Source organism: Acipenser ruthenus, chromosome 8 (genome assembly GCF_902713425.1).
Source record: "Acipenser ruthenus chromosome 8, fAciRut3.2 maternal haplotype, whole genome shotgun sequence".
NCBI classification, from domain to species: domain Eukaryota; kingdom Metazoa; phylum Chordata; class Actinopteri; order Acipenseriformes; family Acipenseridae; genus Acipenser; species Acipenser ruthenus.
Window position 1 is genome coordinate 41,481,356 of NC_081196.1, and position 144,179 is coordinate 41,625,534.

Below are 144,179 nucleotides of genomic sequence, written 5' to 3' on the forward strand. Positions count from 1 at the left end.
GCAACATAAATGACAGGACAGGTCTGGTGTGTGATGGCCTTCAATAAATTTATATTTTTCTGATGCTGCAATTCCCACAAGTGGATATGCTCACAACAGACCCTTTGGATTTATAGCTTTGTATCTGTATTGCTTTTGTCTGTGCCCAGCTTTCATTTGCTGGGGTTGCCTGGAAACCAAAGCTGGACTCACCTTACTCCCTAACAACATTTTTTTTTTTTTTTTTAGGCCTGGAAAAAGTAGCAATCAAAAGAGAATATAAATAAACTTTTATATATTCATTACCCTTAAAACACTGGAACAATGAAGCCATTTTAAAATTATATTGTACAATAATGATGGGTCATTAAAATATAAAATATTTAGTATGAGGTTTAACTTTTAGAGTATATATGTATATATGAATTATTCTGATAAGCTACAGTATATTCCTTGATTTGTTTCACTGTAGTCTACGGTATCAGGACCATGTTATATAATTGATGCCATTAGGGTGTAAAGTATTTTTTTTTTTATTAAGCTGAGAAAGACATCATAATTGAGGTTCATTACAGACTGTGATGAAGAAGGTTATTGCTATAATACAAGGCTGTCCATCTGATCAGGCTTCAGACACATATGCTTCATTGAGTTAATTGGCCCTTTTGATTTAGATGTGTGTTACTTTTCAGGCTGTTTTATACATTCAAACAAATCACACAGACGGTGTGATTTGGCGGTCTTTGATGGAACCAAATTGGCTTCATGTACACAGAAATCCTGAAGCCGTACCTGTGCTTAGTCAGATAAAACTTGTTTATTTATTTATTTATTTATTTATTGCTATTTAGACAGATGTTTTTATTTTAGAAACTAAACCTATTTCACGTTGCAGTCTTATTTAGAAAAATGTTTACATGTTTGTTCAACTTTAACGTTCATGCGTTTGTGATTTTCTGGCTTAAGAGAGCACTGGACATCATTCTAGTTATTTTAGTGAAAGTCATAATAAAGAAAACAATATACAGAATATAGCTGCAAGCAGCAATGTAGGGGGCCAAGTATGGATATGGCATATGACTATGGATATGGCTGTATGGATATGGTATATGGCTGTGTAAATATGACATATGGCTGTATGGCAGCAACATACAAATCTGGAAACATGGTTTGGCAGCCATATTGAAATATTGCCTTAAATATCATCTTAATTCATTCATAGACTTTATTTCTCACAGTCTTCTACTATTCTGTCAAGTTTCATCAGTCTGCTATATTCTACCATAAGATTATACTGAAATATATGGATATAGACCATAGCTGATATTTGATTGGCTTGTGGCGGCCATGTTTTTTAATGTAGCAACTTGCCTTGAACAAATCTTAAACAGGACCCAGCCCTGAGTATGTGTGCCGATTGGCCTAGTGGTTTCGGAGAAGATCTTTGAATATTTTTGGCCAATCCAATATGGCTGCCAAACCAGTTGACCAATTGACCTCTCCTGAACAAATCTTATTGTAGGGCATAAGGGCACTCAGTACAGCAAGTTTCAGATCTCTACCTTTAGCTGTTTTTGACAAGAAGACTCTTGAAAAATGTCCACATTTAGCATATTACCACACAATCAACCTGCATGTTCAGAAGGGGCATTAGTGCATGCTTGCTGTGAAACAAACTGTCACTTGCATCACCAACCTACAAGTTTATAAAATGAAAATAAAATGTTTTTTTTTCCTGGTCATGGGGTCGAAAAGAGCCTGGTTGCCATGGTGTTACAAATGTGTTGTTTTTCTGACTAAAGGTAACCATCAGTCATTGCAGATCAGATTCCCTTGTACATACAAATAGGATTCAAACCTATCTGTACAGCTGCAAAGGATGTATACTTGACATAGTAGTCTTACAAGTTTTTACCCTACTTAGTCATTCAGTGTTTGAAGTTCTGGATAAAGTAGGAAAAGAAAACACAGCGAACCATTCTTTTCTGACTATGCTAGTCCTATATTAAACATGTCTAACACAGTTGAAGCTTCACTCAGTGAATTAATCTCCCTTCTCCTCGTCATTTATGATACAACAATGGATATGTTTACTCTAACTGAAAAACCTCATTTTGAAAAGTGACCCCGACAGCCCAAGACCCTTTCACAGTAATTTTTTCTATGCACTGCTCTGGTATAATTAACATTTTAAAATCTGGTGTTTACTTTAATAGACATGAAGCCATGGACATTTTTGGAAGTGCAAAGGCATAAACCAATGTTGATTTGCACCATGTGTGGCACTACAGTAAGAGTGCAATGTGTAGTTTTCAGAACTACTAATTTGCTGCTGCTGGTGTCTTTTCATGTCATATTTAATTATGTAGACAGTCGTACAGACAGTGTTTTATATTTTATACTAAACACAGTATCCATGGATCATGCCTATTTAATCCACATTTAACTTTGGCCAGTAGATAATGAACATGCTGTGGTGATAAAACCCTAAGACACAATGAATGTTTTGGAACAGTCGTTCTAATTATTACAGGTTTTTATGGTATTTTTGCTTTTTGGATTCAGGCATATCACCAGTACTGGATTTATTATTCTAAAATGATTTCCATTACACGAGAGTAGATGTTAAAACTTCATGCTGATTTGAACTCGGCTCTCGCCAAGATAAGCACCAACTAAGACGTAGCTTTACAGTAAACTAATGTGATCCATATGCGTCTCCATCCATTTACGTTTCCTTCCATATGATGATGTAGATATCCTTCTGTCTGGTGTTAATGGCTGAAGTGTAATGCTGGCTCCAGGGATCAGCTTATTTTGCCTCCCTGGCGCATCAGCACACACAACGGCTGCGATGCTGGCTCCGGGGATCAACCAAAGTGCGGCCTCCCCAGCGCATCAGCATGACAACCGTCTGGATTGAGCTAAGTAGGGTACATCTCTGGGGTTTTCAAGTGGGCACCTTCCATCCTCAGTGTTTCGTCGACTAGCCCACGACACCTCAAGAGGGCTCGACGGTGATTCTGGCGTCCCAGCATCACCCCCCTCCGTCCCCCACTCAACTCAGCCCAGCATACTTACCTGTCCCCAGCCAGAATCTTTCCGTCTCAACCACAGCCAGTTGCTGCTCCTCTCTGCTGCTTCAGATAAGTTCTTCACTGTGCAACGCAACTCTTGGCCACTGAATCCGACGTCTCTGAGAAACCGGGTTGTAGAATGTGCCACAAATCCTCGACAACCCACTTCCACTGGGTAAACCCGAACTCTCCATCCTCGCTGTTCCGCTTCAGTGGCTAGTTGAGCATACCGCAGTTTCTTCCTCTCATATGCCTCATCTACAGCGTCCTCCCATGGCACTGTTAACTCTACCAGGTGAACAAGGCGTGCTGATCCAGACCACAAAACAATATCTGGTCGAAGGTTAGTGGTGGCAATCTCAGGTGGAAAAATAAGCCGTTGACCAACATCTGCCAGCATATTCCAGTCTCTAGCAGCTTCCAGTTGTCCTGGGCGAGGATTGGTTTTAACACCTTTTCTTGGTGGTTGCTCTCCTGGGCGGAGGAATGTTGTCTTTTGTGTGTAATGTTTTGATGGAACAGGTGGCAACTTATTGGTCATGTTACGCTTGTCTTCCAATGCTAAGGCCAAACATCGCAGCACCTGGTCATGGCGCCAAGTAAACCGCCCTTGGCTAAGAGCCACCTTACATCCTGTCAAAATGTGCCTTAATGTTGCAGGTGATGAACACAAAGGACATGAGGGATCCTCTCCTACCCAGAGGTTTAGGTTCTGTGGTGATGGGAGAACATCATATGTTGACCTGATGAGGAAACTGATCCTGCTCTGTTCCATTGACCATAGGTCTTGCCAGCCAATCTTGCGTTGTTCCACACTCTCCCATCTCATCCATTCTCCCTGTTTGGCCTGGGAAATGGCCTTTATACACCTCATCCTCTCCTCCTGCTTTTGCACCATGTTGACTACCAGCTTCCTTCTTTGAGCTGGGGCCGCCTTGTGCCATGTAGGAGGAGTTGAACTGAAACCAAGACCCCCTCTTCCATGCTGAACTTGCCCCATGATATCACCAATTCGAAGGGCAGCCTTTGCATCTTCCACAGCTTTCTTTGCCGCCCACTTTCTTCCAGTTTTCAACACAGGTGCTGCCTCCCTTACGCATTTATCGCGTGACTCTACTAATGTCATTTCCAGTCTGACCTTGGCGCACTTAAACTCCTCGGTTAGAGCAGAGACTGGTAGCTGCAGTATTCCTTTACCATAAAGTCCCACTCTGCTGAGGCAGCGTGGAACTCCCAACCATTTCCTGATGTATGAACTGATTAAAGCTTCCAGCTTCTCTACTGTTGTCAAAGAAACCTCGTACACAGTCAGTGGCCACAGCAACCTCGGCAGTAGACCAAACTGAAAGCACCAGAGTTTTAGTTTACCTGGTAGAGCACAGCTGTCTATGCTCTTCAACCCTTCCACTGCTTGTTGTCTAACTTCTCCCACACGAACTGTGTCCTTTAGATCCCCGTCGTACCATCTCCCAAGACTCTTCACTGGCTTCTCAGACACTGTTGGTATTGCCTCACCATTAATGAAGAATGTTTTATCTACTACTTTGCCTTTAATTATAGAGATGCTCCTTGATTTAGTGGGCTTGAATTGCATTCGTGCCCATTCAATGTTATTGGTTAATTTGCCCAATAATCGATTAGTGCAGGCTACTGTTGTAGTCATGGTTGTCATGTCATCCATGTATGCTCGAATTGGTGGTAGTCGCATTCCAGAAGCCAAGCGCTCTCCTCCTACTACCCATTTTGATGCCCTAATGATTACTTCCATTGCCATGGTAAAAGCCAGTGGAGAAATGGTGCATCCTGCCATTATTCCAACCTCTAGGCATTGCCATGTAGTGCTGAATTCTGAAGTTGAAAAACTGAATTGCAAATCTCCAAAATAGGCTTTCACTAAATTTGTTATTGTCATCGGTACACTGAAAAAATCAAATGCTGCCCAAAGTAGTTCATGTGGCACTGAACCATATGCATTAGCCAAATCCAGGAATGTCACATGGAGCTCCTTCCTCTCCTTTTTAGCTGATTGAATTTGTTGCCAGATCACATTGATGTGTTCTAAGCAACCTGGGAAACCTGGAATGCCCGCTTTTTGTATTGAAGTGTCAATGAAGCAGTTCTTTAATAGGTAAGCTGACAATCTCTGAGCAATAATGCTGAAGAAAATCTTGCCTTCTACGTTTAATAGGGAAATGGGACGAAACTGACTGATGCTTGTAGAATCTTTTTCTTTAGGTATAAAGACTCCACCTGCTCGGCGCCATGCTCTTGGTACAACCTGTTTTTCCCATGCCACTTTCATCAATTTCCACAGAATTCGTAGAACTCCTGAAGCACTCTTGTACACTCTGTACGGAACTCCGTTAGGCCCTGGAGATGATGAAGCCCTTGCTTTTTTCACAGCTTGCTCTATTTCTTTCCACTTAGGTGCACAGTCCTCCATTTGGTATTCTGGTGGATTGATAGGTGGGATGTCTGACGGAATTGACATAGGCTCCTGCCTTTTTGAATCTGTATGTGTTTCCTCCAAATATCTCTCCAGCTCAACCTTAGATGCTTTTAGTGTGCCATTCTTCTCACTGGTGAATAACTTCTTTACAAATTTGAATGGGTCTTTATAAAAGTTAGCTCTCGCACGCTCCTTCTTTTTGTAGCGTTTCCGTAGGCGCTCAGCTCTGCGCAATGTTGCAAGCTTATCTTTTATGACCCTTTGTAAGAGATTGAGTCCCTCCTTCTGACTTTGTTCTGCTCTTCTCCATTGGTTCCTCAGCTGTCTCCTTTCTCTAACTAAGCGTTCAATCTCCTGCTGCCGTCTAGACTTTCCAGGAATAGTTTGTACTTTTTCCTTCCTTTTTTCAACTCCAAACCTCTCACTTCCATATGCGTAGATGATGTCCCCAAATTTATCCAGCTTCTTTTCAACTGTTCCACTTAATCTTTCCAATGCAACGCAGAGATCTGTGTTTACTGTGTCCCATGCAGTTTTCTCACAAGCTCTTGGCCATTTAACTCCAGGCTTGTGCCCGTTGAGGTTCTTTTCTCTCTTATGCTGGTTTGTCTGACCGGGTTCACAAGGATCATTAGGTTCATCACTAACTGTGTCCATGCAAATAAACATGATTCCAATATTTACAAAAAAGAAAGTTTGAGCTGGTTAACTAATCCAATCTTTCAGACGGTTTGCCAACTTCAATCTTTATTTAAATGTTACATTCAAAGGGCACTCGAGTTATCCACACCATCTCTCTAGCTGACTCAGTTATGCCGTTTTCTGATAGTTATAGCACAGCCAAGCCAATCTCTACAATGCATGTAAAATTCAAATCTGCGTTTACATTGTTACCGTGCCAACTAAGTGACATTACACTGTTCAAGTTATCTTGTCAGTACTGCCATCTAGTGCTCGGGCTAAGTAACAACATAAAGGTATTACAGTGTAAAAAACCCGCTGTGTCCCACAATTAATTTGGTTTTACAGTAATATACAATTCTTCCATAGTTTATCCTTTTATACATCCAATCTCATCAGAAACTAGACCATGTTGCACAGCTAGTGTTTATATTCTATATGGCTGATTTCAGGCACACAAGCTCCCAAATGGCATTTTTTATACATTGTACTTATACAGCAGCTGATATTTCCAACATTGGTGTTCAAGGTAACATCCTTTTATATATATGTAAAAAAAAAAAAAAGGAGGGGGGAGGGGGGAAAGGAAAATGCATCTTTAAGTTATTTCTCGTCTTAGGTTCTACATATTTCAGTGTATCCAGTTAATGCTCCCTCCTGCAACAATGCTAGAGCGCTGATTGAAAATAGTGGTGTATTGTAGGACAGAAAACCATGTTGCAGGAGGGAGCATGATCTGTACACACTGCGATCCTTAGAAGCCTTTTTTTTTCCTCCTTCCGAACTCTCCCGAATAAATGTTGAGAAATGTATTGCCCAGTTGATTTATGAACCATGATGTGTGATTAAAGATTTCAAGAGTCAGTAGCATGTTTAAAAATATAATGCTGTGATACGGACAACACAGGACACAACAAAGGTAACGCAATGTATTTATTGTGAGAGTTAAAGACTGTAATACTTCAATACCCTGCTTACAATAGATACGGCGGTAATCTTCGCTAATCAAGGTTCTATTACACAATTAAACAATGTTAGGTTTAATTGCCTCAATTATGTTTATGGGAAATCTGAGAGAACTACTCAATACAGTTTATGTCCCAATAGAATGGTACAGTACATCCCTGAAACACATGTTGCATAGAGGACATTGTAATTCATGTAGGCTACCAAGGCATTATTTAAATAAAAAATGCATAAAACAGACAATTGGGTCTATTCAGCGGTATAGGCTTTACAGAATGTTATCGGTATGACTGTGTTCATAATTATTCATGTAATTGTATTTAAAAAGCACAACATGCACAACTACTGGCACAGTATATCAACGCGATTTTTTATTTTTTTCCCCCTTAATCCTCATTGTCACATTAATAGTGTTAATGTTTTTTTTCCCAAGTTTATCCATCTTTAAATTAAATAAAGTCAGTCCTTTTGCTTGGTTTTAAACTAAAAACCCTGCTCTATTTGTGGAACCAGGAAGGTCCTCTTCTTCTTAAGCAATAGCACCACCTCCTGTTTGTTTATGTGAACTGGAAGTGCAAGCAGTGTTATAAGATCAGAGAAACTCAATGGCAAGGGCAGTGACTCAAGCATTAGCTCTCACAAACACCTCAGCAGGTGTGCTGATATACAGCAGTTGTCTCATTTGCCTAGGTTCTTATATAAGTAACAAACCACAACTGGGCGTGTGGTTATCCTGACTATGCCGTACCAGGTATGATGTGAAGTACAAAGCCAATTACTGTTAAGCACTCAAGCAACATAACACCTTGCAATGTGGTTTCCTAAAGGAAATAGAAGAAAAATAGTCAAACATCCCACATTCAAAAAGTGTGTATTATGCATGTTGTAAAATAGTTATGCTACAGTACTTCTTGTTCTATATAAATGGCAAAGGATTTTTGGTTTATATGGAATTTATATACATTAAAAAACAACAGTTTTTTGTTGTATTTTCTGAGTTTATTTATAGTATGAGAGGACTGCAAAAACACATATTTGGTATAAAATAAACAAGTTAAAAATACCAATAAAGCAAATACATATAATGGATCTTTTGAAATATAATACATGAAAAAGCAACAATAGGAATTGTAAAATAAAAGTACATTACGACATATAATTTGTTAGACAGACATCAAGGAGTGACCTAGAGTATTTACAAAAAACAAACAAAAAAACAAACAAACATTTTTTACTTGATATTTTAATAAAAAATATTGTAACAGACATTATAAAATACCAACGTCAGTTTTATTTCCACCCTGTGTATTGTGTAATATTGTATCGCACAGTTGTAATTTAAAAACATGGAAATCTCTTTGAAAGTGATTGCATTTGTATATATGATTGTCGTTATTCTTGTCAAATTGTAACATTCTATGCTCTTAAAAAAAAATTAAAAAATAAATAACAACTTTAATTTTTCAAAGCCTTTTACTCTAAAATGTAAATGTAGACCAGGTAAAATGTAAATGATTTAATGTAGACCAGGTACAATCTTGGCGATCATCTAAGTAGTAGACAGTTTTTTTCCACTGTATTGGTACAGATTCACCAAATCTTGTTAAATGTTTTGTGGAACTAGAATACCATTTTCAGCCACTAGCACCACTTTTGAATTATTTTTCAAAGCGAAACATTAATAGCCTACAGCTCTCCAATAACCACTTTTGTCTTCTCAGCAAATAAGATTGTACAAGAGTTTTGATTACTATAAAAAAAATACCTTCTGTAACTCTAGCGCTTTTGAACAGGCATACTGTAATAATAATAATATCACACCTCTTCCTTGTGAAGTAGCAGTTCAATTACTAATTCCTTTTTTCTAAACTTCGAGTGCATTCCTTTCAGACTCTGAAGTCATCAGAATAAACCGTCATGCACAGCCAGAACATTTGAATTCTGGTTGCTTTCCTGTACAGCAGGAGGCAAGCTACAGCTTAGAGATTGGGTTCATTTCCATTTGTCATGCAATTTGTTTTATATGCTCTAGTGGTACTTATACCTAGTCATTACATTTACAGTGCGCTAGTTCTCTCCAAACATGTTTTTTTGTTGTTGTTGTTTATTATAGAAATGGACGTTGCTGTATTTGCGCAGAAGCTGCAGATAACTTATAATTATCAAATAAACCACAAGTGCCAATCTAAACAAGAAGGTAATTATAGTTTATAAAAGATGTGCTGATGAAGTTCAGCAGTGATCAGCAAAAGCCATTATAATAATTCTGACATAAAGATTGTAATTATATTAAAATTGAAAATGTGTGAAAGGTGCATTGCAACCTAAAATTAATAAAATTAATTGTTACCTCAGAACTTGACACTGACCGCAAATTTTTTGACTCTATTGTTGTGCTTCACATATTTAAAAAAAAAAAGTTATAATATTGTATTTTTCACAGAATACAATGCAGAACGAAATGAAAACAAATCGTCACGTGATACGTTTACGATGGGGGTTAGTAAGTAACCACACAAGTTTATGCAAAACTGCAATTTTCTTTTCCATTTTTAAAGAGCAATGTGAATAATTATTGTCACAAAAGTATGACATATTTTACTAACTTAATTTAGTGTTCTGCGCCACTTCGTTTGAGTGTAGTAATTATCGAGTTTTTTTTTAGGAATGTTTTTTTTTTTTTTTTATCAGATACCTTTATAAAAAACTGCAATATTTTCCAATCTAAAAAGTAATACTATTATTAATAAAGAAACAGTCACAGAAATTAAAGTATCTTGCCTTCCAAATCTTTTTCATCTATTGGTTGGGTATTTCTGGCATAGTAGATGTGTTGAGCATGCGCAGTGTGCAAAGGTAGCAAACGAGCATGCATAGAGCATGCGCAGTTCCCGAAGGAAAAGTGGCAGAACACCAGTGCCAACCACAATTCCTTTGTCTCTCTCTTAATCACTCACACCCGTTACACCCACACTCCTAATTCTATCTCTACTATTTTGCCAGATGTAACAATACAATGAATTACTCTCTCTATGTTAACTCTACAGTCTGGTTTTTAGCTGCCTGGCAATGGGCCAGGCAGTTAAATTATGTTCTAGTTCCACAATACCTTTAAGACTTACCTCCCTTCTCACGGTATCTATCCAAGAGAAAGTTTTTTTAGCTCGGTTGGGATCTGCAGTCTGGATATTTCTTGGAATCTGCTTCACCCCAAATATTTCCTAACAGACAGACGACACAACTGCATCAAGGAGGGAGGTCCTAAAGAAAGATGCCAAAGAAGCATTTAAAGTTGTTCAATAAAATGAAAATGTGTTCCCTGTAGACAAGTAGTTGGAGATAATAATAACAGGTGAATAGATTATGTCTTTTTGTTTCTGCATATTATTATTATTATTATTATTATTATTATTATTATTATTATTATTATTACCTCATGCTGATTCGTGGGAAATTATATTAAGATTAAGATTTATATTAAAGTGTACTAGATGATACTAGAATTAACTGAATAAACTGAAAAGTATACAATATCTTACTTTAGCAGTATCATACCGTGTATACGAGATAAGTAGATAAGTATGCTCTGGACTCTTGACCGGAGGGTTGTGGGTTCAATCCCCAGTGGGGGACACTGCTGTTGTACCCTTGAGCAAGGTACTTTACCTAGATTGCTCCAATAAAAACCCAACTGTATAAATGGGTAATTGTATGTAAAAAATAATGTGATATCTGTATAATGTGAAATAATGTATAATGTGATATCTTGTAAGAATTGTAAGTCGCCCTGGATAAGGGCGTCTGCTAAGAAATAAATATTATTATTATTATGCTCATGTACATTATTTCTAATTCTTAGAATTTAATAGTACAAGCATGTATATATAAAAAATACACATATCGTACTTTTAAAAAAAAGGAGTTAACTTTGAAATGATGAAAAGGACTGTAGGCTGTCATTGTGATTTGAATGACAACAATCGGCTCAATATACCATCTCTTTGCATGTCAATTATCCTTGCTTCACTGCTTGGGCTCGCCAGATCCAGGGGTTCTTTGCCTTCAGTGTTCCTGGCTTTCACATCTGCTCCGTGGGCCAGCAGGAGTTGAACTAAGTCAGGTCTTGAGGCTCTTGCAGCTGCGTGAAGTGGAGTGTCCCCTTCAGTGTTCAGATTGGCACCTTAAGGTAAAGAATTTAAACGTCAACAGAGAGGTTATTTTGACAGAAACTGTAACTGGGTTTTACGGATTAAATTTGCTTTGCGTTTCTGTACTTGTTGAGTGTACTTTTTCATATCATTTTTACAACATACAGTAACACCTTGGAGTCTGACTGTCTGCTCAGATTAGCACAGTCGGTACATCTCCAAGGGAACTCAAATGCTGTGTGGAAGCTTGTGTTGGTGGCTCAGTAAGGCACACATTTCCTCTCTGGGCTAGACCTCAACCAAAGCTCCAGCACTGTGTTTTTTGGATGGGCCATTAAACCAAGATCTCATGGCACTCTTTCAAAGAAGAGACCATCACAGACATCCAGATAGAAAACTCTGAATTCCCTCTGAACACAACCCCCCTCCCTTTTCCTTAAGTCACCACTGTAAATGGCAATTATTTCATCATGGTTAAAGGATTTGGTTTGTCGATGTAAACTCGTATTAATGGCAATCCTGTGGAAGCTGTTTTAAATAAATATTTAGCACATTATATCATTGCCAGTCATTGACAATTTCTATAAGGTGTACTTTATGTATAAGTTAAAGATGAACTACTTGCATACTGTATAATACCATATTACCTAATTCCAGAAGTTTCTTGACAGATTCCACATTCTGTTTAGTACATGCTACATAGAGAGGTGTGCCCAAATGTCGCAAAGAGAGATCAGTGGTTTAGTAGAGAAAATAACTTTAAAAACACTTCTCCAGTTGATAGAAGTGGGCTATCTAAAAGTAGTGACAATCTTAAAAAATCCCTGTGTGTTCTGTAAGAGGTTAATGGTCTTATATAGTAGTCACTGCTTTAGAATTTGCTCTTGTAAAAGTTTATTGTGGTATATCACGGCAAAAGCACAGTGAAATAATGATAAAGCCCAGTTAAGCATTCTAAATCACAGATAAGTACTGTAAGGTAAAGCACAGAGAAAAACATGATTTGCCAAAGTGTGCTAAATAGATAGTGTTAGCATAGATGACATATAGTAAACTGGAACATAATTGTGGTCAGCTTTTAAGGGGGCTTATTTGACTTTTTACTTTAACAAATAAAACCCCCTAAAGATTAGCCTCATACCATTGCACAATTCATCATGTTGTCAATGACCTTTGACATGTGTAACCTGTCACTGTACGGTCTATGGAGCAACTAGGAAAAAAAACTAATCTAAAAACTAACCTCTGCTTGCTGCTTCATGGATAGGTGAAGATAGATGACATTCAGCTCGAGGTTTGGCTCTATGTTGTAGGAGCAGATTCACACAAGCAACATTTCCATTGACACAGGCATTGAACAGAGGGGTATTCCAGTCTGCTGTAGCTGAATTTACCTGTGCGTAAAAAAATAAAATAATGTAATTTTATATATATATATATATATATATATATATATATATATATATATACAGTATTTAAGGAGGGTGGAAATAAACATGTAAACTAAAAAGGTGTTGTCTAATATGGAAAATCACATCAACGAGTGCAATAATTATAATTATACTCATAGATCTATGAATAGTTAGCAGATAGATTTTTGGGGTGTTTTAGATGAATGGTTAATGTCAATTGTAAATTTGCCTGTTTCATTCCCCATCACATTCTCAAGTCCATTAACAAGGTGTTCAGAAGTTTAAGCCTCCTAAGCTTTCATGAAAAAACAAACATCCAAATACCCCCCCAAACAAGCAAACTTATCAAAACAGTTTGTGCACTGTGCAGGCTGCTTGTTCTCTTAATAACATAACATAACATTATATTATATTATATTATATTATATTATATTATATTATATTATATTATGGCTAGAAACATTTCCTTTTAAGTTTACCAGATGGCATAGGCTCTTACTACTATACAACCATTTTGGCGGGTCAGGCTTATATTACACATGTCTATGGCAGCTAGAACTGAAAAGCAAACCGTATTTGGATAACTGAAATAACAAACACTTGTGTTACAGATAAAAGGGTCCTACCTAACCCCACTACGAGTAGGATACAATGCAAGCGTAAGGCTGAGAAAGGGTCCTATTGCCTGCAGCACAAGTCTGTAGATATTTTTGACCTTCTGTTTAGAAATGTATGCGGTTTAAAATGTGTCTTTGAAACGGTACATAAAACAATCGAAGCTCTGTTGCCAGAGAATATAAAAGATAGTAAGTAAAAATAGTAAGTGAATGGATCACAGGTAGTTTATTTTTGGTTGCCATTTCCTGTTATTCATATGCAGTAACAAGTACTTACTTTACACAGGCAGCATTGCCACCTACACAGGCCTCACGGAGCGGTGAAACTTTGTTTAGTGTCAGAAGATTTACACTGGAACCCTGGAAGGGGGAAATGACCATCTTTATTATGCATAAAAATTGATACACAAGAATAAAACATGCATAGGGTTTACTTGTATGTATCTAAATATATGTCAATATTGACTTACAGCACACAATGCAAATAAGCAGGCACTGCTTTAATACAGAAGTTGTGTTTTATTGTTCATTATTTAGTGTTTAGTATTTGCTAGATTTAAGATACAATTGCAAATTGATGTTATTTATATCCGTTGTATTTCTTATATTGTAATTTTATATTCTTGTAAATTCAGATTATCACCTACAGGATGTGTGATCATATCATAATCGATTGGGCAAAAGACCATCATTTGGATGCAAAATTGCATTTGTTCTTTAACGTTAAGCCAACCAAACAGTGACTGTTTAAAAAGTACTAGGTTTACAGTGTTGCATTTCACATAGAATTACAAAATAAATAGAAAACAGAACATTAAAGACAAAGCAAAATACAAAATCTATCCTTTCCAAAACTATTGAATATATTTAACAATATTTTACTTTAAAAATAAATAAAATTAATTCCAGTTTTATGAACATTGCAGCAATATCATTGATAAACATAAAGCAGATACATGTGTTGCAAAGTAAAGACATTGAAGCATTAAAGACCATGAAGAACACTAGGGAATGATACGCTGCATGGTACCCGGGGTGTGATCTAAGAACATTCTCACTAAACTTTGTTAATAAATCACAGACTTTGGGGTAAAATGTCCATACACACACTTCAACATGAAAAAATGTGTGTATGCACACTAGATAAATATGGAGCCTGGATTGGCTGAAACTGACCATATTCGGTTCGGTGTTCATTTCTAGTCAATTACAGTAAACGTGAACAAACTAAAAGAAAAGAAAAACTTCCTTTGCAAAATGCTGGTTAATGCTTAATAATGTAACTGGTGCTACCTGGTCAATAAGTGTTTTTAGTGCAAGCAGGCGTCCATGAAGGGCTGCATCATGAACAGGAGACCAAACTGATGCAAAATCTTAAAATATAAAACAAAAAGTGGAAAGATGGTTTATAGCCCCAAATAGATACAGTATCTGCACATATGATTATTATAATTAACATACAGTATAATTTTTCCAATACTTTTACTGAGACAGATCTTTTCAGGTTGACTACCACATCTTGTAATATTTAGTAATATTAATATTTTTTTCATTTTTTACTGGGTCAGTAATTAATGACCAACTTGGTATGGCTATGAAATATTAGATTTAGATTTTAGATTTAGATTTTTATTAGATTTGGCCTTGTGCTTGGGATCATTGTCCTGCTGAAAGGTAAATTTCCTCCCAAGCTTCAGTTTTTTAGCGGACTGAAGCCGGTTCTCTTGCAGTATTTCCCTGTATTTTGCTCCATCCATTCTTCCTTCACTTTTAACAAGATGCCCAGTCCCTGCTGATGAGAAGCATCCCCACAGCACCATACTTCACTGTAGGGATGGTGTGTCTTGAGGCATGGGCAGTGTTAGGTTTGCGCCACACATAGCGCTTTGAGTTTTGGCCAAAAAGCTCTGTCTTGGTCTCATCTGACCACAAAGCCTTTTCCCACATCGCAGCTGGGTCACTCATGCTTTCTGGCAAACATGCTTTCAGATGGTACTTTTTGAGTAACAGCTTCTTTCTTGCCACCCTCCCATACAGGCCAGTGTTATGCACAGCTCTTGATATGGTTGACTGGTGCACCATTACTCCACTCCCAGCCACTGAACTCTGTAGCTCCTTCAAAGTGATTGTTGGCCTCTCTGTGACTTCTCTCACAAGTCTCCTTCTTGTTTGAGCCCTGAGTTTTGAGGGACGCCCTTTTCTTGGCAGTGCCTGGGTGGTGTGATGCAGCTTCCACTTCCTGATTATTGATCCAAATGTGCTCACTGGGATATCGAAAAACTCGGATATTATTTTGTACCCTTTCCCTAATCTATGCATTTGTATTACTTTATCTCTAACTTCTGCAGAATGCTCTTTGGTCTTCATTTTCCTTCAGCAGCAACTCTCTGCTGCCTTGCTGATGTCATTTCCTTTTCCTCAATGCACTGGAAGTTGGTTTTAACGCTCTGCCAATATCTGCGGTTTGAAAAAGATCCTGTGTAACTAGTTTTTCAAATTTGCCCTCTGGGAAAAATACAACAGCTAAAGAATAATGGATGGGTTGAGCACTGTAACAAGAGGAGCCTGCTGAGCGTTGTTGTAATGTGACACTGAACCCACTGACCTGTGCAGGCTGGGCCCAGGAAAATGGTCCACAGTGTCAAAACAAGGAGGGTACAGTATCTAGGGAAGAGAAAACTAATGAACTTACAATACCTTAGGGAGCACATTACACTACTTTTGCAAGACATAAGAGCAACTAATAAAAAAGGGCTAACTTATCCGTAGGTCCCATTAGCAGTTCATTTTACATATGCTACTGTATGACTTTTCTCATACAGTAGCTTTACAACTACTGTTGTAAAAAGCTATTTGTACATTTAAAGAGCTCTGTTTGAGGAAACAGATTAATTTTTAGATTGTAGTATATTATTATTATTATTTATTTCTTAGCAGACGCCCTTATCCAAAGTCCAGAGCCCTAACCACTACTCCACTGTGCCCTATATTGCAATTTCTTCTTCTTCTTCTTCTTAATAATAATAATAATAATAATAATAATAATAATAATAATAATAATAATAATAATAATAATAATAATAATAATAATAATACATTTCTAGTGTCATCTTAACTAGTTGCCTCCAGTTCGTACCCAGCCTCCGTCCTGCGGTATTGTAAAAGCTCTATAACCACGATTACTTGTGGTGTGCTTGGTCACCAGGTCCTGAAAGCTTAACTTCCAGAATGCCAAAAATAAAAGAAGCGTCCTTGGTATGGTAAATAAATATATCCATTAAAAAGTCAGAATACATGGTGACATTCAAGCTTTGTGAGTTGGACCCATAATTGCAACAACACTAACTTGAATTACCACTTTATGTTACTGAACTTTATGCAATTTACACTGCAATGTGTGAAAATAGAATAGGATAAGAGATCCTTTTAAAATGGTAAAAACTTTCCCTTTCAACCACAGTTCAAAACCTGTTATTAAAATACTTGCTCACTGTATATTTCTCAATATGACACGGGTCCTGCGTTTGGTTTTATACTTGCAAATATCCTACAAATATGTACAGTATTTTATATTTTTAAATATGGAAATGTTTCCATTTTGTCAATCCCATAATCTACCCACTTAGTTATTTTAAAAGTGCTCACACCCCAGATTTTGCAGTATTACTGTATCTGTAGATATACAAATTATGATGCATTTTGCCATACATGAATGTTCAGTGTATTTATTATATCAATGCTCTATTAATTACATTGTTGAAGACCAGTGTTGTAGGGTAATTTCACAGGATCATTTGCTTTGGGGGAAACCCTGAGGGGTGGGTGGGGGTTGTTGCCTTGGTTGCCCTTGTTAATCCACTGTAAAGGTAATCTTAAAGTACCTACTCACATTAATCCTGCTTCATTTGTTAGTCCATACTGGGAAGGGGTGCTGACAAATATGCATACATATTCACATACAGTTTGTTTTCCAACTTTAATTTCAGTTTTGGGAGATGATTGTTTGATTTGGGGGATTCTTATGATGTGTTTGAGGCAACCTGGCAAATCCTTGGGGGAAGTAAGGAGTACCTATACAGTACTGTGCAGTCTGTCACTCTGGGCAGCTATCCTCAATTGTATGATAAAGAAGTTCATGTAGGACACTGTTGGATAAACATGCACTTTAAGAAATGATAATATTAACTGTTTAGTTTTAGATTGAGTTTGTTTAAAGACAATTTGGGTTTAATATTAAGTGAACTAGCCAAATGGCAGAGTGGACCCTAAATTTTATGACAACTTGAAAGGTGTTTTAAGGGAAATGGCACCTCTGTCTAAACATTCTTACGACCAGTTTAAACTTGAAAGGAAATAGGCAAAAGGCTTACTCCTTCCTCTCTTTTCAGCTATAGTTTTATTGCCTTGTGAGTGAGGCCTCACGTGATCAATAATATTGGTTCATAGGAGGCTTGTAAAACTTGCATCAGTATGTAACAGAGGCAGGACTAGTTAAAATAAGGGTACAGACCTTTCTGAGAAGTGGAGCAATGAAGGCGCTGTATGAGGATAGCTGGTGGGACCTGATCTTTAGAGGGGCATGTGTCTGCTGCATTTTTGTCAACTTTATTAATTTGTTGTTATTTGAAATGTTTGCTCAAGAGCTATAGATCGGAATTGAAGCATGTGCGGTGCCAAGCACTGAATGGGTATATGCCATTGACATCCACACAGAAGGAGCAAAGGAGTAGAAGGAGAGAAATAGGGGAATTGTACATAAAGGTTTATTTTACTATTTTTGTAGCTTGAAACACAAGAGACACATAACTACCACGCATGATAAATACTTACACATATTGTAATGACCATAGCATGACAGCATGACTTGGGCGTATACAGAGTTCATACCCAGTGAAGAGGACATCGGGTGGCTGGGGGTATCTCGTGGGCGACCCCCCCATCTTTATTTCTAAAAGTGGCGTATGTTGGATAACATGGAAAGAAGTTTGAATGCAATATAAGATACATGTGTTTGCAGCTTTGTACACTCTGTTAGTTTTAAAAGGAGATTATCAGAGGAGGTATAGTAACTGGTAAATGCGAGTTTGCAAGATTTCATTTAATTGCACTGACGACGAACGTGACTGCTGGAATAAACACAATAGCACATTGCTGGAGGAACCGATGCGCTCAAGAGATAACACAAAAATCAAAGGGCCACACCAAGATAACACCATCTTAGGCAGTGTGAGGCAGAACCAGTTTTCTTTACGACATGGACATAAGACTCTCCACAGGGGGTTGCCTGGGGTGATTGAACCCACAAAGAGAAGGAAGGAGGGTGGGGCTAAGGTCAGTGGCTACTTAATCAAGGTGCGCTCAGCTCACTTCTGTCTTTCATTAAGACTAGTATTGGAGACTTGTCGATCGAGAAGTCCTGGAGGATCAAACCTACAGTATTGCATTATATTATTTTGTTCTGAACTTAAGTTCTGCTCCATGCAGTTTGCATATGAAAGTGTGATCTGTACTGTTTTGCTTTGAGCGTTCTTTTTGTTTCCAGAATTAAACCTGTATATATTGAATAAACCAAACTAATATGTGAAGAAAAGGACTGTGCATTTCTTTCATCAAGAAACAACTACTCACTACTCTTAAAAAACTACTTCAGACACCGACAAGAAGAATCACACACTGGGAAGTGTTCACAGGACATAGAACTGGCCTTCAGCGTGGCCAAGACTTTACTGCTGAGTATCTCTCAATAGTAGCACCTGCTATTACTCACCTCATAATGATTGATGCATATTCAAAAGTCAGAATCGTTGTTTTGACCATCATCACTGAAACTGACTTGCAGCAAAAGGAGTTGGATCTTTTTTATATTATAGAATAAATGTCAGGGCTGCCATGTGCATCTGCAGTGAAAGAGTTGACATGATTTAAATATCACATTGAAGATTCCATTGTGAAATGGAAAACTAGCTGGAACTAATTCAGTATGCTTATTCCATGACGAAACTGTTCTGTTCTGGAAAAAAAAGTGAGTAAAATTAAAACATAAAGCAGTGAGTAAAATTAAAACATAAGCATAACAGGGTTTAACCAAAATACAGTAATTTGCTAATGAGCATAAAAAGGAGGGATTTAAAATCCAATGCCATGTTTGAGATTCCTTTGTTAGGAGTTTCTTGTAGGCCAGTTTAACTGTGGCTGGAGGGATTAAAGAGAAGCACATGATGTCCTATCCCGTGATTAGACTGAGGACAGGAGAGATGAAATGAGTGAGTTTGCTTTCTTTCACTCTGATGCTGTGATCAGATCCAGTCCACTATGGCATCCCCAAGGCTTGAGACTTTCTGCTGTCCCAACAGAGACAAGTCAACCCAATTTGTTTTAAACTTTCAGCCACGCTTCTTCAGTGCAATCTGCATTGGCAGTGCTAGTGTGAGCCTCATATTTGCTATCCTGCAGATTTTGCCCAAAAGAAGAGGGTATAGGAGACTGGGGCAGTATCCTCTGCCGAAGCCAACATCCTCGTCTCGGATTCTTCTCATCATCAGTCTCTGTGATATCCTGGGATGCGCAGGTGAAGTACAATGTTATTGTAAGCTCAATGCAGACGGGAGAATGCATTGGGTTAATCATTAGGAAAAGCTTTTTTCAAAGCTGTATTCATGAATGCACTAACAGTTACTATCCAGCCTTAATTGTATTTTAAAATTTCTCTGACCAACTAAAGTTATAGGGTTATGTAATGTTAAATGCATTTTTTTTTGTATATATATATACAGTAACGATGACAATTAATTTTTACAGTTTTAAAACAGACCTTAAATTAATGTTGCCTGTTTATTCATAGTCAACAGCTGATTTTGTTGAGAATTGGGGGGTACTTAGGGGGGTTGCTTATCATGTGTCTAAAATTCATACATTAGACAAGAAACACATTTATCATAACATACACCAAATCATAGTTTTAAGAGAATAATATATCCTTTTTACATGAAATCGGGCCTCAAACATGTTTCATTAACGAAACAACAGTGAGTCAGAACAATTCAACAGAAAAGCAAATGCCATTTTATTATGCAACAGTTATTTCAACAATTAGTTCATTAGTATTACACATTTCAAACATTACACTTAGAACAGGGCTTGTGATTTCAATTTACATGTCATATTGTTTGCTAAAAGTAGGGGAATACAATTATACATTATCAATAATGTATAATTGAACACAGTTCTGGGTTCCTAACACATCTTTGGTGGATTAAGCACTCAACAACAAAGGATGGGTTTAAACAGGACAGACCTGTATGTTTCTTTGTTCCGCGGTGTGCGACCCTTTTCCAGTGGGAACATGGCTTCTTTTAACAAACAATACAAAACTAAAATAAATCCTAGCTCCTGTTTTGGAGCGCTAACTAAACTTAACAGCATCCCTAACTTTAGTCAGATGCTAATCCAGTTTACTGACTTATAATATATTATTCACAAATCATAGATTTAATATACATGAAACCAGTCCTTTTATACCTGCCTGGCTTGTTAAATTATGAACATGTGTATTTGTTTGACTGATTGCTTCTTGGCTAGGTATGGCATTCTCAGGAACAAAAGCAATTTGATCATCACTTTTTAAACCTCCATCAATTACACAGACTTTAGATTTAAACTTAGCTCCTGCATTTCGTTCCTGGATTTAACTACTGCTCAAACAAGCTTCCAGCCCACTGATGTACGTCTCCAAAACCGATCACTTGCAATGATATTTAGGTCTCCATCTGTTTAGGTTTGGTAAAATGATCAATAACTTTACTCTCCATTCCAAGTGTAGGGTTATTTTGTGGTACGTGTTAAAAAGTGGTATATCGTGTACTGTGGTTGCCTGGGCATGCACCAATGATTTTAGCTCAAAAAACAAGGAAACGTCCATTTGAAAGGGATACGATGTACTGAGTTTGGCCCTTAAAGTTTATTTTATTATATTTTTTTCACAATTCAGCAAACGTATGTGACTTTAACTGATGAACAACAAATTGGGTTATCTAAAATTGTAAACATATACGATTTTGCGGGTTTACTACATTTTGTCTGGTGCACTGTCACTCCATTAACAGCGTACCATTTTCTGACGTTACAGGGGTCAAGTTATTGTCACTTTCTGGCCCTACACAAGTTCACATTTTTATTTTTCTAATGACACTTTAATGTTCTACATCTAAAACGGCCTCTCTAAGTACTATCTTCACTTATAACAGACACTTACAACACTCCCACAGTGTGAGAGACAAAGGACTGAAAAACCAAATCCAATTACCAAATTAGCAATCAATTAAATCTCGTTATGGAACAAGTATCAATAAGGAAGAAATGTTTTAAGTGGCCTAAACAACTCAACGTATTGAATCTGTAAGAAAATGATCTACAGTTTTTACCAATTCAACACATAGCGTTGTTTATCCCTTATCCATGGATAAGTGAGCTGTTTCTTTTTTTTTTGTCACCTGTTCTAACAGACGTTTTTACACAGATTTTTTTTTTTTTTTTACCAAATACAACTGAATGGTTGATTGCATTCCCATAGCCCCAGCCTATCAGTCAGAGACTGACCTGCAGCACAGGAAGTAATAAGGTAGTAGAAAGCAGATGGCTACCTTTCTGAATATTATTATTATTTATTTCTTAGCAGACGCCCTTATCCAAGGCAATTTACAATTGCTACAAGATATCACATTTACATACAATTACATTATTTTTACATAATATATATATATATATATACATACATACATCTTTTATTTTCAAGACGTTTCGGGCAAAAGCCCTTCTTCTTCATGTTTTTGAATCTATGTGGCACATCCTGAAAAAAAAGCAAATTATTCAAATGTACACAAGGAAAATGGTGTCACTAATACTAAACAAAGACAAGAAAATACATTAAAGCCTTGGTTATTACTTCTTAGCTCTAATAGTTTATCAACAAAAATTGGGTATTCTTAATGATGTGTATCTGAACTGGACTTGTTATCTGTAATCTGTTGTGTCCATCTTAAATTCACATCAGATTTGCAAATGAGACAAATAACCTCCATATAACCAGAGCTTATGATACATACTGCATATCAGTTGTGATAAGAAGTTCCTTCGCAGGTTTCATGACAAACTGTTAGCTAGATAAATGCAGAACTCTGCCAGTGTAACATACTCAGGTACACCCACTGCCAATATATTCCTTGGAGGGGCTATGCTGATAACTGACTGGCTCACCTCATGTTTGTCCAGTCATTCATTCCTCCATTTGACATTACACTGAGATATTACTGTTATTTTTTTCCCCTTATCATCGATTAATTGAAACACACAGTATCTTGTGTATTTTGAGAGTTGTGTTATCTTGGGCCACTTCACACAATTATGTTTTAATTGAATTGATATTAAAGCATGAGAAGAACCCTCTTGATGGTCTGAACTTTTCTGCATTCAAGAAATATGCATCTGGTAAAGTTTTAAATATTACAATTGGTCAATTTGGTCTTATTGGACTGACTCTTTTTTGCTTGTCTACTATAATTCACTAGCCCATTGACTGAAGATAATGAAAATGCGGTGTACCTTTTTATTCAAATTCTTGTACCACAAATGTTTCTACTTGATAAACTAAAACTCACAAGGTGTCAAAGCAGGATATAGATTGCAAACTTATAGATACAGTATATTGAATGATCAGGAAATTAGATAGAATTATGATATTTGGTGTTGGTTATTTGTGTACATTTTAGAAAAAATGCTTATTCACAGAGTTGAATGATCAAATATAACAATACCATCAGCAAAAAAAACCCCTATTATTACCAATAGGGCAAATGATAGAACATAATTTAAAACCAAAACAAAGCAGGTTTATACTGTAACAGACTTTTTTTAAATATTTTATCTGGCATCTACCCAATCATCACTTTGGTATCAGGTCCATGGTATTTGATATTAAGTCAGATATTTGCAACACTCACAAATGTTGCAGTTTCTGCGATAACTGATGATTTCAAACAAAACTTGTGATTATTATTATTATTTATTTCTTAGCAGACGCCCTTATCCAGGGCGACTTACAGTCGTAAACAAAAATACATTTCAAGAATCACAGTACAAGTATTAATACAATTAAGAGCAAGATAAAATACAATGACTTCAGTTCTAACACTACTATAAACAATTGAAACCATGCATATTCCATTAGCAGTGTTGTATCAGAATTGGTTAATAAGAAAATAATACATTAATTTATACTTATATAAGGGGTTTACTGCTTCTGGCTCCCCCCTCATCCATGTTTCAGAAGTAGAAATTAATCTTATGCAGTACTTCCATGAACCTGTTTCCACAATCCATTACTGTTCCTAAGAATGGCTGTGTGTTGTTTTTTCAGGGATACTTCTCAGATCTTCTGTATGGCTTGGCTCCCCAAACTTCATTACAGAAATGTCAGTCATCAATAGCACTGAAGTATGGCCAACAGCTTTCTGTGTGGGCAGTGCGGTATGTATGTATGGCACATTTGTTTTTTTTTGTCAGTAGAATCATTTGTAATCATCAGTGCACATTTCATATTGCACTTCAGTTGTCTGTGAGACACGCTGCATGCTATATTCTGGTTGTATTTCACCAAAAAACCCTGAGGAAATGTCCAGAAAAGTATGCTTTGGTTTCTTTGTTACACAAATAACTCATAAGACAAAACTGATTGAGAGTTCAGCGGTAGTTTTTTTAGGTACAGCAAGTTTTTATTTTAGATTTTTGTAATTCTTTTTTAAAAAAAATTTTATCGGTAACAGCTTTAGTAGTTTTTATGAAATTAGCTCTAATTCATTAGATAAAAAACATAATACATTATCATCATTTAAGTTAAATGTATAAAAAAAAAAACTGGAAGCTATATTGCAAAAAGTCTGGAGAGGTCATGCTAAGAATATACAATGCTCTAGTTAGACCCCACCTAGAATACTGTGTGCCGTTTTGGTCACCTCACTACAATAATACATCATTGCACTCGAGAAGGTACAGAGATGGGCAACTAGGCAGATCCCAGGACTTGAGGACATATTAAAATAATTAAATCGCTTCAGCCTAGAAAAAAGAAGAGAAAAAGGGTTCTCAATTGAGTCTTTAAAATGATAAATGGTACAGATAAAGTTAACCCAAGACATAACTTCACATTTAGCAGAGAGAAGAACAAGAGGGCATACATGGAAACTGAGTGAAGATAGGAAGCACTTTTTACACAGAGTTATAAATGCATGGAATAGCCTGTCAGATAAAGTAATAGGATCAAAAACACTGGGAACATTTTAAAAAGACCTCTGTGCTTTTAAATTAGTCCACCCCAGAAGGGGAGAATGGTGTGCTAACACAGGACGAACCTTGATTGGCCAAATGGCCTTATCCCGTTTCCAACTTTCCTCATGTTCTTCTCTTTTCATAGATGTGGATCCAGTTATTTTACAGTGCCTCCTTCTGGTGGACGTTCTGCTATGCAGTGGATGTATACCTAGTTGTTAAAAGATCAGCTGGACAAAGGTACTAAAATCTCTGAAAAAATGACTACTGATTATGTACATAATGATGGCAATCATTTTGCTTTGATGCTGTTATCTTGGTATCCTGTGTAAAATGTAAATGATGATGTTTATTAATTGCAACATGCCGTAATCGTAAGCATAAGGTTGCAATTAGTACAATTAATACATTTTATGGTTTGGTATTGTCATTTTAATATGTAAAAACTCTTAATCAGAACACCATGTACATATATATTGTTTCTATGTCTGAGGATCAGTGGGTAGTTCTGCTGTTAGAGGGTCTATTGTTTAAATGAACATAGTGTACTGTATTTCATTCATCATACAGTGTACTTTAATGTAGCCACTATTCTCATATATACTGCACCGGATGTCATAATGTCATGCTAACTTGTGTTGCAGCACTATTGTATTGTACCACATGATAACCTGGGGCCTGGCTGTTCTATTGTGTGTGGAAGGAGTGACTATGCTCTACTACCCTTCAATTTCAAGGTATGTTCAAACCAATGAAAAGGTAAAGAGCATTAAATAGGCAAGTGTCTATTAAAAAAAGATAATTATGAAGTTGTTTTTCTTTTTGTCATGAAATGCTTTATCCTAATAAAACATGTTTAAAATAGTTCTAGATGCTCTGACCTTGACATACAGTATCTATGAATGTGTGATTTGGTAATATGTACTTTTAAAACTGAGTGCTTAGTGAAATACAATTCATAGGTTTTGGCACAAAGGTATCAAATGTGCAGTCTTGACGCTTGATGCACAATGGCTCCCTCTGGTGAGCTTGCCAGGGAGTGTAGCAGTTGTTGTTATCATTAGCTGTCAAATAGACGTTACAACAATCTGAGACTGTATTCAACCGTGCTACATGTTTCTAATCTCTTAATTGAGAACAAAAAACATACAGCAATGACAATGATTCAATTTAAAAAAAAGTCCATAATTCATCTACAATGTGTGTGTGTATGTATATATACAGTATATATATATATATATATATATATATATATATATATATATATATATATATATATATATATATATTGAAGCTGTCTTTGTGCAGTCTGGTTAAACATAGTATCCATTTTTCATGGCTTTTGCTGCCATTCAGTCAGATTTTTTTTTATTTTTTTAATAAGCTTATTTTATGTTACAGTCTATTAGTTAAACTAAGACTCACATTCAGTTACTTAGTAACTTCATGACTAGCATGTTTGTATTTAATATGTTATTCCATTTTTTCCAAGCTGTGAAAATGGACTGGAACACGCAGTGCCTCATTACATCACCACCTATGCTCCCATTCTTCTAGTTCTGATTGTTAATCCGATCCTGTTTGGCAGAACTGGAACAGCCGGTAAGCAGAACTCAAGTGGCTTCATCATAACTTCTAAGAAACTGCTGTTTTTCTAAGTGACCTTTTCCAATCCACACTAAGTGTAAACGTTCATGAATACCTTTTAATTAGAGGAGTATGTCTAAAATGGATAATTCAGTAGACTATACTGATTTTATTTGAGATCAAAGAGCTTCAAATGTAATTGTATTCATTTTCCCATACCTAGTGTGCGTTCATTCTGAGAAAGCCATGCATAAAAAACAGATCCGAAGTTGGTAATCCATACACTTAAACTTTCTGATTACAGTTACTTCACTGCTGAAGGGAAGACAAGGAATTTACACAGAAAATGAAAGACGTCTGGGAACAGAGATTAAAATCCGATTTTTCAAGATTATGATCGTTTTTCTTATTTGGTGAGATATAGGATGTATCTATTTTATGTTCAAGAGGTAAAAATTAGCTTTCATATTAATGTCAATTTCAGAGCCCCACACTAATGAACATTTTGTAAGCGTGAATACTGCTTAAAGCTAGTTAAAATAGACATTTGGTGACACTCACTTTTAATACAATTCTGTCAAGAAACGTACAAAAAATTATGACTACAACAATCTGTAGCTGATTGGACAAGTTAAATGCTGTACACTTTTCAGATTATTGATATTTTAAAGATAGACAATAATACAGTCAGAAGTTACATTTAGAACCTGTGGTGTGTTGCGTAATAAACAGTGCTGTCATTGCTTCTAAAATGATTATAAACTATTTTGTAAATTTCCTGAATCCTGATTGGCTGTTAATATTCTAATCCTGTACAGTTAAGAGAGTCCAATCAGTGGAATCTCATTTAATTCTAGACAGGAAATTCAAACCTCAATATTCATACACCAGCCATTTCCTAACGCAATAACAGGCTTGAAGGTGAATCAGTACAACCCATGTCTTTTCGCCCTTTACTTCACCCTTAACTACTGGATTAAAATGATCAAGACTGTAGAGTCATTGATTGTCCTGAATAATTACTCTATGTATATGGATCTTTAATAAGTTACCTTTTTATGGGTTTTCATTAACAAAAACGTTTAATTTTCATTTTTTTGACAGTTGGCTTCCAAATATTATCAACGAGAGCCTTTTGTTCTATCTGGAAATGCAGGACGATATCAAAGGGAGCCCCCTTAAAAATGTCAGGAACGCAATCTTGATTACATGGTTTATAATGGTAGGTGACACCAAGAACTGATTCTAATAGTTTTGTCTCTTGATTAACTTCGCCATCCCAAACCTGTCTGATTGCTTGTTTTTATAAATGATGGGAACACTGGATTAATTTGCTCGGTTTAAAAGATTTGCTCTGTAAAGTCTCCTTGAATACTGTTCTCTAAATGATAACATCTTTGTGAGCATTACGTTTTCACGAATTCCGCACTTAGCCATACCGGTAGTATATACATGACACAAAATTCCCATAATTTCTGTGCTTGTTTTATATACAGAAGAGTTTATATACACAAATACTTGTTGCAGTAAATGAGTCTATAGTGGGACATCTGCAGAACCATAAAGGAATTGCTTGAACAGTATGCAAACACAATAGACAATGAATGCATACCGACAACAGCGTAGGCTCTTGCTGAAATAGTGAGATGATTGCCGGATAGATATTTTTATGGTGATCGGAAAGCGTGGCACTAACTGGAGAGTGTTTGTGAAAGTTTCTGTTTCTTCTCTTGGCATTCCCCAGGGTATCTTCAATCCAATGCAGGGTTTCCTCAACACACTTGCTTTTCATGGCTGGACTGGATGGGATATTGATCTCAACATGAAGAGTCGGAGGGAAATACCCTGGGATTCCGGATCCACGTCAGCTGCTGCTGCAGATGTCTACAACCCCACTGTCAGCTCCTCACTTAACTACCAAGGTTTTGTCCAAGATGCTAAGAACAGCATGAATGGGAACGGCCAGCAGCACTCGGATGCCATAAGCGTCCTCTCTGAAGGTAACAGAATCAGTAATGAACATCCCAAAAGAAGCTCACCAATATATCATGGGTGGTAACTCACATTTATTAAATGCCATATAGTTATAATGTATGACAATAGATACAAGGGAATTGTCTCTTTACTATTATTGTATCTTAAAAAGCCCCCCCCCCCCATTCTTGAACAAAGAAAATATGTTCATTTTTGAGGAGATGGGCAATGTTATTTATATTGAAAATGAGAAAATATGTCACAAAATGTTATTTTATAGCCAAAGGAGATGTCTTTAAACAATTTAAAGACTGGTGTTTGGTATAATTTATTGAATACACATCAAATTATAGGGGCATTAAATAGACATTATCTAGTTACCATTAATATTTACTACATGCATGTACACAATGTTTTCATTGGGAGGATGGACCTCCATATATTTAACCATTTTCCTGATCATATCATTTTGTTGTATAACAGTGTAAATAGGGTGTAGATATTGAACCTGTATTTTGAAGTGTATCCGTTTATTGTCTAAATTCATGCTCTTGAAATAGACAGTTCTACACATACCGGTAGCGGAAATAGAGCAAGCAATTTAATAGTTTTGACATTGGTCTCATATTGGCATGATGCAGCATATACTGTTGCATATTTGGCCATATTTGTTTCTAGCTTCCCCTTTCTTTTTTCTGCTAAACGAAAAATAAATAAATAAATAAATAAATAAAACTCTATGGGGTTTAGCAATGTGTTTTAATTTATGTTTTGTCCAGTGCAAACAGGTGGGAAAAGATTTCAGTAACTTGCTATATATATTTTTTTAAATTCCTTAACACGCTCTTAAACGTGAGTTATGCATGTCCCTTGCAGTTGCTAAACACGTCCACTGTCTCAGGCTTATGTACCCATGTGGTCGGTAATGTCATCAGTTTAGTGTTGCAATATGTTAATATAAGATACTTCACTGATGCTTATTAACCTTATGTAACAACTCAGGGAAATTATTGTATTAAAACATGTGCTGTTCTTAATATCAGATTTAAAAAAAAAGCCATGTGTAAAAAATGTTTGTTATTTTTTTTAAATGCTGTGAAATGAAGCAATTTAAATAAAACAAGTCCATAAAACTTACATTGTGTACATTTCTGTGCAAACATTAACTCCTTTATGTCTGTCATTCAGATGAATCTCCTCCTTGTAATTAAAGTTATAGGATGTCCACCCATCTGTGTTATGAATAGCTTATCGCACAACAGCAAACCAAATAATGCAAGGGTCAAGGAAACTCGATGTAAAAAAAAAAAAAAAAGTATTTTTATAGAAAAAGTACAGTTCTTCTCTTATAATAATTATAGCCTTTGACATTTGAATTGTTTTGGAAATTAGAATCATATCTTTTTTCCCCAGACACATTTTGTTTTAACTTGAAGTTCCTATTACAGTGAAGCTATTGATACTGATGGTCGCATTGCTGAGGAGGGATACCCATGCAACAAAATGAATAGCAATAATTAACATTAGTAGTACGTAGTTAAAAATATTTTACTAAGGCCCTGTCCGCACTACATAACCGATCTTGAGAACTGTACTCCAAACAGTTTTAATTACAGTAATCCATCTCAAAGCTTCCACACTGAAGTACCGTTTCATGTTTAGTTGTAGAAACACTATTATAATAGTTTGGTTACAGTTCCTAGTAGCACAATGGACTGTGGGACTTAATATGACATTATCCCACCATGCACTGCATTTTGTTTACAACCCGGCAAATAGGGAGCCCGTGCACACGGAAGACATAGCGCTTCTTAGCATGAACTTTATGGCTTTGTTTCTTAAAAACACAAGGTACATTTTATCATAATGTGTGTATTTCATTTTGAACTCTGAAGTTCTCCTTGATCGATTTCATCGCTCCAGATATCAATGTGCCTTGATTTCGGCATCTGATCACGTCGCTCCACAATCCACCATTTTACAACAAGCCTCAGAAATTGTATACGGTACAGCAGTATTGGAAGTCGTTCTCAACTCCTTCAGACGCCTGTTCTGTGCAGTGTATTTGTAATGTCCATTCGCCAAAACATAGCAGAAAGCATTTTGGGATATTGGAGGATACACAAAAAATGTCGTTCGGTATTACAGCATCCACACGTCTGACAAACCTGATGCAATCTAATTTAGAACCGGACTCAAGACTACCCTCTGAGTCCGGTTCTCGAGTATGGTATTAAAAACTGTGTAGTGAAGACACTAACCATATTTAGCACCTTTAAGCCGGTTGAAAGGCAACTAATACTGTTTAAAGGCATAGTGTGGACAGGGCCTTAAATTGATTTAGTAGTAGCGGTAGCCTATTGGCATAACTTTAGCACAGCATATTAACATATCACTTTTGTGCTATGAGGGAAATACTATTGGACATATTTAACAAATAATTATATTTAACCATCCTCGGAAAAAAAATAAAGGAAGACAAGTAGAACGCCGCAGTTACATCTGCTGTAAAACCGCATAGCGTTTCTGTAATATCATTCATTACTCTGAAAACCCTTTTTAATGCAATGCACATTTAAGTCGTAGTACAGTTCGTATGATGCGTAACACCCAAACTATTAGCATAGTCCCTACTTAATCACCATAACATAGCACACACTGTCAAGGCACTGAGAAGTTTATTGTAAACCCATGTCAAAATAAAAAATGACCGGGTCAAATGTTTTTTTTTTCAGGAATAATAGTGCTACTATCAGAACGTGCTGCCTCTATTTTTGTTGTAAACAGGATATCACGATATACAGGTCACAATATGCAAGTCACAATATGATACTGTAGTATCACAATTTGTAGTTCACAATATGATACATATTGCGATATTCAGGTCACAACACGATATGTATCATGAGTTGCAGGTCATGATTACATATATATCATCATCAAGTGCAAATAATGTTTCTAGGAGTTCCAAATAACAATAATAATAATCAAGCATTTTACAAAAAGTGTTGGAAACATGAATATACAAATTTAATATAGTCCTTTCCCTTTTTGTTTTGTCTTGTTAGGTTCAGAATCTAGTACAATTGAAATCCACATTTCAAGTGAGCTGCATGACTTAGAAGGTATAGATGCTGATGGTGAATCTGTGATAAACTGAGGAACATCAGCTGGTGAGATGAACCACCCAAACCATTACAGAATCTCTGGATTTACTGGATCAAATTCAATTTGCTTATTCACGTGTGTCTACACTTCCATTATAAAAAACTCATTCCACCCTCTTGCCAAGCTGACATTAACTCAAACATATTTGTATAAAGAATGCATATTATGTTCAAACCATTGTACTAAATGCAGTTTCATCAAAAGACAGCTATATTGTGAAAGAACCAAGGATGGGTTCAATATAATAAAACTATTAAAAAGAATGTTGATATTTCCCTAATTCTATCACTGACTGACCTAGAACAAACCCCTGCATTGGCTAAATCCCTGGTAATTGGAGACAGATATGTTGTGCAACTGAATATGCTATTCAACTGAATTCAGGTGTTTGTTGTTTAAACATTTAAATTGCATACCCATTGAGGTCTACAATTGAAATGTTATTATCTACCAGATATAGCAAGGCACATACATGTTGGTTTTTGAACCTGGAGGCTGGTTTGATCCAGTGCACCAAACTGAGTCATCATGTTTTCATTTGATCTTACCTGACCAAAAAAAAACCCAAAAAAACGTGACACACGTTTGTGACGTACATTTGTGACAATATGTTTGTGACATATTTTTCTTATATATTTAAAACAATCACAGCAGTCTTCATGCCAAGACATAAAATATGGGTTTAAAAATATAATGACATTTTTGATTAACCGTTTATCCTTCCAGAACAGCTCATCTTAAAGTATGTATTGGTTTTAATAACATGTTAGGCGATAGAAAATTCAGCAGCATTGCCATCATTCTTGTGTTAATACTAATTTGTTAGATAAAGTTAAGGTTACAAATCTAGTTGTGATATTTTACTATCTTGGCAGTTCACTATAGTTTTACTTGTTCTCATGCTATGCATTACTTTGTTTAATCTTGTAGTGCCCAAGAAATTGCTGAAAAAATAGTGTATGCATCTCAAACTGTTTTGCCATGCAATGCTGGTTTCTGTGCTGAATCATGTGATTACAACATGTGTTGCCATCATTTTTTCTCCTAAAATGTAGGAATAAAAAAAGTGCTATAACCATTTTCACCAGTAGATGGCAGTGATGTGTTTAAAATCACTTTCTACTACATTTACTAATTTAAAATGGCGTGAACTTATGAAAAGGGTGCATGGCAACATGACACACAAATAAACCTACTTAATGAAATTCTGAATTTCATTAGTCAGAAACTAACGCTTGCTTGGGTTTGAAAACTCAGACTGCTCTGGACAATGGGTTAGACATGAGACCTGAAAAGCCCAGAATTAATTAATTAAAATACATCCAAAGAAATATTTAGCCAAAAGCAATTGCACAAAAAATAAGAAACACAGACACAAGTGTTTTCTAATATCAAAATAGAGCAATTTATTTGAAACACTGAATATGACTATCCATTTCTTGAAACAAATGAGCTACTCTACACAGGGTGAAGTAGAGTAAACAAGTGGTCAAAGGATCTGTTCTAAACTGGACCTGGCAACAGAGCACAGTCTGGCTGTCAGTCTGACACAGACAATAAAAAACAGCAGAAGCCAGAAAATGATCATTTCAGTGAGTGAATAAATGCATGAAAGAGTGATTGAATGTTTGAGTAATGTTTTTTTTTTAATACAAAGATGAAACACAGCAGATCCTAACAGCTGAGAAAGTGCACTTCACGTGGAACTAAAATTAGCTTAATCCAAACAATGCAGAGATTGGACAAGTGTTTAAAGATGCAGTATCCCTTTATTAAACAGAACATTGAAAGAAAAAAAAGAAAAAAACTACCCCCACCCCTTTAGAGAGGAGGAAAAAAGTAAGCAACACCACATACAAAAAAAATAAATTCTAACAAACACAAAAAAGGGAGTATTTTCATCTAGTCTGTTTTGGCATATCCAGATGTAAATATTTTTCACCACAAAAAAAAAAAAAAGTATCTTTCACCATTGGTCAACACTGTCCGATCCTGACCATATATGTTTAATAATGTGAACCAAAATAAGTAGACTAACTGTCAGTTTTCAGAATCTGCAGATTTTATTATTTTACTGTACCTCGCTTTTGAATCAGATCAATGTTTATTGCAGCTACTACTAACATGACTGGCTTTGAAAGCAGACATAAAAAATATGCAGAGTGATTTCAATTTTTTTTTTTTTTTTTTATTTTACAAACTTTACATTCAAGAAATTTACATCCAGAAAGGGAATTAGATTATTTATTATTACTATTATTATTATTATTATTTTTTAAATAATCTATTATCCCAATAAATGTAATCTAAACTTTTGATATATTTTATTTTTGTAAGCTTGCATGCTCAAATGGCCACTGGTTTGCAATGCTTGTAATAAAGCAGGTGTCTACCAAAACGAATTGTGTTTGCTAAAATGTATAATAAATGTCCTGTCATTTTTTAACATGTTTTGGACATAAACATTAACTAAACAGCACTGGCAGTTTTTCTTTGTTTAAGTGTATTAGTCATATGTTACTCTGAATTAACATTACACTAATTTAAAGTTTCAACATACCCTCCCATACATGACCTTATGTGAAATTCACATTTTAAGGTGTAAACTAACCAAATCGAAAAATGAATCTGTGCACCTTTTAAAATAACATATCTAAATCTTCATGAAGTCCAACGAAAAAACCTTAAGGCCTGCATGTATTAGGTTTACAATTGCATGTCTGTAGAAAACAGGAATTACTTTGAAACCTGTGATAGATCCATTTAAGGATACTGCAGCTTTAAAAAGATGGGATACTCAAAACGAGTTGCACCTGCAACTCATCGAAAGACAGCAATCTGTTCTTGCTTAGCCCATATAGGCCCCAAAATTCAAGTTCAATACATAAAAAAGTTATACCCCCCTCTTATATTTTCTGTATTAATATTCCTGCACGCTGGGGGCTCTTGTGCGTCAAGCACTTTAAATACAGTTCACTTAAGTGCTCTAGAGATATCAAGACTTAAAAGAAAGCACAGAGAAGCAATCTATCAAAAGTTTTACATCTTTTCAACCCCCCTCTTGGCAACTTTTTAGAACAAAAAAAAATTCTTAAAAAAAAATTATATCCATTCAAATCCAATAAGTGAAAAGCGTCTCGGGATTCTACATATTACCCCAGCTTCCATTAAAAAAAAAAAAAAAGGGAGGGTTCCGATAGCATAGATGGTCTAATTTGATACAATTCCTTTGGGAGATTGACTGTAGCCCAAATCCGAAATAAAACTGATCCTTGTATAGGTGGGAAACACTTTCTTTTTTTCTTTTGGTTTGGTTTATCAATGGTTACTTTTTGGCACAACCTTCAGTCCTCAGCACAGTCCCCAGTCCTCTCAGGTATGATCTGTATCATCCTTTGATTTCCACTCATCGAGTTTCAGGACAAGCTCAATCCAATGGCCAGGGGAGTTGCTTGGTACTTTTTAATATGATTCACAGCAATGTTTTCCCAACAGTTCTGAAGCTGTCACAATGAGACCGAGTGCTTCTTTCCACACATTCACAGACGGTCCATTATAAAACACACACTGCCACAATACTATTTTCGAAGGTCAAGAACACAGACCTAGAATTGCAGGTAAAAAAAAAAAATGTTAGCAATAATTTGCATCAGTAAAAGGTATACATAAAGTTAGAAAATGCAATTTGATTGTTCAACAAGCTGTCAAGAAGGTTTAAAATTGTAACTGGTCCCAACAGATAAGTGTAAGACAACAGCACGTAGAGTGTTCTCTAGGCCATATTTTCAAAATGTTTACTCCAGTCTTTAACTTCTATTTTTTGAGAGGTAAAGTGCTTGTTAATTACAAAAAACTAGAACTCTCAAAATTAGTTAACTTCTCAAAAAATTACTTAACTGGACCAATTAAGTGCTTATTCGAAGCTTAATTGGCCCAATTAAGTAATCTAGGGTACAGTTGGAACAAAAACCAGGAGGGACACCGGACCTCCAGGACCAGGATTGGAGACCCTGGATCGAAACAAATTGAAACCAAGTTCAAAGCCAGTTAAAGGCTGATTGAGAAACAAATATGAGAACTCAGTATTGGAGCAAAATAACCCAGAACCACGAATAATGATTGCAAACACAAAGACCAGTAAAGGGATGTCAAACATAACTCGAAACGTGAAGCTACTTACTCATGCAGGACAGACAGCCAACAAAGTTATGAAATTAAGGTCGTTTTTACACTGAAGGTCAAGCGTACTTACTGATCCATCAGACGCACTGGCTCCAACCTTGTCCCCCATGCTATTCCAACAAACTTCAAAGATTCCACCAGTCCCTCTGTAGCTATGCACTAAAGATCCACTCTAAAAAAATTTTAAAAATATATAAGAAGAAGAAGAAGAAGAAGAAGAAGAAGAAGAAGAAGAAGAAGAAGAGAAAGAAGATGAAGAAGAAGAAAGAAAGAAAGAAAGAAAGAAAGAAAGAAAGAAAGAAAGAAAAAGAAAGAAAGAAAGAAAGAAGAAAGAAAGAAGAAAGAAAGAAAGAAAGAAAAAGAAGAAGAAAGTAGAAGCTGGCAGAACTGAAATTCAATCATTTTTTCTGTTCTAAATTGCTCTTGTTTTCATTATTTATTGATGATATAAATTCAAAATTCTTACCATGGTGTTCCATATATGAACACACTTGTCGAAGGAGCCACTGGCCAGGTATTTGCCATCAGGACTAAAGGCAACACTGTATACAGGTTCTTGGTGCTTGGTTAAAGTGTGAATACAGACTCCTCTTTCTACATCCCACAGACGAACAGTGGAGTCAAAAGAGGCACTGGTGAGAGAAGACACAGATACAATCAAGAGTTTACAATTGGGCTTATTTCTAGTACATATCTAGATGCAGAATGATCAAAGGAAGTGTATCTGGAGAGCAGTGAAATACTCTGACAATGAAACACGTATTTTATCATAAGATACACAATTAGCTGAAACTTAGTTAAGCTAAACATGTGATCCTGTGCAGCCACCCTTGTCCTTATGTTTTACAGGAGTCAGGTGTATGTTTATTTTACTGTACCTGGCCAGCATGATATTGGAGTTGGGGTTGCTAGTGCCAGGGCCAGTTGGACTCCATTTAATTGTATATATCTCTTTATTGTGGGCCTGGAGGTCATGCACACAATTATCTTGTTTCATGCTCCAGACCTAGAAGAAAACAAAAACAAAAACACACACACAAAAAAAACATATTAGTATAGTTTCCAAAATTTCACAGCTTCTATAATTCCATCTCTATTAAAACAAATCACGAAGCCAAGGAGGTAAGTTTATGAAAGATGGACCATGAAATATATTGTACAAATATACAGTACTTATATTTTTAAATAATTGACTTCCACATATACATATAAATAAAATGAACCAGTGTATATTAAACATGTACATCCTGATTTTGGCTGTAAAAATCAACCTCCAAAACAAACCATTTTAAATGCTTATATCAAAACCTGCAGTAGACACACAATATAGCTGTTAAATCTCTAGAAACAGCTTTTCCAGTAGCTGCCGCTGATGCCAATTTTTTTGAACTGCAAGCTTTGTTTTCTGCTTTTCTCACAATAAGTAAAGCATTCCTGTCAATGAATAGTGATGTCAGTTAATAGTAAATGTAGCCTCCAACTTGATATCCTCACCTTCAGTGTCATGTCATCCGAGCAGGATGCTAGCAGCATACCAGATGGATCCCATTTGATTGCATTAACTTCATTCTGAAACACAAGATTGGCACAGTTCAGGATCCTGAATGACCGTGTGTACAACACATGCAAGTCCAAGATAACGCTTACATGGCAGTAAAAGGAGCCAATTTTATTCAAGAGATTTTTTAGCAATTTGTTCATATACTATTGTTTACAATCGGCATTTATTTTGCAAGCAAAAGTTCTCTATTTAGACCTTCACCCAGAAACACAGGCTTTATTTGTGCATTGCTAGACTAAACTTCTATTTGTATTTCTTTTATGAAGAGAAATGGCAGAATCTAATGAAATAAATTTAACTTCTTCCTTTCTCAATGTATGTATTATATTACCATGTAGTAATATGCACATGCTTATCAGTCATTTTGCTTCTTGCTTTGAATAATAAAAGTATTCAATGGCAATTATCACCAGTCCAATATTTTATAAGGAAATTAGTTGCTAATTCCACCTCTGCTTACTTGTCCTACTCCCGGAGGGCTCAAGGAAATAGTTATCGATATCTCTTAGCAGAACATTATAAAAACAGCCTTGGTGCTCTGAATAGAATGCACCTCCATTTGGGTATGACACAAACTGTTACACTTACTGTGTGTCCTTGAAATGTTTTGACTGGGCGGTCACAGCCCAGCCGGCACACGTGAATGCACATGTCAGTACTGCAGGAGGCGAAGGTAGTGTTGTTCTGCCAGTCCACATCTAGAGCAGGAGCTGTGAAGCACAAATGTGCATGTTGAAAATGGTGGAGCCGACAGAGTTGAAAGGTAAAGCCTTACATGCGTTTTCTCTAAATAAGAAGCACAGACAATGGACAAACGACAAGGAACCTCACAAACAAGCTTAACCTTTTGCGGTCCATTGTCGGACCTGGTCCGACATTGCAATTATTCTTATCAGGTCCATTGTCGGACCCTGTCCAACATCATTATAGAAATGCAAAAAACGGGTTTTAGTCGTTTTTTCTCCGGAAAAAGCCGAGAAAACCATTCAATGGCCAAGTGGGAATGACAGGAGCCGAGATAAGTCGAAAAGAAAAAATAAATAAATAAATAAAAGGCGTATCTCATGAATAGTCATACATGGCCCTGGTATCAGATAACGGGGCGGTCATAAGTAAACAGCACACAGAGAACACGGACATTTGCAGAGCTTTTTTGAGATGTTATAGTAATAAAATAATGACTTGGATCGCATTATTGAGGAGTTTGGTGATAAAACGAGTGATCAGGAGATGATTGATCAGTATGTACAACTATTATTATTATTATTATTATTTATTTCTTACATAGGTGAAAGCTATAGCGAACGAAAGGGTGGGGCAGGGCTGGAGATGCCTAGTGAGTGCTTTGTTGTTATGCAGGGCATTTTAAACCTGTTTGACTGTGAAAAAAAATACTTTTAAACAGCGCGTCTAAAATTAACTCCGCGTGTGAAAGTAAATTAGACCTGGCGTGCCTGACGCGCATTTAATAAATGGACCGCAAAGGGTTAAAGCCATTTAGAGACATCTGGAGAGCAGAACATTAAGGAAACATAGCACTTGTAGTTCCAGACGCTTGCAAGTGCTTTGCCTGCGAATATCCCCCACATAGGAACAGGCACCTAACATCATGCTGTAAAACTATGAACTTATATGTAATGGACACATTTGAATGATGTTCTTGTCTGTATAAATAACATTGCACAACAGAAAATGAAACAGAATCCACAAACATACAACAGTCAACACAACTATTACCAAACGGAAACAACATTGTGCATTTGTGGCATTTAATCTTTATTGATTATGTGTTTTAAATCTTAAGTCACAAATTAGACACTGTCCAGACATCAACTCTCCCTGGCAACATAAGTGTTCAAACTGGGCAGTATATGCTTAAAGATTTTCACTGTAAGGACTGATCCAATGCATCTGCCTGTAACGTTAGTACAGCTAATACCAGTAATGACTTACACAGGATGCAAATTGCTTCACTGTTTAACCTAGCCTGAAATATAGCCCTTCACCAGGCAACTGACAAAGAATATGCAGCAGTCAAAGGCTTAAGATTAAACACAGTGGGTATTCTAATAGAATCACAGATGTTGGTGTCACTGCCTTCAAAGGCCTAATTTATAACTGTTATAAAATGTCCCCTCCCAACAATCTGCTTTTAAATCGAGGCTTGACAGCACCTCCCTTTCAACAATCTAATGTTTTCCAGCTCGGACACACACCTGAGTGGAATGGAAACTGCTGCTTCGCCTCTCCAGTGTGTGCATCCCAGATGATTGTTGTCTGTAGTTATAAAAAAAAGATATAGATTGTCAACAATGATGAAGCTTTTGACAAGGTTCCATATTCTCTGCAGCATTCAATGGAAAATATTTACTTCCAGCCACTGCAAAATTGAACAAAAATACACTGCTGAATAAACTTAAAAAATGTTTTTTCCTTCAGACATTTTTAATGTGGTTTCCAAACGCATACCTTATCCACACCTGCGCTGAGAATGCAATTTCCCTTTTTGTTCCACTTTAAAGCAAAAATAGGACCTTTATGTTGCCCCAAGGTGCTTGCAAGATTACCTGTTTAAAAAAATAAAAAGATGTATTGCATTGTTTAAAGTTGACATTAAGCTTTTGTGTTCCATGTACCTGCATCTATAGCATTCTTACCGTCCTTAGTCCATATTCTTGCAAAGCCATCATATGAACCTGTCGCCAAAAGCGTTCCATCACTCTGTTGATTAGACACAATACAAAAATGTAAATCTCTCTCCAGAAAAAAAAAGAAAGTACTTGTGGAATTCAAATACTGGCACGGCCTGTATATCTCAGAAGATTAAGGGCATACTATTTCTCGACATTTTACTAATTCCACTTATTCCAAGACAAATAAAATGACATTAACGTACAGATTTAGCAAAGCAGAGATTGGGAGCACAGAATAGAAAATATCATCACTTCTTTAAAGCGGTCCAGATAATCCATTACATTTAGTAAATTCCTTAAATGTTCATTGTTGCTGTTTTGGTTTCATAGCAATGCAACATGTTGAACTGGTAATGATATACAGTATATTTGCAAAATTATCTTAGCACATCTTTAAGTGGTACAATAATGAATTCACACAATAACTGTACTCACATTCCAGTCCAAGGACGTGACATCTTTATTACTGGGGACATCCTGTCCTCCTTCTCGTATACAATGCCTCAGAACTAACTGAGTGGAGCCGCTGTTTCCATTTTCATTCAGGTTCCATATCCTTGCAGTGGAGTCACCAGATCTAAACATTTAAACAATGCACACACTTAAACAGGTACGAACAAGCACTGATGAGTTTCACACCGACACATTAAGTCACATTTGAAATGTTTAGCAATACCAAGGGGAGCGGCACACACATTTTACAACTTACATTGTATGTTTAAGTAATGAACCTGCCAAATCTTCTGACATAGTAATTTTTTAAATCTTTGTTTGTCTAAACTGCTAATATAAGTGTGGACCACCCCCTATGGGGGATGCTTGATCACCGTCAAATCTTTATTGAAAAGTAAACCAGAGTCAAACGTAAAACCACAAAGTCAGCTCTGAATCCCCACAGCCAATCCCCTGACATTAGACAATGACCCGTTAGTAACTCCGCAGTGAAAGGTAAAAGACTCACCCTGATGCCAAAAGATCACTGACTGGGTTCCAGGCACAGATAAACACTTCTGATTCATGGCCTCTGAGGACTGTAGCCTTGCTTGCTGGAATGTCCACGTCCCCATCAATCTCCATATTCTCTGAATGATTATCTGCAACAAGAAATTGAGTCATGTTGGCAAGGTTGCAGTAGTTCATTTTTTTTTTTTTTTTTTTTTTTTAAAGAAAGGGTGTCTCTCTTCTTTCGGATATATATTTTTTTCTATGCATTTTTTTTAACCTTAACCCCCTCGTCAACGGCACAAATTGAGCTTACACACAAGGCAGAATGGGTAGCAATTGTATACCACACAGAGACAAAAAAATAATTGACACAAAACATTGACCAAACACAGTTTTGAACTTCTGGAATGATTTTTAAATTAACATTTTGTCAATAAATACTTTCGATTCCGCATATTTTGTAGTAAGCGTCACTCACTTGCTATTGTATACAAAAAACACAAAATAATAATACAAGAATAAATACTTTTATTGCACAGGTAACTTGGCAAATAAACAAAAGATAAATATAAATAAAGAAACGAACAACATGAAGGTGCATTACTTGGGCTTAGTATAAAACACAGATAAAAGAAACAACATGTCTTAAAAAAGGTCCAGTCCAAAAAAATAATAATTAAAAAAATGTAATAAAATAAAACATAGCTCTCCAATCTTATCAGCGCCCCCCACCCCCTGCTCTGCCCTTAGCCGGTGTCTCCATGTCCTATCACATACAGTGATTGAAACTTGCATACAAACGTAGACACATGATTTGATGCTTTTATCATTCTGAAATAACTAAATTTGCAATTTGAATAAATAAATACAAAGATTTAATGATTTTATAAAATACACATCTTTATACCATTTCTCCTCACTCCCCACTCCTTCTCAGCAATATTGGTTTTGTCTGCCAGCACAAGCTTGTGTTGGTACTGTGTTATTGCACATATGAAAGACGTATCATTTCTGCAACCCACGGAAGGTGTAATGGGGTGCAAATACACCCCAAAAAATTACCATGTGCAGTTTGAAGAAGGATTCCTCCCATTTCCCAAGTTGGACAGGGATGTTCTTGATATAAAAATAAAAGGTAAAAAATAAAAGTTTTATCACATGTAAGGGTATCCCATGATCTTAAAAGAATCATGAGATATGTTAATTTTAAACTCACTGGGGTGCATTTGCGTGCCTTGACGCTGACAAAGGGTTAAAACACAAGTACATGAAATACCAAAAAATATATAAATATATATGTATGTATGTATGTATGTATGTATGTATGTATGTATGTATATATATATATATATATATATATATATATATATATATATATATATAAAGGGTTAAACTACTGGAACACTGGAACGTAAACTACTACCTTATCTTTAGGGAATGTAGCTTATCTCTAAACAAAGTAAGGTTCCATGAAGTCAAAGTGAGATTTCATGATGTCAAAGCGCATAAACCACCTGTACTGTGGAATTACGAAATAAATCAAAACAAACACAAAGCTTAAATCATTTTAACTGATTTGCAAATCTTACACAAGTTTTTAAACTATGCACATATTTCAAATAAAGCAGATAAAAGCAGATAGGATAAGAAACTGTGGTGTTGTTTCTATTATAAAAGCATCGTAGGACACAACAACTTTGTTCCAATTTAACCACCTGCATATCAAAACAATGTATGTTCTAACAGCATTTGATGTGGAATGGTATGCAAACATGAATTTAAGGTTATTAAAACGGTGTTGCTTTCTGGCACACTGCTTGTTACAGAAAGCATGCAGAAGACTTGATAGAAGATAAAGGTATAGTATTTAATTCCTACAATACGGATGCAAACATGTATTATGGCAACTGCTTTGTTCAGGGCAACTGTATACACAAAATAGAATGATTCTTTCAGTTTGTAAATTCAGTATAATCAAAACTCAGATCTGAAAAGCAGATGTATTAAATACCATTTACAGTGCAGTTTACAAATACAAACCACACACATTTAACTATGTGTATCAAGTAGAACTTACTTATTACATGTGCCCCATTCTCCTCTCCATTTACAGTAGCCTCCCCGTTCTTTGGTGTGTTTTGCTGGACAGCCGCTGCAGCCACTGCAGCCCGCTGCTGAGCTAACTTCTCTCGGAACACCTGCTGTCGAGTCTGTACAACATCGGGCATCACCGCGTCTATTAGAGAAAGCGATTCGATTGGCCTGCCATCGAACACTGTGCCGTCCTGGAGAGGAAAAGTTACAAAAACACGTAGATCAGTATGGCTGCCAAGGCTGCGGTTTGAAAAAGGAGCTCCCAAAAAGCATGCTGTGCTTCCTGGAAGCATGCTTTTTGTTTGGCATCTTAAGAAAGTTTGAAATGATTACATATTATTTGGTGGAAAAATGTATTTAACTAGTCATCTTTTAAAGGCACCTTGATATACAATGTGCTACAGAATAAATTGTATTGTACTTATTCCTCCATGAACCAACCATAAAAAACCATTAGGGGTTAAATCATTTTGCGGTTTAAAAACGTTTTTAAAAAAAAAATAAAACAGGATTAAATTTGATTTTGTTCTGAATTCGATTATTTTATTTACATCAAAATAAACAATTCTGATGTTGAAGTTCATGACAATTATGAATTATTTGTCTTTGTTTTTTATATTCTGTAGATCAAGGGTTTCTAAGAAAACTTGTTTTATATATATATATATATATATATCTTTCAGTTGTCAGTTTTTTTTGCCCTTCAGATTACCGATGCCTTGGATGCAAGTAACACAAGAGAGACAGCAGCTTTCCCCCTCAATTACGACCACACTCCAGTACTGTGTTTACCTCGTTGATGCTGATTTCAGCTTCCACATACTGTAAGCCTTTCTGAAGAATGGAAATAAGAGCAGCAGGTGGCACTAAAGTCCCATTGATGTTAGACTGGCTAATGTGGCTTTCAATACCAAAGGTGAACGCTGAATGGGAGAAGCCTGAAAACAAAAACAAAAAAAGATTTTCTAATGACGTTTCAAACGTAATCTCGAAGCTATTAACAACCCAACTGTAGTAGTCTGTTGCAAAATATTTTTTAGCATAACACAAACCGCATTTGGAACAAAAGTTCAATTTCCCAAGATAGATGATTCACAGGATGTAAATGTCATATTGACGCTGTAGGAAATTGCTTTTCAGAGTGACATTGTAGCGCACAGGTTTCAGGAGGTGGGATAGACAGTGTCCCGACTGTTAAAACTTCTTAATTTGATAAATGTTTATAAACCGGGTTATGAAAACAGAACAGGTACAAGTCAAAGCTTTAGCCCCTGTTTGTTTTTGAGTTTGCTGCTTTAAGTAAAGACATGCTTCAGACCAGCAGTTGGCCACTTAGAGACCATCTCATTATTTACATACTAAGATACTTCCACATGTGCAAACACCAAGCATATAACTCAAAATTCAGAGGCATCCACAGTTTCCACAAACCAACTCATACCTGAAAGGGATTCTGCAACCTATCCACCCAGAAGAGGATATCCAGTAACAAAATGCATACAAAGCATAGCTCTTCATTTTCTGATTCTTTTCATAGTTAGTTTAGAATTGGTATTAAATTTTCCCCTGCACAGAGAAGACTCCGCCACTAGTAAGCAGACTCACTAAAGGTCAGTAGTATTAACAGACAAATGTACCAAACATGCAAATTGGTGTTGACTGTGTTATTGTTTTATCTGTGATCATTTCCTCTGGTTTACTTAGATGTTGCTTGTACACAAAAAGGTATTCTGTTTAACATTTCAAATGCCAAACTGAAATGTTAAACAGTTTACAAAGAACACAAAGACAGTGCTTTTCAAGGTATGTAAGATGTAGTTGACCTTACAATACATCCCAAACAAAAAGTGAAGAAAAGTGAAATTGTAAACAAAGATTTGAAAAGATTAAATGTTAAAATAAAAAAAAAATAGTAACATTCATTCATATTAGAAAATCCAAGATGCTAACCTTAAGCAAGATGGCCAAGTCTGAAGAACTCAGCCAGGACTAATGAGCTGATGTGACCACATTGAACAAGGGGATAATTCCCTTTGTAGAACAGCCAGTGATCTACAGCATAGCCATAGTTTACAGTGGAATGTGTGATCTTAAAAGGAACTACTGGGAAAGAACAGAATAATCAAAGATATAGGAGGCTGGTTTAGGGCAGCACACACTTGAAATGATTAAGGTTGGCAGATTTTGTCAGTGCCCTCTCCATTGTAAAAAGTGTTAGCCAAAACCTGAAACGTATACCTCAACTGTCTACACCTCAAGGTAACAGATAATTAGACAAGAAGGAGCATTTTTAGTAATGAGACTAAAATGAAACAGACAGATCTGTGTTTGGTAGAAACATTATACTCTGCACACTGAACCCAATAGAGCCAATTATCTCATTAACTATTCATTTGTCAACTGTTTTTTATTAATGTATTAGTAGTAGTAGTCGTAGTAGTATGTACAACCCCAATAATAAAATGGTATGAATCCTAAAACACCACCAGAAAGAAGAAAAATCTCAAGTCAGGTCTCCATCACATCAAGCTGCTTTTGCAGAATATAACCGTTGATAAACACAAGGCAATTCAGGGAAGCAGAAGAGTGGAATTTATTTCTTTTCAGTTTGAATCATACAGTATCTGTGGATCTAAATTCAGACATACAAAATTGAAACAAAGGGCTAAGATGATCCTCGGTTAAGTCACGATAAGCTGACTGTTAAGTAAGGGCTGGATTTGTGCTCTAACTCAGTCCATGTGTCTCGGGGGGGGGGGAAGTGATCCAGGTCAAGGGAGGACACACATGGTATTAGGCGTTCTTACACAAGCTGGATGTCTGTGTGCTTTTCAGTATTCAGGATTCATAGCAGACTGATTACAAGGCATGTTTTTTTTTTTTTTTTTTTTTTTTTTTAAAGCAATCAAATCCAGTTTTGCTAGAAATCTATTATTACTTTCTACTGTCACTTGTTACTGTAATGATGAAATTGTTTTGTGGTTACCAGAAAATAAACCACAGAACCACAGCACAGGTTCACTTGACATAAGAGTTAGATAACTAGTTAGCATGTATTTATTAACTCCTTTCTAAAAAAACAAATACAAAAATCCTGCAAGCCTTGCAACTGTTTTGTTATTTTAAACAGTGATGCAAACAGCCAATGCATCAAAAAGATTAAAAAAATATATTAAAATAATAATAATAATAATAATAATAATAATAATAATAATAATAATAATAATAATAATAATAATAATAAAACGGTTAAACCAGTATATGATGAGCATAGGGCAAAAATGATCAGTGTTTCCCCAGGGATATAAAGGACTGTCCACAACAACACAACAAATCAAAGGCCATCTGTGATGGTGTATTTGTATTTTTAAAATGTATTTCATTTTCTTTAAAATCACATGTGCAGAGATCTGCTGTAATGGCACTCAGACAAACTTTTACTTAATTCAGCACAGACATAAATGTATGGCCAGCGATACCGATCAAACAATTTTATGCGTAATAGAGCTTGTTACCACAAAATAGGCACACCAGTTCAAAAGGTCAATGTCAGGGTCACCAGCACTTAGCAGGTTGTACATAACCCTGTAAATATGACCTCAACGATGGTGTCTGTGAGACATGAGACTACAACATTGTAAGGAGGCAGCTGTATTAAGTTACTGACCTGAAAGAGTACTTGTTCTTGTACAATAGCCACAGTTGAGCTTGACGAAGGAGACTCACAGAATACAGTTCTCTATGGAGTAGCATGCCAAACACCATAAAGTGTTAGGCTTTTATCAACCGGAATCCAAAAGTGAAGGGTAATGCTAGATTTTGGCCGAGAAAATTCCAAAACTGTATAGTTGGCATCTAAAATTGTTTTGGAGAAATTTGTAATGAAAGTAGCAGCAGCAACTGTCACTACATAATATAGCCTCTAAAGAATTTTATTTTATTTTATTTTATAATTAACACAATAGTCTATAATTTCCACTGCAAATTATGTATGATGATACAGGCAATTTTCCATCTATGGAAAATAAAATAAAAAATGTAGTCCCTGTGGTCCCTATGTCAAAACTGAAATGGCTACCTTCACAACAGCCATGGTCCCTACTGCAGGTGTTTTGCTGAAAGAACAAACAGCCCTAGGGACTGGTGTTCATTTGTCTAATAACATACATAAAGTAGCTGTAACTGTGGTTTTCTGTTTAGGTATTTTGCAGTTATATTTCTACATTTCCCTAAAACACTAACCCTCCCACACACTCGTTTTCCTGGGGAGTATGAATCTAAGCACCGATAACAAAAGTGAGTGAACCTTCCAGTTCTACTTGCCCAACTGCAATGTAGTCTGTAATCATTCAGAATGATATTGCACATTATAGACTAAAATAAATAAATAAATAAATAAATAAATTAATTAATTAATTAATTAATAAATTGAGTCATTTACAATGATACAGAGCAAAATCTATTATATGACAACAATACAGTAGAGCAACCACCTCTTCTGCTTTTAGTACTTCAATCAATCAAGATTTCCTACAGCTTTTTATTTCTACACTACGCTGATGTCTGGCTTGAAGTTTCCGTGCTGACCTCAGCAATTACTTACAGGACATTAACAAGGACACACGATAGTGGAACTGCATTCCTGAAACCACAGTAAAATACGCTTTTTCATAGCCTCAAGTATGCTTGGTGGTCTTTGGAGTCGTTTACATTATTTACAATCACTGGTCTGAGTCTGTCTCTTTTTCTCTTGTATATTTACGTCTGTTTGAGGAGAACAAAATAGTTTATACCTCAGTTTTTCTTTACATAGAGATTTGTTACAAAGATCATACTTGATTCTTGATAGTTTCTTTTTTATGACAATGAGGACAATTCAACATAAAATACTGCTCGTCTGTTAAATTGCTTAAAAAACACACATAGATCAAAAGTGTGTGTGTTCATTTAGATGACCAGAAACCAAGCTGATATATGAATTACAGTTTTTACTGAACACACCAAAAAGATAAAGCCTCTTTTAAAATCCTGGACATAATCATACTGTTAGCACCCACTGTGGTTAAACTGCACAGACAGCACATATGCAGTTACAAAATAGGGGGGCTGTTGTTGAGCTTTTGTACAGCCAGTCAATATGTTAACAGTGTTTAATCTTGAAAATCGTTTCTTACCAGATTCCTGGAGATATCGATATACCAAGAAGTTCACTTCGTCACTGGTTATACTCATCTTAGCCTCACCTCAAATTATGAGGTTTATAAAAAGGGTGTTCCACAATCTGTATAAACCAAAAAAAAAAAAGCTTATGAGATATATATTTTACTTTTACTTTTAATTGCATATTTTATATATCTCCATATATCTCCTAATGAATGGTCATTTTCAGCAACTTAACAGAAAGTGGAAAATAATTGCTGCAACAAAATGAGACATTAACAAATAAATAAATAAATAAATAAATAAATAAATAAATAAATAAAATCAGTAGTTTTTTTCAAGAGAAACAAAGTATCTTAAAGTTATTCCATTCTTCTTGTCAGGTGTTGAGGTATTTTTAGGTATGCACGTTGTAAGTGCTTTCTGTGCCAGGATACAGTAGGTAAGGAGTAAAATGATTTGACAGGTGTAGGACACAGGATTTAGGATTTGTATAAATCATGGCTTAAAAGCAATCAAAAGATAGTTGACTAGAAAGGTTAAACAATGTCACTGTGTTGACCTTGGCTACTATGTCTAGCATGAATAAATCAGCACACTCTTTCAAAACCATTAAGAAATACTAAAATAACGTATGAAGTTTGTTTTAGTGCTGAGTGCTTACTAGTTATGCAGAACTATTGCAGAATCGATGCAACAGAATTTTTGCATAAATTTAAAAGCACACAATGCTATATCAAAGGTTCTGCTGGTCTGAATAATTTTGTAACTTTCATTTGACTCAATCTGCTGGTGCTTTTTTTGGCAACTAAACCATTTTAGCAGCAGAAGCCGAGTGCGTAACACACCACAGTATGGTTGATCAAAGATCGGATAATTAACTCTCTACTGTACAATACTGAACGTACTGTCAACGGAAAATCCACTGGAAAATAAATGTTGACAACACATAAGGTTGAACAACATTAATTATATGATTCATGACAGACCTAGTTTTTATTCTAAAAATAACAAAACTGTTTTAAGATATTTCAAGGATTCACATTGAGGGAAATACTGCAAGGGCATCCAATTGTGTTAATTACAAAACTAGCACAAGGATAATGACTAGTAAAATGAATGTAGCTTAAGGTTAGTATAATATATTTAAGAGGGTGACTTATTTTAATATTTGCTGAACTTTGACAAAATTGTGTCGTCACTATGGGTCATAGCACAACAATATGTCTTCACAACTACAGGAAAGAAAGACCTCCTCAAAAGAAACAGTTAAAATAGTGTTGGTGGTTTAAAATAATAATAATAATAATAATAATAATAATAATAATAATAATAATAATAATAATAATAATGTTTAAGAAAATAAAAAGGCATTTTTTGTTAACCGTTAATTCTGCCGTATTAAGTGAACAAAATGATATGCAGCAGATTAAAAAATGGAAGCAACAGTTTGTAATTAAGCGATAGTGCCCATCGACGGAGGCTCTACTGCGTTGTAGTTGACCACGACTGGAGTTATGCGTCATGAGCTGAAGGCAAGGGTGCTAACGAAAGTCAAGTTCAAATACCACATGGTAAAGCTGTCCATGTCTCGGTTTGTTGTTGTTGAAAGATGCTGTCTGAGCTCTGGGTTGAGTTGACAGGCTGCGATTGGCTTGGCAGTTGTGGATACATGATTGGTTGCTTTAGTCGGTGCAAAGTATTAGTTGGCTGTTTTTTTGTGGATAATAAAATACATTTGAACTGATTGTGTCTTAGTTTAGTATTTGCTGAACTTTCAATACAGCAAGTCAAAATGAAAAAGCCAGCACTAGCACGAATTGATTTTAAGTTTGATCCACAGTTGATGTAGTGACGTTCCAGCAGCTATCTACTGTCTATTAGAAGCCTGCTAGAGCTGGAAGCTGATTGGCTAATGAACCTGAATCCTTTTCTAATTTATCAGTGAATAGAATGCTAAAAATCCAAATTTAAATGAGTCATTTACCTAAATGTTCCCTCTAACTAACAAGAGCATTCTAGAAGTAATCATATGTTATTTTGTGTAAAATGCTCATTTAGATGGTAATGCAGTAATACTGCATGGTGAATGCAGTACTTGGGTGTTCCTAGTTTATTCAGAAAGAGATCGTTGTTTTGCCCTACACAAAAACATGACAGTATGGGAAAACATAGGGGATTTCTACAGCTTGTAAACAATGTGAAGATGAAGCTTGTTAAGGTAATTTGGCCCCTGTTGTATTTAAAATATATATTCAAAATATAACAGATTGTAAAACGAAGACTTAAAAAGACATGTTAATAATGTAAAAACTGTAATACACACGACAATCGAAATACTAACCTTCAGCCCTGTTAGGAAAAGAACAACTGTAACAGTGAATATATTATTCAATATTCAGCATTCGTTTTAATTAAGCTACATGCAGCTTTAGGTTATAAAATATAAAAAATATAAAAACCCTAATGTTCTTCAGAAATTATAAATGGCTTTACTCTTTGGAACAAAAGTATCCATCATTAACAAAGCACAGATGAGTGAACATTAGATTGCATATTCTTTCAGCAATTCTATTTGAATTGTTCATTATCTAAATTACCAGACACTAAACTTACTTTTATATAGACCAACATCTGATCAATTGACAAGCCCCTGTTTCCTAAATAGTTAACAGAAATGGGAATTTTGTGAATAACAGTTTGGTGTCTTTTAGAATTGGTTATGAACATGAACTAAAATGTATAGGCCTATGTAAGAAATAACTGCCATTAATATGTTGAAAAGTTAAAACAGTGAAATGGTACATTTTGATTTACAACAGAGCAAATGGAACTTATTACAAACATCCTAGAAAACTGCTGTGCAAATATTAAGACAATAACTCAAAGTGTAATGTCTCTGTAGTATACTTAAAGGCATATTAGGGCCAAGGTTAATGGACATATTTAACATACAGGGTTTATATAAAGCCACCGGCACTTCAAAATTATGGGAACTAGACAAAACCTTACTTTATGTATCCAGGAAAACCGGCTACAACCAATCAGCATGTGGTTTCAACCCTGAAACTCGCAAATTGTCAGGTAAATATGTATGCAGTTTGTGCACAATTGTGATAGAGCTGAAAAAATCACAATGCTCAAAATATGGCATTCATCTTAGGTCACAGGTCGAAGTGAAGGGTACCGTCAGAAGTTTCCAGAGCACTGAAAAATGCAAGTTAGTATCTGAATGGTTCATGAGTAGTAGTGGCAGTGGGTTAACAAAAACACAAATTACCAGCAACGCAGCTTTCCGCGCATTACTTCGACTTTCTTATCTGACTATGTTGCACTGTTTAGTATCATTAGACTTTAAATAAAAATCCATTGTTCTGATCCAACAGAATCACTCACTACTCCAAAGACACTACAATGTGTGACTTGACTGAAAAACACCACGAAAGCCTGGCCAGCATTTATTATCCAACCCTCCCACCTCTTATATGTTTCAAGTCACCCATGAAATGAATTATGACTGCCATCATCATTATGCTGCAGGTGCATTCTGTGCCTTCCCTGGATCAGCAGATTAAAGGATTTATTCAACCACCCTATTGTAATGACAATAATACTAAGTGCCACATAGTACAGTATTACCCAGAGTCACCCAATGATGAAACATCTGCTAATTCATGCTTCCGTTCATCCTCGCCTTGCCAAACACAAAGATTGGGATTTTAGTTCTGGTCTGTTGAGAATGTCTAATAAATGGCAAAGTAATTTCTCCAGCAAATTCATCTTCACTGCATCAAATACATATTTTTCAACAGCAATTTCATCCTCGAAGCCATTTCCATTTTAGATTTTGATTCAAGACTTGTTATTAATAGTCCTGTAAAATACATTAGCTTGATGAGTAACTGTGGCAGGCAGCAATGCTGTCTCTCTTTTTACAGAATCAAAACAGAAATTTTAGATAAATTATCTCTTTAAGGATAGCTAAGCTGTAAGCGGTAAGACAGCGATACCATGAGACAGCTACGTTATTGTGTTAATATGATGAAATATGTCTGCCTCCTGAGCGAATGTCTGAGTGAGTTTCTAAAAACAAGGTGCAACCAGCCAAATAGCACACCTGAGAGCAACATCGCAGGAGACAGTACGTATTGCTGAATATGAGAACCATGGTACCGCTGAGTATCTAGAATCATGCAGCTGATTTCAAAATAAAACAAAATAAACACAGCTATAACTGTGCTGCAACAGAATTGTATATTTACTCCACAAAGGGTTTCATTGTTCTTGCAGGATACTCATTGAAATCTTCAGATAGACTGGTCTCTCTACATGACAAAACTGATGATTATGTAACAGAAAGCTGTTCTGTGTTTATTTGCGCACTTTTCTTGGCCAGGTCTTGTAAACGATTGTTAAACCTCAAGTGACTTCCATGAGCCCATTATGACAGCCAGTCAGAGGACAAAAAGAAGGGTACCATTAGATTAGAGTTTCTGCAGCTTTGAAATATGAAATCAACATCCCAGATGGTTTATGAGATATTATGCAGCAGCAAATTTACAAGAACATACGCTTCCCTCATGAGAATGCTTAAAATGATTTGGCTGTACCACTTTTTTTAAACAGAAAATCAGAGTCTACTTTTAAACCAAGCATTACTCTAGGCAAAGCAACACAGATCATGATAAATAAATGTCCTGCTATACAGTACATGCAGTGTGATTGTAATGCGATTCATGCAGGATTCCTGCATTAATACAGAATGAGCATCACGTGGACATTGAAGGAATGGTCCATGAAAGTAGCCTGAAGCTTGAGTGAAGGACGAGGTGAGATCGAGTTTCGTCGGGCAGGGGGCGCTGTGGAGCACTGCTGCTTGAACAGCACTGCACTTTACACAGTGTCACTCCAGCAATGAATTTTTTTCTCTTCCTCTTTTTTAAAATTGCATACTCGCCCATATATGTTCCAGTTCAAAGTCAATAAACTCAACCTAACTGGCTTAATATTACAGAAAGAAATGTATCTTGAAAGTTTAGCATAAACTAATAATTTTTGTTACTTTCACAGATAAAAAAGGGTTGTTCACTGATGCGTTTAAAAAATAAATAAATAAAAATAGTGAAAATATTTCACACAGAACACAACGCACCATAAACCCTTTAACCACCTATACTTGGCACAATAAAATCCCAGTTTGTCTAAATAATCATCAATGTAGTTAAAATACGCAAGCTTACAGTAATACTACAGAGGCCAATTGTATTTTGACTAACCCTACTGACATAAAAGGCTGATATTGTAGCTGCTGTTTCATAAACACATGCAAAATACCACAGCTGTAAAAAATTAACATTTTTTTTTTTACTGGTGTAATAATTTTACCTGCACCCAGTATGACAAAATTCACAGACCACTTCTTAAAAATGCATTGAAAACAATACTGTTCTGTCCTGAACCTCCTTTCATCTGGCAATGTAGATTGTGCCTATTCCCAAAATCATGCTGCTGTGGTCTGCTCTGCCCAATTTTCATTTTTATGAATTTATTCTTACAAAAAGCAAAACTTTAACCAAACTAACTTTAAAACATCTACCCAGCATGCAAATCCTGATGTATTAAATTAAATACAGATGAACCCACTTTATAGCATGGATTGCCGTGCAGGCATAATTTATTTGTGATATAAACCGGGTTTCACGTTTGCCTATGACAGTACATTGAGTATGAGAAAAAAAAGAAAGTAAACTAACAGTGAATTAAAGACACATTAATGTCACATCCCCATTGGAATGTATTATAATAACAATAGCTCTTATATTTTTGTTGTGTAGATCTCACACTTAGAATGTAAATGTTAAAGAATTTGAAATGTTTAAAACCACAACAGGTTATAAAATTAATATTAGGTTTTCGTCCGTGTTTTATTTATATTTCATGACTCATAATATGTTTCAGTTAGCTACCTCTGGTCAAGTTAACAGTGTATGTGACAGACCGGCTCACTTTGTTTGCAGGCCTGACACAGCAAGAAAGAAATAGGCTCAACTTGATTAGAGGCAGCCACTGAACACTAAAAACACACAGCATAGTACAGCGTTAACATCGTACTGTAGCCTGCTTCCTACTTATAACAGTATCTTATGGTTGAAATTGTCTGTAGTGTCCTATACAAGATTGAAATTAATTAGAAAAAAGAAACACATCCCCTACACTCACTAGAACCGTGATGGCTATATTCCCTAAATAACTAATGTAGATCTGAATATAACTAATTATATTTTTAATATATGAATATAAAGAAAGTTTATTGGTAAGGGTAGCTTAAAAATGACATCTGAAAATCCCACGTAGTCAGAGAACTCGTGCCAGTGCTGCCAGTGGTTGTAGAATAAAAAAGGAGGCGCTACAGGAATGTAAAAAAATAAATAAAATGATTAAAAGCTCCAGAGGGTTGTTTGTGTTTTCATTTCTTGTATAGTGCATTATTACGTTTCAATTCGCGTGTAAAACAACATTTTATTTAAGTTTGTAAGCTTGTACATGAGTTTGGATTTGCAGGTGGTAGTTTTGGATTTTAAAAACAACTTGTAATTTTAGCAAAATATGGCTTTTTTGCCAGTTCTTTTTGGTTTTCAACAATGGTTGTATGTATATGCAAAGTATTAATTTTTCTAAACATAGTATAACTTTAGATCAATATACATTAAAACAGACAACAACACTTAAACCCATTTTTAAAGGGTACATCATCACTACATGAAAAATAAAACTAACTATCCCACCTTGCTGTTCCGAATGTATTTGGTCATTGTATAATAATCCATATGCGTCCAAACATTGCCAATGTCCAAAATCATCAATCAGCTTCTGGAGCATCTTTTCTGAGCCAAACTTGACTTCCACGTGTACTGTCACAGGCGCATGCCCAATGAAACGGAAAGAAAAACATACCGTTCCACTGCCACAAGATGCAGAGATTTACAGGCTTAACTGGAACCACAAACGTTACTATAATAGAACCTCTTGTTGTTTAGTAAATTATGCATCATGTGCGCTTTTGTTGTGAAATATCGAAGTTGTGTCATTAACAGTTTCAATTCTAATTTTCTTGAGCAACACAGTGTGACTGTACACAGAGAACGTCCAAAATAATGCCAGACAATATTTCAACATCAGATTGTTCAGAAACTGATAGGGAGATAGAATTTGTGGCCGAATTCGACTTGCCAAACTCAGTGTGTAGATGATTGTGCAGGTGTTGTGTCAGGAAATGCAAATGAAAACCAAACACGAAGGATGAAAAAATGCAATATTTTTTTTTTTAGGTTGGATCATCCTCAAAGACCTCATTCCGAAAGGAACTACATCGTTTCCGAATCTCATTTGCTAGTTTATTTGATACGTGTCCATTCTGCAAACATTCCGAATCAGCTGGCGCTATATCTAAGACTTTGGGGACGTATATTGAAATAACACAGTGCTGCTATAATTGTGGGTAGGTCCCTTCATTAGTTGGAAATGAGAACAACTCCATCTTGGGTTTTCATTTCCCCGCAACCACTTACACAGCTTTTTTTTTTTAAATAAATAAATAAATTAATTAATTAATTATTAATTGAATGCAACATTAATCATAATAATACATCAAAATACAACATGCAAAGGCAACACGTACAATTTGAAAGATGTCTACTACACAAAAAGAAAGCAGGTACAAGTTCCTTCCTTATGGAAAATTAGACAGACCATGTTTGTCACACAGACTAGTGTGTTTCCACACGGAGGTAATGTAGCTTATACAACGCTTCATTGGGCATGCGCCGATATGTTTCAGAGCACATGTGAGGGTACGTGCGGAAGTCATGTTTTTTGGCTCAGAAGAAATGCTCGAGGATGGTGATTCTGGACATAGCAATGTGGCATTATGCAGATGTTTGGACGCATACGGATTATTATACAATGACCAAACACATTCGGAACAGCAAGGTGGAATAGTTTCTGTTTTATTTTTCATGTTGTGCTGGTGTTTTCTCCTTTAAGTTAGCTTACTTAAATAACAATCTTTTATTTGTGTCTAGTTATTTTAGACACCTTATTTATCTAGTTTGGAATCTTTCACGCGGAGGTGAGAATAAAGTAAAACACCCTTTGCCCGAAATATCTTCATAATGACAGTAAAAAGTACTGCTTTATTTTTTTTTAAAAATGCCATGCTGTAAAAGTGTTAAATTAGGCAGCCTGTTTCTTTTCCAATATGTTAGAGAAAAAAGCTCCAGGGTCCTCATAGTACATCATGTTACAATAAATTCTTTTTAAAGCAGATTTCAAATCAGAGCTACAGGATTGTGAGTACTGTCAGCCTATATCAAAGAAACTTATTCCGGGAAGCACAGCAGTCTGTGCCTGGCTTACAGAAATGAAACCAATGCTGATGTTTTAATGGGATAGCTTGTAAGTAGATTGTAATGGACAGACATGGGCTCTACATAATCACTGAAGACCAATATTTTTATAATATAATGTAGTATACTTTTTGATGAGTCAAACACCACTAATTGAAGTTGGTTTATTGAGAAAATATATCACGGTTAAAAGTCCAAACTTAGGTGACTAGTTATAATTAACCTGTACAAACAGAAAAGACCCCACAAGGAAGAAACATGGTTTTAAAACACACACGTTTAATAATTTCAAAGAAAACATTCCCTATCCACACAGGTCATTCTTTTCAGTGTCCATAAGGGGTTTCTTTGAGAAAGATTAACACAATGAAACATTTAGCATTTTGCAAACCTCGAACTGGGGGTTAACTATTTCTACTTTACAACACCAATTAACTCGATGCAGGAAGCATGGCAGCAAGCCGTTTTTCTTATGCAGCTGTAGCCTGGGCCCAAAAGCACCCCAAGCTTGGATCTGTTCTTAGCTTTCCCAGTAAAATATGGCATTTCAAAACAAAGTGAGAAGAAGAAAAAAAATTCTAGCTAAAGATTTTCAGGATTAACAAGAAGGGATAATTATATCTCACAAACTGCTAGGCCGAGACAGCCAAAACAAAATTACATTCTGAAAAACTGACACAGCTATTAGGCTCAGATATGCCTTGACATGGACTCTACCCTCCAAAAGGAATAACTGCAAACAAATGCATGCCCAGCTTGGACAGTGTTGGCATAAGGCAGTCAAGGCAAATTTCACTTTTATCCATCTGTCTGTCATACAGTTCTGATTTGTCAACCTACATAAACTGTGATGTTGCATTCTGGTACATGGCCATTAATATTCTTCCTGCCAAAGACTTCATGGAGTCCATTTGTCTGACACTGCAAGAGCATCAGACCCAAAAACATTGCTGTTTTTTATTTTACAATTTTGATAAATCACATAAAAGGAATGCAAACAATTATGACTTTACAATATTACTCTGAGGGGAATACACTAATTGTTGGGTAATGATAACTTTTAGCTAACAGCTCCATTTGGTTGATATTTTTTAAGTATGAAACACTACCAAGATTCACTGGGGTTTTTACACCATGCCTTTAAATGTATCCCATAATTGAGTTTGGTGATTTGCAATTGTAAATGGAGAGTGTCAGACAGGAAAGCTCTATTTGTTCAAGAATCAATCTTTGGGTATTTAATTATTTTGCCCTGTAGGCTTTACTAATACACATTTAATGGGGTTAGAGTAAAAATAAAGCTAAAAGTGTGTTTGGTAAAGTATTATTTTGAGGCCGACTTGACTTTGGCTTGCAGCCATAACTTTAAATAGTGTGTTCCAAGAAGATTGGTTCACTGCACAGCCTTGGAAATGTTAAGTGCTGGTTGAAGAATTTTTTTTTTAAGACTGTACGATCTGTCAATCCATTTTTGTATTTTCTTTTGTTTACATTTTTTTTTTTTTGCTTTCTATCAAACAAAAAAACTAATACACACAGATTCAAATAAATAAATAAATAAATAAATAAATAAATGAAACAGCTGCTTCACCTTTGAAACTGGCTCTGGCTCTGGAAGCAGCTCTATTTTTTTATTTTTCCATAAACTATAAAGAAAAATGTGTTCATATAACAACTAGGGGCAGCAGTGTGGAGTAGTGGTTAGGGCGCTGGACTCTTGACTGGAGGGTTGTGGGTTCAATTCCCGGTTGGGGACACTGCTGCTGTACCCTTGATCAAGGTACTTTACCTAGATTGCTCCAGTAAAAACCCAATTGTATAATTGTATGTAAAAAAATAAAATAATGTGATATCTTGTAACAACTGTAAGTCGCCCTGGATAAGGGCGTCTGCTAAGAAATAAATAATAATAATAATAATAATAATAATAATAATAATAATAATACTTTTAGATATTCACCCATCTTTAAAGAATTTGGCAAAATGCTGTACCATCTAGCAGGAATTACTGAATCAGACTCCAAAATAAATACATGATGTTCTTAGCAATATTACCACCAATGCATTTACAATATGCAGATTTGTTACTGTTATTGCACTTTATTTTGGAATGACCCCAACTTATATATATATTTATTGTTTTAACCAAGTTGTCCTCCAGTTTGAAACCAACTGACCAACTTTTCTTTAAGATACACATGTTTTCAATGCATTAAGGGACTATATATTTCATTAAATGTGTTGCATACTGTATTCTACAAAGCCATTCCACCAAAAAAGTCTAAGTGCAAAGTTAAATCAGTTAGTTTACGTTTAACTGCTGCATAATGAAAATACATATTTAGACTCCTGTTTGTATCCCTCCCATCCATTTCAGACTAACCGTATTTGCTCGAGTATAAGTTGAGAAGTTTAAACCCAAAACACAATCCTGAAGTTGGGGGGTCAACTATTACACGAGGAAACACATGAACCGATCTATAAATTTATAGTAAAAGCCTGTATTTACTGATTGCGCTGACTGGCGGCTGCATGAATGCTATGGAGGGTGGAGGGGTAGAATAATAATAATAATAATAATAATAATAATAATAATAATACCTTTTTCTATTGCGTGACCCTGCAGCATAGTGCTTCTGTGGTAAACAGCAGCACCTCCATTGTTGTGGGCCCTTGTTGCCAGAACAAATGCTTCTAATTTCTCTCAAATTAAAATGCAAACATCTCAATATTTGGCGAAAACGATTCCGTGACATTGTCTATGTATAAAAAAATGCATCCCAGGTTTGTTTACATCCAGGAACTGTCACGGGGGGCCGGGACTTTTACAGGGATTGACTTTTACTCGAGCAAATACGGTATAATGTTGCCAGAATTTTGTTTGACATCATATTTAGATTTCCCACTGATACTGTTTTTTATACAACAGGTTGTTGGCATTCTGAGTAAATGCGTACGTGTGTTAAAACAAAACATACCGCAGTATAGCAAGTCCTAGCAGGGCACAGTCAATGATGTTGTTTTAAAAGAATGATGTCTGTTGTATAATCATAACACATTTCAAATCTATCATTTTTGTATACCTAATTGATTCTCATATCAGAAATATTAAACCTAACCTATACATTTTGTTAAATATAAATGTAGAATTATTTGGTTGGATTAAATAGACATGATAATTCCATTCCTGTCAGATCAAGTTACAGTCTGTGCCCCAAAGATTTTGGACATTCTGCTACCCTGGGTACAAGCACAAAGCACAAAGAACATTTATTATGGGTTTAATTATGAGTCTAATGCTTCAGGACACACATGGCCTAGGTTCACAATTCCATTCTAGAACACATGTCAGAGTGATGTTCTTAAAATCCGTAGCCCTCTCGTTAACACAGGTTATCCCCAAGGCTCTCTGCCTTCTTTAAGTCTTTAACTGGGAGATGCTCAATGCGCACAGCGTACAACCCAGCTGGTGATGCTAAAGGACTAACAGTGTTAGTAATCATATGAATTAGATCATTAGAAGATGCTTGCAGCTTCACACCGATAGCTTAAATGTTAATTTTGCCACTATCAATTAAGAAAACAACAACAACAACAACAACATGAAATGTAAGCCTGGTGTATATCTAGTCAAAATAGGCCTATGACAGTACCAGAGAATATCCACAAGACCCTAATTTTTAAACCAGTAGTACTGATGGTTCTTATTCATAATGCTCATCAGAGTGATTTGTGATCACCCCCCCAACCCTACATACAATTTAGCAGGTCTGTTTTTATGGAGCGTTTCTTTGTTATGACTTCCTGCTGTGATTCATTTTGGATGCTATTCATCTACCGGTACTTTTTAACTGATGTATGATGATCAACTTTATCATCTTTCTAAAATATAAATTGATTTAGTAAGGCTTCAGTCACCTTTATTTTTGTTGCCTACTACTATATTATCAATATTTGAAAAATATTTGGTGTATTCAGATATAACATGACTTTATAACGTCCATCTATTAGACTGTGTTAGGCATGTACTGGAGACTCTTACCAAATATGCTGTAAAGACATTTATTTTAGAATTTTTTTTTTTTTTTTTTTTTAAACAAAATGTAATTATTCATACTAGCTGAGGTATAGACATGTTTTGGAAATTAATGCTACATTCCAGGGGAAAAAAAAAGCTTTCACTTCATTTAACCAAATAATAAATGTGTGAAATACTACAAAGCAATTATGATCTGAACTTGTGCAGAAGCCAGGCTTTCTTCAGTATTGAGACAAATGCATGAATAATCAACACAAGGTGAAAAAAACCAATTAATTTGCAAGCCTATTTACATTTTCAAATCAACCTCAAGAGCCAGATTACAGTAAGTGTTGTGTTTTTTTTCTGGCAATTGCCAAATATAAAAACAATTATTAATTTTTGGTTTATGTTTTTTTTTTTTTTTAGTACTGCTTATGATTTACAGTTACTGCTTTTGTATTTAAAATGTTCATATTTAAAAGGCATATTAAAACAACTTACCGAAATCAGAGGTTGTGGTCTTTCTTCCAGTTTCTACAAATAAAAAAAAAAATGTTTTTGTTTCAGCTTCATAGGACAATATATTAAACACGTTCTTATAATCATGTCAGTGTGGTAATATTACACATATCATGTAATGCCTTTTCTATTCATAAAACAAATAAAAACAATTGTGAATTGTATTAATTATGTTTTAATATACATAGTGTGGCAGGGCAGAAGCTGCTGGTGTAAAGTTGGGTAACTGCAAGTTTGGCAGGGATGGGGTTAAATCTATCCTTGCCAATAATCAAAGGTGTGGCCATTCCCTAATGAGGTAATTGGGTGCTAACTGGGGAATGGCCACATGTAAATAAAGGAAAGAGAAAAAAACCCTTTGTGGGAAGGAGTTTGGGGAGGGGGAGTGTTTTATATTTTTATAAACATATGCAGTCTATAATTATTTTTGTATACATATTTTATTAACATATTTTTTTTTATCACACTTCAATTTAACATTACAAATCTTTCTTCTCTTTGCTGGATTGATAGTTCATGACACAGACAGGTCCAAAACAACTTAAATATAATTAGCCAGAAGCCCTGAAGGGCTGCATATCTCAGGGGAACACCTCTTACACTAATCCATTTATCAGGCTGACAGATGACTGAATCATTTGTACCGCTGGTCCTATTCCATTAATATTTCTCCAGTCAAAATGTCAGAGCTCTCCCACTTCTCTAGTATTTAAAAGAAATTGCCAATCTAAAGGAAACCATTAATTGAACATTGCCTGGTAGGATGTTTTGTTTTGCAGCCTCTACAATACAATTCCGCCCACCTAAAGCAGTCATTTCTGTTTTTATTAGAAGCAGAGGTCAAACTCAAAAGATCTGCAGCTAGGGATGTAAATGAAATGGAAAACACAATTAGCCAGACATTAACTGGACTGTGCTAGATCAGATTAACACAACTATTTAAAAGTTTAAAATTACAAGTTGAGATCTGTCGGGAGTTTAAACTATGTTAACATCCTGTTAGCCTATTGTCGCATTTAAATAGTAAACTACTTGCTACCTGCACTGTACTAAGGTATTGCACCAAAACAAATCTTAGGTCATGTTAATCCAAGTATATGCAGTGGTTAAGTATGAATGCTTACTTATATAGTGAATTAAATAATAAAATATATATATAAGGGATTTCATTATTAAAGTTTGCTGTAGGTGGTATACTTTCCTTTCTATTGTATGATTATCCCTATAATGTTGCTTTCAGCAAAATACTGTTATTTTTAGGGTTCTAATTCAAACTGATCCTGTCTGTCCACCTATGACACTACAACAGGTATAGGTAACTTGGTAAGGTGTAGAAAAGGTCTGCAATCAATATTTGAGGTACATAGCAGTAAAATAAATTATGAAAAACACAAAGTAAATCCAGGTGTTTTCAGGAAATTGGCTGTAAGGCAATCACCTACTGCTCTTTGATAAATCACTTCCTTCATTACAGTGAAAGCATACGCCTTCTCCCAAGACATACAGCAAGACCAGACTTTGACCTGATAAAATATTACAACATACACCTGAATGCACTGTATGTTTGTTTGTTTAACAGAAACCGTTTGACAATGTGTGAATACTATAAAATACAATACATTAAATGTCACGCAAATGCACAATTCGATCTTTTGATTTGTATAATGCATATTATTAAAAGGATGGCTGTATAGCAAACATTGTGGTATGTTGTTTATGCAAGGCTGAAGTAAAATATGCTGGCGGTGTCATGGCAAATTTCTCATTTGCATAATTTACTGGTGACGTCACCATAGCTACTTGTTTATATTTGACTGAAAATCCTATTTTACTGGTAATCCGTACAAATGGAATAAAACATTCACATGTAGTTTAAAAATATGTTATATAGAACAGGAATCATGTTTTTATAATTTAAATAAAAATGCACGTTGTTTATGTATATGTAATGGATGCTGCTTACGACATATACAGTAAGCTTGCATTGCAGCAGCACCTTATTGCTGCCAATAAAGAGAACTGCAGCTGACAGGCAAAATAAAACTCTATTAGACAGTTACCGTTCCAAGCAGGTGATGGAGACGAATATAATATTAGTGGGTACACACTGTATAGGAAAGACAGGCAGGACAGAAGAGGCGGAGGGGTAGCACTATACATAAGAAATAGTCTTGAAGCCCAGGTGTTAAATCAGGACAAAGAAAACAACGCTGAATCAATATGGGTCAGAATAATGGACAAAAATTCAAAAGGGCATAATAATAGGAGCATGCTATAGACCGCCAAATTCAGACGCCGAGCAAAATAATCTGTTATACAATGACATTAGAAATGCGTGTAGAAAAGGAGAAGCCATACTAATGGGGGATTTAAACTTCCCCCGTATAAAATGGGAGAACCTGGTGGGGAGCACGATGGAATTTGTCAAGGCACCGACGAGGGGAGGCATGCCTTGATTTAGTCTTTTCAAATAACGAAGACAGAATAACTAAAACAGAGGTCAGAGAGCCATTGGCAAACTCAGACCACAACATGGTCTCATTTGAAGTGTTTTTTAAAACCCCAAAAGTAATGACTAAAGCTAAGGTTTCCAATTTTAGAAAAGCAAACTATGAAGGTATGAAACAGAGACTAACAGAAGTAGATTGGAGTAAAATAGAGAAAACTTCCACAGAAAAAGGATGGCTGTTTTTTATAAATGTAGTACTAGAGGCGCAAAACAATTACATCCCAAAAATGAGAAGCAGAAAATGAAATTAAAGCAATACTGAAAAGATAGGAGGGTGTGCAAACTTACATAAGACCAGACTGACATACCTAAACTAAAGAGAACAATAAACTGCACTTTATGCTTTCATTTCAATGAATACGAGGCACAGTCAATCAGAAATCATCAACAAACAAAATAAACAAATCTTCCCCTCCAGGAGGAATGAAAGGAGGGGGAGTGGATTGAAATCGGCCTATCGGTGACTTGCTTTGTTAACAAGCGTGCGCTAAGGAAGGAACTAACATATCATCTGATTGCCTGTGCCTTTAAAGGGTGTAGTCTAGAGGGCATCTAATTCACTCTTGTTAGGGACAGTCTGTCTAGCTGCCTGTCAAAATGACAGGCAGCTTCAGTCTCTGCCCGTCAACTAGCTTTTGAAATTGCCTCTGGACAGGTAATTACCAGGCGACGGAAACGCTGCTTATGTACCACTGGCTTACATAAAAAGGTGTAGCTTCTTCACTTTCTCCTCCTGTCACAATCAATTATTATTAACACTCGATGGAATGGAATTTGAAGAGCCAAAAAACACACACCTGGAAGTCAACACCCTGCTTATGCATATTTTACATGAATGCTGAACTCGGCCAACTGTGTTTACTGTGCACAGCCAGTATTACCTAGAGAGGAAATTCCAAGGCCAAAGACAGACCTGATACACATGCTACACATTACTAAAAATAAGGAACTTTCTTTGCAGGGTGCGTTATGTGTATTTGAGCTTTGTTTAAAATACTTGCTAAAGCTTTTCACAGATGTCTAAGAGCAGCTACCCCCAGAAAGTTGTGCATTTTGAACAGTCTTATGCACAGTGTAGACAGTTTGCATTTGAAACATGGTTAACTGGGCAGCACTGTTAATAACTGCTGAATTGCCCCAAAACTGCATCTATTTAAAAGAACAGTGATATTTAGTAGACGCCTTGGATAAAGACATATGCTAAATAAACAACAACAACAAAAATAATAATAATAATAATAATAATAATAATAATAATAATAATAATAATAATAATAATAATAATAATAATAATAATACACACAAAAACAAATATTGGTCTTCAGAAAACAATTCAGACATTTGCCAATGGCCACTGATGTCAAACAATTTATTCAATCTATGACGCAAGTTTTACATTTAACCCCTCTAAGTTTTGGTATTGCAATCCAACCAGATCAAGTATACTGTACATACCACAGTAACTTATTTCTCATTTCAACCCAGCTGTATCAATATTCTGCAACTATGGAACACAAAATGCTAAATATTGGGTACGTAACAAAACACCACTTCAAGAATTCCCTAATTCTTGCATATAGCCATTTTTTTAGTTGTTAGAATAAGCATCTATGACTATAGCTTTATTTATATGTGTGTGAATACATTTTGATAGTTTCATGTTACTTTTTCTTAATGTGCCCAACTACAATAGAACCGGTTTTCTTGATGTTTAAAGTCATAGCAAAAAATATTCTTGGGTGGGCCCGTAGGTGGGTTTGTCATAATAAAAGGATGTTTTCCTGCTACCAGATCTAATTTTGCTGCATTTCACTTTAAGAAGTGCTGTACTCATATTCAGCTCTGAAAGAGATAGCACACTTAATCACAGTGAAGCAAAGCAACTAGACCAAGAAATAAATATATTTTTCAGGGTCTCGGTGCACAAATCCACACTTCACACAGGACAACCTCCGCAGCTCAACCGAGCTTCAAAAAGACTCCATTTCCACAACCCTTCCCCTGGGAAACAAAGAACCAATGAAATGACTGTTCCTTCTGTAGCACAACCAATAGTAAGACACTGAATCGTTGACAATAGATCATTGCAGACTCAGATGCCAAGGCTAAGTCTTAGGCCGCATTCACACTGGGTCAGTTTCAAACAGACTTGGTCTGGTTCGTTTACTATGGTGTGTGAACCAGATGTTTACAATATCCTGCAAGGCATATTGAAAGATGGCAGCTATTGATGCATTGCTCCAGTTTTGAATACAGCATGTTTTAGATTCTAACATATTGCTGTGTAAGAAAGCACTGGGGAGCACTTTGCTAATTTAATTAACACATGTATTGAATGCCTACAGTAGGAGAAGAACGTAGTTTACGCAATTCTGCATGGTTGTCCTACTGTTTGCATTAAAGTAATTTAAGATATAATTATACTATCTTTGTGAGTTTGTCCAGTTCGGCTTGGATTTTGGTGTCTGACCAAATTTCTGTCAGAGCTTCAGGTTTCTCCCACTGTCCAGATTTCCACAGTAAAAAACTGTGACTTTTTTTGTTTTCTTCAATTCACTGACGCTGTAGCAACTCTGAAGCTGTTAAAATGGGACTGGGACAACAAATTAAGGCTGAAACTGTGACAATCCAAGTTGTTTTCACAGGATGTCTGGTAACCCCAATGTAGTGCCCAAAGACATTTTTAGTTTTTTGCTCTACTTGTTTCCTCAGAATATTAACTAAATTACGCGCAACATGTCCAAAATGACCGAGTCCAGCAGTTGAGGTTTAGCAAGTGAACCAAACTTGGTGGTGTGTTTGCCAGACTGAGACCACCTCTTCAGGTGGACTCGGTACGGTTAGTTTCCCAAGCGGACTTTGTTGTTCCCACTTCACACCAAACGTACCGAACCATAGCGAATGTGGACCAAACCCTCTAAAAGGACCCAGTGTGAACACAGCCTTAAAAATAAATCCCGTATTTTCAGATGGGCAATGGCATATACCACAATAACATCATATCAAGACTTGAGAAAAACAAATTTGGGAAAATTTCACACCAGCCCAGATTGTTTTTCTTCAGGCTTCACTATTCCTAAGGGATTGACAATGCATGTTTAAATGGGAAAGATGAGTTTCCTACAATTTAGCCAACTTGCTTAATAACAATGCTGTGCACTTCACAAATTAATTTTATTACAGTAGTACATATAATTTTAAAAGACATAACCTTTACATAAAAAAACAGGCATACATGCTGTTTTGAAGGCAAAGGGTGGTCACACCAAATATGGATTTGATTTAGATTTTTCTTCTGTTCACTCACTTTGCATTTAGTTAATTGATAAATATAATCTATTAACATGTCTATTTTTGAAAGCATTCTTACTTTACAGCATTTTTTCACACCTGCCTAAAACTTTTGCACAGTACTGTATATATATATATATATATATATATATATATATATATATATATATATATATATATAGAGTAGATCATGGGATATATATATATCCCATGATCCACTCTATAAATACCCAGATCTTTCTCGGTAATGACTAAAAATAAATAAATCAATAAATAAATCACATATGTTTTAAGTGCCTGATACATATTTAAATACTATATAGTACACATACATTTAGTCCCTTCATATCTGTAGACTTGTGTAACCTTTTTCAGTACTGGAAACAACAAAATAATAATAATAATAATAATAATAATAATAATAATAATAATAATAATAATAATAATAATAATAATACAGTTATGTTAAATGTGCTTCATGCTGTGGGATTCTTTGCAACATCTATTGGCCATATTCTGCTGTTGTTGTTAATCTAATGTTGTTCTTGTATTGATTCAGGGCGATGCAAGGGTTCCAATAATGGAGGTTTTATTTATTTTCTCAATCAGAACACAGCGTAGTTTACACAAAACAAAAGTATATGCATCTTACTGCTCTTTCTCTTGCTTTTCCTGTGTGTCTCGGTTTGTTCTAACTTTATTGTTCACAGGTCTCTCTATGGCAAACACAATAGTCCAAAACGAAACTTAAAAAGGTGCAGTCCTCCAAATCTGAACTGATAAATAAACGTAAATATTTCAGTCTTACACTAACATGGCATGTTGGTAATAAACATGTCAAGCAGGAGAAAACGGAAGTTTGCAAACTCTGCCAAGGAAACATTTCATTTAAAGGAGGATGACATTACTAGCACACTTAATGTGCTCCACAAATATTTTTTATTTAACCCAAAACAAAATTGGTCCACGTTTCGTAAGTGTGAGAGTAATGTTTCTCTCATACCGATTTCATTTTGTACTTTGCACCTACGCATTTTGGAGTGCGTATGATTTTTCTTAGTAAATCTAGTTAATTAGAATAAAAACAATGTTTACGGTTTTCAGTGGTACACCGCTCACAATACTTTATTTGTTTATTTATTTTTAAATAAAGGTTACTTATTTAATATTTTTGGTAAGAAACTATATCTGCGCAATAACTGTAGATAAAGCATTCCGTATTGGAAGCCACATGGTTATTATTATTAATGGATAACTAAATTTTATCACTGACATAAACCCAACAGGATGTTGTTATGTTGTTTTCTTTCCGATTTAGTTCCTGAGAAGAATAGTCGCAGCAGTTGCCGCTCGCTGTGTGTTATTGTTTTCTGTAAAACATTGATATCCTGTCAGTTAAGAAAAGGCTTAATGCAAAAGCTTGTTTTAACGTTGTATTTATAACGCCGGCCAAAGACCCGCGCTTACAACTGTACTGTCATATTTTGTACATTTTCTTTAAATTCTCAAATTAATAAATCGATACCCGGTAGTAAACGAGACTCGGGTCGGGTAATTTAAAACCCGACGGGTACCCATGCTGATCTCCAATAAATAAATAAATAAATAAATAAATAAATAAATAAATAATGTTACACACACACACACACAAAGGTGCCACTGATATCGCAATCCTATTACATTTGCAACAGTTCTAAAATGTAATGGTAATACCCTAACAAATAAAACTGTCTGCCCAGAAGAGCGATTCTGCTCACACTGGAGCATGGACACAGAGCTGGTGGGCCTCAATGTCATGCCACAACGGCTTCCTGTTTAGTTACATGTTTTGACAAGGTTGCATGGGAAAGCAGCCCAAACATCCCAGGAAAGACAAAAGGAAAGTCACACAGCATTACTTGTGGGAGGTGAGAACAAAAGATGAGCTGCACCATTGTTCTTTGACTGGAGGAGGGGCGGATTACCAAGAAATCATAGTAAACAACAGTATTTGAAAGTCATAGTTTTTACCATAGCCAACTGCATTATTAGGAATATCTATTTTGCAAAGTTAGAAGCACTTATACTAAAATGTTTGTAATACCTATCATTTAAAACAGACAGACATTCTAACTACAAAGATTGCGTTTGGGGTGCAGGAAAAAAAACTTTAACTATGTTCCGCTTGCAAACTAGATAGATCTACACTGTGCGAAACCCACTGCTCATGATCTACACTGTGCGAAACCCACTGCTCATGATCTACACTGTGCGAAACCCACTGCTCATGATCTACACTGTGCGAGACCCACTGCTCATGATCTACACTGTGCGAGACCCACTGCTCATGATCTACACTGTGCGAAACCCACTGCTCATGATCTACACTGTGCGAGACCCACTGCTCATGGTCTACACTGTGCGAGACCCACTGCTCATGATCTACACTGTGCGAGACCCACTGCTCATGATCTACACTGTGCGAGACCCACTGCTCATGATCTACACTGTGCGAAACCCACTGCTCATGATCTACACTGTGCGAGACCCACTGCTCATGATCTACACTGTGCGAGACCCACTGCTCATGATCTACACTGTGCGAGACCCACTGCTCATGGTCTACACTGTGCGAGACCCACTGCTCATGATCTACACTGTGCGAAACCCACTGCTCATGGTCTACACTGTGCGAGACCCACTGCTAATGGTCTACACTGTGCGAGACCCACTGCTCATGGTCTACACTGTGCGAGACCCACTGCTAATGGTCTACACCAGCGATGGCGAACCTATGGCACGCGTGCCCAGAGTGGCACGCAGAGTCGTATTTGTTGGCACGCCGAGTGAGCAGCTATCTGCTTTTTTTTATTTATTTTTTTTTGCACGCCCTCTGATTGGCACTTTGGAAAGCCAGTCAGTTTGATTTGCAAGGACGGCCCCGCCCCCAGTAATTAAGCAGTGCTAACTGTAGGCGTTATAATCTACACGTTCATGGTTGGCTGTTTATGCTGCTGAGCTGCTTTATTCAAGTACCCTGGGAACAAAAAGCTGATCAAAAACAGTAAGTCTGTCCCATGGAGGATCAAATGTAATTGTGGTCAGCTATGGATGTGTCAGCGGGACACGTGGGGAGGAAGGGATCGTTAGCCTGATGCTCGTAGCATTTTACTGACCGTCATCTCCTGTACTAAATGGAGAAATGGCCACAATCTTTCATACTTTACACTTGGGGTCGGGGGTCTGCGAGCCTAAAATAGGTTGAAATTACATAACCAAGCACTTTCGGCATACGTCTTTTCTAAAAAGATGTACAGCTTTTCGCACACATGTTAACGTGCAGTGCAAGGTCTGCAGGTGTCACTGGCGGCAACACGTGTATTTGTGCATTGAACTTTAAAGCAAATGTCCCACGCAGTTTTGATTGTCAAACCTTTCCCTTGTCATACATACCGGAAATATATTTCACTGTCACATACTCGTATCTCAAATTATGTATTCTTTGTTTGATGTACTGTTTTTTTTTTTTTTTTTAAATACTATCTTAATTACGGGTCATACTGTGGTATGTTACCCCTCTTCATACAGTGGGGAAAAGCAGGTTGTAAATTCTCAAAAAACAATCGTCTCAAAATAAATTATGCCTCTGATATGTAGAGTACATTTGTGCATACTCCTTTTTTTTCAAGGTAGTTTGACACCACAGAAATCTTTTTCTAATAAGTATGTCATCTGCTACTCGTCTTTTAAATATTTATTTTACAAAATGTAAAAAAAGTAGATATGTTTTATGTAGGTAAATATACAGTTGGAAAAAAATGACGGTACAGCGGTAATGGCTGCCACTGTGTGCAACTGCAAACAAAAAAACAAAACAATTATGGCCAGGTTTACTGGTGCAGCGCGCCAATTGAGCAAACGTCTTGTATTTATTGTATGATGCACTGTGATTGTTGCTTTTACTGATGTAAAAATTATAATTCTAAACTTAATACGTCATGAAATTTGATTTATGTATTTTACTGTAGTTTAGCAATATAATATTCAAATTATGTATTTATTGTATGATGCACTGTTATTCTTTTACAAGCTGTGAAGTGCTTTGAGATGATGTTCCACTATGAAAGGCGCTATATAAAATTAAGATTGATCTTACTTGAATAAGGATTAAAGAGTCATTGTCCAAAATATATAGAGGGGCATATGCAAAAGTTGATGGGTCTCTGTGAGGTGCACTATTGCTTTTTATGTCTGTAAATTTACAAAAAAATATAATATAATCTGTGAGCAAAAATGGATCTAGCGACGGAAAGAACATGCATATTCATAATTATTCATTTTTTGTCTGAATTTAATCAGTCTTGCTGCCTCACTTTGCCTCCCACTGGTCTGCAGCGAAGTAGTCTTCCACTACCTTCTACCACAGCCACGCTCCCCGTCTGCAGTGTCCAGCAAGAACAGCAGTGGGATGGGGTTGAAGAGAGAGAGAGTGTATGTTTGGTCTGGCAGTTATGATGGGGATGGGGATATGGATGGGATGGGGGGAGGGGATGTGGTGGGCAATATTAACTGTGGCCATGTTTTGTTAGGTATGGCACCCAGCAAATATCTGCAATAGTGGGATAGCTGCTGTTGTATAGAGACCTCTTCTGGGGAGATAGTAAGACAACCTGTTTCAGCGTGCTTCTATGAACCACGGGTTGAAAAAATGTCAGCGGATATTCAGCAGCAGAAGTCCCATTAGTCATAGGAATGTAAATATTATTCCTCCACACCTGCTCTCCAGACAAGAGAGGGGGAGGGGGGTTCAGGGTTTGGGGAGGTTGCGAGGGGATGAGGGCTGATGGAAGGGTTCTGTCCTAGTTCATGTAATGTTCTTGATTATTTTGTATTGTGGATTGCTGTTTTTTTGGTATGTTTGCTTAATAAAAACTTAATTACAAAAAAAGGAAAGTAAATATTGTTTTAAAAAGTTACCTTTTACACCCCTAATTAATCATTGGCACCCTTGGCACTTAGTGACGTATATTTAAAAAAAAAAATCCAACTTTGGGCACTCCAGCTAAAAAAGGTTCGCCATCCCTGGTCTACACTGTGCGAGACCCACTGCTCATGGTCTACACTGTGCGAGACCCACTGCTCATGATCGAAGCAAACTTGAAGCACAAATTACTGAGATCATTCTTTTATTTTGAAATACGGTTTGGTCAAGGTTAATTTTTTTCTTACAACAGACGTCAATTGTGTTTCATTCATGAATAAATAAATAAAGTAGTGTGTTTAAAGTTTCACGTTTTTCCACAAATAAATGTTGTACATCGTCTTCTACAAGTTACATCAATATTGGCAGGCTCATGAGTGTTCTCTTAATGTTAAAACATTATTAATAACATCCCTAATTAAAAAAAAAAAAAAAAAAAAAACACACACAGCAACAGATTATTCAAATTTGAGCACACGCAACCATTTATATTCATCCCTGCTGTAGAAGAAGGGATTTAAATGAAAAACAATGCAGTTATTGAAACAAGTTACTTCACAGCTGCGTTAGCCAACGGGAGGTAATGACATAAAGCTATGATTAAATGGAGTAGTAATAACAACAAACAAATTGTAAAGAAATCTAAAAAATAGATTTACTCGGGTTTCAAACTGTAAATTAAAATAAATAAAATATGTGTTGGTGTTTAAATACACTAGACTCTACAAACACGTGGAAAAACAGGACACTAAAAAGGGAAACAAAAGCAAGCATTCAGACTTCACATGACCGAGACCCCATTTTCTCTTGCAGAGTCATCTGCTGACAGATCTGCAAACAAGGCAAGGAAAGAGCAGCCATTTTCTCTTGAACTGTTACACTGAGCAAACTAGCTTTGAAGCACTTGATAAGCGGCTGTTCTCTTCAGTGCCTCCAGCAGTGGGGGTGGGGGGTAACCAATCAACCACAAACAGGTAGCAACCACAGCCATTTTTGTCTTTTCCTGTGTCTCTGCTACTATGACTCATAGAACAACAGATGTGGAGTGGGGGAGGAGGGGAAGCCATATTCCAGGCAACTCAATAGTCACATTACACTGTCTAGCAGATCATAATTCAATCTCTAAAATAAAACACATGTAGTATTAAATCCCTGCAATGGGACAAATATTGCATACACTTAACCAGAAAGTATTTATTTATTTATAGACTGCTCGTTGTTCTTATGAAATTTTAATGCATTGCAGTAAAGCAAGGACGCACTGATCCTTTTCGTTCACTGTGTTTAACAATCTTCAGAAATAAAGGAACAATATGAAAATAAAAAAATACATCTATTGCCACGAACAATGCAGATCTCATTCTGAGGCAACAGTAACAGGAATAACCTTTTTATTAAATCAGGATGTTCTGTTCCAACTGGCTGCTCTTTCAGTGAGGCAACAAACCAGACTACAGCCCTTCTAATTCAACCTGAAGCCATGGTCATTAACTCACCCTGTCTTTACAGTCTTTGCCGTAGCTATTGCAGTACAGCTAATAATGGGTTTAGTGATAGAGATTACATAATTACAGGACAATGCACAAAGGACTGAAAACATACAAATCAAAAGGCAGTTATAGACTTAAACATGGCAACTAGGATGAATACTTTTATGAAAATCTTTAACTCCATAACTATGTTACAAAAGAACAAATGTTTGAAAGGTTCTAAGAGACTGAAGCTTCTATGGAAACCATTTGGCGGGAACAGAAAGTTGCCTGACATCATGCATGCAAATATAGCAAGACAAAATATTTCAATTTTTGTTAAAAACTACGGAGCCCGGGAGGGAACATGAGAGAAAAAATATTTATCTTGTGTGCAAGTCTTATCTCGTAGCCACGAGATAGTAAGTCATGTACACAAGATATTACCTCGTGGCAACTGTGCAGCGATGCGACAAAGTAAATAGAACCTATACTTTTGATAAGTATCTTTCACACCACAAGCGATGCGACAGGCAATGCGAGAGAAACTCAAGAGCAACTAGGGCATTGAGCAATCAGAGAACAGCTTCAATGCACGTGGTCCAGCAGGGTGAAGCAGCATCCAGAATGACGGAGGAAACAGTATTACTTGCCGTTGAAAAAATACACAGAGCTTTATGATTATTATTATTATTATTATTATTATTATTATTTATTTCTTAGTAGACGCCCTTATCCAGGGCGACTTACAATTGTTACAAGATATCACTTTGTTTTTACATACAATTACATTATTTTTTTACACATTATTTTTACATACAATTACCCATTTATACAGTTGGGTTTTTACAGGAGCAATCTAGGTAAAGTGCCTTGCTCAAGGGTATAGCAGCAGCGTCCCCCACCTGGGATTGAACCCACGACCCTCCGGTCAAGAGTCCAAAGCGGTCATCACAATTATAAAGATATAGATTTGAAAGACAATATATGGGAGTCCATTTCGAAGTAACTGGATAAGCCTGGTCTGTGAAAATACAGACAGAGAAGACACTCATAATTTCCACATTATGTTGACAAATATGTACCAGTCTTGATCATAGTTTTGTCAATAGTAATCTGTAACAGTTGTATAGATCTGGCAGTTTTCAAACCTGTCACATCGCCTCTGTGTCGCTTCTGGTGTGTGTGGTCATGTCACTGTGAAAGTGTCTTAGACGCACGTACGAGATGTTCTCGAGGCCACGAGATAGCAAGACAAGTGCACAAGATTCTTTTTTTTTTTCTCTCATGTCCCCTCCCGAGCTCCATAAAAAAAAACAATTTATACATATATAGAGCAAGAGTGAGATTCCCAGTCAAATCTTTACCCTAACGATACTAATTATTTTGTTCTATATGAGACTGACAGTGTGGGTCTGTCCCTGGAGAATACAGAATCCCTAAGAAAAAGAATCTGATGGCTAACCTTTTCTCACTATTGTAATTACACTCCCTGATACTGGTCCTGAAACAAGGAGACCCAATTGTGCGCCTATAGTATCTCAGAGCTCTAAGGCACACGTCTCAGCTTAACTTTTTCAAGACTGCAGACCTGTACACAGGTCTAGGAAAGTTAATTGCACTCAAAGCAACAGATCAGCAAACTAATTGTGTGCACCCCCAATTCTTTTTTAGTTTAAGACACAGAAACAAATTAAATCACCATCGTTCTCTGAAGTAATAGGCCTACAGGGTTAAAAGGAGAGGAACCTGCTGTTCCTGCCTCCTCTACCATTATATAGCCACGTGGCTTCAAATGTACTTTGCCTGACCACCCCAGTTACAAGTCTGGCCACAGCAAGTTTGCTTTTTAAGATGTTTACTGTCCAAGCAATAACGTCCCTTTATAGGCCATTTAATCACTTGCCGTACAAACCATAAAAACAGAAGCCTGTAATAACCACATACTTCCCAGGTATTTGTTTGTCCTTCCAGTTCTCCCCTATAGTCTTATTTGAAATGATGTGTCAATGGTCTCTGTTTATAAAACTTTTCAACTCAGAGGTTACTTAAAGACTGTTTGTTTAATGTACACAATTAAATAGACTTGCTAAATAAACCAATAACAGCTTTAGGAAAAGTCTAGAGAGTTTTGTGAATACTAAACCAAATACCTCCTTAAATAATAACATTTAAATACACGCACGCACACACACTCACTATATCAACCAACCACACACACTCCCATAACATGAACCAACATTAAGTCAGAAGACATTTATTTTGTTGTTAAAACACTCCCTTCGCTTGACAAGCTTTCAACATTACATTCTAACTGAGCTGCTTTCACCAAAACATTTGCCAGCAACGGCCCTTAATAAAATGTCTTCAGTTATTATTGAGATCTCAACCTTTTCTGTAGAGCTCTAATTGCAGGTGTATTGTAAAGAACTGCAAGACAAGATGGTAGTTTCAATTCCCAAGTTGAAAAACATTAGAGAAACAGGCTTCATCACAATTGTGTCCTAGAAAACCATTTCTATTTCATGTAAAAATATGATCTGGCTGATTCAGAGTCTTCCACTCCTCAAATATATATTGTAGGCTTATGATAATTCCATCACAAATAGTAAATGTCAGCACTTGCAGTATTGGGAGGATCATACAGTGTAAATCACGGGCCAAGGACACATGACTATGCTACAAGAAATAACTTACGATTCAAAATCAATTCGGAACATTTTATGATGTAAATATTGTACTGTTAGAACATTTATTTATTACATCATACAATATTAATATACCACTTCTCTTATTCAAAAGCCTTCTTTTAAAATTGCAGCACCGTAGCTAAATACACTGCCAGGTTTTTATTTGTATTATTTGTATTTCAGTAAGGCTTTGCACAGCTTAAAGCAGTAACAAGTAATTTCTGGAATTTTAAAAAATCCTTGCAAAAGGATTGGATCGTAAAATTACAAGTTTCAACCTATTGACATGTTTCTAAAGAAATATAATGTATTTTTGTATATGTCCTGCCTCTGTTTGAAATGTAATTTGCTACACTTCTGACAAACTGCAAACAGTTCGTGCAACGAGTTCCAAAATGAGGTTTCTGATCTGATGTGAAACCAGGTTGAAGTGCAGGCTTTTTTTGTACTCCAAGCCACGCAAAATTGTCAGGAAACAGAATTCACTCTGCGACTAAAATAATTTCAAAACCCCATTTTAAAGTCCATATCTCACACAGAAAATTATTTTTTGGCTTTGGGGTCATACTTGGTTTACTTTCACAATGAGCAAGAAATTAAATCTCCATGATCAATTTTAGAACACTGAGAGACGTAAAACTATCAATAATTCCGGAAAATACCGACAACGCTACAAAGATGCACGAAGTTGGCGTGGCGTCACTAGGGGAACACATACCAGGAACAGCTGAGAGATATACATGGCTTCAGACTGTGAACACAATCATTACGAATTTCTCCGATGTTTTGAGTAGTCTGTATTACAAGGACAGCGGGAGTGTGGTGTGTAATGAAAGAAATTGTGGGGAGGAAGAATAAGTGGTTTGAGGCCTGTTTCTGAACTGTTTTGGACCTCCAGCAAGAGAAAATAACCACGCTGGCATGAGGAATGCGAGCGACACGCCCCCTTGTCTGCAGGTCGGCAATTCTGAATGTTGTTCTTGTATACAGTTAACCTCGGCTAGCAGTTCATTTATGGCAATAAAAAAAGTGTATTTCTATATTTGGTTTGTTTTACCATTTTTATCTTGCAAATAGTGTTTAACATTTCCCATCCACTTGAAAAAAAAAGCATTGAATATTACAGGGCCGAAATGACTTGCATGGTCACGTATAGCTCTTCAACTTCATTCATGAAATAAAACACTTTCCCCGATTTAGTAAAATTAAATAGGCCTAACCTCCCTGTGAACTGCACGTAATTATTATTATTTCTTAGCAGATGCCCTTACCTAGTAATGTGCACATGAACATTACCTTAAAGATAAAATTGAAAATCGAAAGCCTACCTAAAAATGCTGGATGAGTGGATTCATTCTTTTGATTTCAGAGTTTATTTGATAACGGTATATTGTATTATAGGCCCTAATAATTATGATAATAATAATAGTACCTGACATTTGAAAAAACAAATGCAACATTCGCAGAGAACTGATTATGCGCAGGATAGCCTAGTAGTATTGAGTACTAGTGCACAGGGTAAGAAAAATATAAATCTATGGTAATCATTTTCATCAGTCTGTATGAAGTGTCTAAGCAGCTACTTACAAATGTATTTTTGATATACGTAAACGGTACAAAATTGTTTAATTAACATTGGTTAAAAAAAAAAAAAAAGTAATGCGGTTTCTAAATGGTTCCGCTGTTGTCAGGGGAAAGTGAATCAATGGTCACTTGATGATTGTCTTCCTGAACAGCTGTCTTTGTAAAGGTCTGTGTGTGCTTGTGAACTTGTGTACCAGTGTCTTGCAAAAGAGAAAAAATAAAATTTGTACCTGCCAGAAACCAAACAGAAGCTTGTCTTCGTGTTCTGTGTTGTACAAAGTGATCATTGCATTGTGCACTGACAAACTCGTTGATTTTACTTTCAAGGAATACAGTATTTTTTTTTTCATGCACTGCATTCCCTTGTGCCTATCTGCGGTGAAATGTATTTTTGACACTGTTTAACCATCGCGAAATAGGCCTGTATGTATGATCATTTTGTTTATGCCATAGACATATGCATGCATGTTTATGGTTCGTGTTTTCCCCTAGTGACGTCACAGATCAAAACAAGATTTACGACTGTAAACTTCTTAGTTAGGAAAAGTATAAATTTTTATATAAATATATTATATATATATATATATATAACACACAGTATATATATATATATATATATATATATATATATATATATATATATATATATATATATACACACACACACACACATACATACACAGTGTAGTTTAATAAAATATAAATCAGATTGTAATGTGAAATAGGTGACATATGGACTTTAAGCAAACATGCATCCAGCACAAATTTGCACAAGTCTGCTGACTAGCCTCAAATCCCCTTGGACAAGAACACTGGAAACAGGTCAGGACCTCATACAAACAAGAGTATAAATATCTGAGAGAATAAATAATTCACTAGTTAACCTGTTAAATGTGTGCATCCATAGCTTTCTTTTATTGTGGGAAAAAAAATCTCAATTTGACAAGGAGCAAAAATTCTTTCAGTCAATAGTTCAGCAAACTCATGACAGCATGCATCAGAAGGGAAAAACACTCCAGTGGGCCAGGGATTCGACAACCCACTTAAATCATGGGGCACATTCTAGATTTATTTACAACTACCTACTTCATAACGGATGAACTGCACTATTTCTTTAATAATTTAAAACACTTACACACGGTGGTCTTTTCCAGTGATGTAAACGTGACTCTGAATCCAAGCTGGTCTATCCTGGATAAATATTTTTGAGAAATGTTTTTAAACAAAATACTGATTCAAAATGAATCCAGCTGGATACAAAGAACCCTTCGATCCAAAGGGTGCATTCTACCAGTATTGATACCACATTAAAGAGACTAGTTGGCAATAACATATTTTACTTAGCCAGTTTAGTTTTGATTTTCACTTAAGGTAATTAAAATGCAAAAAAAAAAAAAAAAACACACAACAGAGCTATTGCCTCTCTTACTCGCTGTCCATCTCTGCCTCGCTGTAATTTAAATGATGCAGTATGTTGGCAGGGTCTACAGTATTTAACGTAGAGGGGGTCAGAGCATGTTTGCAGCAGCCAAGAACTATGAATGACTCAAAATAAATGAAGATAGATATATTATACAAGTCCAGAAGCTACAGTGAGGATCCAGGTTGGAAATGACAACAGAACACCAGCAAACTTATCACCATATTAAGGAAAAATCCAGAGTTTAAAACTCTGGCAGCCTATAAATAAGAAACATAAAATCAGTTATAAAGTAGCAGTTCTAAATAGAACTAGGACTTGAGCTTTTAATGCTTAACATTTTAAATAATACAGCAGTAGTGTACCATGAAATGACTAAGCTGAACATACAGAAAAAAATTTGCTAATTCCCACTTCAAGGCAGTTGCTGCTGACATGCAGCTCCAAGGAGTGTAACGGAGCACAGCCAGCATGCTTGATGGAAGAGCATTTAGCCGACACATTCTCTCTAAGCATGCAGGCTCCTCCTCCGGCGCTAGGCCATTTCAATAAGTGTGGTGACAGGGGAAGATAAGGGTATGTGTCACTCACCTCCCTGATTTTAGCCCTGTGACATGCAATGAACCAAGAGCACACTTGGCAGGCATCAACTATTGGCAAGTCTACAAGTATACAGTCCTGCCTTCAACTGCACTGTACATGTTGTTAAGGGGCCAAATCCATGTTCTAGAAAAATACACCCCAAATAACTACTGCCTCATAAAAAGCCAGGTGGTTTTCTTTGCTTTTATTTTAGTCTAGTGTGAATGTAAATGACTATCAATGACTAATACCAAGGCTCAAAATTAACGGTGACCATGCGGCAACTGCCGTGGGTGCCCTTCTCAATTGCTGCAAAGCCCATCAAAATGTATGTCTATTCACTGTAATTATGACAGCTGTACATATACTATTAAAATTGAACAAAATGGTCTCATGGCATAGTAGTAAAAACGAATGCCTTCAGCGTAGGGAGCTACGTCCTTGCAGGCTCAAATTGAAGCTAGCCTGCTGGCGGGCCTCCCAGTTTAATTTCCTAGTCAGGGATCTCGCTGCCTCTTGGTGCACAGCTACCCCCTGGCTGCCAAGCGCTGAATTGCTGTCTGTGCGTCTCAGTGATGACAGCTCTGCTCCTCTGAACAGTGAAGCTGTTTACCAAAAAAGTATTTTCTGACCCTGTGAGCACAAGTCACCCTCATGCCAGCAAGCCAGTAGCCACACAGTTCATACAATTAAAAATGTACAGAGGCAGCTTTTGCCAAAAACACAATTTTCTGAACAAATAAATAGTTATTATTTAGTTAAACTGTTCTTTCTTTCTAATAATTAGTTTATATATGAATCCTAAGCAAAATTACACAACATCCTACACTTTGGCCTTGATTTAAGTTTTGTGGCCTTGGTGTCCACTATGAATTTACTGAACTGAATGCCATTTTGGCCTTGCCCTTTCTTTCACCAATTTAGAGCCCTGTAATACAATTGCATGGTTACCACCAAGACTGAGGTGTGAACCATATTTATTCATCATAGTTTACTTCCTTATAATAAAACAATTGTTATGACCACGTACTGAAAAAAAAACCCAACCTTTGAAAAAAGAACTGTTATAAACAACAACTTACAATTACAATAAATGACACCAAGACACAATTACAATAAGTTATACAAATAGTTCATTTTACTTGTTTGCTTATTTCATTTGCATTGTATAAAATATACATCACATATCACAGGGTCTGTGTGGTATGGCCCTTTATGTGACATTGACAAGAAGTGTTCACGAGTAGACTTCATGTTATTATCCAAATAAAACTGAACAAAAACTATTTATGATTGAGGATATGTCAATAGAAATTTCAAAACAATTGTGATTGTGTTAAAGAGATATTAGCAGGAATATGTACAACTCAGCAGGCAACAATGTGTTTTGTTGTAAGCACTACAGCCTGGTAAGTCACACTTTAAGGCTGTTGCACATGTAATCAATTTGCAGAGAAGTCCTTCACAATGTGAGAACATGTAACCTGTAACACTTACTCTGAAAAACCATGCAAAAATATATGCAGAGCATAGAGGATCTGTTTTTATCTATTTACTGTACAGTGTTGTTTCACTGAATGCACAGTATTACACAGGAAATTAACTACAGGATTGGTCATTAATGATTCAAGATTGCCTTGACTGCTTTGGACAGGTCCTCAAAATGTGTTATGTCTTGTTGTTACCAGTTGGTTTTATTGATCCATCTGCATTTTGATTCATGTATTATAGGGTTAAACTGGCACTCACAAGGAAGTCTAAATCACTGCTTAGCCTGGCTTTGTGTGATCCAACCGCTTGCTGTTTCCACATAGCTGCCCTGCACAGTAAGGGATCAATTTACCTAATGATGGCTTTTAGGTTCTCTGGAGGATACTAAATGGTAAATAATGATAGATGCTTCTCTGGCAGACACAATGCAGGTTAATAACCTCGAGCCAGGCAGTCACTCCTCCCCCAAATGGAGATAGAGGTCAATACCCTTTTCTGTTCTCAAAGCCAATCTGATGCAACACAAACCTGACCTACATTTACAGACTTAGATAGTTTTCCAAAGCACTTAGGAAGTTCACTTACTGACATCCATTTGCAATTTTATGCACCTCATTCTTCTAACATGGAAAGTGTTAAAATGGCTTTGAATACTACCATGAGGCACTGATTACACTATGTAACACAATTTTTGTTCCTGGGTAGTAAGTGTTATTTCCTAATTGCTTATGCCTCAAAAGTATAGAAAATGGCTATTATTCCCCACAAACTTTGCTTTTGTGACCAGGAGTGATATTTTGAAATTTACCCATTTCCAATGAGAAAACGGGCGAATGTGTCTTTTCGTTCACATAAAGTCAGAAAAAAACAACATATGAATCCAAATTAACATGTATTTATACTAAAGTAATACAAAAATGACTACAAAAGATTTAGAAGTGAGTAGTTTTTCGAGATTTACAATTATATTGTAAATCACTTTTACGAATCAGCCCCCAAATGTAGTCTCCCATCATGTTCTCGTTATACTGTCCTTCATTGACAGCTCATCCAGGAGCCTCAAAGCCGTGCTGCTCCATAATGGTAACAAGTACCCATCTCTTCCCCTGGCTCACTCGGTGCACCTCAAAGAGGATTACAACAGCATCAAGACCTTGCTGGACGCCTTGAAGTATGATGAGTACAGCTGGGACCCCCGGAAGGTGCTGATGCCACCACTGCACATCAAATTGGGCCTTATGAAACAATTTGTCAGAGCTCTAGATAAGGAGTCGGCAGCCTTCAAGTACCTTCAAGACTTCTTCCCTAAGCTGTCTGAGGCAAAGGTCAAAGCCGGTGTCTTCGTCAGACCACAGATAAAGACGATCCTGGAGTGCAATGAATTCCCCAAGAAGCTCACTAGTAAGGAGAAAGCGGCTTGGAACAGCTTTGTCGCAGTGGTTCGGGGCTTCCTGGGCAATCACAAGGCCGAAAACTATGTGGAGCTGGTTGAGACTCTGGTGAAGAACTACGGCACAATGGGCTGTAGGATGTCCCTCAAAGTCCATATCCTTGATGCTCATCTTGATAAATTCAAGGAGAACATGGGAGCGTACTCGGAGGAGCAAGGCGAGCGCTTCCACCAGGATATACTGGACTTTGAACGCCGCTACCAAGGACAGTATAACGAGAACATGATGGGAGACTACATTTGGGGGCTGATTCGTGAAAGTGATTTACAGTATAATCGTAAATCTCGAAAAACTACTCACTTCTAAATCTTTTGTAGTCATTTTTGTATTACTTTAGTATAAATACATGTTAATTTGGATTCATATGTTGTTTTTTTCTGACTTTATGTGAACGAAAAGACACAAATTCGCCCGTTTTCTCATTGGAAATAGGTACATTTCAAAATATCACTGTCCTGGTCACAAAAGCAAAGTTTGTGGGGAATAATAGCCATTTTCTATACTTTTGAGGCATAAGCAATTAGGAAATAGCACTTACTACCCAGGAACCAAAAAAAAAAAAAAAAATGTGTTACACGGTGTTATCCAAACTAATTAGAATAAAAATTAGAATGAACAATAATCGTTAATCACAATATTTTTTTTGCAGCAATAATTTAATCAATAAATTAGCGATAATCATAATTATCGTCCGTGACACAATGAAGCAGGAAGCGGCTCTGCATTGAGCAGTAAGCAGCACTGAACGGTCTGTGTGAGTAAAACATGATCTGTGTGAGCACTGTGTACATTGGGAAGTTAAGTACTGATTTTAAACAATATGCTTTTAACTTTACGTCATAGTTTCATTTTGATAATAATTTGTAAACTGGCGAAGCATGACTGGTTTTCTAACATAAAAACACAAATATTGTTGTTTGTAAAATAATTTAAAAAAAATGCTAGCTCATTGTAAAATTACTGTAGAAAAGTGGAACTTAACTATTAAATAATTTAACACAGGATTTTTTTTTTTTTTAAGTAAATTAAATGTAATTGCAAAAGGAAAACAACAAAAAAACACAACCATATGGCACATGTATAATATAGCCTAAACAGCTGTGTTGCTTCTTTATTTTAAACTACAGACAGTAAAGTCTGTCGTACTATACTGCAGCCTATGCACCCTATAGGCGGTTTATTTTATTACACTGTCTGCATACAAGCAACGATGTGCAAAACTCAGTATGTTCCTAATAGTAGTTTTGTTTTTTTTGTTGTTTTTTTTTTAAACCTAGTTTGATTCTCTTGAAACTGCTTCCATGTAACACTAGCAATTTTGTTTAGTTATAATAATGTTCTTGAATTACACAAATGTTTAAATAAGAATATATGGATTATGTTATACTACATAATTTATTAATCTACAAATTACAATAGGTGTATTTTCATACTCACATTTGTTCTGGGCACCCACCAGAAATTTAAAAACTCGGCGCATATACTGTCTAGTTTTTTCTTCTAAACTCAATGACTGGCGGTTGATAAATTACAAGAATTTTAAATATTTTATTTATTCGGCTGATAATCAAGATTAAATCGATTGCTGAAAATGTCATTATCGCCCAACCCTAGGTCTTGCGTAACACGGCACTACAGTACAGTTAAAAGGCATCTCGTTGTACAAGTAAAACTTAAAGAGAGGCTCAGCAGGAATACACAGATATGTGCAAAATACAATATACATACATGCCAACAGTCCCTATATGGTTGGGACAGTCCCGATTTCCTAGCAAATGTCCTGCATCCCGATGCATTGGAAGAAAGTCCCGATATTTACACATAGAAAAAAAAATCATTTATTGTGCACAGTAGTTAGTGAAAACCACACGCTGTGCTCTTCGTACGGCTGACACATCTGCTGATCACTAACTTAAGGTAAGAACGCTTCTTTATATCTATTTTTACTGTCATGATGGTCGTGTTGAGTTGGGGGGGATACGTCTATTATATGCATATGACTCCTCCCATGTGTATGATGCGTATGACCCCCCCAGGAGACAAGCGTCCCGCTGAACAGTTTCCAAATGTTGGCAAGCAATATATACCGTAAAATTGTTACAAATTGAATCCTTACAGATGCATAATACAAAAAGCCTTCAAAAAGTTTAGAAATGAATTCATTTATCTTCGTGCCTAAACAGGGGCCAAGACATACAACATTGCTTTAGATTTTGCCGAGCAACAGTAACGTGTAACCCTGTGCAAGTAATTTCAACAATGAGTTCCTCAGTTCCACCCAGCTGTAAAAATCAATGCTGAAGCACGACTGCTGAAAAGGGAAGGCCCCATTTCCTTCGTCTACGCTGGGTATAATTTCTTAGAAAGCATGTAAAGTGTACACTGCTGTGTTCTACAGCAAGGACAGAAAGTTAGCAAAGCAACAGTTAGGCCTGTATAATATGTACAGTACTTTCATTTCTCAACTATTTTTTAAACAGGCATCCAATTTAAGCACAATAAACCAAGTAAAACAAGCCTATTGTATGTACTCCAAGATATGCTTGGCAAAGACAGTATCAATGGAGCAAGATTACAATCTTAACTCCTATGAAGTTCGATCTTCAGCTATACAACATAGGGAACAATTTGCAAAGCAGAACAGAATGGCATGAAGGGAACACCACAAGTAGTTGCTCTTTCAGGCTCAGAAGACGCTTCAGAGAACTCAAGTGACCTAGAAGCCTCTTTAATGGGTTGCGGTTTTACACCTAGAATTTCTTTTGTGTGTGCACCTGTGTGTGTGTGTGTGTGTGTGTGTATAAAGAATACACTTGTGAGCACATGATGTCAAGTTAGTTGTGTTTAAAGCCCTTAGGAAGGGCTATTTTTTCACAAAAGGGCTTGCAGGTCTATACTAGTTTTGTCCTCTGGGTCTAAAATGACCCACAAAACGTAATTTAGATGACAGCTTTCAAAATATAAAAAAGAAAATATGCTTTAAAAATAATGGATTTGCCAATTACCCTTTGAAAAAACGTCCACAGAATTGATGAGAAGAAGTCATTTATACTACAGGTCAGGGTGATTCAATACAGTACTGAACAAGTTCACCGATATACTGGGTAAAATGATAATACTGTGGTACAATGATAACAACAAGGTGCTAACCATACATATTTCGCTTTCTAAATTTGAAATAGTACTGGGACAAACATCCAAACAAATATTTTTTTGCATGCATTCCAAGGCAAAAATTGAAATGATTTTATCTGTGCGAGACTTTATACATGTTGTTACGGAAGCGGGCGGCAGGATTTACTCTGCTGGAAAGGTCTAAGGAAAGGTCACGTGTGTGTGACGAATCATTACCGTTTTGCTAATTTGCATATGTTTTGCTTCATGTTTTGTATAATTTACGGACGGCATTTCTGACAGCACGCGTGAAGATGTCAGCGCCCAAAGTGAAAGGAAAGTTTGCTTCCAAATCTTTTTAAAACCTCATTATTTAGAAAAACATCCTCAATCATAAATGTACCATCAGAGGAAGTTGAAGTGATCACAACGAGTGATCATATACTGGATATGCAAATAAAATACTGGAAAAAAACACCACTACAGCAGGCAGTTCTCAGAAATCCTGCTATGATGTCAACACGACATCTGCTGCATATAAGTGTAAAAAGTGACAAAAATTGACTGAATGGGCTAACTCTGCTTCTAAAACACAGTAACTATGAGGCACACAGATATAGAGCACATTTCTGAATTTCTAAAAACTGACTTTTTGTAGAAAAACCGGTGTGCTGACTGACCCTTACTCAAAAAATCTACCTGTTAATTATTTTTAAAGCCTTTCCTTAGCCCTACCTTAAAAGAAGCATGTTATGAATTTTCTTCCTCTCTACCATTGTTAGTGGAAGTCACAATGTCTTTGCGTCCTATAAGTTTGGCTCAAGATTGCTTTGTAGCTGACATTTTGCTGGAATCATTTCCAGAAGTTCAACACACTCTCTCTTAAAATTGAAATGCTACCCTTGTTGCAGCAGTTAGTGTTACGATTCCTGAACCACAGCAAAGGTTCTGAATAATTCAACTAAGTAAGTCCATTTTAACAGGTAATCTCGTCATTCGATCTGCAATCTCAAACTGTAACTATTGTAAGAACTGAAACCAATCATTAATACTCTCATGGAAGGGGTATTTTGAAACATACAACCATGACGTTTAACATGTTACTTGCAGCCGGCTAGATCAGGGAACGTGTATGCTTTCCAACTTCTCATTTTGTTTTGTACGAAAAGTGCTTCTCTGTGCCCTTTAAGAGACCATGCTATTTGTGTTCCGCCTTATAACGAGAATACTAGTGTTAGTGTAATGGCATTATGGGGCAAATATGAGCCATGACCGTACCGCCTTATAACCTGTTCCGCAGCATAACGGGCCGCCTTATAAAGGGGGAGCAGAAGCAAACATGTAAGTGCCACAGAGATAGAGTGATGTATGGGCTGACAGAAACCCCCCATATATCCACAGAATATCATATTCTGTAAAAATGTTATTAAATTATATTAATACCATGTCTCATGACAACTAGATAAGCAATTCAAGTTATCTTGAAAAATGTGGATTGTGAAATACGTGCACACTACCACTTCCACAATATCCCTTTCACAATGAACACGTTTAGATATAAAAACAGACCACCCAATAACCTTCTGAAGGTGGATTTTAAAACTGTAAAAAATATACAACAGTGTTTTGTATTAAAAACAATGTTTCAGATTATAATTCTTGCAGGAAATGCTTCCCGCAACCACATACTGTATGAGTATGCAGCAGTGTGGAGTAGTGGTTAGGGCTCTGGACTCTTGACCGGAGGGTCGTGGGTTCAATCCCAGGTAGGGGACACTGCTGCTGTACCCTTGAGCAAGGTACTTTACCTAGATTGCTCCAGTAAAAACCCAACTGTATAAATGGGTAATTGTATGTAAAAATAATGTGATATCTTGTAACAATTGTAAGTAGCCTAGGATAAGGGCGTCTGCTAAGAAATAAATAATAATAATAATACTATAAAAACAGTTTCCTCGTTATAGCAAGCCCAGCCAAATAACAATTACGAGCTTTTTAAAAAAAACAAAGAAAAAACACAACAGCACTAGTCACCACGCTGCATGCAATTACGTCATCGATTGAATTTGGTCGAAATTATAATGGGCCATCTGCAAAGGGTTAAACATAAACTACTCCCGAGTTTAGCAAGCTTTAATACGCCATAACCAGCTGCTTTCCTTGTGACCTTAACTTGCTAATTTAAGAACTGCAGATCTTTATTCTGCAAGTCTTGCAGGAAACAGTTATTTCACAAATATGTTGTAAACAGAGTGTCAAACTAATGAGCAGCAGTGGCTTCACACAGATCAGACAATCCAATAATAGCAGACTTCATTCATCCCCTCCCCCTCTGTGTACTCGGCTCACTGCACATCCCCCACAGTCTGACATTTCAGGTAATACAAGAGCTTCAGCAGCACAGGGCACACTGAAATGAAACCAGACTAAATGTGGCAAAACTTGTCTGCCTGCTCATGTTCAAAGGTAGAAATGACAGAGACTGTACAATATAACATTTCAAGACAACTGGATTATACATTTTGGATTTGGTGTACTTTTGTCTCAATTAACTGCAATGAACACCCCGCCTTTCCCTGGGGCATTATCTTAACTACCAAAAAAAAAAAAAAAAAGACTACCTCAGAGAAAACTATGTATCACGTACCAGTAATGTGGCAATGAAGATTTTTTTTTTTTTTCTTTTCTAAGATTATTATGCTCTATACTGTACCTTCTCTTTAATTACACAATGCAGGTACTGGGACAGCATTGCTATTAAATGTTTCTTTATTTTTATCAGTTTCCCTAAAACATACAATTCCCTGTTTTGCTTTTGACTAGAATTGTGTGTGTGCAGAATGAACAATCTATGCATACAAAACAGACCAAATATATGGGTAAAATGAAGTTCAGTTTTGCCGTATGTTGTAAACACACACAAACAAAGAAGTAAAAACCTAAACGTTTTAAAATAAAAGCACTTGATTAATTTGAGGAAACAAAACATCGTAGATTACCCATGATAATGAATCTAGTACTGTATGACGTAAAACAGACCAAGACAAAAATACCGCTGATGGAGCGCGCCCGGGGCAAATATCTCAGCTGTACTGCAGGAGTCTTCCTGATCATCTCCTTATTGGAAAATTATTTCTACAAGTCCGTTCATAATGCCACAGAAAAAAAAAAATACTATTTGTAATACTGAAGTTTTAGATTCTACATGAACGATACGTTTAAAATCAAAAAATGCATCCAGCTCATGCACTTTCCTATTGTTTAACTGGTATCTCAGCCCCATTAGAGCAGGTCAGACACAAATAAGAAATTAAAAGGCAGCAAAACCAGTTGCACAATGAACAAGTTTCTTGATGTTCCAATCATCTAGTCCAATGTATTTGTCTAAAAGGCAAGTGGCAAGGAGTACTCATTATTCCTTTCCAAACATGGCTATCTTATTATAAACCCACTAGCCTATATTTATTTATTTAGGTCACACAGATACTGTATGAGACCAAGAGACTGTTTGTGGTCCATTATATATTTAACAATGAGACACAGCTTCATCGAGAAAGTGCAGGATTAACTAGATGAACAGTTTACATTTAATATAAAACATGATGTGCACTTGGATTCTTAGGTGGGGGACACGGGGGCGGGACTGTGCAGTAGTCTAATTTGTTACACATATTTTAGGGGCAAGAAAAGGTCATTAGGCCTAACAAATTAAGCAATTGACAAGACTGTTTATAGCAAGATAACTTGACTGATCTGCTTCCATTTTGAAGCCAGCATGGCGACACAGTTTGTAGACCTATATATATACATAATATATATATATATATATATATATATATATATATATATATATATATATATATATATGGGTATTTGGGTCCAGCAGAAAATAGTTATGTAAAAATAGTGTGATGATGGCACAATTAGCTAACACGTTTAGTCTACTTTTCTAATAGCTTTAAATTACAATCTATGATATTTAAAGACATGGACAACAAAAGAAAAAAAAGGGCATCACATATTTTCAGAATTTAAGCAAGCATTGTTTGTTTTTTTATATTTATATAAACACATTAATAAAAAAGCAGTGACAAAAAACAAACAAAATATCCCTGTAGCAATGACCCATACTTCTTAATAGTGGACTGCCATTTTTTTTTTAAATTTAATTCACAAACCTAGAATGTAGTAAATTATTCAACAGGCATGGCTGGTCCATTATCATCCACCTTGTGAAATCATGTCACGTTATAGCAGAAACCGCCACTTAATAATAAACATACCAAAATATGGGCCTGATACCATAGGCGCCTAACTTTGTTGAAAAGTTACCAGATGCAGCTTATTAAAGTGTTAAAAAACACTTTTTTAGATGAATAAAACTATTTTAAACATACATTTAACAGTATACACTTAGTTGCAGGACTACAACCTTCTTGTTATTTTTTACATACAAATAAGCTTACTTGACTTGAAAAATGTTTTAAACAATGCAAACAAATTCCTACACTGTACTTGGTTCAATTGAACAAGTTTCAATATGAAAGCTTAACATTCATTTCAATAAATAACGACAATGCATGGAATGAATTATTTATGAACTTAAACCTGTTCATGGCCCGACAGGAACATTAACCTGCTAACTTACTTTAAAAAATAAATAACGGTCTGTTTTCTCTTTCCTTTTTTCAATTAACGCAATGTAGAGAATTAAAACAAACTAAACTAACAACTACCTAGCCTATATTTAAGTAACCACTTTTAGTCTCCACTTAACTCCCCAGCGGCTTCTCTTTGAGTCATTCCATCGTAAGCCACTAACGTTTCGCTGTTGTAATACAGTGCGGATCAATGTCGCTCTTCTGGAATCCTCGGAGTGCCTTTCCATTTTTTAATTACATTTTAAACTGCTTAAATGCACAGAATAACAGTGTGTATTCACCGAGTGAAAAAAGTGGAGTGGTAAAATATATCGTTTGATCAAAGTGTGGGGCACGTGCCCCCTCTGCCCTTTGGGTTAGGCGCATATGCCTGATACAGCTATACAGCAGTGGTGTGGAAAAAAAGATCCTTCAGTAATAAGCCACAAATGCTACATGTTAACCATTTCAGTGTAAATTATAGAGCCCATAGTGATATGAACTTGATTAAACAGTTTTAAAAGCAATATATAAAATAAGGTAGACTCTTTCTGACTTGCAGAGTTCATTATATAACCTACAATCTGAGAGGTATAAACATCATACAGTACAGTAAATGCACCCAACATGACACAGAAAACCACTCTTGTCTGATAAGCAAACTAGTACATTTACAATGCATATGAACATGCTTATCACTGCAAAAAGCATATCGCTTTGTATACAAAGTATTGCCTGCAGGGCAACTTGAGACAAAGGCTATAAAGTTAGCAACTAGGAAGATAATTATTCCTGCTTTTTCTTTTCACAATCACTTTGAATCTAAAGCATTATGAAACTCTTCATAAGGGGTGTGTCGATTCACACAGTGAACCAATGTTAAAACTTTACAATGCATTAGTAAGACCTCATCTAGAATATTGTGTTCAGTTCTGGTCACCTTGTTACAAAAAGGATATTGCTGCTCTAGAAAGAGTGCAAAGAAGAGCGACCAGAATTATCCCGGGTTTAAAAGGCATGTCGTATGCAGACAGGCTAAAATAATTGATTCTATTCAGTCTTGAACAAAGAAGACTACGCAGTGATCTGAGTCAAGCATTCAAAATTCTAAAAGGTATTGACAATGTCGATCCACTGGACTTTTTTGACCTGAAAAAAGAAACAAGGACCAGGGGTCACAAATGGAGATTAGATAAAAGGACATTGAGAACAGAAAATAGGAGGCACTTTTTTACACAGAGAATTGTGAGGGTCTGCAACCAACTCCCCAGTAATGTTGTTGAAGCAGACACCCTGGGATCCTTCAAGAAGCTGCTTGATGAGATTCTGGTATCAATAAGCTACTAACAACCAAACAAGCAAGATGGGCCGAATGGCCTCCTCTCGTTTGTAAACTTTCTTATGTTCTAATGATATTTTTCTTGACGATACGATTACCAATACAGTGACCCATATATCGATACACTGGTTTTTTTATTTTTATGTAAGTAAAATTTGATCTGTTAACATAAACATGAGCATGCACTTAGGCCCTGTCCAAACTATGCCTTTAAACTGTATAAGTTGTCTTTAACCCTTTGCGGTCTGTGATAATTCTAACATTTTGAGGGCCAACTGAGAGGACTTAACTTTAGAGCATGTATCAGACCAAATATCTACTTAAAGTATACAGTATGACACATTTCTAAAAAGCTGTTGCTCTGCAGATCACTGAAAACTACTTGAAAATTATTTTTTCTTTAGAAATGTCCTCACAAGTGTAATTTACTGATCTCCTACTTAAAATATGTAAAGTTAACAGTGGTAGCCACACACCGCAGGAACTACACTCTGAAATCATTTAAAAAAAATATTTAAAAACATCACGTTTTCAATATAAATAAATAAATAAATAAATAAATAAATAAATAAATAAATTATAATGACTAATTAATAGCTATTCAAGTAATATATTACATTGTGGTCGATGAATGGCACGGCAGAAATTTTTTTTAAAAAGTTGCTAAAAAATTAAATAAAAATATCGATCTTGAACTACAGACCAGACTAACTGTTGTTTGTTGGATTATCTGAAGTCTAACGAAGGTTTTTATGCCAGTTTGAAAAAGAAAAAAAACACACTTGTCACCGCGTAGTAAGCAATTACATCATCGATCGAATTTATAATGGGAAATCGGCAAAGCGTTAAACCGGCTTAAAAGTGCTAAATACGGTTTGCATCCACACTACGCAGCGTTTAATACCATACTAGAGAACCGGACTCGAGACCACCTCAGGAGGAAGTCTCGAGTCCGGTTCTAATTAGATCGCATCAGGTTGTGCGGTTTATTAGAAGTGTGGACGCTGTAATACTGTACTACATTTTTTGTGTATCCTCCAATATCCCAAAATGCTTTGTGGTATGTTTGGCAAAATACTCAGCCTGAAGGACATGCTATCAATGTACACTCCACACTAGGGATTCATTTTATGCTTAAATAAAAATCTGTCAGGAAATCTCTGTTAAACTAGTGGGGAAAAAATAACAAAAGCACACTGTTAAATATGGTGACAGCAAAAATGAAATAAGAGTTAAAAGTAGGATCGGGGGATAAACCAGTCACATAATTTGTCAGCTCTGGTTGAAATTAAGGGGACCAGAATTAGGCTCAGGCAAGATATGAAGGTAAAAACAAAGTTTGTTTTGTAATTAACTTATTTTTCTGAGTTTAATTATAAAACAGACAGCTCAATTTGTTTAAAGGGACTTCACCTGATTAAAAATAAAACCCTACTTGTGTGTTTACTTGTGCATTTACTTTCTTTTTTTAAACTGAAGCACGGGAAGAAGTGTAGTAAATAAACTAAGAATAATATCAATGTTTATTCTCACTTCCAAAAAGGCAATTTAAACAGTTTTACACAAAATGTCTGCAATTACATTACTTTCAGTTTTAGTGACTCCTTCTGACCTCTCCTGCTTTAAGTGAATGGATCAGGTATCTGTGCCCACTACAGCAACAGTGAACTAAGATGAAATTAATACATTTAGAAATTACTTGTGGTAGTGTAGTTCCAGATTTACAGTGCCTATTGAAAGTCTATTATTACCGTCATGTGATCTTTTTCAGCCAATCACATCACTTGATTTATCCAAGCCTTTATATATATATATATATATATACACACACACACACACACAGTAGATCAGTGTTACACTTGTACACTTTAACACTCAAATTCTTATGGCCAACCTAGATTAACTGTTTATATGACCACATACAGTAGGATTAGATTTTAGATTACATAACAATGCCCATTGTATATGTCTCCTTAAACCCAACTTTGGCAAAGTCATGATCCAACTCAGTAAGAAGCGTTGGTCTTCTTAATGCAAACCCGTTCAATCGGTGTATTCAAAACCTATTTATGACAATTGAACTGATTATGCACCCAATACCAGTTCTATTTCTATTTAACAATTCACCAAAACCAGACAGCATGCTGGATTCCACATTTACCATGGGTAAAACCAGAAGGAGATGCTGCCAGAGCATGTCTATTGAGCACTGACTCTGTCCTATACATGATCTGCAAGTAGAATCACAGACAGCCAGACACAACATTGTGTGGAACTTAACCCTGCAATATGAGAACGTGTGTAACCAATTAAATTAAAATACAAGTGCTGTAAAACAGGAATAGGTGCACAAATGCTTCCCGCAACCACATACTGCATGAGTATGCAGCAGTGTGGGGTAGTGGTTAGGGCTCTGGACTCTTGACCGGAGGGTCGTGGGTTCAATCCCAGGTGGGGGACACTGCTGCTGTACCCTTGAGCAAGGTACCTAGATTGCTCCAGTAAAAACCCAACTGTATAAACGGGTAATTGTATGTAAAAAATAATGTAATATTGTGTACAAAAATAATGTAATTGTATGTAAAAATAATGTGATATTTTGTAACAATTGTAAGTCGCCCTGGATAAGGGCGTCTGTTAAGAAATAAACAATAATAATAACAACAAACTTTACATTCTTATTGAATGGCCCTAAAGCCCTTTAGCTTTGGCCTAATGCACACACCCTGGAATTTTTCAGTCACCATTTCTTTCACCTTAAACAACTGAAACATTAGCAAGCTTTTAGTTTTTTTTTTTTTTTATGCACGGAAGCAATGTGATTAGTGTGCAACATTTTGTAGGTGCGCAATTATTTAAGTACAAAACTACAGTAGTCTGGTCACTTGTCAGAGGAACCAGACACTCAGGTTTTAAATGTAAGGCACATTTTATCAGTCGTTGCATCTAAAGATGTCAGCATGACACCCCACAGATTTATTTATTTTATTTTTTTCCCCCCGTTTAGCAAACAATAACTCTAGGTTAGAATGAACATGACCAGTGAACTAAAGGGTTCAATTCACACAGTGTCTAGACATGTTTATGAAACGGCTTCATTACACTGGTTTCAGACTACATCCCCAGCAGGGTTCAAACAAAGTTTTAAAATAGCTTACTCGCTTTATTATAAGCTGACTGCAGCTTAACCATTGGAATAAATTTGAACTTCACGTGAAGTAACTGCAATTTTTCCTCTACAGCGTTGCCACTGATATGTCTGCATCCCAATTTAAAATAATAAAAACAAGCAAAGAGGTAAGAAAATTGATTTTATAGCTTTGGTTAGCAGCCTTTAAACCAGGGTAAAACTGTTCTGAAACTACCGTCTGTCGCTGAACTACACCCGACTACATCTTAAACCAGACTGGCACAGGACTAAAAATCACTACATAAACAGATGGCCTCGGAATTTGTACCGTCAATCTGTGAAGTTTAGTCTTGTGCGAATCGTCCAATTCATTTTATCCCAAATAGCTTGTAAAATTTCAAACTCAAGCATCCTGTGTCATTTTAGTCCCGGACGAACTGACCATGCCAGTGTTATGTTAGACTTGATAGAGCAATTCCGGGGTATTCACCTCAAAGCAATACCAGCCTTTACAATAACCCATAATACAATATTAAATTTGGTACACTCTGTCCTGAGATTCTACAGTTCAGTAAAACGCTATAATTGGGCACAACCAAATTAGGAACGGGTGAAAATACAAAACAGAATAAGCGACTCTTAAAATAATGGATGCTTTGAACAAAGCATTTTGAGATATGTATGGAAATATTATGTATCACTCAAGGGACAAAGCAGTTATTCGATGTGGTCAGGGTGCTGGAAGCCTTTGCAAAATAATGTACAATGAAATGAAAAGGCCCTCAGTTAATACGCTTCATTCTTCCTCCATCTTGCACGAGTTATTTACATCCGGTTCACTGTTTACTGATGATGCACAAGAGCACCCTCTCTGGCCACAACATAGCATTTCATTTTGAATTTACTGACTTTCTATTGTTAAAACATCCGGAAGGTTGGTTGCTAGACGTCCTCTGCTTTTTAACAACTGAGGACACTTGATTTTTAGTCCTCTGCAAATCATGCTTTAGTGTAAAAGCTTTGGGCTCTTCATGCTTGCAGTATTTCAGTTTTACGATTCCATAAAAGTATGATGGCATACATCAACTATCAACAACAGCCAGTTCTACGTGTTGATGGCTTGAAGTCACCTCAAATTTAACCTGACATTTGATTTTTCAAATCACCTTTGCCCAGTTAACAACAATGTTTTTTTCCTAATATAGTCCATATCCAGGTAATGCAGTTTACATTTGGAGTGACCCATAGTACATAGTATTCAACTGAAAAAAAACATATTTCCATCTAACATGATACTGGATATCAGACTATTCACACATTAAACCCGGACTGTCTGTTTCCATCATAATCACCAGAAAATCATACTCTAAATACTCACAGGTGAAAGTGAGATTTGCATGCAATGGATGTGTGATTGCATGCAGTCAGTAAGTAGACTAAGTCAAGGAGACAAGTGACAGCTCACAGCCAGAGGCAGCAAAGAAAAACAGGACTAAGTTCTGGGTGACCTGGAGAAGATAATATCTGAGAGATGCAAACAGCATTGACAGATGAACAGGACAAGTGTGACATAACAGACAAAAAATATGCTCCTAATTTCCATCTTTATGGCCAGACAATCTGTGGTTCACTTATTATACACTTCTTGTCAGATGTACACATATTCCAGACTATGATATAGAAAGCAAATACCACATGACAGATACCACATGTTTTGCTTGTTGTTTTGTCTCACTATGTACCTTTTCCACCCAATCATTACTATTTTTTTTTTTACAATACTTCTAAGTACTGTTCAAGTTTAGATCCATCTTTCTTACTACACAACTCCTTCATCATTCTGCACATGTGTAACAGGTGACACTAAATGGGTTATAAAGGTATTTGTAATATAATATAATATAATATAATATAATATATAATATTAATCGGATGTTAGCCCAACATGTGCATCCCCAAGCTGTGAAAATAAACCTCTGATGAACATTTGCCAAAACAAGTGTGACATACTGATGTACTATCACTCTTTTTACTAATGAAATACAGTGCAGCATAATGTAGTTCAAAAGCCTTCTCTTGAAGTCCAAACTGTGTGCTACTTCACAAGTTTACTGGTGAACTGGACCAAATTGTATTGTACCCTCTGGAGCAACAACAAAACAAAAGATCCACAACAAATGCTGACTACTAGCAGATGATCATAACCTTTAAATAAAATACAGTAAGGCAATGCAGGTCCTTTTTTCTTGCACAAAAACAACAATCAAAACACTTAAACACACAAACACATTGTCTGCTAGCAGAGATCCATTTGCTTCCCCTCCCCCACCAACATAGTTTACACTGTATGGCAATATGTTTAGTACTGTGCCTCACTATTTGACAAATGTAACAAAATAACACCAAAACAAATAACACAAATGCACATTGAATTAGTAATACAATTGCACCTCTGGAATAAATGCAATCGTTGTATAATGTCAAGAGATGGAGCTGACACATCTTAACTATGTCCATATAAGAACAAATGTGCAAGTAAGGATTGTCGTTTTAGTTTAGTATACACACGTGAATAAAACATCACAATCTACTTGCTTTCAATTTTAATTAACAACATCACATCTAAAATGAACTATTAGAACTCGGATCTTAACAACATCACATCTAAAATGAACTATTAGAACTCGGATCTTAAAAGTAAATTAACAAATCAAAACTAGAGCATATTGCATTATCATACATTTGACGGGGAATTTCCTTTAATTGCTTAAACTACAGAACAATCAGTTAGAGAGAGAGGGAGAGAAAATGTTCAAACTCACCTTAAATCTGACTGTGTGCGCTTATATGCCACTGGAGGAAAGAGGTTCCAACTTCAGTTAGTAAATGCAGACTTTCTTCACATATTATTAATCGTTATAACTCTCGGTTTACGGTTCCTCGGTGTGCTTAAAAGCCTGTAATCCGCAAAATCGGAGGGGAAAAAAAAACAATGGTCAAGTTTGAAGAAGAATGAAGTCAGGAGGTGCTGCTAACTATTTCATTCCCATAGTTAGCGTGTGTATGTGTGTGCAGCTACGTACAGGAGACCAGAGAGAGAGAGAGAGAGAGAGCGAGAGAGAAAGAAAGAGAGAGAGATTGATTGAGACAGAGCCACAGCCAGTGACCTAAAGGGTAAAATCTTCAAATGACCTAAAACCTGGAGGAACCAAGCACAATCCCCACACGCCAATAATTTAAAAAAAATAAATACATGCACCACATAGAATTACATAGAATTAGAAATGACTAACTCATAATAGCACTGTATTTTCTTTATTTTACATCAGCATACCCCCCCCCCCCCCCCTCAAAAGAAAGCTTCCCATGTTTTATTAAAATGTTGATATACGTATATACTACTGTAATAGACAACCCGTAGTTAATATAATTACTAGTATCAACGTACCACCAATTCTTACTCAAAAATACAATATGGACATAACCTCGTTGTCTCAAAATGTCTGTGGGTTGTGTAAATAACAGATATGCATGTGCGTGAATATGAATCAGCAGAGATGATAAAGTGATTATTTTATCACTGTTTAATAAGGACTCACATTTCTCAAAAATTGAATACTTAATTAATCATGCACAAATCTTACAAAACACACTCACGTTTACTGAAAAATGAAGAGCAAACTATGGACTTTACATGATGCAACATTACCTCCTTTCTGTTCCATGTGCTTCCCTTCCCCCACCTCGCCCGTGGTGTGTGTCTGTGTGAGTGCGCGCTGTTTTTTTCGCCTGTACGGTCACATTGTGGTTGATTAATTCTCTTTTCGCCTTGGTCAGTCATTCATTTTTGGAAAGTAAATAACAAGTTGACATCATTACAGCTCTCTGCATTAGTGTGACACATTCCTTTGCTACCACGCACTTTTTGGTAGATGCGCAAACGAATTTGCAGAAGTGTTAGAAATGCATGTCATCCATTTCCCACAGCGACTTACACATGGAGGAATTTCATATGCGAAGCTCTGGGGCAAGCTAATCGTTCTGGACGATCTAAATGCAAAACAAAAAAGAGTGTTGTTTAATGACTAATGTGCTTCAGTGTGAGAGGTCCGTAGGACAACGAAAACCACGTGAAATGACAGGGTTCAAGGCATAATTTGCATATTTTTTTTAGAGTTTATTTTACATATATTAAAATAGGGATACAATCGGTAATAAATAATTTTCAATTGAAACATCGGTTTAAAATCGAGGTGTGGTGGGTGGGGGGATCTCAGTATACACACTTTACATGTGGAATGTGATGCGTAGCAGTTCTGGTTTCTGATTAAGTGTAATTTCCCTAGCATGTTTGTTGAAGCAGAATATGTGCAAGTCGAAGACTTGCTGGTACTTTGCAAACGTTTGGCCAATCGATGTGCTGACAGAAATAGGATCTACAGAAGGTATGAACATGACATCAGCACAAAACAAGCCAGGTTTATTTGCCTTGAAATCATAAAAAGAAAATTGACAGAACTGGACGGTGCAAGCCATCGGGAGATGCGTCAAAAACCACACTGGACATTTCCATCAATGCGTTCCATAAATTTACCACCATTTTCTGTCAAATATTTACGGTTAAGATTGTCGGCATTAAACAGTGTTTTAGCTGATGGACAGACAGTACTGTCGCACGAAGACACCTATACATACCTCTGCAATAAACAGTGGCGGTCCAGCAAAGCACAGCGCTCTGACAAACTCATTAACACAGTCATTCTGCGCTCTCTTTTTATTAAAGCATTTGTAAAAGCAGGATAAATGGATTGCGTCTCTCAGTTCACTTTAGTGTTTTAGTTTAATGTGTCGCTTATTTTTCAAAATGTACCTCAATGCAGCAGTATTTGCAACGCTATGTACCCTCTGCCTCATCTGACCCACTTCTGCATCGACTCCCTAGCCAACTAACGGCCCAAAGCGCTTTTATATGCTTTTCCACCAATACCGCTGCTCCCTGCCTTTCTGGAAAAGGAGAGAGAAAGCAACAGTTCTCCTGGTGGCCCCCAGATGGCCCAGGAGAATCTGGTTTCCTGACCTTTGCCAGCTGCTGCAGGGCAAGCCCTGGGAGATCCCGCTGCGCATGGATCTCCTCAGCCAGTGGCAATGTACCCTCTGGCATCCAGAACCGGGCAGATTCCAGCTGTGGGTCAGGCCCCTGAACCGGACCGTCTGTCCACTCTCAGATGCAGTAGTTAGTACACCAGAATGCTAGGGTTTCCTCCACAAGAGCATTATATGCTTACAAACGGAGGTATTTTCAGAAGTGGTGCATGGCCAGAGGCCATGACCCTATCTACTGCCCCATAGCGATTGTTTTACAGTTTCTGCAAGATCTGCTAGAAGTGTGCAGGTCCCCCTCTATGCTGAAAGTGTACTTGGCAGCTACAGATAAATGCCACGGCCCTATAGACTCATTTTGGGCTAATATAACCCACAAAACTATTAAATGCATTTGTATGAAAATGTTGCTGCTAAGTGTGTCTTATTTTCTTGCTCCATGGGTTGCAGGGTTGAGCCATGTTATAGTAGACAGTTGTGTCTACAATAACATGGCTGTTAGTGTCTGCAGTATATACTTATTTTCACATCTGTCTCTATTTGTACAAGTGTCAGTTTTAGCATTTTTTATTGGATTAAGAGGAAATTAAACAAGTCAGAAATGTCATTTTAAAAATGCAAAAATAAGAACTTTGAATCCCCTTTGTGTTACATGGTTTAAATAAAAAAAAGTCTACAGTAACCAGACTTCAACATTTGCCTCTTATTAACCACAAGATCACTGTGTATCAAAAAAATGCAAGGCATTTTATATACTCTATTTCAACTCTTCTTTTCAAATATTCTTTATTGCCCTGAGCATAAATGTGTGGGTGAAATATTTCTAAGCATACTTCCTACACTAAATTGAACTTAAAGAGTGCAAGCTAGTGATATGAATGCATTTCTATAAAATGGTTTCAAAACAGAAAAAAGCAAAACATGGATTAGGGGTTAGGTGCTTTTAAGAACAAGAACAGGTTGCATAACAGAATAGAAAGTCGGTGGATCAGAGCACGTTCTCTATGCACCTTTGTATCTCTAGATCTCTTTTACGGTGGTAACATTAGATTGCAGTAAATTGGCACAGAAAATTCTGTTTCCTTAAGCTTTTTTGACAATAGATTTCTGCATTCTGTGATTGCTATAACCTCAAGGATAAAAAGGTTATTTTCTGTTCAATCAATTACAATTAACTTGAGTTTAAAAACGATTTGGTCTATAAAATTGATTACAGTGGAAAATCAAAACACCAGTCAACTAAAGGGCTTGCTCCTTGTCTGTCAGGGAACCCCATACACTATTTAAATAACATATTTTAGGTGAACATTATTTGTTAAGGCTTGCTGTATAAGCTTTCTGTAAAAGGGTTTGAGTACCCTGCTTTATTTACTTTTGAGACAGGTACAAATCAAAGGGTAAGTAAATACATAATGTAGCTATCTTCCACATATATTACTCCCTTTTATTTTATTATTTCACTTACATATCGAAAAAACATGACAGCGAAAGGACTGTAAAGTACAGGCAAGGTACTTTTCTTTCAGTTTTTACTTAATTTCTTGGTCAAATGGTTTACCAAAAAAAAAAAAATACTGATCTATCCATGGCTTTACAAGAAATCCATAACTTTACAGTGGGTAGACACATTTATGTGAATGGTGAATTTGTTTTAGTCTGTTTAACTTACTGTAGTACTGATACAGGTTAACTTCACCAGCTTTATTATTATTTCGTTTTTTTTTTGTTTGTTTTGATTAGCTTTTTTAAATACTAACTGGATTCCACACTTTAATAACTTGATCATTTGGTTGGATGCAACAACATGGTTAATTACAAAATGAAAAATATTTTCAGTTGCTTGCATCTTTTTTAATTACACTGTATTTCCACACGAGGCTGTGTATTTAGAATGTAATTACTGTTATAGGGGTAATTAACTCCCATGTTGAGTATTTCAAAAGCCAACTGGAAGTAAATTTTCCTCTCATCCGGGGTGCTGACATTTTTACTGCCGTAATGCCGTAGAGAACGTTAATCTTTAGTTAAACTGTAAACTGCCATTACACATGTGATTACAATGTAGTTAGAATCACCTAATGTACCATGTTACTTTGGTATGCTTTCATCATGGTATACCTCAAATAAAACTTTCACAGAGGATTCAAAATGAATAGGCTGTCCTTCTGAGCAGTGACAAACCACCACCACCAACACATCAAGGAATTTGTGATTTAGGGAAAGAATGACTATCTGAAAGAAACATGAATAACTGTTATCAGCACATGGTGTACACAGATTCCAAAAAGGGAACGCTGCACAGGAGGTAGAGATACTATAAAGTATAAAGATGGCAAAGTAAAAGGTGTCTGACAGGCCAGCAACTAACAACACACATGAATGTATGCAGACAGCACTGAAAGTGTTTGTTTCAAATGTCAGGAGACCTTTACTGCATTACTCTAAATGGAAACATCATAAAACTGACATCATAAAACTGTTTTCTCTTATAGATAGGACAGGCTAATCAAAATTTCAGATACTAGAATCAGATTTCAATGTTTTTGTTCATGGGGAGTCGGGGGAGGCAATGGGGAAGGTAATATAATAGTGTGGGGTTCATTATAGATGATTATAAATCACATATCAGAAATCAACCAATCAAAGGGCAGTATTTGCCAACATTTCAGTACCTCTTATCCAGTGTGCAGCTGTCATCCCATGCAGAGAACACCATAACTAATTCCAATGTTTTATTATTATTTATTTTTTAGCAGACGCCCTTATCCAGGGTGACTTACAATTGTTACAAGATATCACATTATTTTTACATACAATTACCCATTTATACAGTTGGGTTTTTACCGAAGCAATCTAGGTAAAGTACCTTGCTCAAGGGTACAGCAGCAGTGTCCCCATCGGGGATTGAACCCACGACCCTCCGGTCAAGAGTCCAGAGCCCTAACCACTACTCCACAGTGCTGCCCCTGTTTTAAAAAATAAAAGCCATACCCAGCTGCACATTTGTTTTTAATAAATACTATAGTCTTGCCACAACTTGTTGATTTAGGACTGAACCATGACTGGAAGAGGAGCATAACAATAATTTACAATTTCAAGCTATTCCTGAGTACAATCTTCATTTGTGTGATTTATACTAAGTTAATACGTTGTGTGTAAGGTGTCTCTTATTGTATTTAGAGATGTCCCTTATTAATACCCCTTTTAGATCAGGTAAAAAAAATCACTTCACAAGGCTGTATTGCTGTATGGACCAACATATAATGATGGATGAAGCTCCCAGACGTAGAAACCCATTTTTGAGAGAGCCAAGGATGTGGTGTAGTAACTATTCACTTAAACAAAAATCCATGTCAGGCAAAAATAAGCTTACAAACTGCCAACTTTGTGTGGGGACTATATCATGCAAGTATTTATTTCTGATTGAACTACAGGAAATTGCCACCAAAATTGTATTAATACAATTTTTAAAATGACTTAAACATAACTAATAATTCCTCTCTATTGCTTGTTAAACATCAATATTACATATGAGATCTCCCTCATTCACCCCCACATCACCACATTCAAAAATAAGTTTAAGATCTTTGACCATCAGCACCTATGATGTTTTCTCTTCTGTTTGGGTCAGGGTAGAGATAGCAAAGCAATAGCACAAACAATAAAATGTAAGACTGGCGCAGCTGGCTGGCTGCCTGAAGGGCGTTCGGACTGTGTTTAGGAAAACTGGAGGATGATGGAAAGTATTGCAAAACTTTAGAAGGAAGATGATTTAATACATATTAAAGTCATGTAACAAAAATAATAACAATGTGTGGTCTGGCATACTGTATATTCCTACAAGAAATTGATAATTATTATTATTATTATTTATTTCTTAGCAGACACCCTTATCCAGGGCGATTTACAGTCTTAAACAAAAATACATTTCAAGAATCACAGTACAAATATTAATACAATTAAGAGCAAGATAAAATACAATGACTTTGGTTCTAGCAAGTACAAGTATATGACAAAATACGATTCAATTACGGAGCAGATAACAGTGTCAGTGATAGTTACATCAGGATATAATTAAATACAAAATACTACAGATTAAATGACACTTGACAGATTACAGTACTCTAAAGTACAGGATTAAATGCAGTAAAATAGGGAGCAGATAAGAGCAAGTAAAGCGCATTTAAGGAAGAGTGATAAGTGTCCAGAGGGAAAAGAGGAGTTCTACAGGTGCTGTCTGAGCAGTCCTGACATCTGTAGGAAGGTCATTCCACCACTGCGGGGCGAGGGTGGAGAAGGAGCGGGCTCTGGAGGCAGGGGAGCGTAGAGGAGGTAGAGCCAGTCTTCTAGTGCAGGAGGAACGGAGAGGTCGAATGGGGGTGTAGGGAGAGATGAGGGTCTGGAAGGAGAGATGAGGGTCTAATGAATACTTTCAGCTATTTCTGTTTTCTTTTTATCACATTTTCAGTATCAATAGATCAAGTAAAATCATATAGGTAATTAGAGATGGGCCATTGATTGTATTTATTTATTTATTTTATTATTTTGTTCAAATGAAATATGAATCCCCTAAATTACATTGAATAATAGGGTGTCTCCTTTTTATTTGGAATTGGCTGCATCCTTCAGACTGATAAAAATCTGTGCTGTGTGAATCCCTTGTCAATACCGTTGGACACGACTCAGGTTAACCAATGTCCTCACACAGAGGTTTGAGCCCTGTTGCTGTGGCAGTCTCCACCATATCTTTGAACGTGTTTAGCCAGTGCCTAGTTCCAGTAGGGTTCAAGACAGTCTAAGTCAGGGTTCACAGCAAGGGCCGTTCTAATCCAGGTATTTGATATAACCCTGTTTGCAATTACTGGAACGATCCTCTAGGTGGTAAAATTGACTTGTTTGTAGTTGCCGGTGCAGTCAATTGCATTTTTTTTTTTTGGAAAAGATGTTTACAATGGAGAAATCCCCAAGACAGCAGTACTTTTAAAGTCTTACAAGCCAGATGTTTCTCACATTCTTCTAGTCAAGACTAAGCATCCACAACAGAAGCTTTATCTATCTCAATTTTCTTTCTTTTCTTTTTCTACTGTTGAATTATTGGCTGTCCGCCAGCTACCACCCTTACTGGTGTGAAAAAGAGGATTTATTTAGTATGTCATTAATGGCTGCTGGGAGCACCATCTTATTTTGAAGGAGCAGAAAACATTAGTTGACAGCAGAATATAAATCATTGCTAATTAAGGAAAATATGTTTGGCCATCTGAGCTATAATTATCATGCAGAATCTGTCACATTTCCCTCTTCACTGCAGTGGAATAATACATTGTTACGATACCATTCCATAAAACCTAATCCCACTACTAAAATAACGTAACGTATGAGTAAAGTTTGTAATTTGTAAGGAATGGCAGGGTTAGGGTTATGTAATAAATGCATGTAATATGTGTAACAGGTTGTGCTCTGCACATTATTATTATTTGTTTATTTAGCAGACGCCTTTATCCAAGGCGACTTACAGAGACTAGGGTGTGTGAACTATGCATCAGCTGCAGAGTCACTTACAACTATGTCTCACCCGAAAGACGGAGCACAAGGAGGTTAAGTGACTTGCTCAGGGTTACACAATGAATCAGGGGCTGAGGTGGGATTTGAACCGGGGACCTCCTGGTTACAAGCCCTTTTCTTTAACCAGTGGACCACACAGCCTCCTATGGGACCACACGTGGGAACATACTGGCCTACTTTATATGATTTTAATAACATTATATATATATATATATATATATATATATATATATATATATATATATATATATATATATAATGTGCACCCTGTGTATAATGATCCTGATTGAGCTGCCTTCGGTTACACATGCTTAGCTTATTCAAATTACATTTCTCTTACATGAACTCTGTTCCCCTGATTAACTATTAGTTTGTGTAAATGTATGTACTGCACCTAATACGTCCAGGTCCCTGCTTGCTGCAATGTGTAAGAGCCCTGTTCTTCTCCTTTCCAGAATCCTACTGGAAAATGATCTTACAGTGAAGTTGCCGTATTAGACTAGACACAACGCTTCAGAGCTCCTGCAGTTGTGAGATGTGAAAACAGCGGCTCTCCCGATACCATAGGCTAAAATGGCCCATAAGAAAGCATTGGATATGTACATAGTCGTAGCCAAAAAATCAGATTCTGGGCTGATTGTGATTTACAGTTCAAGTGCAGGTTTTAGGAACAAAGGAGACATTTTGATGCAGGCTTTTCAATGGAGCATTTCTATCGCACTGCAATGTAATTTTGTGTGCAACATGAGAGCCCAGCTGCCTACCATGTCGGGGACCTACAGCACAGCAATGAAAACATGCGGGAAGCTATATCAAGTAATGGCGAGCAAGCATTTCAGATGTTTTATTTGCAATTGCAAATGTTTAAGTTGTACATTTATAATAAGAACATAAGAAAGTTTACAAACAAGAGGAGGCCATTTGGCCCATCTTGCTCGTTTGGTTGTTAGTAGCTTATTGATCCCAGAATCTCATCAACCAGCTTCTTGAAGGATCCCAGGGTGTCAGCTTCAACAAATTACTGGGGAGTTGGTTCCAGGCCCTCAAAATTCTCAGTGTAAAAAAGTGCCTCCTATTTTCTGTTCTGAATGCCCCTTTATCTAATCTCCATTTGTGACCCCTGGTCCTTGTTTCTTTTTTCTGGTCGAAAAAGTCCCCTGGGTCGACATACTCAATGCCTTTTTAGAATTTTGAATGCTTGAATCAGCATTGAATGCTTGTAATGAATCTTGGCTTTCTGTAATGAAAGCCAAGAGATGGATATCACAATGGGCCTTCCCAGAAATTAACTAAGCTGCATAGTAGCCAGTCTCCAACTGAACTAAATCAATTGCATATTTGCATAGAAGCGGATTTCCACATGTGGAAGTGCCATGTTAACCTTGCTTACACCCAATTGCACTTCGAAACAAATATAACCATTTGTGACCTCAGTATTCTTGACTGTAATTTGATCATTCAGCAGCATAGTGATACCCCTGTTCTATCAGGCCTCCAATCCTTCAGATTGTTCAAAAAACAACAAAAAACTGGGCTTTCGTTTTTTGATATACTGTATGAAATTAGTGTTTTTGGTTACTTTCCAAAATGCTTGAGCGTTTGTTTGTTTTTCTGTCAAAATATGTATAGTAGTAACTCGACAGTACTTGCACACTTAAGTTGTACCTTATTTCCATTGCTGTCCTTCCACAATGAAATCCCTATGGGCACATTCTTCTGTTTTTTTTTTTTGTGTAGGCATTTTTGTACATTTCGCCACAATTCTGTTTTAAATCCTCCGTATCTTAACTGTAATACAGCTTGAAATCCCGCTAACAAGCCTCCATCCTGATTGTAATCTTGTTTTAAATCTCGCAAGCGGAGTCTCCAATAGAAATGTAGGAATGTGCTGTCATTTAGTAGTTGGGGTGGGTTTAAAGTATTGAGAACGAATCAATGAAAGATGCAAGTGAGGAAGGCGGGACATTGCCCAGCAGCACTGGGAAACTTATTTATTATTATTTTTGTAGTAGGTTTTATTTTTTAATGGGAATAAGGTAAAGTCAACGTGAATTGATTAAACATTTCCATAGTTTTTCAGGTGTTTTCAGGTGTTTAATGGCTATCCACCGATTTCATTTTTTTTGTATCGGGGGTGTTTTATCGGTTAAAACCGAAAATCAGAAGCCCTAGTTATTATAAAAGCAATTTTATTTTACTATTTTCGTTCAACACTATTTATTCATCTAAGGTAACTATTGAATGGTTTGATGGTAGTGGTAATTATTCTTAAAAAAAAAAAACCACAAACATAATATAATAATAATACATTAATGATTAGTTAAATTGATTCTGTAACTTTGACCCTTTCTTGGAACACATTTATGTTGTAAAAAGTGTGTATCAGGCTTATATTGCCATATGTGTAGGTTACTATCCTCTCCTAGCAACTAATAAATGAGGGTGTTTTGGCAGCATACATTTCCATGCCTAATGCTTTTGTGGTCGAGATTCCTGTCAACAGGCAGACACCAAATAAAATAAACCTTTTTTTTGTTGTTGTTCAAATTCTTCTACCTGTACATCAGTCTCCTCGTGACTGTATTTAAGCTCATTTTTCCTTGTTCCTTTTGTTGCCTGCAACAAAATGTGTATTCTTTGTTGTACTTGCATTTTTTTTTTCTTTTTGGGAGGCCATGGCATTTAAAGGAACTCGTGACAACAGAGGAGAACTTGGAAGCTAAGTTGTACTTGAATATACAAAATGTGACCTCACGTAATATATGCTAATAAAGCAGTAGCTGTATAATGAACCTCCAGATTGCTGTTTAGTATTATTTTGCAACTTCTTACAGCAGCCGAAACAAGAAAGGGTTATACATAGAGCCCAGTCTTTTTCACAAATACAAAATGCCACAAAATAAAACGAAATGTAACATATAAAACGAAATGCGAATATAAAATGAAATAAAACAAAATAAAATCATTATAAAGCAAACATAGAATTACATTTTTAAATTGGGAGGTTTATACAAAAAATACTTTAAATACCGGACTCTGCCGAGTCAACTCCCCGGGGGCATAGAGTTGATGTTAAGGCACAAGTGGGGGAGGGGCGTTGGCTCAAGACAGGGGCAAAATAACAAGCAATATTACTGTAGTATTTTTAACATTAGCTAGATAGATTACGTTTAGAATTAGGCATGTTTAAAATTCAAAAGGCACAGCACACAGTCAAGAAATGCAGTTAACATTTATTAAATGGTGAAATACAAAGTAAACGGTTTACCTGAAACAAGGCTGCGTAAGTCCACTGTAATGTCATTCTTCATTTAGAATTAGGCATGTTTAACATTCAAAAGGTAAAGCACAGCACACAGTTACACTAAAGAATCAAGAAGTGCAGTAAACATTTATTAAATGGTGAAATACAAAATAAAGGGTTTGCCGGAAAAAAAGGGTGCTGCGTAAATCCACTGTAATGTCATTTTAAAATCTTCATAAAATACACATTAACCTTTAAAGCTGAAGTCTATTGTAAAAAAAATAAATAAATAAATAAAAAAATAAAATAAAATAAAATGAACAGGAAAGCGCAATAAATCGGACTCTGTATTGTCGGATCTAAATCCCCAGAATTCCACGACTTCATCATCTGAACCATCATCATCGATGATGCAACCAATTGCCTTTCAATTTATTCAATCAATGCACAGAGCAACTACTGTAACGCACAGCTTGTTCTACTCACTTGAAGCGCGAGATTTGAAACCTCAGGCATTATTTGCGCATGTTTTTTTTGTTGTTTTTTTTTTTGTGCATGGTTATTAGAAACAGTGAAAATTCAGCTAAAAATGTTGGTGGGAGATAGTTCAAACATGGGCGTTGACTCGGCAGAATCCGGTAAATACTTGCAATCGTAGTTGTCAAGGTTACCATAGACACGGTCTGAAGGGAAACAGGAGCTCTGACAAGCACTTGCACAGATGTATAATTTGGAGTGAGTCATTTGGGAATTAAAATTGTGATGGAAACGTATGTTTCTAAAATCGCTAAACAACTCATAACAACGGTGACAAAATAATGATGTGCAGATTTTGCAACTGTCGGCTGGAATGGGAGTCGAAAGATACAGTCGTTAAGCATTAGCTGGTTATTCCTTTTGGGGAAATATGGCTTGTTTATTTATATTTTTTGTATTAGTATCCTAATTCTTTGTTTTATTTCAAGCGGTGGAGCATATGCTGTTTTGGTTTTGAATGAATTTGAATGAATGATTCTGTTTTGCTTAGTGTTTAAATATGGAGAAACCCCAAGTTTGCTCTATACTGTTATATACTTGCATACCTCCCCAAGCTTGAAATACAATTCCTATTGTTTTTTTTTTTTAATGGGTAGATTGCTGTATGTGTAATTATTATGAGCCCCACAATAGTAGGGCAGTGTGTGTGTATATATATATATATATAAACCCTTAAACTCCATGATACAAACAACCTTTATACTTACAGCCCACAGTGATCAATATTATACTTACAGCCCACAGTGATCAATATTTTCTGAAGTAGACCATTGACAAATCATTCTCATGTTGCACATTGCAGTTCCCTTCAACATCTGTATTCTCGACACTGAATTATCACAGTTATACTGAACTAACATAAACACCACACGTCTTACCGTACCTCTCTGATTGCTTTTAAGATGTTTTAAATATCAGATCACTTGTCTACAAGGACTATGATTTTTAAATTACAATTAGCCAGGTTGAAAATTAATCTAGATTAACTCTACAAATGTAGTGCAAATTACATTGTGTATGTCCTTTATATTGAAGCGTGCTGCTCCTCAGGACCCCCTTGTAAATGATATGTAACTCGTCAAGGGGTATATCATTGTGAGCAGAAATGTAAATAAATAAATAAATAGTGCTTCCAAAGAACTATCCAGCCATTCTCGCATTGCAACTATTGCTGTTAACTACTACTAATAACCTTGAAATACATTTTAAGGAAATACAGAGCAAAAATAAAAAAGGAGTATAGCTGACAGTGATTGTCATTTTGTTTATGGAAAAAGTCACAGTTTCTATGTAAATTCCCTTTCATGCATTATATATTATTATTATTGTTATTTATTTCTTAGCAGACGCCCTTATCCAGGGCGACTTACAATCGTAAGCAAATACATTTCAAGTGTTACAATACAAGTAATACAATAAGAGCAAGAAATACAATAACTTTTGTTCAAGCAAAGTACAAGTGTGACAAACCACAATTCAATAATACAGCAGAAAATAGTGCTAGTTACATCAGGATATGATTAAATAGTGATAGTTACATCAGGATATGATTAAATACAAAGTACTACAGGTTAATATAATTTATTCTCATGTCCCTGGAACAGTTTGGATAAAGGGATTCCACGATGCTGCATGAACCATTTCAAACACTGTCCTTCTAAAATACAACAAACTCCAAGAAGCCATTCCTTAGTGAGCTGCTATTAGGAGGTGGCTGGTAATTCCCTTCCTGCAAGAGAGCTGGCATTGACCTCTTAACAAAGAACAGGTTCAATCTGCTTCCCCTCCTCCACCATGGGAGACTGATGAGGGTCACATGACCTTTCTAGACAGCACAGCATTTGGATGGTAATATGTTGCTGTGGGGGAGGGGGGCTGCAACTCGCACTGCTCTGGTTGGGCTGTAATTAAAGGAGGTTTTGGAATCAGGATCATTGCCACAAAGGAGAAATGTTATGTTCTAGTTCTTCCACTTTCATCCCTCAGTGCCAGAATACATTAATGTAATGCCCATTGCAGTAATCAGCTATATTTGTTATACCAACCCTAGGGTTATTTTTTTTAAAATAATTCTCTCGTCTGCCTGCCAGCATTAATATCATGTTTTACACTCATGCACTAGGTACACTGTATATGAAACAAATGTTATGTTTATAATCCCCAAGGCTTCTTTTTTTTTCTCAGTTGATCTAGGCTACAAGCAATATTTGAGATGGCTCAGATGGTACGTTATGTCAAATTTGGTATTTTACATCTATCTATCTATCTATCTATCTATCTATCTATCTATCTATCTATCTATCTATCTATCTATCTCTATTTGAAGTATTATTAAATGAACACTTTTTGGTACAATCCTTGTTCTGAAGAAAGGAAGATTAATATCTTTCTCTTGTAAATACCAGCTTATTCTACTTTTGAAACAATAACATCAGGAGATGGCGGGAACACAGATAGCCGGAGGGCCTCAGACGTTAAGATTGTGACACATAGGTCATGTCAAAGGTCAGGGACCAAAACAGCATGGTGGGGTTTAATATGGGCCTCCTAGTTCAGGGTTGTCAATGCTTTTCATCTTTCAGAAAATGTTAGTAACTGTAATATAATATTTAATTTGCTGCGTCATTAAATATAAATTCAATTATACAAGTCCCAGTGATAGTAAATATAAGTTTAATGACAATAATACATGGATATTGTGGAACATAGCTGGATTCTAGGCACACTTACTTATGACAGATTAGCCAATTACACACGTACAGTAGACTGAGTGCTATTTTTAGGCACAGGCAAAGTAAAGCTTTTGTTACCTATCATTTCTGTTCCAGGCATTAGACTGGCTATGTAAAAGAGAGCTTAAGGGAAGGCAATGATAGCACATCCAGCCCATGAGGGGGTCATTTTCTTGATAACCTCATTTGTAATGGTTATAAGTGGGTTAATAAATAAGCCCCTTGGGAAAACTCCAGTAAGAGTCATACAGATTTTAAAAGTGCCAGTATTTATCTAATAAGTATACCAGCAGTGACAGAACAAGTTTAATAATTATTCCCAACCTGTCCGGGATTGTTTCTGTCAAACTGATTATGTGTAACCTAACTAAGAGAATACCCTCTACCAGGGCTTCCCATCTGGTTGACTCTGGTCTGGATCTGGACCACAAAAGCATTGATGGAAGAAGGGGCCTAATAATAAGCATATAATACAAATTAATCTGGAGGATGAATAAAATATCTGTTCACTTTCTTTTGCTATTTATACTTGGATACCTGAATACATTTAAAGAATGTTTGCTTTTTATTTTGCTCTCCTCTGCAGTAGTCTCCACGGCTGACATCAGATTGAATTTGATCCATTTCATAAGCTACAGAAATCAAAAGCTGTAGTGTATCGTGGCATAGCCTACGGCAAGGGAGTGACCTGATTGGTTGGAAAGGTTGTGCTGGTGTATAATTGCTGTTCTTCATTCACCCCACCTCACTGTTTGCACTTGCTGTGCCCTCTTGTTCAAGCTACAGCCAGACAACCCTTTGTAGAATTGCTGGTCAGATGCCCATTTCTATTTGATGAAGCAGGCTGCCCCACCCTCAAGTGTTCAGTGGATTAGAGACGTTATGTAATACGAACAGCATATTTATGTCGCAAAATTGTTAAAGTAACATTCTGAATAAACAAGTTTCCCATTAACAAATTATAAAGAGGATTAAAAAATTATATTGCACTTGATTATAATGCCAGCATCTATTGGTAGTACATATCTGATGGTTATATCGACTGCTTTTATGTGCCTTATGAAGGTTTCTAATGTTAGCAAAGTACATATAGCAATTAGACACTTCAACCTGGAGATAAGTGCTGTTAATAGAAGCTTAAATGCTTCAGCCTTTTCTCTTTTGTAACTAATGTTTTAATCTATTCCCAGTTTACAGAGATAGAAAATCGTTCACGTGTGATTGCTGTACACTTCCAAGGAGAGCAACGTTGGAGTTAAAGTGCACAGAGTAAAAAGCTTTCTGAATTCATTAAGCACTGTCATTGCAGTGTGTACTTAGGGGTTAACGTTCTTAAATCTGTTCAATTAGGGCAGCCTTGGTTAATCCTGTTACATACAAGCGATTGAGCAGGAAACAAATATCTAAATTTAAAGTTGATTGCATGTCTCCCTAACCCGCAACTTTGCACAGCCAGGATACACACCATGAGGTCAAGCCTTTTCCTGGTGAGCAACTCAGGGACCCAAAGGATGGAGAAATAATAACATTATTCATGTAATAATAATATATAAATAATAACTTTTTTTTCATAAGTGCAACTCCTATTATGTAAAAAATATTGCAGACTGTTAATGGAACTTTTTTTTCTTACGGATAACAAAACAAATTGAAATTGAAGGACAGAGCTAGTATTATGGAAAGCAGTGTGTTTTAAGCACTTGCTGTAGTTTTTTTTTTTTTTTTTTAAGTCTGCCTAGAAAATACAAATGCCCTGCTTATGCTATAAAGTATTGAAATATTTCCAAAGCTACCTTGCATTGTTAAGAATAAGTCCTGGAATGTATTTTGCTTGCCTGCTACACTCTGGTATGAAGCTGAGGTAATCTACATTTCAGTCACATCAACATCTGCAGAACTGCTGCTGAAAAATCTCAAAACAGTCTGTAATAGAAAAGCAAATGTGCATAAAAAAGACGAGGGAAGGCAGGCCTGATCATCATAATAATGGTTTTGGAATGACATAGCATTAAGAAATTCTGATAGATTTCAACAAGGTGACATATTGGGGTCTTATAAGACTGGCTTGTCAAACAACATCATCCAGGAAAATTCCTGATTAAATTTATTAGCAGCACAGGCAGATTATCTAAATTCATAAATATGCATGCTGTTTCTGTTGGCAAAATGTAACCTGGTTTGAGTTTCTATCCTTTTGTTTTGTCGCTTTACTCTTCAGTTGGATATTGCAGCCTACATACACAAAACAGAATTACATGAAAAGGTTTATATAATACCAAAGTCATACATATATCATAGCAAAAATAGTTCACTACCTTCAACACTATCATGTTATTGTAACTCTGGGTCTAGAAAAGTACATTGTAAAGATTGAATAGATTTGTATGTTTTAACATAATCATATTTGCACAAACCAGGCATACAATTCTACTAGGTTTTGGATTTGTTCAGTCATTTCGCAGTTTACTATTGTGTCATTTTAACTTAATTTTTATTGCATTATTTATTATCATGTATTTTAACAGTGTTGAAACAATAGAACCTAGAACAACACAAAATCACAGCAAACACAAAGAAATTGAAGCTACTTACTCTTAATCCTAACCATAAACACCAACAGATTGCTAAATTATAGATGCTATTCAAAGTGTGGTTGTTCCTAGACCTAGAGCAATTTTTACCGGATACATTTTCACTTGTACATTAGCTTGCTGCACTCTTAGGGGTTACCACTTTAGATCTTTCTGTCAAGCTTCACAAGCTTTCATATTTTCATTCCACGTTTCAGAAGTCTTTCTCAGTCAAGTAACATTTTACGCTTTGGCTGCAACATTAGACAGATTTACTCTCTCATTACCCCGCAAACCCCAGGAAAGGCCACAGAAATCAATCTATAAAACTATACCACAAAATGCTGTGTAAGATTAATGGAACACTCTCACGGTTTTGACCCACATACAGCAATGAGGGCTGAAATGTCTTTCAATTGATAGATAGTATATGTTGCGAGTTCTGGTTGGTTAGTAAACTGTCTGTCACAAACATTATAGATATGTTTATTATTGAAATGTATTTGCTTTGAAATGTATTTGCTTACGATTGTAAGTCGCCCTGGATAAGGGCGTCTGCTAAGAAATAAATAAATAAATAAATAAATAAATAAATAAATAAATAAATAATAATAATAATAATAATAATAATAATAATAATAATAATTATTATTATTATTATTATTAATTATGTGAGCATGCTGTAACTAAGGCAACATTAAACAAATATACAATTTTTTTTTTTTAAATCGTTTTACAGTAGCAGCTAGGGACATTCTACTCTTATTTCAGATCATTGAAAAACAAAATTTATTGCATGGGCCTTACAAAAAGAGCCTAGTAAGAACACATTTTAACTCTATTTTAGAGCACCCATCCGAATACAGTTGGTGCCGATTGTACATCTCACCAGATTTGATACATACAACCTAGAGTTAAATTTGATACATTTCACCTGCTTTCCACAAAGAATGGCACTTTGTATGAAATACAAACTAATGAACATAAACTGCTAAATAAGCACCACCTTCTTGTGAAAGTAGAAATATGTAGCAACATTTGAAATACAGTCGGCACCACTTTATTGGGACGCCTCGGGAGAAGAAAAAATATCCCGAATAAGCGGCTGTCACAATTAAACGGCGAGGCAGGTGAGAAGACCTTTTTTGATTGTTAATGAAAAGAAAAATAATGAAATCATATTATGTTCAACGAGTACAACGTGATTTACACAAGTCACAGCATAATCACGTACTCCCTGCACTGTGCTACGTGTTCTGTCTTGCTCTGAAAAGCGATCTCTGTTCATCATTTGAAAATACTGTATCCAAATTAAACAAAGTGACGTCCCAGTTAAAGGACATAAATATCACTGGGAAGAACCGTCACTCGGAGTTGTACCCCATTTGAGAAGCAATGACGATTAGGCGGTGGCGACAGTTATTTGTTTACACAAATAAAAAGGGGGTAGCGTCTCACAAATTTGGCAACCTGTAAGTCTAATGTTTGTGCTTGTCGGGTTAGCTCACAATAACCAAAAGATCGCTCAATCTCTCATCTCCAGTAGCTGTACATAGGTATGTTTTGATTGTCTGGGGGCAAACCAAGATCGGGGGCACCCTGCCCTACAGCAAATGATGCCCAGTTTCAAAAACACCCTAACAACGTGTGTTTTAAGATTGTCTTTGATTGCTTTTGACCAAATGATTAAAGACAACAAAGCTAATTCAGCTAGACACTGCCTATACTTTCTCTTCAGGTGTAAATTATTGTAGGGTGCTGAATATATTCTACATACCAATTCTAGGTACATTTTATAAAAAGAAGTAGAAGAAAATTACAAATAATTAATTCTGCTATTGTTGATTTATGAAGAAACCTACAATTAACTTAACCAGTAAATAAAAAAATATTTTCCTAGCCACTGTAATTTAAACTACAGAATCCAGTGCTAAAAGCGTTGTCATCATCAAAATGAGACAGTGGAAAGCTTAAGAATTCTGATCATGAAAAGGTCTTGAGCTCAGTTAATAGTATTTTTAAAATCTATATTTAAGTATATAGTATATTACACTGTTTTTTAAATCTAGAGGTATACATCCGTAAAGTGATTTTTTTTCTGTTTTCCAAGACATTTGGTATTTTGAAGACGCCATACATGATAGATGTGCTTATTTATACAGTGTATTGTGATCTGAAAAAAACATCCTGCTACTAAACATGAGATATTCATTATGTACTTTGAAAAGAAGATGGCAAACAAAACTGTGAAGAGCCTACATATCATAAGTCATCTTTAATCTGAAATTGTGAAGCCTGGGGGCATTCTGAATTTTTCTCACCAACTACATCCTTCCAATCACATGCCTCTGTCTGCACAATCCACTTTTTCCAGCTTTCATGTCAATATATTTTCTGCCCACATTCTCAATTTGTATACCCATTTCCAATATTAAAAATCTATATTTACATTTACAATTAGATTCATGTCCTCAATGCATCCTTTAAAAAAAGCCTTGCGAGCTGTAAATAAGATCCCATTCACACTTGCAATTTAAGGTGACCCCTTTTCTCATATGTGAACGCTCCAAAAAAGAAAAGGGCTGGCCTAAATTTAGGCCACCCTTTTGATGTGGCCCAGGGCCTGCAATAGCAGGGCCAGGGCCTGCCTTTGCATATATATGAACGCAAAGCAAACTTAGGGCCGCCTTTTCGTATCACATGACCAATTTTGTTACATAGCTCAGCAGACACTCCCATACTTTGATGCGTGTGAAAGGTAAATAGAAATGTGAATGCTGTGAATCAATATTGAATGGTAATTATTCCTACATCATACAACTTTAATTATAAAAATATAAAATATTAAAAAATATATATTAATAAGAAACATCTGCTACAAATCAAGGATTACTGTATATCCCGGTAGCTCTTCCATTCTGAGTGCAGGCTATCATTCCGTTAAAAAAAACCAAGCAATTCGCCACATTTTAGGCCTGCTTTTCAGTCACATAGGTGAATGTGCAAAGGCGCCTTAAACCGCAAATGTGAACATTGTTGCAGAGCTAAGATATGAGGCAGCCCTGAGGCGGCCCTGGGCCAGCCCACTAGTGTGAACGGGGTCTAAGGCCCTTTATTTTTATTCACAAAACTTTAAGGAACATTTGTTTCAAGGAATGTTTTGAAAAGGACTGTTTAAAACAATAATTTTTATCAAATAAATTAAGTCTGCAGTCGATTAAGCCTGTCCCCAAGATATTTATCCTCATTTCTCAAAGTGTCGTTTAACCCAAGATTATTTTTATAAACATTCATCAAAAAACTGTCCTGAACAGGCATCCCTTAAACAGTCCTTAAAGTTTTTTTTTCCCTTAATAGGGCCCAATATCTCCAGAGTAAAATGTTGTACATGTTAATTCAAGAAGGTTCACTTTCAGCTCAGCATGTACAGTATGTGGGATTAAGCATCTGAAGCTGGTTGCTGGTGATATAACAATAGCGTGATATTGTTGGTTTTACATGACCCTGAAGTAATGTCTTTCAAACTGAAAAAAATGAGAAAGGAACAAGTAATTGAAGTGCTGATTAGTTTTTCACCTGGGTATCTACTTTTGTTTCGTTATTCTTTACAGTATTCAACATTACCACTTCCAAAAGTATAAAGGTTCTATTTAAACTCTGGGATATTTAATTTATCTAAACAGTGGTGGATCTGACTACCGCCACTAAGATAATAGCAATCTGTGAACCAAGATTATGAAAACACCAAACACTTTGAATTTATTTAGTGCATACCAAAATGGGACCTATTTAGGGATTTGAAGGACAGCAGTTTTTAGGTAGGCTACTGTTTATATCAATTGAATAAAACCCAATGGGTCATATTGATAAAAGATGGTGGTAATTTCCAGCCATTAAAACAAATTACTGCGCAGTCTTTAACATGTGATTTATAAAACTACTGCCTGGTTATTTTACTGGCCAGTAATGGTTTTAGATATGATTTACCGTCCTGGATTGTTACCAAGAGATTGTATCTAACCAATTGTCAGAGGTATGCAAATGAGCTGTGTCCCCTACTTAAGACATCACTTGTATATACCGTTTGTTTACACCGTCATGTTATGGCTACGGGACATGTCTGGAGACAGGTTGTCTGAAATATAAAGACGTCAGGTTAAAAAAAGTAAAAATAAATTGCACACGCACACGCACACACACATATTTATAATGCTCGATTTGTTTTAAATGTATAAATTATTGCGCTGAAATAACATGAATGTATTCTCTGTACACATTTCATTATAACATATGAAATGTGTACAGAGAATACATTAATGCGCACTTTCTGTTTAGTTTGGCTTATAGGCTACCAGCATACTGTACAATGCTAAAAAACAAACATGATGTTAAATTGATACTAAACGATTTTAGGAAGTTTTCTTGTACCGAAGCCTACTTAGTACATAAAACAGATTATGGTGCCGCATTAACACATTATGATACAGTACCTTACATACAGTATAATGCACACTTTTTACAGAAATAAATCAGTTTTAAATGTACATAGAAAACTGTGCAGCATTACGGGTGGCTTGAGTCAAACAAATTCAGAATATTGCAGTCAACATCTTCCATTTCGAACCAGTGGAGTCCAGCAGTATTTCTGAAAGGCTTTTTATAATCTCTGTTAACTTTTCTTAACTGCCTACAGTACTTCCCTCTCTCTCTCACACACACTCTGTCTTCGTTTTAATGGCTTCTTAAACTGGATGTGAGCTTAAACTAAATGGGCGGATACATAATTTTTTTAATAATGTGACATGCTTTGCAAGTATCTATATTCAAGCATATGAGTCAAATAGAAAATGTAAAATGCACGGATGAAATTAGAAAATGAAATGGAAGATAATATACGCATTTGTCCCACCCAACTTCACTCTCTTAGAGATTTAAAACAAATCATAATACGATTCTTTAAACCGTTTAGGAAAATGAATCTGGGGGGGGGGGGGCAAAGGGACATTTGATAGGGTCGGGCCCCACCTGGCACCCCCCTAGCACCAGCCCTGGTGTCCTGTGCTTACCTACTCAAGGCTACTTTTTTTTTGCTTTTATTTCAAGTACTGTAATTAAATTGTATTGCCATGATCTCTAACCATTGATTTTTATTATAAAGTAAATCTCAAATTACTGTGTTTATATGTAACAAAAACCAGAAGCAGGTATTGCTTATTCCCTATGTGGAACAGAAGGGACTCCCTTTTTTTAAAAAAAGAAAGCTTTTTCCAAACAAACTACTAGCATTTTCTGAAAAACACAAAAAAACAACAGATCACATTCATTGAATGATATACCTATAAATGACACTTAAACCAGAAATGTTTCATCTGTATGTAAATGGATGTCCTGCCTCTTTGTGACAAGCACCTGCAAAAAGAAAGAGGTTGATTAGTGGTACGCTAAGCTTTTCTAAACAGGGTGTCAAACATATTCTTGGTTCTGCAGTATTAATAATGTTGATAGCCAACTATTTTACTTTTATTTTGCTGCCATTGGGATGAATACTTCATGTCTTGAAAGCAGTGACTACTGGTCTCTCAAGTGACTGGAAGTGACAGAATGGATACCTATGACGATATGGAATTTCCCTTATATTCCTGCCCTTCCTTTACCTTTGCAAATGAGACTGTATTGACATTAGCGCACAGCTATCAGAGATAAACAAGGCTCAATTTAGTGTGCACAGTACAGTACTAGGTAGACTGGATATTAAATAAAGCATTGTGATGGAGAAAGTGTCCTTAGGGAAAATAGAAAGAGCTAAAATGATGTGTCTGGCCGCACTATAAACCCAATTAGAAAACCTCTCTTTAAGAGGCTATCTGGAGACAGGGCTGTTGCTAGATTATCAGTATCTTTGGTAATCTTTTATAACCTTCTCCAAGTTCCTTCAGTGGTCTCTGAAGCACAAAAAGGATGTCTAACTTCCAGCAGGCTGTCATATTCCATTTGTGAAAGTGGTTGAGGATTCCTTAGGAGCATTTACTATCTATTTTAAACCGAATGGCTCATGTCTCATAGCCTTTGTAAAAACACAGTGGCAACACAAATGACCTCAAATGATCTGTAAAGAGGTTTTGCAGGTTTTACTTTTCAGGGGAAAGAAGCACCACAAGTTATTTTTTTTGATCAGCGAAAAATGAAAATGCAAAATCTGGATATTTACAAATGCACTCTTTGCCAGACTGCATGCATGGTGACAGAGCTCATTCCTTCTATAACATGTTGATGCTAGAACATGCCAAAACACAACATTTTGATTTTGGATCAATTCTACTGCCATTTCTGAAACCAATTTGAAGAAACCATTTTAAATGTGGATGAATATCAACAGGTTGACTTACATTACCGCTGTCAAGCCAATGACCTTTTTTCACCCTCCAAACCCGAACAACAGCTGTTAAAGATGTTACTAAGCTTATGAAACCTTTATGGGGGGTTAAGCCTAGAAAGCACCCATCTACAGTTTTTCAGGCGTCTGTCCAGTTGTACTCGCAGAAGCATGATGTGGCCAATTAGCCAATAAGGGCTTGCAGAGAACATGTTTCTGTAATCATACTCGTAAACCAATACCCCTAGAAATATTTGTACTTGGATGATGTCATCGGAAGTACGTTGGGCTAAAACTGAAGTGCCATTAAAATGCATCTCAGAATGTAACTAGACATTGGTTTGATGTCATAATGTGTCATTTTAATTCTTGTTGAGCACACCATTCAGTTACTGCATTTAATCCTGTACTTCAGAATACTGTAATCTGCCAAGTGTTTAACCTGTAGTACTTTGTATTTAATCACATCCTGATGTAACTATCACTATTTAATCATATCCTGATGTAACTATCACTATTATCTGCTGTATTATTGAATTGTGGTTTGTCACATTTGTACCTTGCTTGAACAAAAGTTATTGTATTCTTGCTCTTATTGTATTACTTGTATTGTAACACTTGAAATGTATTTGCTTACGATTGTAAGTCGCCCTGGATAAGGGCGTCTGCTAAGAAATAAATAATAATAATAATTCATGAGAAAAAAAAACCCAAAAAACAATGCATACAACTCGTAAAAAAAATCTTAAAAGTTAATGCTTTTCACCAAAACAGACAATAGTTCTTGTATGCAAAGTAAATTGAAAGTGGAGTCGTTATTTTACAGTCACAGGGCTTATTAGATGTTGTCTGTGTGTACTATTGTACAACATTAAATAATGCATAGGCTATCAAATAAACCAACAAGTAAAATAAAAAAAAATAAAAATGACTGAAATACCAACACAAAAACACCTTAAATATATATATATATATATATATATATATATATATATATATATATATATATATATATATATACAGTGCCTTGCGAAAGTATTCGGCCCCCTTGAACTTTGCGACCTTTTGCCACATTTCAGGCTTCAAACATAAAGATCTGAAACTGTAATTTTTTGTGAAGAATCAACAACAAGTGGGACACAATCATGAAGTGGAACGAAATTTATTGGATATTTCAAACTTTTTTAACAAATAAAAAACTGAAAAATTGGGCGTGCAAAATTATTCAGCCCCTTTACTTTCAGTGCAGCAAACTCTCTCCAGAAGTTCAGTGAGGATCTCTGAATGATCCAATGTTGACCTAAATGACTAATGATGATAAATAGAATCCACCTGTGTGTAATCAAGTCTCCGTATAAATGCACCTGCACTGTGATAGTCTCAGAGGTCCGTTTAAAGCGCAGAGAGCATCATGAAGAACAAGGAACACACCAGGCAGGTCCGAGATACTGTTGTGGAGAAGTTTAAAGCCGGATTTGGATACAAAAAGATTTCCCAAGCTTTAAACATCCCAAGGAGCACTGTGCAAGCGATAATATTGAAATGGAAGGAGTATCAGACCACTGCAAATCTACCAAGACCTGGCTGTCCCTCTAAACTTTCAGCTCATACAAGGAGAAGACTGATCAGAGATGCAGCCAAGAGGCCCATGATCACTCTGGATGAACTGCAGAGATCTACAGCTGAGGTGGGAGACTCTGTCCATAGGACAACAATCAGTCGTATACTGCACAAATCTGGCCTTTATGGAAGAGTGGCAAGAAGAAAGCCATTTCTTAAAGATATCCATAAAAAGTGTCGTTTACAGTTTGCCACAAGCCACCTGGGAGACACACCAAACATGTGGAAGAAGGTGCTCTGGTCAGATGAAACCAAAATCGAACTTTTTGGCAACAATGCAAAACGTTATGTTTGGCGTAAAAGCAACACAGCTCATCACCCTGAACACACCATCCCCACTGTCAAACATGGTGGTGGCAGCATCATGGTTTGGGCCTGCTTTTCTTCAGCAGGGACAGGGAAGATGGTTAAAATTGATGGGAAGATGGATGGAGCCAAATACAGGACCATTCTGGAAGAAAACCTGATGGAGTCTGCAAAAGACCTGAGACTGGGACGGAGATTTGTCTTCCAACAAGACAATGATCCAAAACATAAAGCAAAATCTACAATGGAATGGTTCACAAATAAACATATCCAGGTGTTAGAATGGCCAAGTCAAAGTCCAGACCTGAATCCAATCGAGAATCTGTGGAAAGAACTGAAAACTGCTGTTCACAAATGCTCTCCATCCAACCTCACTGAGCTCGAGCTGTTTTGCAAGGAGGAATGGGCAAAAATTTCAGTCTCTCGATGTGCAAAACTGATAGAGACATACCCCAAGCGACTTACAGCTTTAATCGCAGCAAAAGGTGGCGCTACAAAGTATTAACTTAAGGGGGCTGAATAATTTTGCACGCCCAATTTTTCAGTTTTTTATTTGTTAAAAAAGTTTGAAATATCCAATACATTTCGTTCCACTTCATGATTGTGTCCCACTTGTTGTTGATTCTTCACAAAAAATTACAGTTTCATATCTTTATGTTTGAAGCCTAAAATGTGGCAAAAGGTTGCAAAGTTCAAGGGGGCCGAATACTTTCGCAAGGCACTGTATATATATATATATATATATATATATATATATATATATATATATATATATATATATATATATATATGTTATTGTTTTTTTTGTTTTTTTTGATAAATGAATAGCCTTTCAAAAAGTCCCCAAGTAAAACTTAATATTAACAATTTTTCTTTTTAAATAACGTGTGTTTTTGGAAACTACATTCTTAGGAAATCCCTTTTTTTCAAAGTGGATGTATTTAGGATTTCACTGACACACTGACAGCAGCTCTCCTCCGAAATACAGCAAGTTTTAGAATCAAATACAGCAAGTTTTAGAATTTAAAAAAGTGGTTGAGTCTGGTGTGTTTGTTAAGCCCCTTTCACACTGGCACTTCTACCCGGGTTAACCCAGTCCCAGCAACCCACCTCAGGATGTAGGTCAACACGCTTTAATCCGGGTTGAGCGAGACAAAATGCATGACGGCGAAGGAAATAACAAACAGCCACGCCTGTGTGAAGGTTTCACTTCCTCAAGGAATGTTTTTGTTTATTCTGTGTAGCCTTATTTTTGTTGATTGAGACACACACCATGAGCCAGATTGCAGCAGGGATGAAGAAACATTTGCTCTAATCAATATTTGGGCCGAGGGTTCAATCCAGAGAAGCTTGGATGGAAGTGTCTGTAACAAGCTGCTTCCGGGGCATTGATATGCGTATTGTTTACTTGCGTCCGTCAGCCAGGTCAACCCTGCTTTATCAAAAGCAGTGTGAAATCTCGTAGCCGACCTGCAAGATACTGCGTCCTGACCTGGGTAGGTTCTGACCATGCCAGTGTGAAAGGGGTTTTAGTTAAGTGTGTAGACCTAATTTAAATGTGTGCTGTATTTACATAAATAAAACTAATATTGCAAAAATATTGTAAGAAAATAAAACTTTCGTCCTAAACATGAGTGAACTTGAAATAAGCAGTGAACCAGGCGAACCTACAGAACATCACATGTAAAATATACAGTAGTAACAGGCTTAATAACAATATAATAAAACAGCATATTAAACAAGAATGTTGCGTATGTTTTTGAGGGAAAAATAACCAAAGCTTGTTGACTCTTCATTGCCTTTAAATTATTTACTCCCGATGTGTTGTGTGAATGAAACATGTTCTAACAGGATCCTTTTTCTCAACTAAAAGTAAAATATGTCAGCATTTATGTATGAAAAAAGGGTCCACTAAAATGGCCATACTCGTTATGAATACTTGTTTATGCTCGTACTTGGGCACTCCCCTACTACTGTTAATGATGGGCCGCAGCAATTTGCTTACATCTCGATCTCCAGGATAGATTTCACAGCAGCTAATAATTATTACTTTGATTTAGCTGTGACTGAAGCTCCATAGAGACTCAAGGCTGAAGATGCTGGCCAACATTATTTCACAAAGGTGAATTTGTAAAACATATGAATTGAAGCCATTGCTTTGTTTTTCAGTAGCCTTGGTAAAGATGATGGTTTCAAATTACTTAAACATCCTATTTGTGTTTAAACAAATAAATATGTTGAATGGATCAGCATTAACTTTTGATCTTTATGATCATTCCTAGGGACGTCAACACAAATAAAAACAAACTATAAAGACATCTAAATATTATATAACAAAGTCTGAGCCTATCCAAAGTACTTTATTTACACCTGTATAGTATATCAAAAGGTCAGCCTTATGTTTCATATTTAAATCCCTTTTTGTATGTGGACAAATCTTTTTAATAGCCCTGGTTTTAAATTATTTCACAGATGGCTGCTGTTGGTGCATTGTGCAGAATTGAACTTAAGCTGCCCATGGCCTGATTTTAAAAACTGAATTTAGTATAAAGACAGTCCAAACCACTCTTGAATATGGTCATGTAATTTAATGTTCTGCATCAATGATAATTAGGTATTACACAATCCTCATGACGCATACATGCATATTGTCCCGAGAATTGAAACTATGCCAAATTGTTCAATTGTTAATGCTCTAGCTTGGTAGGCTCAGCCTTTAGAATATATCTTCTGTTACAAAACCATGAATCAATTTAGAGTCTGAAAGATCTGTACTCAACATGCCTGACTGTGGTTGTCAGAACAGTAGGCAGAAGCAACACTGAGCAAGGCAAATGATGAACAATGGCGAGTGTGAACGGCTGAGGGCAGGGTAAAGGACGGGGGTAACTTCCCTCCGTTGATGAGAAACTTTTGTAAAATGTGCCTATTAATTGGGTAATCAGGTTGCATTATGCTATGTTAATAAAAATCTGAGAAATACTGGAGAACATTCTTTGTCTCCGACACAAAGGTTTTTGACAAGACACTGAAAGACATTTGTCAAAAAGATTTGGCAGAGAAGTTTCTTTTGTTGTTAATCATATTATATTATTCAGTGCTTATTAACGGATAAAGGAAGATACCTCAGTGAGAAGAAAACTCTGCGATCCAAAAATAATTGATTTCGGTTTGAAGTCAATTGAATGGGCTGCAATCATAGAGTTGAAAAATGTTTGTATCCACATTGAAAATAAGTTACAAACCCTCAGTTTTGTTACTAGATACCAAGCATCATTACCGGAAGAGATGTTCCTATAATAAATCACTGGTAATTAATTCCGATCTTAACAGCTTGCTGTTGATGACCTAAAAGATATAGTTACATAGTAAATACATGTGTACTTACACATAATTTCAATGTTATTATGCATAGTTATAATGTTCTTAACGTCTTTTTGCACGATATATGTAAGTACACAACTCTACTAGAAATGGGTTAGGGTTTGGTTTAGAGTTAGGGTTAGTGGGGTTAGGGTTATATCATGCAAATTCAATTACACATTAAGTACATTGTAATTATGGATAATAACATTGTAATTATGTGTTAGTACACTTGTATTCACTAAGTGACTACGTAAATGTATAGTAATTAGAAACACTTAATGTAAACTGTTACCCAGATTTTAATGTCTTCCTTACCAATTGATGGAGGGCATTGGTGATTACATAGAGCCCCGTGAAATTTTTCATTTTATTTTTCACAAATTTAGTTTTATTACAGATACACATTAATAAAACATCTCAAAAAGATGTATATCAATAATAGTATAGTATACATCATGTTTTAACTACATACATATTTTTATTAAACATTATCCGATTTTCTTTAACATTTTCATCCTCGCACAGAAAAATGATTTAGTTACCATAATTTCTTATTAGCGACATTAAGGGTAACGTACAGTCCCCCACTCTTTAATGAACTGCCTATTTACAGTAAATACTGCCCATGACCTCAATACAATAAGATAAAATTTTAAAAAAAAATTACACTGCCTTACTATTGTGGGGCTGTCATAATACTTGCACATACAGCAATCTACCCATTAAAAAAATGATTTTTTATATAAAAAAACGAATTGTATTTCAATCCCATTGCACTGAAGCTGGGCTCCAGTATACAAAACAAGCTTTGGGTTTCTCAGTATTTAAACACTAAGCAAAGCAGATTCATTCATTCAAAACCAAAACAGCATTTGTTCCAGTGCAAAGTTTGCACCACTTGAAATTAAACAAATAATTAGCATACTAATAGAAAATATAAGTAAACAAGTCGTATTTGTTAAAAGTAGAAAGACTGTGTAAACAACAAAAAAAGAAAGTGTAGTATGAAAAAACTGCTAATGGGATTTAGTTTATTTTAAATTTTTATGTAAGTCAGTTGCAGGTCAACAATATTTTCATCATCCCACATACTGTATGTACTTAAATAATTGTCCTGTGTATAGGTCTTCAATTTCAGAGACTGTATATAAATGTAATGCAAATGTAGTTTAGCCTAAAAGATAACTATTATTATTATTATTATTATTATTATTATTATTATTATTATTATTATTATTATTATTATTATTATTATTATTATATTAGAACTTAGCATGCGTAACAATAAAGGGGTACATTACATATACTGAAACCATTTCCATCTGGTATTTGTTTCTCCGATAACATCTATGTTCCTTTCTTGTTTAATTTAGGAAAATTTAGGTTTAATTTAGGTAAATTAAAAACAGGATGGTTTACAGCTGTAAACAAGGCTGTAAACAAGAAAACAAAAAGGAGTTATGAAGGCTGGGGATCTTGTTGAAATGTTCAGCACCGTCACAAACAGGTTAAAATGAGCCAGCTCATGTTATCTCTGCCACAGGCTTAAATGGCAGTGATCAAGTGTTTCCATGGAGATTCCTCACTGCTCTACCAACGTGGGCGCATTATTTACACCCACACTATGTAAGTAAATGGAAATTGAAATATGTGTTTGTGTTCCAATCCTTTCAAACACAAGCAAAGCAGCTGAGCTCTCAAATAACAAAGATCACTGTCGGCTCCCAGGTTCATTTATTTTATTAACCGCACCTGTTGAATTTTTTTTTTCCCTACTTGATCAATCATTGCCATTGAGAAAATAACCTAACAGTGTCTTTATACATTAACATAAATTAAAATGATCACAAGTAGATATATGGATTTACACCTGTGGTGTTGCTAGAGTGGGATTGTAGGGAGTTTTTGAACCCCACAAAATGTTGTTGTACCCCACTGAAAATGTCTCTAAAATACCAAATGGAGTGTCACAAATGTGTGAAGCTTCAAGACTTTCAGCACCAAAAACTGCCAGCTACAGTATGTCACATTACCCAAGGGCGCTTGCAACATTTTGAATTGCTCAAGTACTGACAAAAAAAACACCAAAAAATGCATTTTACTAATATGATTTTTACAGCTGGATCTTGATTTATTTTGAAGTATTTTAACTTTTGAGACATTACACAACATTAGATCTGCTACAGCCATGGAGGTCCTATCTCTTTGCTACAGTTATCTGGATGGGTTCTTGCATTCATGTCATGTACTTTTAATGTCTGTGTTTATTCTTTTTTTGGCTCGTGTTTGGGAAAGTTAGTTGTGTACTTAATACTGTATATATTTTTGTTAAACATTTTTGACACTGGACCCAAATAATGAAAAAGAAAAAATGCAGTTCCCTCGCAACCTATTATCAAAATCCAGAGATCAGTTTACACTAAACTAAAATAACTGACTGGATGCATTTAGTAGAGGACGATAAAACATTGTATTGCTGTAGCTTTTATTAGGCAGCATTTTAATAAAATCATAATAAAATTGTCTGACTTAAATTTAAATAAAAAATATGCTTTACTGACAGTGAAGATAATACCCTAAATACAGGCTATGCCTCTCTTTTCAATGCTTTTTAAAAAAAAAAGCATTGAAAAAATTCTGGTAAGCTACAATGGTACCCTAGGGTATTGTGTTCTCTGGTGTTGGGGACATTTTAAAAAGTAATTCGCTACAGTTACAAGTTACTTGAACACAATTGTAACTAGTTATCATGGCTTTCATGCATATTAACTCATGCTGCAGATCCAGGGGGGCTAGGAGTAGGTTGGCATGCTGGCACATGATACAAGTTGTGAGGTATTGCATCCATAGTGATGCCACTGGACTAAACACCCTTATTTCTCATAAAAGTGATCTTTACACTTGGCTACTTAACTTGAGGGGGGGAAAGTATTCAATTTAACACAGGGATCCAAATCAAGGAATTCAAGGACGCATACACTAATACACCCTAAAAAAAAATTCTCCAATAGTGTCTTAAATGACATTTAATGTGAGACCCTGTAATAAGAACAGAATGTAGTCACTCGTTACTGTATAATGTATCTGCTTCACTTAAACAGCTTTAATCCTGCTATCTTTGTAAAATGGAGGGAGTTTTCCCATAAAATGGCAGATGGAGTTCATTCATCAAGGATGCAAACACAGCCTGGATCTGAATGATTACATTAATTACCCAAAAATGTGCAAAGATAATTTCATTTGCTGCATGTTTATTAAACACGCATGGGATTTTTAAAATATTTTTTTACTGATTACCATTCTCCATATTTATAAGGATGCTAGAATCATTAAACTATTCCATCAACTTATTAAGAGGTTAATGTAAAATCTGTTTGCAGAAAGCACAGCTCTTATTAGACCTGCCAATAAAATTATGTTGCAACACAGAAGACTAATCACTCCCCTGGAAATTCTACTTACTTGAACTGACTACATGCATACTGTATACTTGATAATCCTCCAGTAAAGCAATGCACCCCGCTCTCCTCATTTAAAAAAAAGCCATTAAATATGGAACGACAATTAGCTTACGATAACATCCAATAGAATTCTAATTTTAACAACAAACAAACTTGATAATATCTTTCCTTGACTGGACCAAGCTGTCCAAAAATATGACTTGTTATGGTTTGTATGTATATGGCAAAACACATGCTGTATCTGTGTTGAGAGAACACCATGTAGTCCTTAAAGTGAGTGTTTATAGGTTAAATCAGGTTTTACTTTGATTAATTTCTTTAGGCCTGTAATCTCTGATATAATATTTGTCCAACCGCCAGCAGAGCCACAGTGGTCACATGCAAATTGACTTTAGCAATTAGGTGAGCGGGCACAAATCTCAGGTACTATAGAGATTACTGACAGACAGGATAAACACTACTACAGTCACTGAATAGGGCCTTCTGCAGCACCTGTGTTTCTAAAATAGCCTATATATAAAATACTAAATATGTATATTATGTTAACATATTATAACATTCAATTCTTTGGGATGCCTGAACTGCTTGATTTACGTACCTCTGATGAAAAAATACAATGTGTTGCCGTTTAAACATAGCACACAACCTGTTGGGGGGGGGCAGGGGGGGGGGGGGGGGGATGCATACAATATATCTTTGCCATAAAAAAATCTGTCTTCTTAAAAGCTAATGCTTTTTCTACAAAACAGACAATAGCTTGTGTGTGCTCGTTATTTTACAGGCCCGTAGCTTATTAAGTGTTGTCTGAGCGTACTACTGTACAACATTATATAATACACCAGAACTCAAATAAAATAACATGGAAAATGATCAAATTATATATATATATACATATATATATATATATATATATATATATATATATATATATATATATATATATATATATAATCAACAAAACTCACCTAGGAGAATTGGAAGCTGCTAGAGACTGGAAAATGCTGGCAGATGTTGGACAACGGCTTATTTTTTCACCTGAAATTGCCACCATTAACCTTTGACCTGATATTGTCTTGTGGTCTGGATCAACAGCATGCCTTTTTCACCTGGTAGAGTTAACAGTGCCATGGGAGGATGCTGTGGATGAGGTGTATGAAAGGAAGAAACTTTGGTACACTCAACTAGCTGCTGAAGCGGAACAGCGAGGATGGATAGTCCAGGTTTATCCAGTGGAGGTTGGTTGTCTGGGATTTGTGGCACACTCCACAAACCGGTTTCTCAGAATCATCGGATTCAGTGGTCAAGAGTTGCGACGCATAGTGAAGAACTTATCTGAAGCAGCAGAGAAGAGAAAACATTTAAAAACAAGTTTTAATTAACAAAAATGCATTAATTAAAAAAAATATTATTATCATTATTTTTTTTAATAAACACTGAACTGATTAAAAACAAGTAGCACTATTTAAAAATGTTAAATTGAACACTGCCATTGAAATTGCAGCTTTGAAGATTTACAGGACCTTCTTTTAGATGTTCATTCTGAACAGTAGGTGGAGCTGCAGCAAGCGATTTCAAGCAACATGGTGTTTGATTCATTGTTGTCCTTGTCGTTGTTTGAGGAAGTGCCACAGGGCAACCACGCAGACCTTCTTTGCCACGTCTGGACATATTTAATTGCACATCAAAACAAACCTCACAAGACCTGCGGCAGTGTCAGGTGACAGTGTTAGGGAACATTATTATTATTATTATTATTATTATTATTATTATTATTATTTTTAATCATCCTTTGTGATCCAGGAGTAGTAACAGGAGGAATCCATGCCAGATTTGCGGTACTGTTTCACCGTGGCAACAAAGATGTAATTTGCATTTTGAAATACTCGGACTGTGGCATAAAAAGGACACCCGATGCTCAGGCAGTGGACTTCTGTGTATTTTTTTTTCCTTTCCTTTTTTATGTCCATAAGCTGTGTTTCGTTAAGTTCAGTGCCTAGCAGTATTCCTTTTATTCAGTACTTGCATAAGTGTTTGTGTCTGATTCAGACTTATCCAAAATCTCATCTAGAGTTTGGTTTTGTAAAAGATCAAAATTGATATACCTCATCAGCCATCTTTATTGCAAATTTAAATATAATATATCATTTTTCAAAATTATATATTAAATGTGGTTAGTCATGTTTATTAATATAAATTTAAATATGGCTACCGTTTTTTTTTTTTTTCAAAATTCTAGAGGCGTGTGGATATCCTTTTTGAAAAAAAGTTTCAACCCATGGGAATATGCTGTAATATTCACATCCCCTGAACTGTTTTGACCAATCAGGATAAAGTATTTAAAAGACCCATTTTATATATAATGTTACACTCAGAGTCAGGATTCGGTCAACGACCGAAAAAAATAACCATTTTGCGATTTGAGCATTTACAAATTATCAAAGAACAAAATGAAAGGTTATTTCGATCTTTGAGCAAATTATGTTGATCAGATTGCGAAATGGAAAATATCAAACAAGCAAAGAGCGAAACACAAAAGAAGAGACAGCTTCTTCGATCTCTGAGTAAAGCGATATAATCAAATTGTGAAATGTACTTTGAGCAAATACACAGCTCCTGAACAGATTTTAAAGATGCTGCTCAATCTGCGATGAGCAATTCATTGTGGGGTGTTAAAAATGGGCATCAAGTGAAATACAAACTTTTTAATACAATATTTTTGTATTGAATGAACATAAAATCAGTTAATTATATTTATAAGATACATGTCATTGATTCATTATTTATGTATATATTATTTATGCAGGAAGTTAACCAATTGAGACCGTGGCCTCATTTGCAAGGGGGCCGTGGTAAGCAATTTAGGAGGATAGTGACCTCAAATGTTAAACTCCAAGCGAGTTTGAAATAGCGTTCGTAATGTTCTTGCCTTGTTATTTAGATAATACAGTTTTAGAGGAATAACAAACACAATTAAAAATGTATTGTTTTATTCATATTATAAGACCACTGCATACACAATATTTAAACTGCAAAATCAAATGTCAATCCACATTTAATTTTAGCGAAAGAAAGAGAAAGAAAGAAGAAAAGCATGCTTCTTAAACGTTTAATATTCTCATAAATCATAGGAAGGGGTCTGACCCCGATCAGCACCAGACAGTGCCGTGCCTGTGGAATAAAGACAGAGACTGCTTTTGACAGCAAGAAACCCTTCTTAAAAGGTTTTTATTTGGGATGACAACATTTTCAAAATACACCACATTGAGAGCTCCACTGGACTAAGTCTCATTTTAAAACACTGTTTTTATTATTTAGATAATAACAGTCAGGCAAAATTGAAGTAGTTCAATCAAATTAGATACATATAAAGAAACCATAATGAGAGCACATTTTAAAAAATCACAGTTTAGATTTAGAAACATACAAATCACTGTATTTGTTTTTGCAAGGCTTGCTGCTGTGGCATTTAGAATTTTACTGCACACACAAAAATGAAGCCTTACATAGCTCCAGAATCAGCTATATATATATATGTTCCATGAAAAATGCTTCAGATTTGATTCAGATTATATTGGTTTGGCTAAAACAGCAAAAGGGAAGACTGAATTTAAAGACATCATGGCACAAGAAAAAAAAAACAAAGATTTGTTTTCACATCACAAGTACCTCTAATTATATCTTACCTTTGTTAAGATAAAAAGCACTGTCCTCTCTTTGGCTGATACACTATTGATGTTCTTTTCAACAGAATGTATAATAAAACAGGTTATTTGTGTGCAAACAACAGTAGGCTTAAGTATTTATTAGACACTTTTTACATATGTATGTACATCAGAGACACCCCATCTCACAACAAAAACAACTAAACATTAGGAGAAAAAAAGACATTTCTTTAACAGCAAGAAACAAAAAAAAAATCATATGTATATTGCTAAGATAAAAGCACTGTTCTTAGACTTAGAGGATGGATGAGATATACAATTGCTTTGCTTTTCAACAAAATGCATGTAATGGGGGGGAATCTGTGCTGACTATCTGGCGCATGCATGGTTCTGCAGGAAGAGAGCAGCAGTCTTGCAAGATCTGCCTGTCAGTCATGGCGATGGCATGGAGAGGTGGGGAAGAGGGTGTGTTGGCTTTCCGTCTCTCTGAGTGGCTGAGAAGTGGGCCTTGGGGGATTGCTCGGTCCATAAGAACTGCACTTGGTTGTGCATTCGGGTTGCCGTAATTGGAAAACACAGAAAGTACCGATTAGAGGAGAAACCTCAAAATGGAGCAAGGTATTAGGATCAGTATTAGGTCCTCTACTATTATTAATCTACATTAGTGACTTCGATTCTGGTATAGTAAGCAAACTTGTTAAATTTGCAGACGACACAAAAATATGAGGAGTGGCAAACACCGTTGCAGCAGCAGCAAAGGTAATTCAAAATGATCTAGACAGCATTCAGAACTGGGCAGACTCATTGCAAATCTCATTTAATAGAGAAAAGTGTAAGGTACGCAGGCAATAAAAATGTGCATTATAAATAGCCTATGGGAGATACTTGCCTGCTCTTCCAACACTTCAATACAAATAGCAGTTTTCACTGCTTTAAACTGCATCCTGTGCCGTCTCCATTTCTTCCTGCTGCAGACCAGATATGCTGCTGCTACAATATATATAGCAGATTCTTAAGTATCTGGAATGTGAATTGAATGCATTGATTGCTAGATTACTATTTCTAGTAATTGGATAAGGTAATCGGATTAATTGACAAAGAGTACCAAGTGCATTTAATAGATCTAATGAGTCCTGCTTTCAATACGCTCTGATGAAGACTACATGTCAAAACACGTCACCGTACCTGTTTTCACCTTGTTTTAATGAATAAAGTATGAATAAATGACACACTTCTGGGATGTAGACTTTTATTTAGAGCGACTGTCTTTTCTCTTTGGCGGAGGCAACATCTAAGAAGTGTTTCCTATTTAACGTTTCCTGGGACAAATTATTATTATTATTATTTATTTCTTAGCAGACGCCCTTATCCAGGGCGACTTACAATCGTAAGCAAAGCACCTTGTGACTGAAACATCTCTGTAGTGCCAGCATCTATTTTCTTAAATATATATATATATATATATATATATATATATATATATATAAACAATTGTAGGACCAGCTGAAGTTAACCTGTCTCCAATCTGGTAATCGTGCTTGTTGTTGGCGAGTAGGAGATGGTTTGGACACCTGTGTGTCGACTGGGTGAAAGGAGAACAGTTCATTGTGAAAAAGGAGAATTATTGGAGAACATTTGTCACTTGGAAACTGCAACCAGTATTGACTTTATTTTGTTTTGTTGGATAAATGGCTTAGCCATTCAATCCGCAGTCAGGGAAACCTGTGTGTAGTTAGGACTGCGAGTGGAGTTAGGTTTTCCTTTTGATACCCGTTGGGGCGTTGTTTTTTTTATTTTTTACTGTAAATAATAAAGTACACGGTTTGTTTTGGAAGATCAGCTTCGGCCTCCAACAAGCACTTTATTTGGATTTCTGCACAACAAATAGACACTGTATTACAATATATATATATATATATATATATATATATATATATATATATATATATATATATATATATATATATATATATATATATATTTATATATATATATATATATATATACTGATGCACAAAAGAAACGCAACACTCAGGTCTAATGGATTTAATCAAACAATATCACAGAAAATGTGAACAAAAATACAGATCAAAGAATCATGACAAGTTTTCAGTATAAAACATGACACACGGTCAAAACATTACAAAGTTAGTATTGAGTATGACCTCCCTGAGCATTAACACAATCTTGGCAGTGATGACGCATAGACCTGATCAGCCTCTGGATAGACTGCTGAGAGATGTTCTGCCGCTGTTCCTGTGCAGCTGCAGCCAGCTGGCGAAGGTTGGCTGGTCGCGATTGCCCCACTGGTTGGCTTGAACAATGCAACAGTCAACAAAGTTGTGGAGGCCAAGGTTGCCCCAATTGTTTCTACTAACTTGGCTTGTGTTTTTCAGGCACAATGAATGCGGATCAAACGCATGAAAAACACAAGCCAAGTTAGTAGAAACAATTGGGACAACTTTGGACCCCATCGGTTTTACAGTTGTGCCTATTTGCTTTGTGCTGGGCAAGGCTGCCCCAATAGTTTCTTGAAATTTGGCTTGTGTTTTTGATATCTCTACTTTAAATGGCTGGGGACTTTTGATAACTTGCCATTTTTTCACATTTCAGTTACCCTAACGTATTCAATATGAGGCTTAATTATGCCATGTGTTCATATATTGACAGTTCAGTTAATAAAAATGTCACATAGTCGTTACATAAGACAACATTTCAAGCTGACAAGATTAGAGGCATGAAACAGCTTTGGGCATTACAGTTATCACAAAGCTCAAGCTATCATTAATGCAATCTTGGAGAATTCGATATAGCTTGCCTCATGCTGAGTTCTTGATAACTAGAGAGGAAACCATGCTGTGTGTAAGGCCCAGTTTACTAACTAGCCTTTTACTATAGAGATGAAAACACAGCCTGGGAAGCCAACAGTGAGCCCCATATGACATAATAAGAGAATAATGTTTATGGTTATTGCATATCTGCTTAATTCTATCTGATTTACTCTGGCTATTAATGTCAGAAAAATATGTCATTTATACACATGCTAACTAACAAAGATTTTGCAACAAAATATATGACCACCGCTTAGGACACTAGTAAATTAAAAGAGGAGCCCTAATTTATGTACCTACATTATCTATCTTTCTAAATGTTTCAGCTTCCGCCTTGTTCAGATAGCATGGTAGAAACAGCTGGTAAACCGATAAGCTTAGGTTTGAAAGTTACACAATGAATTACAGATTAATGTTCTAAGAACACTGTGACATATACAGTTCTGAGTTGGAGTTCCAATCGTAAAAGGATGCATATAAATATGTATAAAAAGCCACGCTGTGGGGGGCACTAGTTACATGGATCTCTTCTACAAGTGCAGATTGTTGGCTAAGCTTCTTTAATAAAGGTAGAGTTTTGTTCAGGTGACAACTGGGCTTTAGTGCAGCTTCCCTGAATCCCAATGTCAAGAAAGAAATCAAAACTAGGAAGTTGCGATCAAAAATATCTGCACAGGAGGAACAGTTGTACCAAGCAGTAGTAATGAAGCAATATGGAAATGTGAAAAAGATCCATGTCATTGATATATCCAGAGGTTAAAAACAATGTGGCAGTGAAAAGGGCTACCTGATAGGGAACCTTATTGAGACAATCATCTGGAAACCAACAATGGAGCTATCATTGAAGTGAGTGGCGTTGTGGGAGCATGATATGGATACACTTCGATCCTTGCAAGACATTTTTTTCTTCTGGCTAACGCTCCTGAGTAAATGTTGAGAAATGTATTCTGTGTAGTCTGGTGGATCTCAGTACATTGCACTGTATTAATCCTGCTAGTGTTTTTTCTCCAGGGGTAATTTATTGACATCACTGCAATAGAGATCTAAAATATGGCTGGTTTACAAGTATTTAGATTGAAGTGGACCCTTCTGTTAAATAAATCACAGTCATTTTGTCTGGCCCTCAGATTTTGGATCTTCTTTCCACAAATTAAGCAGACAGAATTTACACTGACATTTAAAGCAGTTGGACCCTAGATTCAATCCCGGGAGCTTTATTCCAAAGGAATGAACCAAACCACAGTCCTATTTGGGTAATACACACAACAAACCATCAAAACCAGGCGTACATACAGCAATGCCACCTGGTAATATATAGTGGCTCATTGAAATGATTGGAAATAAAAGGGCACAGTGGGGACTAACCTGAATGTGGAAGATTGTTGGCCATTTAGAGGGTAAATAAGTAGTGATTGCTGCAGACGACGCAATGGGCTACCACTTCCATAACTGAGGACCGACCAAAAGCGATACTTCAGAATATTGGCATGCAGTATAGTACTACAGTGCAATATTTATAGAGCACTTAAAAAAAAAACAGAAACAAATTATTTGAGATGTAATTGTATTACGACAGTGGTTTTCAATCTCAGGTACCCTCCACAGTTTAGGTTTTTGTTTTAGCTGGTTTAATTGGTAATGCTGTCTGGTGATGAACACAGAACATAAATAAATCACTGTAGCTACACAGTGTTTAACCCTTTCAGTCCTGAATTATTTTTTGTCGAGCTTGAGAAGGAACTCCTTTAATGAGTTAGATCTATATTTATACACAACCTCAGACTTGGATCAAGCGAGCTGGTTTAGAAAAACAATCTACAACATAAACCTAAACTGTAGTTTTAAAGATTTTTATAACATGGTATCAATACAACTTATTTTTTCTTTCTTTTTTTAAATATAGTATATAGTAGAATCATTTGTTCTCAATATTTAGAAAATATATCCACAACCCAGTCAAGTTATTTGGTATGGGAAATATATTTTGATGTATCTGTGGATAATCCCATTAAAAAAGCATTTAACCAAGTTCTATGTTAAGATCTGGTTTGTGGGATTTAAGGAAATCCATGTTGGTGAAACACAACTGATGCTGTGTTTATGTAACTCCACAATGGCCAGGATTAAATGCCATGTAACACTTTATTATACTGTAGTGCCATCTGCTGGACACACATGATGTCAAGCAAGTTTTAAGCATTTGGAAGTGTAATAAGGAAAATAAGGTTGTGTAAAACTTGTGTTTTGGAAAATACAGGTAACATTTCACAACTTTTGGCTGAAAATGTTCATTTTTACAGCTAGTTCCTAAGAAGTTGGCTGTTGATACATGGCCTTTTTAGGAGACACTGGGCTCTTTTCACAAAGCATGACTATTTTCTAGACTAGCTACTGGTGGGTAAATATTGCCATCTAGTGGCAGTACAAAATAATATTCAGGGACACCATAACTTCTTTATCTGTAATACAGTGTTGGCCAATGTCCCATCCTTGCATTTTCTTTTCTCAAGGGTATTGCATGCTTGTTTAGGAACAGCTGCAGAAACCACACATTTACCAACACTACACAGGTGCTGGCTGCATGCTAAGTATCATAGGCATCTTTAATAAACCAAATTATAGGCAGCTTGTTTTTTTGCCATGGAAAAATGTAGCAATGTGGCTTGTTTTCATTGGGAGAGGAATTTTACTTTGATTAAGAGCGTTTGGGTGATGACAATAACATTATATATATATATATATATATATATATATATATATATATATATATATATATATATATTACCTCCCTGCCAATATTTCAATTTTATCTTAAATTGTATCATTTTTTTTTATTTCATATGAACATGAATATACTGTAAATTAGGTTTATTCTTGTTGCTTACAAAATATTTTAATGAGCAGTCCATCCCATGATAGCAGTGTAACCCCAGTATTATATATTTACTACCTATGCAGAATGAGTTAGACTTTACTTTTTCATTATACCCCCCAGAAATAGCAACTAATACAATATTCAATAATGAATTCCTTGACTGGTATGGGGTCAAATGAATACCATCCAAGTTCTTCTGCAATGGTAGTAAGTATTTGGGTAGCACTGTAATTTTAGAAGAATTGTTTATTTAAATATATTGCATATATTTGAAGACAGTACGAGTATCTATTAATGGAAAGCATGGGGTTTGAGTGCAGTGAAACTTCCAGTCATTCCATGTTTATTCTGTTGTCGGTTGTTGGAGGGTGCTGTAATATATACAATTATTCAACTTTGAAAAAACAGAAAAAATGGGTCAGTTTGTAATTGGAGAATATAAAGTTAACATTGATAAGTGTTTACATGGGATTTTAAACGCTCATAATATAATGTTTCTGAATGTTGTGATAAAAGCTATGATATCTTTTCTCTTAAAAATATACATATACTAAAAAAACCAAAAAAAAACAAAAAAAAAAACCCTGTACAATAGATTATGGCCTATCTGTTGTTTAAAGTATTGGCAGAATTCCATTACACGTCTGGGATTTGGCTACAGAACATGAAAAACAAGCTGAAAGCTCCTTATTATGCCAGCTACCTGGGCTGACTCAAAGAGAAACTAAATGTAACCTACCGGGCAGACAGTTTTTCAGATATATGCTATGCTGGGGCAATGTAATAATTAGGCATATGGAGAACGAGAACTTAGATCTCCAAAGAACTGACTGGTGAACATCATTTAAAACCATTGTTCTATAATCTTCTTAGCTGCCAAGAAATGTGCATTGTTCTTCAAAGCAGTTGGAAACCCCACATTGTATCATTTACAACAAAAGAAAGGGTAATTTCTGCTTTTCCAGTTCATAAGTCGTGCCAAAGATGTTGAGCAAGCCTCACCTCTCCCAGTCTGGTTCCGAGTAGAGTGGTCATTACCCCACAGAGTGATGCCCCTCAAAGCTATTTTGAATTTTGAACTCACTTAAACAGCAACATATATTTCAAATGTTCTAGGTGATCCAGACCAACATATACTGTAACCTAAAAACACATGTAAATGTCTTCCGACACAATACCATTTCTTCCATTTCTAGCATCATTAATATCCTCTGCAATGAGAATTAAGAGATTATAGACATATATGCTGCTGGTGAACACACTGTACAGGTGTATTTACTGATTGAACTGCTTTGCCTCTCAGTGGGTACCTCTTTAGTAAACTAATCCTGTCTATTCAGTGCTGTACGGATAGCCCATAGAGAACCTACACCCTATAAACAATATTATAGCAGATGTCCAGCCACGTGCTGTATATACTGTATTTTACCTATATTCATTATTTGTCTGCAGGAGTATTTTTTTCTTTTTGTGATCAATTGTTTTTATTTTTGAAAAAGAATACATTTCCAGAGCATCAGTTAACAAAGTTAACAAACAAAGAGTCAAAAACACCTAGATAAACAAGAACAATAACAACATAAAATAGAACTATATACCACAATAGACCAGAACTCACATGTAAGGACCCAAATAAAAATACACTAAAAAGCATTATGCGAGTAAGAGATTGGAGAGGTTGGCTGAGGCCAAACTCCAGGCCTGGAGTGTTGCACCGCAGGCTTGATTTCTATAATTGTGGAGTGTTCTAATCAGACAATGTCCCTAAACATACCTAACCAAACCTGTTGTGGTGTAGAGCTTAATCCTGCAAGTAACATTGCTGAGATAGAGCAAGAGATAGCGAAGAATCAGCAGAAGCAGAAGCAGGCATGGTTCAGTGTATCTGATTCTAAAAGATGGGACAGAATGGAAGATACAAGGGATCAGAATTTAGCAATAACTGGGCAATCTCAGAACATGTGTAAATTGGTACCAGTTATACTGAGCTTACAATTGGTACAAGCAGGATCGAGTATGATTTTCATTTGAAAACGTCTATAAGGAGTGACTTAAGCCCTATGAATTATTTTAAAGTGCTGGGTTTTTAGAAGCTGTAAAAATATCTGACCATATTGTATCCCCATCAGGTGTAAAGCCTAGTCTGCCAAGTTCACGGCCCCATGTTTTACATACCACTAGAGTATCACACTTTTGGGTCACAAGATGTCCATAGATAGTGGACACAGCGGGGTTGATCCAAATTACCTTGGGGTGAGAGGAAGGAGCTATATTTCATGGTACACAGTAAGCTCAAAGTGCTGACCTAAGCCACAGGTACATAAGAAAGGTATGATCAGTCCAAATCTAAGATTGGCAGTTCTTAGTTTTATACCAGAGAAAAGGAGGTCCTGCAGTCTGTGTGTGTGTGTGTGGGGGGGGTGGGGTGGGGGGGGGGGGGGGTCACTATATTTTTCACTACCAGGCGCAATGGCACTAAAGAGTGCCATGTAACCATGTCCTAAGTGCCCTGATCTGAAAAGCCCAGCAATACAATTTCCAACTGGGGAGAGACTGCAGGAGTAGTTTTAAATGTATCTCACCAGCAGGGGTCAGAACGCAGCACACAAAACTGCTGATTAGACATGCTCATAACCAGCCCTTTGCCATGGGCCTGTCTCAATACAATTTTATGTCACTGGTGTATTTTGGCTACAATAGCATAATTAGGAATTTTTTGCAACTGAATCCCTTGGAAGTGATGAGTGCATTAATGTAGAAAAATACTGCCCATGAAAATAATATTATTATATGCTACTGTATTCCACAGTACTGCAAAATACATTGGTATTCTATAGCAGGGGTAGGCAACCCTGGTCCTAGAGTGCCACAGACACTTCTGGTTTTTGTTTTACCCAAGCCCTAATTGATTCAATGATTGGCTTAATTGGTCAGAATTACCATGTGTTCCCGGTATTTAGCAATTGATGATTATGTGATACCTACAAAACCTGCAGGATTGTGGTGCTCCAGGACCAGGGTTGCCTACCCCTGTTCTATAGTATACCTCAGCTGCAACAAATACAGAAACACCCGTAGTTGTTATTCACGGGACGGGGTGCAGCATCAAACTAAATGCTAACAGTAAACTGTTTGCCTATTTGTGTTGCTCACATGGTGGTCCTAAATGATTATACAGCACTGCAGACTTCATGCACTTTCAATTCAGAAACCTCCTCTAACGGATTCGATCAGCCCCTGATAACAAGCTTGGCTGGTTATCAAGAACATCTACAGTGGGAGCTCATTAACATCTTTATCAGCATCTCGTTCATTATCTTACACTTAGAGAATTACTTCTTTGTGGTTCATTACCTCATCTCAGTTGAGGCTTTTGAGATAAGGGGCAAAACGTTGATCACAGCACAAGGCAAGTTTCCCATTGTGAAAGCATAGCGAAGTGTAATAAAGAAATGTGAAAGCATGGTAAAGCACAGGTAAGCATTGTAAAGCCCAGAGCAGTATGGTAAACCATATTATAAAACATGGCAAAACATAATTAATTATAGTAAATGCATAGTATAACCATGGTAAAAGTGTGGGAAAACTGCACAATTTTTGTGCAAAAATACTGTAGTGTTTTAGACGTTATGGATAACTATAAACTTTAATAATGCAGTCATCCAATAACCAATTTGTGTCATTAATCTGTCCCGTAGTTTTAGTGGGACAGGATAGCACAGCAGGCACAAGTGTCCAAAAAGTTGTCACTTTCAAATTAAATACGATGGAAAGACAAAAACAACTGTGAAACTGGCATTGAATCATAAAGACAAGAGGCTCTTAGGGGTTTCTAAAGGTATGAAGGTCTTATCTAGCAATATAGGTTATGACTCAAGGGGCTCGATTTCTCAAAGTTTTTCACACCAAAATGAAATAAAGCACCATGTTTTGTAAAAGGAAAATACACTAGTTTTGTAAGATTACCACAACCCCCTCCCAGCAAAAATAAATAAATAATATATAAATAAATGTGCAGATTTAATTTTGGTCTAAAGAACTTGATAAATGTTGTACATACGTCATTTAGTCAGAGCTTTCTCACTTTCTCAAAAAACTATAAAACACACTCCCAGGTGATGAAAACAGCTGCTGCCAGCACTACCCAGCATTGAGTTGATAGGATTGAAATCTTAACAACGTCAAGTTGTCCATTATCGTTAAAGGGCCCATTAAATACCCACTGTGAAAATGCGCAGGTGGCAAAATATTGTGTTTAAACTGTGAAGATGCTATCAGGCAAATCAGAGACCTTTGAATATATGTTTGCTATAAGGTAAGTTGTACTATGAAAAGACGACACCATAGAAAACAACCCCCATAACTTGTAGATACCACCATGCATGTCTTATAATTATAAAGATCCTTACTGCTTATCAATAGAATAGAGCCAGCATACTAACTGAAGTCACAGGTGTGCATCTACAATACATACACATGCAGCTTTTGTAAGAACTGAGCTGAACTGCACATTCATATATATGTGTATAATAAAAATTATATATATATATATATATATATATATATATATATATATATATATATATATATATATATATATAATTTTTTAAGCAAACCTACACATACCTTTATTTTGGGCCATTAGTTGTTTTTACGATCTGAGAAAGGATTGATCAATATTGTTCCAGTGGCAAGTATTTTTTCTCACAACTCATAACTCAAATAAACAAAAACGTTTATCATATGCACATTATACTAAAAAAGATACAGGATATTAAAAAATGTTTGAGAATTTTGAAAATATATTAATTTAATTTCTTTGGATTTATAAATCTATGAAATCGTTTTTTTTTTGCAAAAATGTACTAAAATATGTTGTTAAACAGCTTCCTTTTCTCCATTGTTTCATTAATGGTTCAGATAATGACACCTATTGTGTTCAAAATGCATGGTAACAATTATTAGGACAAGTACAACTTACTTAGTTCAAAAATATAATTTAAAGTCACTACATTTAGTGTGATTTTCTGAATTCTTTGGTTTAATTAAATTTATAAATGCTGTTTTTCCTAGTTTGTCTGAGTAACTCCAACAAGTATTTTGACAGATATAGTTTAGTTTAGTTTAGTCGTCCCCTCTCAAAAGATTATTAGTGAGTAAGCTGTCCTACAACTGGATGGATATGTTCTTCCTTTACACTAAAACTGGGGTGATTCCCAAGACAAATATGAAATGTGGATACAAACATAAATATTACTGAACCCCAGAGCAGAACATGGTTGCACATCTTCCATGAAACAAACAACAAGGTCA

The 144,179-nt window shown here is 36.1% G+C and overlaps 2 protein-coding genes across 6 annotated transcripts; one reads left to right on the top strand and one right to left on the bottom strand.

Annotated features, from left to right (window-relative positions):
- Positions 1-19,282: 19,282 nt before the first annotated feature.
- LOC117406619 (G-protein coupled receptor 143-like) lies at positions 19,283-33,343 on the top strand. The gene is made up of 9 exons (XM_034010778.3): positions 19,283-19,897; positions 23,741-23,850; positions 24,794-24,888; positions 25,293-25,385; positions 26,141-26,250; positions 26,540-26,648; positions 27,340-27,457; positions 27,980-28,235; positions 31,278-33,343. The coding sequence occupies exons 1-9, from the start codon at positions 19,642-19,644 to the stop codon at positions 31,367-31,369; spliced, it is 1,239 nt and encodes a 412-aa protein (XP_033866669.3). The 5' UTR covers positions 19,283-19,641; the 3' UTR covers positions 31,370-33,343.
- Positions 33,344-33,417: 74 nt separating this feature from the next.
- LOC117407411 (F-box-like/WD repeat-containing protein TBL1X) lies at positions 33,418-98,669 on the bottom strand. Of its 5 annotated transcripts, none has more exons than XM_034012408.3 (18): positions 98,337-98,669; positions 97,450-97,584; positions 60,940-60,972; positions 48,027-48,133; positions 43,645-43,790; positions 42,836-43,043; positions 41,821-41,874; positions 40,775-40,907; positions 40,249-40,390; positions 39,778-39,841; positions 39,590-39,687; positions 39,337-39,397; positions 37,709-37,830; positions 37,054-37,128; positions 36,438-36,565; positions 36,026-36,191; positions 35,630-35,731; positions 33,418-34,982 (listed from the first exon to the last, which is right to left on the bottom strand). In XM_034012408.3, the coding sequence occupies exons 4-18, from the start codon at positions 48,082-48,084 to the stop codon at positions 34,956-34,958; spliced, it is 1,584 nt and encodes a 527-aa protein (XP_033868299.1). In that variant the 5' UTR covers positions 48,085-48,133; positions 60,940-60,972; positions 97,450-97,584; positions 98,337-98,669; the 3' UTR covers positions 33,418-34,955. The 5 variants fall into 5 exon arrangements, with proteins under 5 accessions (XP_033868299.1, XP_058884993.1, XP_058884996.1 ...); XM_059029010.1 differs by having other exon boundaries at positions 98,285-98,669; XM_059029013.1 differs by lacking the exon at positions 48,027-48,133 and having other exon boundaries at positions 98,337-98,668.
- Between the last annotated feature and the right edge of the window lie 45,510 nt (positions 98,670-144,179).

Excerpts from the sequence above, each read along its gene's own strand:
- LOC117406619 (XM_034010778.3), top strand. The coding sequence starts at position 19,642 with ATGGCATCCCCAAGGCTTGAGACTTTCTGCTGTCCCAACAGAGACAAG. Across the intron at positions 19,898-23,740 it reads TGATATCCTGGGATGCGCAG|GGATACTTCTCAGATCTTCT; the intron begins GTGAAGTACAAT and ends TTGTTTTTTCAG. Across the intron at positions 26,649-27,339 it reads ATGATCGTTTTTCTTATTTG|TTGGCTTCCAAATATTATCA; the intron begins GTGAGATATAGG and ends TTTTTTTGACAG.
- LOC117407411 (XM_034012408.3), bottom strand. The coding sequence starts at position 48,084 with ATGAGTATAACCAGTGACGAAGTGAACTTCTTGGTATATCGATATCTC. Across the intron at positions 43,791-48,026 it reads TCGATATCTCCAGGAATCTG|GCTTCTCCCATTCAGCGTTC; the intron begins GTAAGAAACGAT and ends TTTTGTTTTCAG. Across the intron at positions 37,129-37,708 it reads AAACATTTCAAGGACACACA|AATGAAGTTAATGCAATCAA; the intron begins GTAAGTGTAACA and ends CTTGTGTTTCAG.